Here is a 142,462-nt window from a genome sequence, read left to right on the forward strand (position 1 = left end):
GTTTCTAGTTTTCAAAAATGCACAGGTTTGGTAGGTTTCCCCAGGTGCCGGCTTTGCTAGAGGCCAAAATCCACAGGTAGGCACTGTTCTCTATGAAAAAATGTGATGTGTTCACGTTGTGTTTTGGGGCATTTCCTGTCGCGGGCGCTAGGCCTACCCACACAAATGAGGTACCATTTTTATCGGGAGACTTGGGGGACCGCTGGGTGGAAGGAAATTTGTGGCTCCTCTCAGATTCCAGAACTTTCTGTGACTGAAATGTGAGGAGAATGTGTTTATTTAGCCACGTTTTGAGGTTTGCAAAGGATTCTGGGTAACAGAACCTGGTCAGAGCCCACAAGTCACCCCATCTTGGATTCCCCTAGGTGTCTAGTTTTTAAAAATGCACAGGTTTGGTAGGTTTCCTTATGTGCCGGCTGAGCTAGATGCCAAAATCTACAGGTAGGCAATTTGAAAGAAACAGCTCTGGTTTCTGTAAAAAAATGGGATGTGTCCATGTTGTGTTTCAGGGCATTTCCTGTCGCGGGCACCCGGCCTACCCACACAAGTGAGGCATCATTTTTATCAGGAGACTTGGGGGAACGCTGGGTGGATTGAAATTTGTGGCTCCTCTCAGATTCCAGAACTTTCTGTCACCAAAATGTGAGGAAAACGTGTTATTTTAGCAACATTTTGAGGTTTGCAAAGGATTCTGGGTACCAGAACCTAGTCAGAGCCCCACAAGTCACCTCATCTTGGATTCCCCTGGGTTTCTAGTTTTCAAAAATGCGCTGGTTTGCTAGGTTTCCCAAGGTGCCGGCTGAGCTAGAGGCCAAAATCCACAGGTAGGCACTGTTCTCTATGAAAAAATGTGATGTGTTCACGTTGTGTTTTGGGGCATTTCCTGTTGCGGGCGCTAGGCCTACCCACACAAGTGAGGTATCATTTTTATCGGGAGACTTGAGGGAACGCTGGGTGGAAGGAAATTGGAGGCTCCTCTCAGATTCCAGAACTTTCTGTCACCGAAATGTGAGGAAAATGTGTTTTTTAGCCACATTTTGAGGTTTGCAAAGGATTCTGGGTAACAGAACCTGGTCAGAGCCCCACAAGTCACTCCATCGTGGATTCCCCTAGGTCTCTAGTTTTCAAAAATGCACAGGTTTGGTAGGTTTCCCTAGGTGCCGGCTGAGCTAGAGGCCAAAATCTAAAGGTAGGCACTTTGCAAAAAACAGCTCTGTTTACTGTCAAAAAATGTGATGTGTCCACGTTGTGTTTTGTTGCATTTCCTGTGGCGGGCGCTAGGCCTACCCACACAAATGAGGTACCATTTTTATCGGGAGACTTGGGGGAATGCTGGGTGAAAGGAAAATTGTGGCTCCTCTGAGATTCCAGAACTTTCTGTCACTGAAATGTGAGGAAAATGTGTTTATTTAGCCACGTTTTGAGGTTTGCAAAGGATTCTGGGTAACAGAACCTGGTCAGAGCCCCACAAGTCACTCCGTCTTGGATTCCCCTAGGTCTCTAGTTTAAAAAAATGCACAGGTTTGGTAGGTTTCCTTATGTGCCGGCTGAGCTAGATGCCAAAATCTACAGGTAGGCAATTTGAAAGAAACAGCTCTGTTTTCTGTCAAAAAATGGGATGTGTCCACGTTGTGTTTCAGGGCATTTCCTGTTGCGGGCGCTAGGCCTACCCACACAAGTGAGGTATCATTGTTATCGGGAGACTTGGGGGAACGCTGGGTGGAAGGAAATTTGTGGCTCCTCTCAGATTCCAGAACTTTCTGTCACCGAAATGTGAGGAAAACGTGTTATTTTAGCCACATTTTGAGGTTTGGCAAGGAATCTGGGTAACAGGACCTGGTCAGAGCCCCACAAGTCACCTCATCTTGGATTCCCCTGGGATTCTAGTTTTCAAAAATGCACTGGTTTGCTAGGTTTCCCCAGGTGCCGGCTGAGCTAGAGGCCAAAATCCACAGGTAGGCACTGTTCTCTATGAAAAAATGTGATGTGTTCAGGTTGTGTTTTGGGGCATTTCCTGTCGCGGGCGCTAGGCCTACCCACACAAGTGAGGTATCATTTTTATCGGGAGACTTGGGGGAACGCTGGGTGGAAGGAAATTTGTGGCTCTTCTCAGATTCCAGAACTTTCTGTCACCGAAATGTGAGGAAAACATGTTATTTTAGCCACATTTTGAGGTTTGCAAAGGATTCTGGGTAACAGAACCTGGTCAGAGCCCCACAAGTCAATCCACCTTGGATTCCCCTAGGACTCTAGTTTTAAAAAATGCACAGGTTTGGTAGGTTTCCCTAGGTGCCGGCTGAGCTACAGGCCAAAATCTACAGGTAGGCACTTTGTAAAAAACAGCTGTGTTTTCTGTCAAAAAATGGGATGTGTCCACTTTGTGTTTCAGGGCATTTCCTGTCGCGGGCGCTAGGCCTACCTACACAAGTGAGGTATCATTTTTATCGGGAGACTTGGGGGAACGCTGGGTGGAAGGAAATTTGTGGCTCCTCCCAGATTCCAGAACTTTCTGTCACCGAAATGTGAGGAAAACGTGTTTTGTAGCCACATTTTGAGGTTTGCAAAGGATTCTGGGTAACAGAACCTGGTCAGAGCCCCACAAGTCACTCCGTCTTGGATTCCCCTAGGTCTCTAGTTTTAAAAAATGCACAGGTTTGGTAGGTTTCCCTTGGTGCCGGCTGAGCTAGAGGCCAAAATCTACAGGTAGGCACTTTGTAAAAAACAGCTCTGTTTTCTGTCAAAAAATGTGATGTGTCCATGTTGTGTTTTGGGGCATTTCCTGTCGCGGGCGCTAGGCCTCCCCACACAAATGAGGTACCATTTTTATTGGGAGACTTGGGGAAACGCTGGGTGGAAGGAAATTGGTGGCTCCTCTCAGATTCCAGAACTTTCTCTCACTGAAATGTGAGGAAAACGTGTTTATTTAGCCACGTTTTGAGGTTTGCAAAGGATTCTGGGTAACAGAACCTGGTCAGAGCCCACAAGTCACCCCAACTTGGATTCCCCTAGGTCTCTAGTTTCTAAAAATACACAGGTTTGGTAGGTTTCCTTATGTGCCGGCTGAGCTAGATGCCAAAATCTACAGGTAGGCAATTTGAAAGAAACAGCTCTGTTTTCTGTCAAAAAATGGGATGTGTCCACGTTGTGTTTCAGGGCATTTCCTGTCGCGGGCACCAGGCCTAGCCACACAAGTGATGTATCATTTTTATCGGGAGACTTGGGGGAACGCTGGGTGGACAAAAATTTGTGGCTCCTCTCAGATTCCAGAACTTTCTGTCACCAAAATGTGAGGAAAATGTGTTATTTTAGCCACATTTTGAGATTTGCAAAGGATTCTGGGTAACAGAACATGGTCAGAGCTCCACAAGTCACCTCATCTTAGATTCCCCTGGGTTTCTCGTTTTCAAAAATGTGCTGGTTTGCTAGGTTTCCCCAGGTGCCGGCTGAGCTAGAGGCCTAAATCCACAGGTAGGCACTGTTCTCTATGAAAAAATGTGATGTGTTCACATTGTGTTTTGGGGCATTTCCTGTCGCGGGCGCTAGGCCTACCCACACAAGTGAGGTATCATTTTTATCGGGAGACTTTGGGGAATGCTGGGTGGAAGGAAATTTGAGGCTCCTCTCAGATTCCACAACTTTCTGTCACCGAAATGTGAGGAAAACGTGTTTTTTAGCCACATTTTGAGGTTTGCAAAGGATTCTGGGTAACAGAACCTGGTCAGAGCCCCACAAGTCACTCCATCTTGGATTCCCATAGGTCTCTAGTTTTCAAAAATGCACAGGTTTGGTAGGTTTCCCTAGGTGCCGGCTGAGCTAGAGGCCAAAATCTAAAGGTAGGCACTTTGCAAAAAACAGCTCTGTTTACTGTCAAAAAATGTGATGTGTCCACGTTGTGTTTTGTTGCATTTCCTGTCGCGGGTGCTAGGCCTACCCACACAAATGAGGACCCATTTTTATCAGGAGACTTGGGGGAACGCTGGGTAAAAGGAAAATTGTGGCTCCTCTGAGATTCCAGAACTTTCTGTCACTGAAATGTGAGGAAAATGTGTTTATTTAGCCACGTTTTGAGGTTTGCAAAGGATTCTGGGTAACAGAACCTGGTCAGAGCCCCACAAGTCACCCTATCTTGGATTCCCCTAGGTCTCTAGTTTTTAAAAATGCACAGGTTTGGTAGGTTTCCCTTTGTGCCGGCTGAGCTAGAGGCCAAAATCTACAGGTGGACACTTTGCAAAAAACAGCTCTGTTTTCTGTCAAAAAATGTGATGTGTCCACGTTGTGTTTTGGGGCATTTCCTGTCGCGGGCGCTAGGCCTTCCCACACAAATGAGGTACCATTTTTATCAGGAAACTTGGGGGGAACGCTGGATGGAAGGAAATTTGTGGCTCCTCTCAGATTCCAGAACTTTCTGTCACTGAAATGTGAGGAAAACGTGTTTATTTAGCAACGTTTTGAGGTTTGCAAAGGAGTCTGGGTAACAGAACCTGGTCAGAGCCCCACAAGTCACCCCATCTTGGATTCCCCTAGGTCTCTAGTTTTTAAAAATGCACAGGTTTGGTAGGTTTCCTTATGTGCCGGCTGAGCTAGATGCCAAAATCTACAGGTAGGCAAATTTGAAAGAAACAGCTCTGTTTTCTGTCAAAAAATGGGATGTGTCCACGTTGTGTTTCAGGGCATTTCCTGTCGCGGGCTCCCAGCCTACCCACACAAGTGAGGCATAATTTTTATCAGGAGACTTGGGGGAACGCTGGGTGGATTGAAATTTGTGGCTCCTCTCAGATTCCAGAACTTTCTGTCACCAAAATGTGAGGAAAATGTGTTATTTTAGCAACATTTTGAGGTTTGCAAAGGATTCCGGGTAACAGAACCTAGTCAGAGCCCCACAAGTCACCTCATCTTGGATTCCCCTGGGTTTCTAGTTTTCAAAAATGCGCTGGTTTGCTAGGTTTCCCCCAGGTGCCGGCTGAGCTAGAGGCCAAAATCCACAGGTAGGCACTGTTCTCTATGAAAAAATGTGATGTGTTCACGTTGTGTTTTTGGGGCATTTCCTGTTTGCGGGCGCTAGGCCTACCCACACAAGTGAGGTATCATTTTTATCGGGAGACTTGAGGGAACGCTGGGTGGAAGGAAATTTGAGGCTCCTCTCAGATTCCAGAACTTTCTGTCACCGAAATGTGAGGAAAATGTGTTTTTTAGCCACATTTTGAGGTTTGCAAAGGATTCTGGGTAACAGAACCTGGTCAGAGCCCCACAAGTCACTCCATCTTGGATACCCCTAGGTCTCTAGTGTTTAAAAATGCACAGGTTTGGTAGGTTTCCCTAGGTGCCGGCTGAGCTAGAGGCCAAAATCTAAAGGTAGGCACTTTGCAAAAAACAGCTCTGTTTACTGTCAAAAAATGTGATGTGTCCACGTTGTGTTTTGTTGCATTTCCTGTGGCGGGCGCTAGGCCTACCCACACAAATGAGGTACCATTTTTATCAGGAGACTTGGGGGAACGCTGGGTGAAAGGAAAAATTGTGGCTCCTCTGAGATTCCAGAACTTTCTGTCACTGAAATGTGAGGAAAATGTGTTTATTTAGCCACGTTTTTGAGGTTTGCAAAGGATTCTGGGTACAGAACCTGGTCAGAGCCCCACAAGTCACCCTATCTTGGATTCCCCTAGGTCTCTAGTTTTTAAAAATGCACAGGTTTGGTAGGTTTCCCTTTGTGCCGGCTGAGCTAGAGGCCAAAATCTACAGGTAGGCAATTTGAAAGAAACAGCTCTGTTTTCTGTCAAAAAATGGGATGTGTCCACGTTGTGTTTCAGGGCATTTCCTGTTGCGGGCGCTAGGCCTACCCACACAAGTGAGGTATCATTTTTATCGGGAGGACTTGGGGGAACGCTGGGTGGAAGGAAATGTGTGGCTCCTCTCAGATTCCAGAACTTTCTGTCACCGAAATGTGAGGAAAACGAGTTATTTTTAGCCACATTTTGAGGTTTGCAAAGGTTTCTGGGTAACAGGACCTGGTCAGAGCCCCACAAGTCACCTCATCTTGGATTCCCCTGGGTTTCTAGTTTTCAAAAATGCGCTGGTTTGCTAGGTTTCCCCAGGTGCCGGCTGAGCTAGAGGCCAAAATCCACAGGTAGGCACTGTTCTCTATGAAAAAATGTGATGTGTTCACGTTGTGTTTTGGGGCATTTCCTGTCGCGGGCGCTAGGCCTACCCACACAAGTGAGGTATCATTTTTATCGGGAGACTTGGGGGAACGCTGGGTGGAAAGAAATTGGTGGCTCCTCTCAGATTCCAGAACTTTCTGTCACTGAAATGTTAGGAAAACGTGTTTATTTAGCCACGTTTATAGGTTTGCAAAGGATTCTGGGTAACAGAACCTGGTCAGAACCCCTAAAGTCACCCCATCTTGGATTCCCCTAGGTCTCTAGTTTTTAAAAATGCACAGGTTTGGTAGGTTTCCCTATGTGCCGGCTGAGCTAGAGGCCAAAATCTACAGGTAGGCAATTTGAAAGAAACAGCTCTCTTTTCTGTCAAAAAATGGGATGTGTCCACATTGTGTTTCTGGGCATTTCCTGTCGCGGGCCCTAGGCCTACACACACAAGTGAGGTATCATTTTTATCAAGAGACTTGGGGGAACGCTCGGTGCAAGGAAATTTGAGGCTCCTCTCAGATTCCAGAACTTTCTGTCACCGAAATGTGAGGAAAACGTGTTTTTTAGCCACATTTTGAGGTTTGCAAAGGATTCTGGGTAACAGAAACTGGTCAGAGCCCCACAAGTCACTCCGTCTTGGATTCCCCTAGGTTTCTAGTTTTAAAAAATGCACAGGTTTGGTAGGTTTCCCTAGGTGCCAGCTGAGCTAGAGGTCAAAATCTACAGGTAGGCAATTTGAAAGAAACAGCTCTGTTTTCTGTCAAAAAATGGGATGTGTCCACGTTGTGTTTCAGGGCATTTCCTGTCGCGGGCACCAGGCCTACCCACACAAGTGAGGTATCATTTTTATCGGGAGACTTGGGGGAACGCTTGGTGGAAGGAAATTTGAGGCTCCTCTCAGATTCCAGAACTTTCTGTCACCGAAATGTGAGGAAAACGTGTTATTTTAGTCACATTTTGAGGTTTGCAATGGATTCTGGGTAACAGAACCTTGTCAGAGCCCCACAAGTCACCTCATCTTGGATTCCCCTGGGTTTCTAGTTTTCAAAAATGTGCTGATTTGCTAGGTTTCCCCAGGTGCCGGCTGAGCTAGAGGCCAAAATCCACAGGAAGGCACTGTTTTCTATGAAAAAATGTGATGTGTTCACGTTGTGTTTTGGGGCATTTCCTGTCGCGGGCGCTAGGCCTACCCACACAAGTGAGGTATCATTTTTATCGGGAGCCTTTGGGGAACGCTGGGTAATAGGAAATTTGAGGCTCCTCTCAGATTCCAGAACTTTCTGTCACCGAAATGTGAGGAAAACGTGTTTTGTAGCCACATTTTGAGGTTTGCAAAGGATTCTGGGTAACAGAACCTGGTCAGAGCCCCACAAGTCACTCCGTCTTGGATTCCCCTAGGTCTCTAGTTTTACAAAATGCACAGGTTTGGTAGGTTTCCCTAGGTGCCAGCTGAGCTAGAGCCCACAATCTACAGGTAGACACTTTGCAAAAACCAGCTCTGTTTTCTGTCAAAAAATGTGTTGTGTCCACGTTGTGTTTTGGGGCATTTCCTGTCGCGGGCACCAGGCCTACCCACACAAGTGAGGTATCATTTCTATCGGGAGACTTAGGGGAACGCTGGGTGGACAAAAATTTGTGGCTCCTCTCAGATTCCAGAACTTTCTGTCACCGAAATGTGAGGAAAATGTGTTATTTTAGCCACATTTTGAGGTTTGCAAAGGATTCTGGGTAACAGAACCTGGTCAGAGCCCCACAAGTCACCTCATCTTGGATTCCCCTGGGTTTCTAGTTTTAAAAATGTGCTGGTTTGCTAGGTTTCCCCAGGTGCCGGCTGAGCTAGAGGCCAAAATCCACAGGTAGGCACTGGTCTCTATGAAAAAATGTGATGTGTTCACGTTGTGTTGTGGGGCATTTCCTGTCGCGGGCGCTAGGCCTACCCACACAAATGAGGTACCATTTTTATCGGGAGACTTGGGGGAACGCTGGGTGGAAGGAAATTTGAGGCTCCTCTCAGATTCCAGAACTTTCTGTCACTGAAATGTGAGGAAAACGTGTTTATTTAGCCACGTTTTGAGGTTTGCAAAGGATTCTGGGTAACAGAACCTGGTCAGAGCCCACAAGTCACCCCATCTTGGATTCCCCTAGGTCTCTAGTTTCTAAAAATACACAGGTTTGGTAGGTTTCCTTATGTGCCGGCTGAGCTAGATGCCAAAATCTACAGGTAGGCAATTTGAAAGAAACAGCTCTGTTTTCTGTCAAAAAATGGGATGTGTCCACGTTGTGTTTCAGGGCATTTCCTGTCGCGGGCACCAGGCCTAGCCACACAAGTGAAGTATCATTTTTATCGGGAGACTTGGGGGAACGCTGGGTGGACAAAAATTTGTGGCTCCTCTCAGATTCCAGAACTTTCTGTCACCAAAATGTGAGGAAAATGTGTTATTTTAGCCACATTTTGAGGTTTGCAAAGGATTCTGGGTGACAGAAACTGGTCAGAGCCCCACAAGTCACTCCGTCTTGGATTCCCCTAGGTTTCTAGTTTTAAAAAATGCACAGGTTTGGTAGGTTTCCCTAGGTGCCAGCTGAGCTAGAGGCCAAAATCTACAGGTAGGCAATTTGAAAGAAACAGCTCTGTTTTCTGTCAAAAAATGGGATGTGTCCACGTTGTGTTTCAGGGCATTTCCTGTCGCGGGCACCAGGCCTACCCACACAAGTGAGGTATAATTTTTATCGGGAGACTTGGGGGAACGCTTGGTGGAAGGAAATTTGAGGCTCCTCTCAGATTCCAGAACTTTCTGTCACCGAAATGTGAGGAAAACGTGTTATTTTAGTCACATTTTGAGGTTTGCAAAGGATTCTGGGTAACAGAACCTTGTCAGAGCCCCACAAGTCACCTCATCTTGGATTCCCCTGGGTTTCTAGTTTTCAAAAATGTGCTGATTTGCTAGGTTTCCCCAGGTGCCGGCTAAGCTAGAGGCCAAAATCCACAGGAAGGCACTGTTTTCTATGAAAAAATGTGATGTGTTCACGTTGTGTTTTGGGGCATTTCCTGTCGCAGGCGCTAGGCCTACCCACACAAGTGAGGTATCATTTTTATCGGGAGCCTTTGGGGAACGCTGGGTAATAGGAAATTTGGGGCTCCTCTTAGATTCCAGAACTTTCTGTCACCGAAATGTGAGGAAAACGTGTTTTTTAGCCACATTTTGAGGTTTGCAAAGGATTCTGGGTAACAGAACCTGGTCAGAGCCCCACAAGTCACTCCGTCTTGGATTCCCCTAGGTCTCTAGTTTAAAAAAATGCACAGGTTTGGTAGGTTTCCTTATGTGCCGGCTGAGCTAGATGCCAAAATCTACAGGTAGGCAATTTGAAAGAAACAGCTCTGTTTTCTGTCAAAAAATGGGATGTGTCCACGTTGTGTTTCAGGGCATTTCCTGTCGCGGGCACCAGGCCTAGCCACACAAGTGATGTATCATTTTTATCGGGAGATTTGGGGGAACGCTGGGTGGACAAAAATGTGTGGCTCCTCTCAGATTCCAGAACTTTCTGTCACCGAAATGTGAGGAAAACTTGTTATTTTATCCACATTTTGAGGTTTGCAAAGGATTCTGGGTAACAGAACCTGGCCAGAGCCCCACAAGTCACCTCATCTTGGATTCCCCTAGGTTTCTAGTTTTCAAAAATGCACAGGTTTGGTAGGTTTCCCCAGGTGCCGGCTTTGCTAGAGGCCAAAATCCACAGGTAGGCACTGTTCTCTATGAAAAAATGTGATGTGTTCACGTTGTGTTTTGGGGCATTTCCTGTCGCGGGCGCTAGGCCTACCCACACAAATGAGGTACCATTTTTATCGGGAGACTTGGGGGACCGCTGGGTGGAAGGAAATTTGTGGCTCCTCTCAGATTCCAGAACTTTCTGTGACTGAAATGTGAGGAGAATGTGTTTATTTAGCCACGTTTTGAGGTTTGCAAAGGATTCTGGGTAACAGAACCTGGTCAGAGCCCACAAGTCACCCCATCTTGGATTCCCCTAGGTGTCTAGTTTTTAAAAATGCACAGGTTTGGTAGGTTTCCTTATGTGCCGGCTGAGCTAGATGCCAAAATCTACAGGTAGGCAATTTGAAAGAAACAGCTCTGGTTTCTGTAAAAAAATGGGATGTGTCCATGTTGTGTTTCAGGGCATTTCCTGTCGCGGGCACCCGGCCTACCCACACAAGTGAGGCATCATTTTTATCAGGAGACTTGGGGGAACGCTGGGTGGATTGAAATTTGTGGCTCCTCTCAGATTCCAGAACTTTCTGTCACCAAAATGTGAGGAAAACGTGTTATTTTAGCAACATTTTGAGGTTTGCAAAGGATTCTGGGTACCAGAACCTAGTCAGAGCCCCACAAGTCACCTCATCTTGGATTCCCCTGGGTTTCTAGTTTTCAAAAATGCGCTGGTTTGCTAGGTTTCCCAAGGTGCCGGCTGAGCTAGAGGCCAAAATCCACAGGTAGGCACTGTTCTCTATGAAAAAATGTGATGTGTTCACGTTGTGTTTTGGGGCATTTCCTGTTGCGGGCGCTAGGCCTACCCACACAAGTGAGGTATCATTTTTATCGGGAGACTTGAGGGAACGCTGGGTGGAAGGAAATTGGAGGCTCCTCTCAGATTCCAGAACTTTCTGTCACCGAAATGTGAGGAAAATGTGTTTTTTAGCCACATTTTGAGGTTTGCAAAGGATTCTGGGTAACAGAACCTGGTCAGAGCCCCACAAGTCACTCCATCGTGGATTCCCCTAGGTCTCTAGTTTTCAAAAATGCACAGGTTTGGTAGGTTTCCCTAGGTGCCGGCTGAGCTAGAGGCCAAAATCTAAAGGTAGGCACTTTGCAAAAAACAGCTCTGTTTACTGTCAAAAAATGTGATGTGTCCACGTTGTGTTTTGTTGCATTTCCTGTGGCGGGCGCTAGGCCTACCCACACAAATGAGGTACCATTTTTATCGGGAGACTTGGGGGAATGCTGGGTGAAAGGAAAATTGTGGCTCCTCTGAGATTCCAGAACTTTCTGTCACTGAAATGTGAGGAAAATGTGTTTATTTAGCCACGTTTTGAGGTTTGCAAAGGATTCTGGGTAACAGAACCTGGTCAGAGCCCCACAAGTCACTCCGTCTTGGATTCCCCTAGGTCTCTAGTTTAAAAAAATGCACAGGTTTGGTAGGTTTCCTTATGTGCCGGCTGAGCTAGATGCCAAAATCTACAGGTAGGCAATTTGAAAGAAACAGCTCTGTTTTCTGTCAAAAAATGGGATGTGTCCACGTTGTGTTTCAGGGCATTTCCTGTTGCGGGCGCTAGGCCTACCCACACAAGTGAGGTATCATTGTTATCGGGAGACTTGGGGGAACGCTGGGTGGAAGGAAATTTGTGGCTCCTCTCAGATTCCAGAACTTTCTGTCACCGAAATGTGAGGAAAACGTGTTATTTTAGCCACATTTTGAGGTTTGGCAAGGAATCTGGGTAACAGGACCTGGTCAGAGCCCCACAAGTCACCTCATCTTGGATTCCCCTGGGATTCTAGTTTTCAAAAATGCACTGGTTTGCTAGGTTTCCCCAGGTGCCGGCTGAGCTAGAGGCCAAAATCCACAGGTAGGCACTGTTCTCTATGAAAAAATGTGATGTGTTCAGGTTGTGTTTTGGGGCATTTCCTGTCGCGGGCGCTAGGCCTACCCACACAAGTGAGGTATCATTTTTATCGGGAGACTTGGGGGAACGCTGGGTGGAAGGAAATTTGTGGCTCTTCTCAGATTCCAGAACTTTCTGTCACCGAAATGTGAGGAAAACATGTTATTTTAGCCACATTTTGAGGTTTGCAAAGGATTCTGGGTAACAGAACCTGGTCAGAGCCCCACAAGTCAATCCACCTTGGATTCCCCTAGGACTCTAGTTTTAAAAAATGCACAGGTTTGGTAGGTTTCCCTAGGTGCCGGCTGAGCTACAGGCCAAAATCTACAGGTAGGCACTTTGTAAAAAACAGCTGTGTTTTCTGTCAAAAAATGGGATGTGTCCACTTTGTGTTTCAGGGCATTTCCTGTCGCGGGCGCTAGGCCTACCTACACAAGTGAGGTATCATTTTTATCGGGAGACTTGGGGGAACGCTGGGTGGAAGGAAATTTGTGGCTCCTCCCAGATTCCAGAACTTTCTGTCACCGAAATGTGAGGAAAACGTGTTTTGTAGCCACATTTTGAGGTTTGCAAAGGATTCTGGGTAACAGAACCTGGTCAGAGCCCCACAAGTCACTCCGTCTTGGATTCCCCTAGGTCTCTAGTTTTAAAAAATGCACAGGTTTGGTAGGTTTCCCTTGGTGCCGGCTGAGCTAGAGGCCAAAATCTACAGGTAGGCACTTTGTAAAAAACAGCTCTGTTTTCTGTCAAAAAATGTGATGTGTCCATGTTGTGTTTTGGGGCATTTCCTGTCGCGGGCGCTAGGCCTCCCCACACAAATGAGGTACCATTTTTATTGGGAGACTTGGGGAAACGCTGGGTGGAAGGAAATTGGTGGCTCCTCTCAGATTCCAGAACTTTCTCTCACTGAAATGTGAGGAAAACGTGTTTATTTAGCCACGTTTTGAGGTTTGCAAAGGATTCTGGGTAACAGAACCTGGTCAGAGCCCACAAGTCACCCCAACTTGGATTCCCCTAGGTCTCTAGTTTCTAAAAATACACAGGTTTGGTAGGTTTCCTTATGTGCCGGCTGAGCTAGATGCCAAAATCTACAGGTAGGCAATTTGAAAGAAACAGCTCTGTTTTCTGTCAAAAAATGGGATGTGTCCACGTTGTGTTTCAGGGCATTTCCTGTCGCGGGCACCAGGCCTAGCCACACAAGTGATGTATCATTTTTATCGGGAGACTTGGGGGAACGCTGGGTGGACAAAAATTTGTGGCTCCTCTCAGATTCCAGAACTTTCTGTCACCAAAATGTGAGGAAAATGTGTTATTTTAGCCACATTTTGAGATTTGCAAAGGATTCTGGGTAACAGAACATGGTCAGAGCTCCACAAGTCACCTCATCTTAGATTCCCCTGGGTTTCTCGTTTTCAAAAATGTGCTGGTTTGCTAGGTTTCCCCAGGTGCCGGCTGAGCTAGAGGCCTAAATCCACAGGTAGGCACTGTTCTCTATGAAAAAATGTGATGTGTTCACATTGTGTTTTGGGGCATTTCCTGTCGCGGGCGCTAGGCCTACCCACACAAGTGAGGTATCATTTTTATCAGGAGACTTTGGGGAATGCTGGGTGGAAGGAAATTTGAGGCTCCTCTCAGATTCCACAACTTTCTGTCACCGAAATGTGAGGAAAACGTGTTTTTTAGCCACATTTTGAGGTTTGCAAAGGATTCTGGGTAACAGAACCTGGTCAGAGCCCCACAAGTCACTCCATCTTGGATTCCCATAGGTCTCTAGTTTTCAAAAATGCACAGGTTTGGTAGGTTTCCCTAGGTGCCGGCTGAGCTAGAGGCCAAAATCTAAAGGTAGGCACTTTGCAAAAAACAGCTCTGTTTACTGTCAAAAAATGTGATGTGTCCACGTTGTGTTTTGTTGCATTTCCTGTCGCGGGTGCTAGGCCTACCCACACAAATGAGGACCCATTTTTATCAGGAGACTTGGGGGAACGCTGGGTAAAAGGAAAATTGTGGCTCCTCTGAGATTCCAGAACTTTCTGTCACTGAAATGTGAGGAAAATGTGTTTATTTAGCCACGTTTTGAGGTTTGCAAAGGATTCTGGGTAACAGAACCTGGTCAGAGCCCCACAAGTCACCCTATCTTGGATTCCCCTAGGTCTCTAGTTTTTAAAAATGCACAGGTTTGGTAGGTTTCCCTTTGTGCCGGCTGAGCTAGAGGCCAAAATCTACAGGTGGACACTTTGCAAAAAACAGCTCTGTTTTCTGTCAAAAAATGTGATGTGTCCACGTTGTGTTTTGGGGCATTTCCTGTCGCGGGCGCTAGGCCTTCCCACACAAATGAGGTACCATTTTTATCAGGAAACTTGGGGGAACGCTGGATGGAAGGAAATTTGTGGCTCCTCTCAGATTCCAGAACTTTCTGTCACTGAAATGTGAGGAAAACGTGTTTATTTAGCAACGTTTTGAGGTTTGCAAAGGAGTCTGGGTAACAGAACCTGGTCAGAGCCCCACAAGTCACCCCATCTTGGATTCCCCTAGGTCTCTAGTTTTTAAAAATGCACAGGTTTGGTAGGTTTCCTTATGTGCCGGCTGAGCTAGATGCCAAAATCTACAGGTAGGCAATTTGAAAGAAACAGCTCTGTTTTCTGTCAAAAAATGGGATGTGTCCACGTTGTGTTTCAGGGCATTTCCTGTCGCGGGCTCCCAGCCTACCCACACAAGTGAGGCATAATTTTTATCAGGAGACTTGGGGGAACGCTGGGTGGATTGAAATTTGTGGCTCCTCTCAGATTCCAGAACTTTCTGTCACCAAAATGTGAGGAAAATGTGTTATTTTAGCAACATTTTGAGGTTTGCAAAGGATTCCGGGTAACAGAACCTAGTCAGAGCCCCACAAGTCACCTCATCTTGGATTCCCCTGGGTTTCTAGTTTTCAAAAATGCGCTGGTTTGCTAGGTTTCCCCAGGTGCCGGCTGAGCTAGAGGCCAAAATCCACAGGTAGGCACTGTTCTCTATGAAAAAATGTGATGTGTTCACGTTGTGTTTTGGGGCATTTCCTGTTGCGGGCGCTAGGCCTACCCACACAAGTGAGGTATCATTTTTATCGGGAGACTTGAGGGAACGCTGGGTGGAAGGAAATTTGAGGCTCCTCTCAGATTCCAGAACTTTCTGTCACCGAAATGTGAGGAAAATGTGTTTTTTAGCCACATTTTGAGGTTTGCAAAGGATTCTGGGTAACAGAACCTGGTCAGAGCCCCACAAGTCACTCCATCTTGGATACCCCTAGGTCTCTAGTGTTTAAAAATGCACAGGTTTGGTAGGTTTCCCTAGGTGCCGGCTGAGCTAGAGGCCAAAATCTAAAGGTAGGCACTTTGCAAAAAACAGCTCTGTTTACTGTCAAAAAATGTGATGTGTCCACGTTGTGTTTTGTTGCATTTCCTGTGGCGGGCGCTAGGCCTACCCACACAAATGAGGTACCATTTTTATCAGGAGACTTGGGGGAACGCTGGGTGAAAGGAAAATTGTGGCTCCTCTGAGATTCCAGAACTTTCTGTCACTGAAATGTGAGGAAAATGTGTTTATTTAGCCACGTTTTGAGGTTTGCAAAGGATTCTGGGTAACAGAACCTGGTCAGAGCCCCACAAGTCACCCTATCTTGGATTCCCCTAGGTCTCTAGTTTTTAAAAATGCACAGGTTTGGTAGGTTTCCCTTTGTGCCGGCTGAGCTAGAGGCCAAAATCTACAGGTAGGCAATTTGAAAGAAACAGCTCTGTTTTCTGTCAAAAAATGGGATGTGTCCACGTTGTGTTTCAGGGCATTTCCTGTTGCGGGCGCTAGGCCTACCCACACAAGTGAGGTATCATTTTTATCGGGAGACTTGGGGGAACGCTGGGTGGAAGGAAATGTGTGGCTCCTCTCAGATTCCAGAACTTTCTGTCACCGAAATGTGAGGAAAACGAGTTATTTTAGCCACATTTTGAGGTTTGCAAAGGTTTCTGGGTAACAGGACCTGGTCAGAGCCCCACAAGTCACCTCATCTTGGATTCCCCTGGGTTTCTAGTTTTCAAAAATGCGCTGGTTTGCTAGGTTTCCCCAGGTGCCGGCTGAGCTAGAGGCCAAAATCCACAGGTAGGCACTGTTCTCTATGAAAAAATGTGATGTGTTCACGTTGTGTTTTGGGGCATTTCCTGTCGCGGGCGCTAGGCCTACCCACACAAGTGAGGTATCATTTTTATCGGGAGACTTGGGGGAACGCTGGGTGGAAAGAAATTGGTGGCTCCTCTCAGATTCCAGAACTTTCTGTCACTGAAATGTTAGGAAAACGTGTTTATTTAGCCACGTTTATAGGTTTGCAAAGGATTCTGGGTAACAGAACCTGGTCAGAACCCCTAAAGTCACCCCATCTTGGATTCCCCTAGGTCTCTAGTTTTTAAAAATGCACAGGTTTGGTAGGTTTCCCTATGTGCCGGCTGAGCTAGAGGCCAAAATCTACAGGTAGGCAATTTGAAAGAAACAGCTCTCTTTTCTGTCAAAAAATGGGATGTGTCCACATTGTGTTTCTGGGCATTTCCTGTCGCGGGCCCTAGGCCTACACACACAAGTGAGGTATCATTTTTATCAAGAGACTTGGGGGAACGCTCGGTGCAAGGAAATTTGAGGCTCCTCTCAGATTCCAGAACTTTCTGTCACCGAAATGTGAGGAAAACGTGTTTTTTAGCCACATTTTGAGGTTTGCAAAGGATTCTGGGTAACAGAAACTGGTCAGAGCCCCACAAGTCACTCCGTCTTGGATTCCCCTAGGTTTCTAGTTTTAAAAAATGCACAGGTTTGGTAGGTTTCCCTAGGTGCCAGCTGAGCTAGAGGTCAAAATCTACAGGTAGGCAATTTGAAAGAAACAGCTCTGTTTTCTGTCAAAAAATGGGATGTGTCCACGTTGTGTTTCAGGGCATTTCCTGTCGCGGGCACCAGGCCTACCCACACAAGTGAGGTATCATTTTTATCGGGAGACTTGGGGGAACGCTTGGTGGAAGGAAATTTGAGGCTCCTCTCAGATTCCAGAACTTTCTGTCACCGAAATGTGAGGAAAACGTGTTATTTTAGTCACATTTTGAGGTTTGCAATGGATTCTGGGTAACAGAACCTTGTCAGAGCCCCACAAGTCACCTCATCTTGGATTCCCCTGGGTTTCTAGTTTTCAAAAATGTGCTGATTTGCTAGGTTTCCCCAGGTGCCGGCTGAGCTAGAGGCCAAAATCCACAGGAAGGCACTGTTTTCTATGAAAAAATGTGATGTGTTCACGTTGTGTTTTGGGGCATTTCCTGTCGCGGGCGCTAGGCCTACCCACACAAGTGAGGTATCATTTTTATCGGGAGCCTTTGGGGAACGCTGGGTAATAGGAAATTTGAGGCTCCTCTCAGATTCCAGAACTTTCTGTCACCGAAATGTGAGGAAAACGTGTTTTGTAGCCACATTTTGAGGTTTGCAAAGGATTCTGGGTAACAGAACCTGGTCAGAGCCCCACAAGTCACTCCGTCTTGGATTCCCCTAGGTCTCTAGTTTTACAAAATGCACAGGTTTGGTAGGTTTCCCTAGGTGCCAGCTGAGCTAGAGCCCACAATCTACAGGTAGACACTTTGCAAAAACCAGCTCTGTTTTCTGTCAAAAAATGTGTTGTGTCCACGTTGTGTTTTGGGGCATTTCCTGTCGCGGGCACCAGGCCTACCCACACAAGTGAGGTATCATTTCTATCGGGAGACTTAGGGGAACGCTGGGTGGACAAAAATTTGTGGCTCCTCTCAGATTCCAGAACTTTCTGTCACCGAAATGTGAGGAAAATGTGTTATTTTAGCCACATTTTGAGGTTTGCAAAGGATTCTGGGTAACAGAACCTGGTCAGAGCCCCACAAGTCACCTCATCTTGGATTCCCCTGGGTTTCTAGTTTTAAAAATGTGCTGGTTTGCTAGGTTTCCCCAGGTGCCGGCTGAGCTAGAGGCCAAAATCCACAGGTAGGCACTGGTCTCTATGAAAAAATGTGATGTGTTCACGTTGTGTTGTGGGGCATTTCCTGTCGCGGGCGCTAGGCCTACCCACACAAATGAGGTACCATTTTTATCGGGAGACTTGGGGGAACGCTGGGTGGAAGGAAATTTGAGGCTCCTCTCAGATTCCAGAACTTTCTGTCACTGAAATGTGAGGAAAACGTGTTTATTTAGCCACGTTTTGAGGTTTGCAAAGGATTCTGGGTAACAGAACCTGGTCAGAGCCCACAAGTCACCCCATCTTGGATTCCCCTAGGTCTCTAGTTTCTAAAAATACACAGGTTTGGTAGGTTTCCTTATGTGCCGGCTGAGCTAGATGCCAAAATCTACAGGTAGGCAATTTGAAAGAAACAGCTCTGTTTTCTGTCAAAAAATGGGATGTGTCCACGTTGTGTTTCAGGGCATTTCCTGTCGCGGGCACCAGGCCTAGCCACACAAGTGAAGTATCATTTTTATCGGGAGACTTGGGGGAACGCTGGGTGGACAAAAATTTGTGGCTCCTCTCAGATTCCAGAACTTTCTGTCACCAAAATGTGAGGAAAATGTGTTATTTTAGCCACATTTTGAGGTTTGCAAAGGATTCTGGGTGACAGAAACTGGTCAGAGCCCCACAAGTCACTCCGTCTTGGATTCCCCTAGGTTTCTAGTTTTAAAAAATGCACAGGTTTGGTAGGTTTCCCTAGGTGCCAGCTGAGCTAGAGGCCAAAATCTACAGGTAGGCAATTTGAAAGAAACAGCTCTGTTTTCTGTCAAAAAATGGGATGTGTCCACGTTGTGTTTCAGGGCATTTCCTGTCGCGGGCACCAGGCCTACCCACACAAGTGAGGTATAATTTTTATCGGGAGACTTGGGGGAACGCTTGGTGGAAGGAAATTTGAGGCTCCTCTCAGATTCCAGAACTTTCTGTCACCGAAATGTGAGGAAAACGTGTTATTTTAGTCACATTTTGAGGTTTGCAAAGGATTCTGGGTAACAGAACCTTGTCAGAGCCCCACAAGTCACCTCATCTTGGATTCCCCTGGGTTTCTAGTTTTCAAAAATGTGCTGATTTGCTAGGTTTCCCCAGGTGCCGGCTAAGCTAGAGGCCAAAATCCACAGGAAGGCACTGTTTTCTATGAAAAAATGTGATGTGTTCACGTTGTGTTTTGGGGCATTTCCTGTCGCGGGCGCTAGGCCTACCCACACAAGTGAGGTATCATTTTTATCGGGAGCCTTTGGGGAACGCTGGGTAATAGGAAATTTGGGGCTCCTCTTAGATTCCAGAACTTTCTGTCACCGAAATGTGAGGAAAACGTGTTTTTTAGCCACATTTTGAGGTTTGCAAAGGATTCTGGGTAACAGAACCTGGTCAGAGCCCCACAAGTCACTCCGTCTTGGATTCCCCTAGGTCTCTAGTTTAAAAAAATGCACAGGTTTGGTAGGTTTCCTTATGTGCCGGCTGAGCTAGATGCCAAAATCTACAGGTAGGCAATTTGAAAGAAACAGCTCTGTTTTCTGTCAAAAAATGGGATGTGTCCACGTTGTGTTTCAGGGCATTTCCTGTCGCGGGCACCAGGCCTAGCCACACAAGTGATGTATCATTTTTATCGGGAGATTTGGGGGAACGCTGGGTGGACAAAAATGTGTGGCTCCTCTCAGATTCCAGAACTTTCTGTCACCAAAATGTGAGGAAAACGTGTTATTTTAGTCACATTTTGAGGTTTGCAAAGGATTCTGGGTAACAGAACCTTGTCAGAGCCCCACAAGTCACCTCATCTTGGATTCCCCTGGGTTTCTAGTTTTCAAAAATGTGCTGGTTTGCTAGGTTTCCCCAGGTGCCGGCTGAGCTAGAGGCCAAAATCCACAGGTAGGCACTGTTCTCTATGAAAAAATGTGATGTGTTCACATTGTGTTGTGGGGCATTTCCTGTCGCGGGCACTAGGCCTACCCGCACAAATGAGGTACCATTTTTATCGGGAGACTTGGGGAAACTCTGGGTGGAAGGAAATTTGTGGCTCCTCTCAGATTCCATAACTTTCTGTCACTGAAATGTGGGGAAAACGTGTTTATTTAGCCACGTTTTGAGGTTTGCAAAGGATTCTGGGTAACAGAACCTGGTCAGAGCCCACAAGTCACTCCATCTTGGATTCCCCTAGGTCTCTAGTTTCTAAAAATACACAGGTTTGGTAGGTTTCCTTATGTGCCGGCTGAGCTAGATGCCAAAATCTACAGGTAGGCAATTTGAAAGAAACAGCTCTGTTTTCTGTCAAAAAATGGGATGTGTCCACGTTGTGTTTCAGGGCATTTCCTGTCGCGGGCACCAGGCCTAGCCACACAAGTGATGTATCATTTTTATCGGGAGATTTGGGGGAACGCTGGGTGGACAAAAATGTGTGGCTCCTCTCAGATTCCAGAACTTTCTGTCACCAAAATGTGAGGAAAATGTGTTATTTTAGCCACATTTTGAGGTTTGCAAAGGATTCTGGGTAACAGAACATGGTCAGAACTCCACAAGTCACCTCATCTTAGATTCCCCTGGGTTTCTCGTTTTCAAAAATGTGCTGGTTTGCTAGGTTTCCCCAGGTGCCGGCTGAGCTAGAGGCCTAAATCCACAGGTAGGCACTGTTCTCTATGAAAAAATGTGATGTGTTCACATTGTGTTTTGGGGCATTTCCTGTCGCGGGCGCTAGGACTACCCACACAAGTGAGGTATCATTTTTATCGGGAGACTTTGGGGAATACTGGGTGGAAGGAAATTTGAGGCTCCTCTCAGATTCCATAACTTTCTGTCATGGAAATGTGAGGAAAACTTGTTATTTTAGCCACATTTTGAGGTTTGCAAAGGATTCTGGGTAACAGAACCTGGCCAGAGCCCCACAAGTCACCTCATCTTGGATTCCCCTAGGTTTCTAGTTTTCAAAAATGCACAGGTTTGGTAGGTTTCCCCAGGTGCCGGCTTTGCTAGAGGCCAAAATCCACAGGTAGGCACTGTTCTCTATGAAAAAATGTGATGTGTTCACGTTGTGTTTTGGGGCATTTCCTGTCGCGGGCGCTAGGCCTACCCACACAAATGAGGTACCATTTTTATCGGGAGACTTGGGGGACCGCTGGGTGGAAGGAAATTTGTGGCTCCTCTCAGATTCCAGAACTTTCTGTGACTGAAATGTGAGGAAAATGTGTTTATTTAGCCACGTTTTGAGGTTTGCAAAGGATTCTGGGTAACAGAACCTGGTCAGAGCCCACAAGTCACCCCATCTTGGATTCCCCTAGGTGTCTAGTTTTTAAAAATGCACAGGTTTGGTAGGTTTCCTTATGTGCCGGCTGAGCTAGATGCCAAAATCTACAGGTAGGCAATTTGAAAGAAACAGCTCTGGTTTCTGTAAAAAAATGGGATGTGTCCATGTTGTGTTTCAGGGCATTTCCTGTCGCGGGCACCCGGCCTACCCACACAAGTGAGGCATCATTTTTATCAGGAGACTTGGGGGAACGCTGGGTGGATTGAAATTTGTGGCTCCTCTCAGATTCCAGAACTTTCTGTCACCAAAATGTGAGGAAAACGTGTTATTTTAGCAACATTTTGAGGTTTGCAAAGGATTCTGGGTACCAGAACCTAGTCAGAGCCCCACAAGTCACCTCATCTTGGATTCCCCTGGGTTTCTAGTTTTCAAAAATGCGCTGGTTTGCTAGGTTTCCCAAGGTGCCGGCTGAGCTAGAGGCCAAAATCCACAGGTAGGCACTGTTCTCTATGAAAAAATGTGATGTGTTCACGTTGTGTTTTGGGGCATTTCCTGTTGCGGGCGCTAGGCCTACCCACACAAGTGAGGTATCATTTTTATCGGGAGACTTGAGGGAACGCTGGGTGGAAGGAAATTGGAGGCTCCTCTCAGATTCCAGAACTTTCTGTCACCGAAATGTGAGGAAAATGTGTTTTTTAGCCACATTTTGAGGTTTGCAAAGGATTCTGGGTAACAGAACCTGGTCAGAGCCCCACAAGTCACTCCATCGTGGATTCCCCTAGGTCTCTAGTTTTCAAAAATGCACAGGTTTGGTAGGTTTCCCTAGGTGCCGGCTGAGCTAGAGGCCAAAATCTAAAGGTAGGCACTTTGCAAAAAACAGCTCTGTTTACTGTCAAAAAATGTGATGTGTCCACGTTGTGTTTTGTTGCATTTCCTGTGGCGGGCGCTAGGCCTACCCACACAAATGAGGTACCATTTTTATCGGGAGACTTGGGGGAATGCTGGGTGAAAGGAAAATTGTGGCTCCTCTGAGATTCCAGAACTTTCTGTCACTGAAATGTGAGGAAAATGTGTTTATTTAGCCACGTTTTGAGGTTTGCAAAGGATTCTGGGTAACAGAACCTGGTCAGAGCCCCACAAGTCACCCTATCTTGGATTCCCCTAGGTCTCTAGTTTTTAAAAATGCACAGGTTTGGTAGGTTTCCCTTTGTGCCGGCTGAGCTTGAGGCCAAAATCTACAGGTAGGCAATTTGAAAGAAACAGCTCTGTTTTCTGTCAAAAAATGGGATGTGTCCACGTTGTGTTTCAGGGCATTTCCTGTTGCGGGCGCTAGGCCTACCCACACAAGTGAGGTATCATTGTTATCGGGAGACTTGGGGGAACGCTGGGTGGAAGGAAATTTGTGGCTCCTCTCAGATTCCAGAACTTTCTGTCACCGAAATGTGAGGAAAACGTGTTATTTTAGCCACATTTTGAGGTTTGCAAAGGATTCTGGGTAACAGGACCTGGTCAGAGCCCCACAAGTCACCTCATCTTGGATTCCCCTGGGATTCTAGTTTTCAAAAATGCACTGGTTTGCTAGGTTTCCCCAGGTGCCGGCTGAGCTAGAGGCCAAAATCCACAGGTAGGCACTGTTCTCTATGAAAAAATGTGATGTGTTCAGGTTGTGTTTTGGGGCATTTCCTGTCCCGGGCGCTAGGCCTACCCACACAAGTGAGGTATCATTTTTATCGGGAGACTTGGGGGAACGCTGGGTGGAAGGAAATTTGTGGCTCTTCTCAGATTCCAGAACTTTCTGTCACCGAAATGTGAGGAAAACATGTTATTTTAGCCACATTTTGAGGTTTGCAAAGGATTCTGGGTAACAGAACCTGGTCAGAGCCCCACAAGTCAATCCACCTTGGATTCCCCTAGGACTCTAGTTTTAAAAAATGCACAGGTTTGGTAGGTTTCCCTAGGTGCCGGCTGAGCTACAGGCCAAAATCTACAGGTAGGCACTTTGTAAAAAACAGCTGTGTTTTCTGTCAAAAAATGGGATGTGTCCACTTTGTGTTTCAGGGCATTTCCTGTCGCGGGCGCTAGGCCTACCTACACAAGTGAGGTATCATTTTTATCGGGAGACTTGGGGGAACGCTGGGTGGAAGGAAATTGGTGGCTCCTCCCAGATTCCAGAACTTTCTGTCACCGAAATGTGAGGAAAACGTGTTTTGTAGCCACATTTTGAGGTTTGCAAAGGATTCTGGGTAACAGAACCTGGTCAGAGCCCCACAAGTCACTCCGTCTTGGATTCCCCTAGGTCTCTAGTTTTAAAAAATGCACAGGTTTGGTAGGTTTCCCTTGGTGCCGGCTGAGCTAGAGGCCAAAATCTACAGGTAGGCACTTTGTAAAAAACAGCTCTGTTTTCTGTCAAAAAATGTGATGTGTCCATGTTGTGTTTTGGGGCATTTCCTGTCGCGGGCGCTAGGCGTCCCCACACAAATGAGGTACCATTTTTATTGGGAGACTTGGGGAAACGCTGGGTGGAAGGAAATTGGTGGCTCCTCTCAGATTCCAGAACTTTCTCTCACTGAAATGTGAGGAAAACGTGTTTATTTATCCACGTTTTGAGGTTTGCAAAGGATTCTGGATAACAGAACCTGGTCAGAGCCCCACAAGTCACCCCATCTTGGATTCCCCTAGGTCTCTAGTTTTTAAAAATGCACAGATTTGGTAGGTTTCCCTATGTGCCGGCTGAGCTAGAGGCCAAAATCTACAGATGGGCACTTTGTAAAAAACAGCTGTGTTTTCTGTCAAAAAATGGGATGTGTCCACTTTGTGTTTCAGGGCATATCCTGTCGCGGGCGCTAGGCCTACCTACACAAGTGAGGTATCATTTTTATCGGGAGACTTGGGGGAACGCTGGGTGGAAGGAAATTTGTGGCTCCTCCCAGATTCCAGAACTTTCTGTCACCGAAATGTGAGGAAAACGTGTTTTGTAGCCACATTTTGAGGTTTGCAAAGGATTCTGGGTAACAGAACCTGGTCAGAGCCCCACAAGTCACTCCGTCTTGGATTCCCCTAGGTCTCTAGTTTTAAAAAATGCACAGGTTTGGTAGGTTTCCCTTGGTGCCGGCTGAGCTAGAGGCCAAAATCTACAGGTAGGCACTTTGTAAAAAACAGCTCTGTTTTCTGTCAAAAAATGTGATGTGTCCATGTTGTGTTTTGGGGCATTTCCTGTCGCGGGCGCTAGGCCTCCCCACACAAATGAGGTACCATTTTTATTGGGAGACTTGGGGAAACGCTGGGTGGAAGGAAATTGGTGGCTCCTCTCAGATTCCAGAACTTTCTCTCACTGAAATGTGAGGAAAACGTGTTTATTTATCCACGTTTTGAGGTTTGCAAAGGATTCTGGATAACAGAACCTGGTCAGAGCCCCACAAGTCACCCCAACTTGGATTCCCCTAGGTCTCTAGTTTTTAAAAATGCACAGATTTGGTAGGTTTCCCTATGTGCCGGCTGAGCTAGAGGCCAAAATCTACAGATGGGCAATTTGAAAGAAACAGCTGTGTTTTCTGTCAAAAAATGGGATGTGTCCACGTTGTGTTTCAGGGCATTTCCTGTCGCGGGCGCTAGGCCTACCCACACAAGTGAGGTATCATTTTTATCAGGAGACTTGGGGGAACGCTGGGTGGAAGGAAATTTGTGGCTCCTCTCAGATTCCAGAACTTTCTGTCACCGAAATGTGAGGAAAGCGTGTTTATTTAGCCATGTTTTGAGGTTTGCAAAGGATTCTGGGTAACAGAAGTTTGTCAGAGCCCCACAAGTCACCTCATCTTGGATTCCCCTGGGTTCTAGTTTTCAAAAATGTGCTGATTTGCTAGGTTTCCCAAGGTGCCGGCTGAGCTAGAGGCCAAAATCCACAGAAAGGCACTGTTTTCTATGAAAAAATGTGATGTGTTCACGTTGTGTTTTGGGGCATTTCCTGTCGCGGGCGCTAGGCCTACCCACACAAGTGAGGTATCATTTTTATCGGGAGCCTTTGGGGAACGCTGGGTAATAGGAAATTTGAGGCTCCTCTCAGATTCCAGAACTTTCTGTCACCGAAATGTGAGAAAAACGTGTTTTTTAGCCACATTTTGAGGTTTGCAAAGGATTCTGGGTAACAGAACCTGGTCAGAGCCCCACAAGTCACTCCGTCTTGGATTCCACTAGGTCTCTAGTTTTAAAAAATGCACAGGTTTGGTAGGTTTCCCTAGGTGCCAGCTGAGCTAGAGGCCACAATCTAGAGGTAGACACTTTGCAAAAACCAGCTCTGTTTTCTGTCAAAATATGTGATGTGTCCACGTTGTGTTTTGGGGCATTACCTGTCGCGGGCACCAGGCCTACCCACCCAAGTGAGGTATCATTTTTATCGGTAGACTTGGGGGAACGCTGGGTGGACAAAAATTTGTGCCTCCTCCCAGATTCCAGAACTTTCAGTCAACGAAATGTGAGGAAAATGTGTTATTTTAGCCACATTTTGAGGTTTGCAAAGGATTCTGGGTAACAGAACCTGGTCAGAGCCCCACAAGTCACCTCATCTTGGATTCCCCTGGGTTTCTAGTTTTCAAAAATGTGCTGGTTTGCTAGGATTCCCCAGTTGCCAGCTGAGCTAGAGGGCAAAATCCACAGGTAGGCACTGTTCTCTATGAAAAAATGTGATGTGTTCACGTTGTGTTTTGGGGCATTTCCTGTTGCGGGCGCAACGCCTACCCACAAAAATGAGGTACCATTTTTATCGGGAGACTTGGGGGAACGCTGGGTGGAAGGAAATTTGTGGCTCCTCTCAGATTCCAGAACTTTCTGTCACTGAAATGTGAGGAAAACATGTTTATTTAGCCACGTTTTGAGGTTTGCAAAGGATTCTGGGTAACAGAACCTGGTCAGAGCCCACAAGTCACCCCATCTTGGATTCCCCTAGGTCTCTAGTTTCTAAAAATGCACAGGTTTGGTAGGTTTCCTTATGTGCCGGCTGAGCTAGATGCCAAAATCTACAGGTAGGCAATTTGAAAGAAACAGCTCTGTTTTCTGTCAAAAAATGGGATGTGTCCACGTTATGATTCAGGGCATTTCCTGTCGCGGGCACCAGGACTACCCACACAAGTGAGGTATCATTTTTATTGGGAGACTTGGAGGAACGCTGGGTGGAAGGAAATTTGTGGCTCCTCTCAGATTCCAGATCTTTCTGTCACCGAAATGTGAGGAAAACGTGTTATTTTAGCCACATTTTGAGGTTTGCAAAGGATTCTGGGTAACAGAACCTTCTCAGAGCCCCACAAGTCACCTCATCTTGGATTTGCCTGGGTTTCTAGTTTTCAAAAATGTGCTGATTTGCTAGGTTTCCCCAGGTGCCGGCTGAGCTAGAGGCCAAAATCCACAGGAAGCTACTGTTTTCTATGAAAAAATGTGATGTGTTCACGTTGTGTTTTGGGGCATTTCCTGTCGCAGGCGCTAGGCCTACCCACACAAGTGAGGTATCATTTTTATCGGGAGACTTGGGGGAACGCTGGGTGGAAGGGAATTTGAGGCTCCTCTCAGATTCCAGAACTTTCTGTCACCGAAATGTGAGGATAACGTGCTTTTTAGCCACATTTTGAGATTTGCAAAGGATTCTGGGTAACAGAACCTGGTCAGAGCCCCACAAGTCAATCCGTCTTGGATTCCCCTAGGTCTCTAGTTTAAAAAAATGCACAGGTTTGGTAGGTTTCCCTAGGTGCCGGCTGAGCTAGAGGCCAAAATCTACAGGTAGGCACTTTGCAAAAAACAGCTCTGTTTTCTGTCAAAAAATGTGATATGTTCACGTTGTGTTTTGGGGCACTTCCTGTCGCGGGCGCTAGGCCTACCCACACAAGTGAGGTATCATTTTTATCGGGAGACTTGGGGGAACGCTGGGTGGAAAGAAATTTGAGGCTCCTCTCAGATTCGAGAACTTTCTGTCACCGAAATATGAGGAAAACGTGTTATTTTAGCCACATTTTGAGGTTTGCAAAGGATTCTGGGTAACAGAACCTGGTCAGAGCCCCACAAGTCAATCCATCTTGGATTCCCCCAGGTCTCTAGTTTTTAAAAATGCACGGGTTTGGTAGGTTTCCCTAGGTGCCGGCTGAGCTAGAGGCCAAAATCTACAGGTAGGCACTTTGTAAAAAAACAGCTCTGTTTTCTGTCAAAAAATGTGACGTGTCCATGTTGTGTTTTGGGGCATTGCCTGTCGGGGGCGCTAGGCCTCCCCACACAAATGAGGTACCATTTTTATCGGGAGACTTGGGGGAACGCTGGGTGGAAGGAAATTGGTGGCTCCTCTCAGATTCCAGAACTTTCTGTCACTGAAATGTGAGGAAAACGTGTTTATTTAGCCTCGTTTTGAGGTTTGCAAAGGATTCTGGATAACAGAACCTGGTCAGAGCCCCACAAGTCACCCCATCTTGGATTCCCCTAGGTCTCTAGTTTAAAAAAATGCACAGGTTTGGTAGGTTTCCCTAGGTGCCGGCTGAGCTAGAGGCCAAAATCTACAGGTAGGCACTTTGCAAAAAACAGCTCTGTTTTCTGTCAAAAAATGTGATATGTTCACGTTGTGTTTTGGGGCACTTCCTGTCGCGGGCGCTAGGCCTACCCACACAAGTGAGGTATCATTTTTATCGGGAGACTTGGGGGAACGCTGGGTGGAAGGAAATTTGAGGCTCCTCTCAGATTCCAGAACTTTCTGTCACCGAAATGTGAGGAAAACGTGTTGTTTAGCCACATTTTGAGGTTTGCAAAGGATTCTGGGTAACAGAACCTGGTCAGAGCCCCACAAGTCACTCCATCTTGGATTCCCCTAGGTCTCTAGTTTAATAAAAATGCACGGGTTTGGTAGGTTTCCCTAGGTGCCGGCTGAGCTAGAGGCCAAAATCTACAGGTAGGCACTTTGCAAAAAACAGCTCTGTTTTCTGTCAAAAAATGTGATGTGTCCACGTTGTGTTTTGGGGCATTTCCTGTCGGGGGCGCTAGGCCTCCCCACACAAATGAGGTATCATTTTTATCGGGAGACTTGGGGGAACGCTGGGTGGAAGGAAATTGGTGGCTCCTCTCAGATTCCAGAACTTTCTGTCACTGAAATGTGAGGAAAACGTGTTTATTTAGCCACGTTTTGAGGTTTGCAAAGGATTCTGGATAACAGATCCTGGTCAGAGCCCCACAAGTCACCCCATCTTGGATTCCCCTAGGTCTCTAGTTTTTAAAAATGCACAGGTTTGGTAGGTTTCCCTATGTGCCGTCTGAGCTAGAGGCCAAAATCTACAGGTAGGCAATTTGAAAGAAACAGCTCTGTTTTCTGTCAAAAAATGGGATGTGTCCACGTTGTGTTTCAGGGCATTTCCTGTCGCAGCGCTAGGCCTACCCACACAAGTGAGGTATCATTTTTATCAGGAGACTTGGGGGAACGCTGGGTGGAAGGAAATTTGTGGCTCCTCTCAGATTCCAGAACTTTCTCTCACTGAAATGTGAGGAAAACGTGTTTATTTAGCCACGTTTTGAGGTTTGTAAAGGATTCTGGGTAACAGAACCTGGTCAGAGCCCCACAAGTCACTCCATCTTGGATTCCCCTAGGTCTCTAGTTTTCAAAAATGCACAGGTTTGGTAGGTTTCCCTAGGTGCCGGCTGAGCTAGAGGCCAAAATCTACAGGTAGGCACTTTGTAAAAAACAGCTCTGTTTACTGTCAAAAAATGTGATGTGTCCACGTTGTGTTTTGGGGCACTTCCTGTCGCGGGCGCTAGGCCTACCCACTCAAATGAGGTACCATTTTTATCGGGAGACTTGGGGGAACGCTGGGTGAAAGGAAAATTGTGGCTCCTCCCAGATTCCAGAACATTCTGTCACTGAAATGTGAGGAAATGTGTTTATTCAGACACGTTTTGATGTTTGCAAAGGATTCTGGGTAACAGAACCTGGTCAGAGCCCCACAAGTCACCCCATCTTGGATTCCCCTAGGTCTCTAGTTGTTAAAAATGCACAGGTTTGGTAGGTTTCCCTGTGTGCCGGCTGAGCTAGAGGCCAAAATCTACAGGTAGGCAATTTGAAAGAAACAGCTCTGTTTTCTGTCAAAAAATGGGATGTGTCCACTTTGTGTTTCAGGGCATTACCTGTCGCGGGCGCTAGGCCTACCCACACAAGTGAGGTATCATTTTTATCAGGAGACTTGGGGGAACGCTGGGTATAAGGAAATTTGTGGCTCCTCTCAGATTCCAGAACTTTCTGTCACCGAAATGTGAGGAAAACGTGTTATTTTAGCCACATTTTGAGGTTTGCAAAGGATTCTGGGTAACAGAACCCGGTCAGAGCCCCACAAGTCACCTCATCTTGGATTTCCCTGAGTTTCTAGTTTTCAAAAATGCGCTGGTTTGCTAGGTTTCCCCAGGTGCCGGCTGAGCTAGAGGCCAAAATCCACAGGTAGGCACTGTTCTCTATGAAAAAATGTGATGTCTTCACGTTGTGTTTTGGGGCATTTCCTGTCGCGGGCGCTAGGCCTACCCACACAAGTGAGGTATCATTTTTATCTGGAGACTTGGGGGAACGCTGGGTGGAAAGAAATTTAGGCTCCTCTCAGATTCGAGAACTTTCTGTCACCGAAATATGAGGAAAACGTGTTTTTTTAGCCACATTTTGAGGTTTGCAAAGGATTCTGGGTAACAGAACCTGGTCAGAGCCCCACAAGTCAATCCATCTTGGATTCCCCCAGGTCTCTAGTTTTTAAAAATGCACGGGTTTGGTAGGTTTCCCTAGGTGCCGGCTGAGCTAGAGGCCAAAATCTACAGGTAGGCACTTTGTAAAAAACAGCTCTGTTTTCTGTCAAAAAATGTGATGTGTCCATGTTGTGTTTTGGGGCATTTCCTCTCAGGGGCGCTAGGCCTCCCCACACAAATGAGGTACCATTTTTATCGGGAGACTTGGGGGAACGCTGGGTGGAAGGAAATTGGTGGCTCCTCTCAGATTCCAGAACTTTCTGTCACTGAAATGTGAGGAAAACGTGTTTATTTAGCCACGTTTTGAGGTTTGCAAAGGATTCTGGATAACAGAACCTGGTCAGAGCCCCACAAGTCACCCCATCTTGGATTCCCCTAGGTCTCTAGTTTTTAAAAATGCACAGGTTTGGTAGGTTTCCCTATGTGCCGTCTGAGCTAGAGGCCAAAATCTACAGGCAATTTGAAAGAAACAGCTCTGTTTTCTGTAAAAAAAATGGGATGTGTCCACGTTGTGTTTCAGGGCATTTCTTGTAGCGGGCGCTAGGCCTACCCACACAAGTGAGGTATCATTTTTATCAGGAGACTTGGGGGAACGCTGGGTGGAAGGAAATTTGTGGCTCCTCTCAGATTCCAGAACTTTCTCTCACTGAAATGTGAGGAAAACGTGTTTATTTAGCCACGTTTTGAGGTTTGCAAAGGATTCTGGGCAACAGAACCTGGTCAGAGCCCCACAAGTCACCCCATCTTGGATTCCCCCAGGTCTCTAGTTTTTTTAAAAAATGCACAGGTTTGGTAGGTTTCCCTATGTGCCGGCTGAGCTAGAGGCCAAAATCTACAGGTAGGCAATTTGAAAGAAGCAGCTCTGTTTTCTGTCAAAAAATGGGATGTGTCCACGTTGTGTTTTAGGGCATTTCCTGTTGCGGGCGCTAGCCCTACCCACACAAGTGAGGTATCATTGTTATCAGGAGACTTGGGGGAACGCTGGGTGGAAGGAAATTTGTGGCTCCTCTCAGATTCCAGAACTTTCTGTCACTGAAACGTGAGGAAAGGGTGTTTATTTAGCCACGTTTTGAGGTTTGCAAAGGATTCTGGGTAACAGAACTTTGTCAGAGCCCCACAAGTCACCTCCTCTTGGATTCCCCTAGGTTTCTAGTTTTCAAAAATGTGCTGATTTGCTAGGTTTCCCCAGGTGCTGGCTGAGCTAGAGGCCAAAATCCACAGGAAGGCACTGTTTTCTATGAAAAAATGTGATGTGTTCACGTTGTGTTTTGGGGCATTTCCTGTCGCGGGCGCTAGGCCTACCCACACAAGTGAGGTATCATTTTTATCGGGAGACTTGGAGGAACGCTGGGTGGAAGGGAAATTTAGGCTCCTCTCAGATTCCAGAATTTTCTGTCACCGAAATGTGAGGAAAACGTGTTTTTTAGCCACATTTTGAGGTTTGCAAAGGATTCTGGGTAACAGAACCTGGTCAGAGCCCCACAAGTCAATCCATCTCGGATTACCCCAGGTCTCTAGTTTTCAAAAATGCACAGGTTTGGTAGGTTTCCCTAGGTGCCGGCTGAGCTAGAGGCCAAAATCTACAGGTAGGCACTTTGCAAAAAACAGCTCTGTTTTCTGTCAAAAAATGGGATGTGTCCACGTTGTGTTTCAGGGCATTTCCTGTCGCGGGCACCGGGCCTACCCACACAAGTGAGGTATCATTTTTATCGGGAGACTTGGGGGAACGCTTGGTGGAAGGAAATTTGAGGCTCCTCTCAGATTCCAGAACTTTCTGTCACCGAAATGTGAGGAAAATGTGTTATTTTAGCCACATTTTGAGGTTTGCAAAGGATTCTGGGTAACAGAACCTTGTCAGAGCCCCACAAGTCACCTCATTTTGGATTCCCCTGGGTTTCTAGTTTTCAAAAATGTGCTGATTTGCTAGGTTTCCCCAGGTGCCGGCTGAGCTAGAGGCCAAAATCCACAGGAATGCACTGTTTTCTATGAAAAAATGTGATGTGTTCACGTTGTGTTTTGGGGCATTTCCTGTCGCGGGCGCCAGGCCTACCCACACAAGTGAGGTATCATTTTTATCGGGAGCCTTTGGGGTACGCTGGATAATAGGAAATTTGAGGCTCCTCTCAGATTCCAGAACTTTCTGTCACCGAAATGTGAGGAAAACGTGTTTTTTAGCCACATTTTGAGGTTTGCAAAGGATTCTGGGTAACAGAACCTGGTCAGAGCCCCACAAGTCACTCCGTCTTGGATTCCCCTAGGTCTCTAGTTTTAAAAAATGCACAGGTTTGGTAGGTTTCCCTAGGTGCCAGCTGAGCTAGAGGCCAAAATCTACAGGTAGACACTTTGCAAAAACCAGCTCTGTTTTCTGTCAAAAAATGTGTTGTGTCCACGTTGTGTTTTGGGGCATTTCCTGTCGCGGGCACCAGGCCTACCCACACAAGTGAGATATCATTTCTATCGGGAGACTTAGGGGAACGCTGGGTGGACAAAAATTTGTGGCTCCTCTCAGATTCCAGAACTTTCTGTCACTGAAATGTGAGGAAAATGTGTTATTTTACCCACATTTTGAGGTTTGCAAAGGATTCTGGGTAACAGAACCTGTTCAGAGCCCCACAAGTCACCTCATCTTGGATTCCCCTGGGTTTCTAGTTTTCAAAAATGTGCTGGTTTGCTAGGTTTCCCCAGGTGCCGGCTGAGCTAGAGGCCAAAATCCACAGGTAGGCACTGTTCTCTATGAAAAAATGTGATGTGTTCACGTTGTGTTTTGGGGCATTTCCTGTCGCGGGCGCTAGGCCTACCCACACAAATGAGGAACCATTTTTATGGGGAGACTTGGGGGAACGCTGGGTGGAAGGGAATTTGAGGCTCCTCTCAGATTCCAGAACTTTCTGTCACCGAAATGTGAGGAAAACGTGTTTTTTAGCCACATTTTGAGGTTTGCAAAGGATTCCTGGTAACAGAACCTGGTCAGAGCCCCACAAGTCACTCCGTCTTGGATTCCCCTAGGTCTCTAGTTTTCAAAAATGCACAGGTTTGGTAGGTTTCCCTAGGTGCCGGCTGAGCTAGAGTCCAAAATCTACAGGTAGGCACTTTGCAAAAAACAGCTCTGTTTTCTGTCAAAAAATGTGATGTGTCCACGTTGTGTTTTGGGGCATTTCCTGTTGCGGGCGCTAGGCCTACCCACACAAATGAGGTACCATTTTTATCAGGAGACTTGGGGGAACGCTGGGCGGAAGGAAATTTGTGGCTCCTCTCAGATTCCAGAACTTTCTGTCATTGAAATGTGAGGAAAACGTGTTTATTTAGCCACGTTTTGAGGTTTGCAAAGGATTCTGGGTAACAGAACCTGGTCAGAGCCCCACAAGTCACCCCATCTTGGATTTCCCTAGGTCTCTAGTTTTAAAAAATGCACAGGTTTGGTAGGTTTCCCTATGTGCCGTCTGAGCTAGAGGCAAAAATCTACAGGTAGGCAATTTGGAAGAAACAGCTCTGTTTTCTGTCAAAAAATGGGATGTGTTCACGTTGTGTTTCAGGTCATTTCCTGTCGCGGGCACCAGGCCTACCCACACACGTGAGGTATCATTTTTATCGGGAGACTTGGGGGAACGCTGGGTGGAAGGAAATTTGAGGCTCCTCTCAGATTCCAGAACTTTCTGTCACCGAAATGTGAGGAAAATGTGTTTTTTAGCCACATTTTGAGGTTTGCAAAGGATTCTGGGTAACAGAACCTGGTCAGACCCCCACAAGTCACTCCATCTCGGATTCCCCTAGGTCTCTAGTTTTCAAAAATGCACAGGTTTGGTAGGTTTCCCTAGGTGCCGGCTGAGCTAGAGGCCAAAATCTACAGGTAGGCTCTTTGCAAAAAACAGCTCTGTTTTCTGTCAAAAAATGTGATGTGTCCACGTTGTGTTTTGGGGCATTTCCTGTCGCGTGCGCTATGCCTACCCACACAAGTGAGGTATCATTTTTATCGGGAGACTTGGGGGAACGCTGGGTGGAAGGAAATTTGAGGCTCCTCCCAGATTCCAGAACTTTCTGTCACCGAAATGTGAGGAAAACGTGTTTTTTAGCCACGTTTTGAGGTTTGCAAAGGATTCTGGGTAACAGAACCTGGTCAGAGCCCCACAAGTCACCCCATCTTGGATTCACCTAGGTCTCTAGTTTTAAAAAATGCACAGGTTTGGTTGGTTTCCCTATGTGCCGGCTGAGCTAGAGGCCAAAATCTACAGTTAGGCAATTTGAAAGAAACAGCTCAGTTTTCTGTCAAAAAATGGGATGTGTCCACGTTGTGTTTCAGGGCATTTCCTGTCGCGGGTGCTAGGCCTACCCACACAACTGAGGTATCATTTTTATCAGGAGACTTGGGGGAACGCTGGGTGGAAGGAAATTTGTGGCTCCTCTCAGATTCCAGAACTTTCTGTCACTGAAATATGTGGAAAATGTGTTTATTTAGCCACGTTTTGAGGTTTGCAAAGGATTCTGGGTAACAGAACCTGGTCAGAGCCCCACAAGTCAGCCCATCTTGGATTCCCCAGAGGTCTCTAGTTTTTAAAAATGCACAGGTTTGGTAGTTTTCCTTATGTGCCGGCTGAGCTAGAGGCCAAAATCTACAGGTAGGCAATTTGAAAGAAACAGCTCTGTTTTCTGTCAAAAAATGGGATGTGTCCACGTTGTGTTTCAGGGCATTTCCTGTCGCGGGCACCAGGCCTACCCACACAAGTGAGGTATCATTTTTATCGGGAGACTTGGGGTAACGCTTGGTGGAAGGAAATTTGAGGCTCCTCTCAGATTCCAGAACTTTCTGTCACCGAAATGTGAGGAAAATGTGTTATTTTAGCCACATTTTGAGGTTTGCAAAGGATTCTGGGTATCAGAACCTTGTCAGAGCCCCACAAGTCACCTCATCTTAGATTCCCCTGGGTTTCTAGTTTTCAAAAATGTGCTGATTTGCTAGGTTTCCCCAGGTGCCGGCTGAGCTAGAGGCCAAAATCCACAGGAAGGCACTGTTTTCTATGAAAAAATGTGATGTGTTCACGTTGTGTTTTGGGGCATTTCCTGTCGCGGGCGCCAGGCCTACCCACACAAGTGAGGTATCATTTTTATCGGGAGCCTTTGGGGAACGCTGGGTAATAGGAAATTTGAGGCTCCTCTCAGATTCCAGAACTTTCTGTCACCGAAATGTGAGGAAAACGTGTTTTTTAGCCACATTTTGAGGTTTGCAAAGGATTCTGGGTAACAGAACCTGGTCAGAGCCCCACAAGTCACTCCGTCTTGGATTCCCCTAGGTCTCTAGTTTTAAAAAATGCACAGGTTTGGTAGGTTTCCCAAGGTGCCAGCTGAGCTAGAGGCCAAAATCTACAGGTAGACACTTTGCAAAAACCAGCTCTGTTTTCTGTCAAAAAATGTGTTGTGTCCACGTTGTGTTTTGGGGCATTTCCTGACGCGGGCACCAGGCCTACCCACACAAGTGAGGTATCATTTCTATCGGGAGACTTAGGGGAACGCTGGGTGGACAAAAATTTGTGGCTCCTCTCAGATTCCAGAACTTTCTGTCACCAAAATGTGAGGAAAATGTGTTATTTTGCCACATTTTGAGGTTTGCAAAGGATTCTGGGTAACAGAACCTGTTCAGAGCCCCACAAGTCACCTCATCTTGGATTCCCCTGGGTTTCTAGTTTTCAAAAATGTGCTGGTTTGCTAGGTTTCCCCAGGTGCCGGCTGAGCTAGAGGCCAAAATCCACAGGTAGGCACTGTTCTCTATGAAAAAATGTGATGTGTTCACGTTGTGTTTTGGGGCATTTCCTGTCGCGGGCGCTAGGCCTACCCACACAAATGAGGTACCATTTTTATCGGGAGACTTGGGGGAACGCTGGGTGGAAGGAAATTTGTGGTTCCTCTCAGATTCCAGAACTTTCTGTCACTGAAATGTGAGGAAAACTTGTTTATTTAGCCACGTTTTGAGGTTTGCAAAGGATTCTGGGTAACAGAACCTGGTCAGAGCCCACAAGTCACCCCATCTTGGATTCCCCTAGGTCTCTAGTTTCTAAAAATACACAGGTTTGGTAGTTTTCCTTATGTGCCGGCTGAGCTAGAGGCCAAAATCTACAGGTAGGCAATTTGAAAGAAACAGCTCTGTTTTCTGTCAAAAAATGGGATGTGTCCACGTTGTGTTTCAGGGCATTTCCTGTTGCGGGCACCAGGCCTACCCACACAAGTGAGGTATCATTTTTATCGGGAGACTTGGGGGAACGCTTGGTGGAAGGAAATTTGAGGCTCCTCTCAGATTCCAGAACTTTCTGTCACCGAAATGTGAGGAAAATGTGTTATTTTAGCCACATTTTGAGGTTTGCAAAGGATTCTGGGTAACAGAACCTTGTCAGAGCCCCACAAGTCACCTCATCTTGGATTCCCCTGGGTTTCTAGTTTTCAAAAATGTGCTGATTTGCTAGGTTTCCCCAGGTGCCGGCTGAGCTAGAGGCCAAAATCCACAGGAAGGCACTGTTTTCTATGAAAAAATGTGATGTGTTCACGTTGTGTTTTGGGGCATTTCCTGTCGCGGGCGCCAGGCCTACCCACACAAGTGAGGTATCATTTTTATCGGGAGCCTTTGGGGAACGCTGGGTAATAGGAAATTTGAGGCTCCTCTCAGATTCCAGAACTTTCTGTCACCGAAATGTGAGGAAAACGTGTTTTTTAGCCACATTTTGAGGTTTGCAAAGGATTCTGGGTAACAGAACCTGGTCAGAGCCCCACAAGTCACTCCGTCTTGGATTCCCCTAGGACTCTAGTTTTAAAAAATGCACAGGTTTGGTAGGTTTCCCAAGGTGCCAGCTGAGCTAGAGGCCAAAATCTACAGGTAGACTCTTTGCAAAAACCAGCTCTGTTTTCTGTCAAAAAATGTGTTGTGTCCACGTTGTGTTTCGGGGCATTTCCTGACGCGGGCACCAGGCCTACCCACACAAGTGAGGTATCATTTCTATCGGGAGACTTAGGGGAACGCTGGGTGGACAAAAATTTGTGGCTCCTCTCAGATTCCAGAACTTTCTGTCACCAAAATGTGAGGAAAATGTGTTATTTTGCCACATTTTGAGGTTTGCAAAGGATTCTGGGTAACAGAACCTGTTCAGAGCCCCACAAGTCACCTCATCTTGGATTCCCCTGGGTTTCTAGTTTTCAAAAATGTGCTGGTTTGCTAGGTTTCCCCAGGTGCCGGCTGAGCTAGAGGCCAAAATCCACAGGTAGGCACTGTTCTCTATGAAAAAATGTGATGTGTTCACGTTGTGTTTTGGGGCATTTCCTGTCGCGGGCGCTAGGCCTACCCACACAAATGAGGTACCATTTTTATCGGGAGACTTGGGGGAACGCTGGGTGGAAGGAAATTTGTGGTTCCTCTCAGATTCCAGAACTTTCTGTCACTGAAATGTGAGGAAAACTTGTTTATTTAGCCACGTTTTGAGGTTTGCAAAGGATTCTTGGTAACAGAACCTGGTCAGAGCCCACAAGTCACCCCATCTTGGATTCCCCTAGGTCTCTAGTTTCTAAAAATACACAGGTTTGGTAGTTTTCCTTATGTGCTGGCTGAGCTAGAGGCCAAAATCTACAGGTAGGCAATTTGAAAGAAACAGCTCTGTTTTCTGTCAAAAAATGGGATGTGTCCACGTTGTGTTTCAGGGCATTTCCTGTTGCGGGCACCAGGCCTACCCACACAAGTGAGGTATCATTTTTATCGGGAGACTTGGGGGAACGCTTGGTGGAAGGAAATTTGAGGCTCCTCTCAGATTCCAGAACTTTCTGTCACCGAAATGTGAGGAAAATGTGTTATTTTAGCCACATTTTGAGGTTTGCAAAGGATTCTGGGTAACAGAACCTTGTCAGAGCCCCACAAGTCACCTCATCTTGGATTCCCCTGGGTTTCTAGTTTTCAAAAATGTGCTGATTTGCTAGGTTTCCCCAGGTGCCGGCTGAGCTAGAGGCCAAAATCCACAGGAAGGCACTGTTTTCTATGAAAAAATGTGATGTGTTCACGTTGTGTTTTGGGGCATTTCCTGTCGCGGGCGCCAGGCCTACCCACACAAGTGAGGTATCATTTTTATCGGGAGCCTTTGGGGAACGCTGGGTAATAGGAAATTTGAGGCTCCTCTCAGATTCCAGAACTTTCTGTCACCGAAATTTGAGGAAAACGTGTTTTTTAGCCACATTTTTAGGTTTGCAAAGGATTCTGGGTAACAGAACCTGGTCAGAGCCCCACAAGTCACTCCGTCTTGGATTCCCCTAGGTCTCTAGTTTTAAAAAATGCACAGGTTTGGTAGGTTTCCCAAGGTGCCAGCTGAGCTAGAGGCCAAAATCTACAGGTAGACACTTTGCAAAAACCAGCTCTGTTTTCTGTCAAAAAATGTGTTGTGTCCACGTTGTGTTTTGGGGCATTTCCTGACGCGGGCACCAGGCCTACCCACACAAGTGAGGTATCATTTCTATCGGGAGACTTAGGGGAACGCTGGGTGGACAAAAATTTGTGGCTCCTCTCAGATTCCAGAACTTTCTGTCACCAAAATGTGAGGAAAATGTGTTATTTTGCCACATTTTGAGGTTTGCAAAGGATTCTGGGTAACAGAACCTGTTCAGAGCCCCACAAGTCACCTCATCTTGGATTCCCCTGGGTTTCTAGTTTTCAAAAATGTGCTGGTTTGCTAGGTTTCCCCAGGTGCCGGCTGAGCTAGAGGCCAAAATCCACAGGTAGGCACTGTTCTCTATGAAAAAATGTGATGTGTTCACGTTGTGTTTTGGGGCATTTCCTGTCGCGGGCGCTAGGCCTACCCACACAAATGAGGTACCATTTTTATCGGGAGACTTGGGGGAACGCTGGGTGGAAGGAAATTTGTGGTTCCTCTCAGATTCCAGAACTTTCTGTCACTGAAATGTGAGGAAAACTTGTTTATTTAGCCACGTTTTGAGGTTTGCAAAGGATTCTGGGTAACAGAACCTGGTCAGAGCCCACAAGTCACCCCATCTTGGATTCCCCTAGGTCTCTAGTTTCTAAAAATACACAGGTTTGGTAGTTTTCCTTATGTGCCGGCTGAGCTAGAGGCCAAAATCTACAGGTAGGCAATTTGAAAGAAACAGCTCTGTTTTCTGTCAAAAAATGGGATGTGTCCACGTTGTGTTTCAGGGCATTTCCTGTTGCGGGCACCAGGCCTACCCACACAAGTGAGGTATCATTTTTATCGGGAGACTTGGGGGAACGCTTGGTGGAAGGAAATTTGAGGCTCCTCTCAGATTCCAGAACTTTCTGTCACCGAAATGTGAGGAAAATGTGTTATTTTTGCCACATTTTGAGGTTTGCAAAGGATTCTGGGTAACAGAACCTTGTCAGAGCCCCACAAGTCACCTCATCTTGGATTCCCCTGGGTTTCTAGTTTTCAAAAATGTGCTGATTTGCTAGGTTTCCCCAGGTGCCGGCTGAGCTAGAGGCCAAAATCCACAGGAAGGCACTGTTTTCTATGAAAAAATGTGATGTGTTCACGTTGTGTTTTGGGGCATTTCCTGTCGCGGGCGCCAGGCCTACCCACGCAAGTGAGGTATCATTTTTATCGGGAGCCTTTGGGGAACGCTGGGTAATAGGAAATTTGAGGCTCCTCTCAGATTCCAGAACTTTCTATCACCGAAATGTGAGGAAAACGTGTTTTTTAGCCACATTTTGAGGTTTGCAAAGGATTCTGGGTAACAGAACCTGGTCAGAGCCCCACAAGTCACTCCGTCTTGGATTCCCCTAGGTCTCTAGTTTTAAAAAATGCACAGGTTTGGTAGGTTTCCCAAGGTGCCAGCTGAGCTAGAGGCCAAAATCTACAGGTAGACACTTTGCAAAAACCAGCTCTGTTTTCTGTCAAAAAATGTGTTGTGTCCACGTTGTGTTTTGGGGCATTTCCTGACGCGGGCACCAGGCCTACCCACACAAGTGAGGTATCATTTCTATCGGGAGACTTAGGGGAACGCTGGGTGGACAAAAATTTGTGGCTCCTCTCAGATTCCAGAACTTTCTGTCACCAAAATGTGAGGAAAATGTGTTATTTTAGCCACATTTTGAGGTTTGCAAAGGATTCTGGGTAACAGAACCTGTTCAGAGCCCCACAAGTCACCGCATCTTGGATTCCCCTGGGTTTCTAGTTTTCAAAAATGTGCTGGTTTGCTAGGTTTCCCCAGGTGCCGGCTGAGCTAGAGGCCAAAATCCACAGGTAGGCACTGTTCTCTATGAAAAAATGTGATGTGTTCACGTTGTGTTTTGGGGCATTTCCTGTCGCGGGCGCTAGGCCTACCCACACAAATTAGGTACCATTTTTATCGGGAGACTTGGGGGAACGCTGGGTGGAAGGAAATTTGTGGTTCCTCTCAGATTCCAGAACTTTCTGTCACTGAAATGTGAGGAAAACTTGTTTATTTAGCCACGTTTTGAGGTTTGCAAAGGATTCTGGGTAACAGAACCTGGTCAGAGCCCACAAGTCACCCCATCTTGGATTCCCCTAGGTCTCTAGTTTCTAAAAATACACAGGTTTGGTAGGTTTCCTTATGTGCCGGCTGAGCTAGATGCCAAAATCTACAGGTAGGCAATTTGAAAGAAACAGCTCTGTTTTCGGTCAAAAAATGGGATGTGTCCACGTTGTGTTTCAGGGCATTTCCTGTCGCGGGCACCAGGCCTAGCCACACAAGTGATGTATCATTTTTATCGGGAGATTTGGGGGAACGCTGGGTGGACAAAAATTTGTGGCTCCTCTCAGATTCCAGAACTTTCTGTCACCAAAATGTGAGGAAAATGTGTTGTTTTAGCCACATTTTGAGGTTTGCAAAGGATTCTGGGTAATAGAACCTGTTCAGAGCCCCACAAGTCACCTCATCTTGGATTCCCCTGGGTTTCTAGCTTTCAAAAATGTGCTGGTTTGCTAGGTTTCCCCAGGTGCCGGCTGAGCTAGAGGCCAAAATCCACAGGTAGGCACTGTTCTCTATGAAAAAATGTGATTTGTTCACGTTGTGTTTTGGGGCATTTCCTGTCGCGGGCGCTAGGCCTACCCACACAAATGAGGTACCATTTTTATCGGGAGACTTGGGGGAACGCTGGGTGGAAGGAAATTTGTGGTTCCTCTCAGATTCCAGAACTTTCTGTCACTGAAATGTGAGGAAAACTTGTTTATTTAGCCACGTTTTGAGGTTTGCAAAGGATTCTGGGTAACAGAACCTGGTCAGAGCCCACAAGTCACCCCATCTTGGATTCCCCTAGGTCTCTAGTTTCTAAAAATACACAGGTTTGGTAGTTTTCCTTATGTGCCGGCTGAGCTAGAGGCCAAAATCTACAGGTAGGCAATTTGAAAGAAACAGCTCTGTTTTCTGTCAAAAAATGGGATGTGTCCACGTTGTGTTTCAGGGCATTTCCTGTTGCGGGCACCAGGCCTACCCACACAAGTGAGGTATCATTTTTATCGGGAGACTTGGGGGAACGCTTGGTGGAAGGAAATTTGAGGCTCCTCTCAGATTCCAGAACTTTCTGTCACCGAAATGTGAGGAAAATGTGTTATTTTAGCCACATTTTGAGGTTTGCAAAGGATTCTGGGTAACAGAACCTTGTCAGAGCCCCACAAGTCACCTCATCTTGGATTCCCCTGGGTTTCTAGTTTTCAAAAATGTGCTGATTTGCTAGGTTTCCCCAGGTGCCGGCTGAGCTAGAGGCCAAAATCCACAGGAAGGCACTGTTTTCTATGAAAAAATGTGATGTGTTCACGTTGTGTTTTGGGGCATTTCCTGTCGCGGGCGCCAGGCCTACCCACACAAGTGAGGTATCATTTTTATCGGGAGCCTTTGGGGAACGCTGGGTAATAGGAAATTTGAGGCTCCTCTCAGATTCCAGAACTTTCTATCACCGAAATGTGAGGAAAACGTGTTTTTTAGCCACATTTTGAGGTTTGCAAAGGATTCTGGGTAACAGAACCTGGTCAGAGCCCCACAAGTCACTCCGTCTTGGATTCCCCTAGGTCTCTAGTTTTAAAAAATGCACAGGTTTGGTAGGTTTCCCAAGGTGCCAGCTGAGCTAGAGGCCAAAATCTACAGGTAGACACTTTGCAAAAACCAGCTCTGTTTTCTGTCAAAAAATGTGTTGTGTCCACGTTGTGTTTTGGGGCATTTCCTGACGCGGGCACCAGGCCTACCCACACAAGTGAGGTATCATTTCTATCGGGAGACTTAGGGGAACGCTGGGTGGACAAAAATTTGTGGCTCCTCTCAGATTCCAGAACTTTCTGTCACCAAAATGTGAGGAAAATGTGTTATTTTAGCCACATTTTGAGGTTTGCAAAGGATTCTGGGTAACAGAACCTGTTCAGAGCCCCACAAGTCACCGCATCTTGGATTCCCCTGGGTTTCTAGTTTTCAAAAATGTGCTGGTTTGCTAGGTTTCCCCAGGTGCCGGCTGAGCTAGAGGCCAAAATCCACAGGTAGGCACTGTTCTCTATGAAAAAATGTGATGTGTTCACGTTGTGTTTTGGGGCATTTCCTGTCGCGGGCGCTAGGCCTACCCACACAAATTAGGTACCATTTTTATCGGGAGACTTGGGGGAACGCTGGGTGGAAGGAAATTTGTGGTTCCTCTCAGATTCCAGAACTTTCTGTCACTGAAATGTGAGGAAAACTTGTTTATTTAGCCACGTTTTGAGGTTTGCAAAGGATTCTGGGTAACAGAACCTGGTCAGAGCCCACAAGTCACCCCATCTTGGATTCCCCTAGGTCTCTAGTTTCTAAAAATACACAGGTTTGGTAGGTTTCCTTATGTGCCGGCTGAGCTAGATGCCAAAATCTACAGGTAGGCAATTTGAAAGAAACAGCTCTGTTTTCGGTCAAAAAATGGGATGTGTCCACGTTGTGTTTCAGGGCATTTCCTGTCGCGGGCACCAGGCCTAGCCACACAAGTGATGTATCATTTTTATCGGGAGATTTGGGGGAACGCTGGGTGGACAAAAATTTGTGGCTCCTCTCAGATTCCAGAACTTTCTGTCACCAAAATGTGAGGAAAATGTGTTGTTTTAGCCACATTTTGAGGTTTGCAAAGGATTCTGGGTAATAGAACCTGTTCAGAGCCCCACAAGTCACCTCATCTTGGATTCCCCTGGGTTTCTAGCTTTCAAAAATGTGCTGGTTTGCTAGGTTTCCCCAGGTGCCGGCTGAGCTAGAGGCCAAAATCCACAGGTAGGCACTGTTCTCTATGAAAAAATGTGATTTGTTCACGTTGTGTTTTGGGGCATTTCCTGTCGCGGGCGCTAGGCCTACCCACACAAATGAGGTACCATTTTTATCGGGAGACTTGGGGGAACGCTGGGTGGAAGGAAATTTGTGGTTCCTCTCAGATTCCAGAACTTTCTGTCACTGAAATGTGAGGAAAACTTGTTTATTTAGCCACGTTTTGAGGTTTGCAAAGGATTCTGGGTAACAGAACCTGGTCAGAGTCCACAAGTCACCCCATCTTGGATTCCCCTAGGTCTCTAGTTTCTAAAAATACACAGGTTTGGTAGGTTTCCTTATGTGCCGGCTGAGCTAGATGCCAAAATCTACAGGTAGGCAATTTGAAAGAAACAGCTCTGTTTTCTGTCAAAAAATGGGATGTGTCCACGTTGTGTTTCAGGGCATTTCCTGTCGCGGGCACCAGGCCTAGCCACACAAGTGATGTATCATTTTTATCGGGAGATTTGGGGGAACGCTGGGTGGACAAAAATTTGTGGCTCCTCTCAGATTCCAGAACTTTCTGTCACCAAAATATGAGGAAATGTGTTATTTTAGCCACATTTTGAGGTTTGCAAAGGATTCTGGGTAACAGAACATGGTCAGAGCTCCACAAGTCACCTCATCTTAGATTCCCCTGGGTTTCTCGTTTTCAAAAATGTGCTGGTTTGCTAGGTTTCCCAGGTGCCGGCTGAGCTAGAGGCCTAAATCCACAGGTAGGCATTGTTCTCTATGAAAAAATGTGATGTGTTCACATTGTGTTTTGGGGCATTTCCTGTCGCGGGCGCTAGGCCAACCCACACAAGTGAGGTATCATTTTTATCGGGAGACTTTGGGGAATGCTGGGTGTAAGGAAATTTGAGGCTCCTCTCAGATTCCAGAACTTTCTGTCACCGAAATGTGAGGAAAACGTGTTTTTTAGCCACATTTTGAGGTTTGCAAAGGATTCTGGGTAACAGAACCTGGTCAGAGCCCCACAAGTCACTCCATCTTGGATTCCCCTAGGTCTCTAGTTTAAAAAAATGCACAGGGTTGGTAGGTTTCCCTAGGTGCCGGCTGAGCTAGAGGCCAAAATCTACAGATAGGCACTTTGCAAAAAACAGCTCTGTTTTCTGTCAAAAAATGTGATGTGTCCACGTTGTGTTTTGGGGCATTTCCTGTCGCGGGCGCTAGGCCTACCCACACAAATGAGGTACTATTTTTATCGGGAGACTTGGGGGAACGCTGGGTGGAAGGAAATTTGTGGCTTCTCTCAGATTCCAGAACTTTCTGTCACTGAAATGTGAGGAAAACGTGTTTATTTAGCCACGTTTTGAGGTTTGCAAAGGATTCTGGGTAACAGAACCTGGTCAGAGCCCCACAAGTCACCCCATCGTGGATTCCCCTAGGTCTCTAGTTTTTAAAAATGCACAGGTTTGGTAGGTTTCCTTATGTGCCGGCTGAGCTAGATGCCAAAATCTACAGGTAGGCAATTTGAAAGAAACAGCTCTGTTTTCTGTCAAAAAATGGGATGTGTCCACGTTGTGTTTCAGGGCATTTCCTGTCGCGGGCACCCGGCCTACCCACACAAGTGAGGTATCATTTTTATCAGGAGACTTGGGGGAACGCTGGGTGGATGAAATTTGTGGCTCCTCTCAGATTCCAGAACTTTCTGTCACCGAAATGTGAGGAAAACGTGTTATTTTAGCCACATTTTGAGGTTTGCAAAGGATTCTGGGTAACAGAACCTGGTCAGAGCCCCACAAGTCACCTCATCTTGGATTCCCCTGGGTTTCTAGTTTTCAAAAATGTGCTGGTTTGCTAGGTTTCCCCAGGTGCCGGCTGAGCTAGGGGCCAAAATCCACAGGTAGGCACTGTTCTCTATGAAAAAATGTGATGTGTTCACGTTGTGTTTTGGGGCATTTCATGTTGCGGGCGCTAGGCCTACCCACACAATTGAGGTATCATTTTTATCGGGAGACTTGGGGTAACGCTGGGTGGAAGGACATTTGAGGGTCTTCTCAGATTCCAGAACTTTCTGTCACTGAAATGTGAGGAAAATGTGTTTTTTAGCCACATTTTGAGTTTTGCAAAGGATTCTGGGTAACAGAACCTGGTCAGAGCCCCACAAGTCACTCTATCTTGGATTCCCCTAGGTCTCTAGTTTTCAAAAATGCACAGGTTTGGTAGGTTTCCCTAGGTGCCGGCTGAGCTAGAGGCCAAAATCTACAGGTAGGCACTTTGTAAAAAACAGCTCTGTTTACTGTCAAAAAATTTGATGTGTCCACGTTGTGTTTTGGGGCATTTCCTGTCGCGGGCGCTAGGCCTACCCACACAAATGAGGTACTATTTTTATCGGGAGACTTGGGGGAACGCTGGGTGGAAGGAAATTTGTGGTTCCTCTCAGATTCCAGAACTTTCTGTCACTGAAATGTGAGGAAAACGTGTTTATTTAGCCACGTTTTGAGGTTTGCAAAGGATTCTGGGTAACAGAACCCGGTCAGAGCCCCACAAGTCACCTCATCTTGGATTTCCCTGAGTTCCTAGTTTTAAAAAATGCGCTGGTTTGCTAGGTTTCCCCAGGTGCCGGCTGAGCTAGAGGCCAAAATCCACAGGTAGGCACTGTTCTCTATGATAAAATGTGATGTGTTCACGTTGTGTTTTGGGGCATTTCCTGTCGCGGGCGCTAGGCCTACCCACACAAGTGAGGTATCATTTTTATCGGGAGACTTGGGGGAACGCTGGGTGGAAAGAAATTTGTGGTTCCTCTCAGATTCCAGAACTTTCTGTCACTGAAATGTGAGGAAAACTTGTTTATTTAGCCACGTTTTGAGGTTTGCAAAGGATTCTGGGTAACAGAACCTGGTCAGAGTCCACAAGTCACCCCATCTTGGATTCCCCTAGGTCTCTAGTTTCTAAAAATACACAGGTTTGGTAGGTTTCCTTATGTGCCGGCTGAGCTAGATGCCAAAATCTACAGGTAGGCAATTTGAAAGAAACAGCTCTGTTTTCTGTCAAAAAATGGGATGTGTCCACGTTGTGTTTCAGGGCATTTCCTGTCGCGGGCACCAGGCCTAGCCACACAAGTGATGTATCATTTTTATCGGGAGATTTGGGGGAACGCTGGGTGGACAAAAATTTGTGGCTCCTCTCAGATTCCAGAACTTTCTGTCACCAAAATATGAGGAAAATGTGTTATTTTAGCCACATTTTGAGGTTTGCAAAGGATTCTGTGTAACAGAACATGGTCAGAGCTCCACAAGTCACCTCATCTTAGATTCCCCTGGGTTTCTCGTTTTCAAAAATGTGCTGGTTTGCTAGGTTTCCCAGGTGCCGGCTGAGCTAGAGGCCTAAATCCACAGGTAGGCATTGTTCTCTATGAAAAAATGTGATGTGTTCACATTGTGTTTTGGGGCATTTCCTGTCGCGGGCGCTAGGCCAACCCACACAAGTGAGGTATCATTTTTATCGGGAGACTTTGGGGAATGCTGGGTGTAAGGAAATTTGAGGCTCCTCTCAGATTCCAGAACTTTCTGTCACCGAAATGTGAGGAAAACGTGTTTTTTAGCCACATTTTGAGGTTTGCAAAGGATTCTGGGTAACAGAACCTGGTCAGAGCCCCACAAGTCACTCCATCTTGGATTCCCCTAGGTCTCTAGTTTAAAAAAATGCACAGGGTTGGTAGGTTTCCCTAGGTGCCGGCTGAGCTAGAGGCCAAAATCTACAGGTAGGCACTTTGCAAAAAACAGCTCTGTTTTCTGTCAAAAAATGTGATGTGTCCACGTTGTGTTTTGGGGCATTTCCTGCCGCGGGCGCTAGGCCTACCCACACAAATGAGGTACTATTTTTATCGGGAGACTTGGGGGAACGCTGGGTGGAAGGAAATTTGTGGCTTCTCTCAGATTCCAGAACTTTCTGTCACTGAAATGTGAGGAAAACGTGTTTATTTAGCCACGTTTTGAGGTTTGCGAAGGATTCTGGGTAACAGAACCTGGTCAGAGCCCCACAAGTCACCCCATCTTGGATTCCCCTAGGTCTCTAGTTTTTAAAAATGCACAGGTTTGGTAGGTTTCCTTATGTGCCGGCTGAGCTAGATGCCAAAATCTACAGGTAGGCAATTTGAAAGAAACAGCTCTGTTTTCTGTCAAAAAATGGGATGTGTCCACGTTGTGTTTCAGGGCATTTCCTGTCGCGGGCACCCGGCCTACCCACACAAGTGAGGTATCATTTTTATCAGGAGACTTGGGGGAACGCTGGGTGGATGAAATTTGTGGCTCCTCTCAGATTCCAGAACTTTCTGTCACCGAAATGTGAGGAAAACGTGTTATTTTAGCCACATTTTGAGGTTTGCAAAGGATTCTGGGTAACAGAACCTGGTCAGAGCCCCACAAGTCACCTCATCTTGGATTCCCCTGGGTTTCTAGTTTTCAAAAATGTGCTGGTTTGCTAGGTTTCCCCAGGTGCCGGCTGAGCTAGGGGCCAAAATCCACAGGTAGGCACTGTTCTCTATGAAAAAATTTGATGTGTTCACGTTGTGTTTTGGGGCATTTCATGTTGCGGGCGCTAGGCCTACTCACACAATTGAGGTATCATTTTTATCGGGAGACTTGGGGTAACGCTGGGTGGAAGGACATTTGAGGGTCTTCTGAGATTCCAGAACTTTCTGTCACTGAAATGTGAGGAAAATGTGTTTTTTAGCCACATTTTGAGTTTTGCAAAGGATTCTGGGTAACAGAACCTGGTCAGAGCCCCACAAGTCACTCTATCTTGGATTCCCCTAGGTCTCTAGTTTTCAAAAATGCACAGGTTTGGTAGGTTTCCCTAGGTGCCGGCTGAGCTAGAGGCCAAAATCTACAGGTAGGCACTTTGTAAAAAACAGCTCTGTTTACTGTCAAAAAATGTGATGTGTCCACGTTGTGTTTTGGGGCATTTCCTGTCGCGGGCGCTAGGCCTACCCACACAAATGAGGTACTATTTTTATCGGGAGACTTGGGGGAACGCCGGGTGGAAGGAAATTTGTGGTTCCTCTCAGATTCCAGAACTTTCTGTCACTGAAATGTGAGGAAAACGTGTTTATTTAGCCACGTTTTGAGGTTTGCAAAGGATTCTGGGTAACAGAACCCGGTCAGAGCCCCACAAGTCACCTCATCTTGGATTTCCCTGAGTTCCTAGTTTTCAAAAATGCGCTGGTTTGCTAGGTTTCCCCAGGTGCCGGCTGAGCTAGAGGCCAAAATCCACAGGTAGGCACTGTTCTCTATGATAAAATGTGATGTGTTCACGTTGTGTTTTGGGGCATTTCCTGTCGCGGGCGCTAGGCCTACCCACACAAGTGAGGTATCATTTTTATCGGGAGACTTGGGGGAACGCTGGGTGGAAAGAAATTTGAGGCTCCTCTCAGATTCGAGAACTTTCTGTCACCGAAATATGAGGAAAATGTGTTTTTTTAGCCACATTTTGAGGTTTGCAAAGGATTCTGGGTAACAGAACCTGGTCAGAGCCCCACAAGTCAATCCATCTTGGATTCCCCCAGGTCTCTAGTTTTTAAAAATGCAGAGGTTTGGTAGGTTTCCTAGGTGCCGGCTGAGCTAGAGGCCAAAATCTACAGGTAGGCACTTTGTAAAAAACAGCTCTGTTTTCTGTCAAAAAATGTGATGTGTCCATGTTGTGTTTTGGGGCATTTCCTGTCACGGGCCCTAGGCCTACCCACACAAGTGAGGTATCATTTTTATCAGGAGACCTGGGAGAACGCTGGGTGGAAGGAAATTTGTAGCTCCTCTCAGATTCCAGAACTTTCTGTCACTGAAATGTGAGGAAAACGTGTTTATTTAGCCACGTTTTGAGGTTTGCAAAGGATTCTGGGTAAAAGAACCTGGTCAGAGCCCCACAAATCACCCCATCTTGGATTCCCCTAAGTCTCTAGTTTTTAAAAATGCACAGGTTTGGTAGTTTTCCTTATGTGCCGGCTGAGCTAGAGGCCAAAATCTACAGGTAGGCAATTTGAAAGAAACAGCTCTGTTTTCTGTTAAAAAATGGGATGTGTCCACTTTGTGTTTCAGGGCATTTCCTGTCACGGGCGCTAGGCCTACCCACACAAGTGAGGTATCATTTTTATCAGGAGACCTGGGAGAACGCTGGGTGGAAGGAAATTTGTAGCTCCTCTCAGATTCCAGAACTTTCTGTCACTGAAATGTGAGGAAAACGTGTTTTTTAGCCACATTTTGAGGTTTGCAAAGGATTCTGGGTAACAGAACCTGGTCAGAGCCCCACAAGTCACTCCGTCTTGGATTCCCCTAGGTCTCTAGTTTTAAAAAATGCACAGGTTTGGTAGGTTTCCCAAGGTGCCAGCTGAGCTAGAGGCCAAAATCTACAGGTAGACACTTTGCAAAAAACAGCTCTGTTTTCTGTCAAAAAATGTGTTGTGTCCACGTTGTGTTTTGGGGCATTTCCTGACGCGGGCACCAGGCCTACCCACACAAGTGAGGTATCATTTTTATCGGGAGACTTGGGAGAACGCTGGGTGGAAGGAAATTTGTGGCTCCTCTCAGATTCCAGAACTTTCTGTCACTGAAATTTTAGGAAAATGTGTTTATTTAACCACGTTTTGAGATTTGAAAGGATTCTGGGTAACAGAACCTGGTCAGAGCCCCACAAGTCACCCCATCTTGGATTCCCCTAGGTCTCTAGTTTTAAAAAATGCACAGGTTTGGTAGGTTTCCCTATGTTCCGGCTGAGCTAGAGGCCAAAATCTACAGGTAGGCAATTTGAAAGAAACAGCTCTGTTTTCTGTCAAAAAATGGCATGTGTCCACGTTGTGTTTCAGGGCATTTCCTGTCGCGGGCACCAAGCCTACCCACACAAGTGAGGTATCATTTTTATCGGGAGACTTGGGGGAACGCTGGGTGGAAGGAAATTTGTGGCTCCTCTCAGATTCCAGAACTTTCTGTCACCGAAATGTGAGGAAAACGTGTTATTTTAGCCACATTTTGAGGTTTGCAAAGGATTCTGGGTAACAGAACCCGGTCAGAGCCCCACAAGTCACCTCATGTTGGATTTCCCTGAGTTACTAGGTTTCAAAAATGCGCTGGTTTGCTAGGTTTCCCCAGGTGCCGGCTGAGCTAGAGGCCAAAATCCACAGGTAGGCACTGTTCTCTATGAAAAAATGTGATGTGTTCACGTTGTGTTTTGGGGCATTTTCTGTCGCGGGCGCTAGGCCTACCCACACAAGTGAGGTATCATTTTTATCGGGAGACTTTGGGGAACGCTGGGTGGAAAGAAATTTGAGGCTCCTCTCAGATTCGAGAACTTTCTGTCACCGAAATATGAGGAAAACGTGTTTTTTTAGCCACATTTTGAGGTTTGCAAAGGATTCTGGGTAACAGAACCTGGTCAGACCCCCACAAGTCAATCCATCTTGGATTCCCCCAGGTCTCTAGTTTTAAAAAATGCAGAGGTTTGGTAGGTTTCCCTAGGTGCCGGCTGAGCTAGAGGCCAAAATCTACAGGTAGGCACTTTGTAAAAAACAGCTCTGTTTTCTGTCAAAAAATTTGATGTGTCCATGTTGTGTTTTGGGGCATTTCCTGTCGGGGCGCTAGGCCTCCCCACACAAATGAGGTATCATTTTTATCGGGAGACTTGGGGGAACGCTGGGTGGAAGGAAATTGGTGGCTCCTCTCAGATTCCAGAACTTTCTGTCACTGAAATGTGAGGAAAACGTGTTTATTTAGCCACGTTTTGAGGTTTGCAAAGGATTCTGGATAACAGATCCTGGTCAGAGCCCGACAAGTCACCCCATCTTGGATTCCCCTAGGTCTCTAGTTTTTAAAAATGCACAGGTTGGTAGGTTTCCCTATGTGCCGTCTGAGCTAGAGGCCAAAATCTACAGGTAGGCAATTTGAAAGAAACAGCTCTGTTTTCTCTCAAAAAATGGGATGTGTCCACGTTGTGTTTCAGGGCATTTCCTGTCGCAGCGCTAGGCCTACCCACACAAGTGAGGTATCATTTTTATCAGGAGACTTGGGGGAACGCTGGGTGGAAGGAAATTTGTGGCTCCTCTCAGATTCCAGAACTTTCTGTCACCGAAATGTGAGGAAAACGTGTTATTTTAGCCACATTTTGAGGTTTGCAAAGGATTCTGGGTAACAGAACCTGGTTAGAGCCCCACAAGTCAATCCATCTTGGATTCCCCTAGGTCTCTAATTTTCAAAAATGCAGAGGTTTGGTATGTTTCCCTTGGTGCCGGCTGAGCTAGAGGCCAAAATCTGCAGGTAGGCACTTTGCAAAAAACAGCTCTGTTTTCTGTCAAAAAATGTGATGTGTCCATGTTGTGTTTTGGGGCATTTCCTGTCACGGGCCCTAGGCCTACCCACACAAGTGAGGTATCATTTTTATCAGGAGACTTGGGAGAACGCTGGGTGGAAGGAAATTTGTAGCTCCTCTCAGATTCCAGAACTTTCTGTCACTGAAATGTGAGGAAAACGTGTTTATTTAGCAACGTTTTGAGGTTTGCAAAGGATTCTGGGTAAAAGAACCTGGTCAGAGCCCCACAAATCACCCCATCTTGGATTCCCCTAAGTCTCTAGTTTTTAAAAATGCACAGGTTTGGTAGTTTTCCTTATGTGCCGGCTGAGCTAGAGGCCAAAATCTACAGGTAGGCAATTTGAAAGAAACAGCTCTGTTTTCTGTCAAAAAATGGGATGTGTCCACGTTGTGTTTCAGGGCATTTCCTGTCACGGGCACTAGGCCTACCCACACAAGTGAGGTATCATTTTTATCGGGAGACTTGGGGGAACGTTTGGTGGAAGGAAATTTGAGGCTCCTCTCAGATTCCAGAACTTTCTGTCACTGAAATGTGAGGAAAACGTGTTTTTTAACCACATTTTGAGGTTTGCAAAGGATTATGGGTAACAGAACCTGGTCAGAGCCCCAAAAGTCACTCCGTCTTCGATTCCCCTAGGTCTCTAGTTATAAAAAATGCACAGGTTTGGTAGGTTTCCCTAGGTGCCGGCTGAGCTAGAGGCCAAAATCTACAGGTAGGCACTTTGCAAAAAACAGCTCTGTTTTCTGTCAAAAACTGTGATGTGTCCACGTTGTGTTTTGGGGCATTTCCTGTTGCGGGCGCTAGGCCTACCCACACAAATGAGGTACCATTTTTATCGGGAGACTTGGGAGAACGCTGGGTGTAAGGAAATTTGTGGCTCCTCTCAGATTCCAGAACTTTCTGTCACTGAAATTTTAGGAAAATGTGTTTATTTAACCACGTTTTGAGATTTGAAAGGATTCTGGGTAACAGAACCTGGTCAGAGCCCCAAAAGTCACCCCATCTTGGATTCCCCTAGGTCTCTAGTTTTAAAAAATGCACAGGTTTGGTAGGTTTCCTTATGTTCCGGCTGAGCTAGAGGCCAAAATCTACAGGTAGGCAATTTGAAAGAAACAGCTCTGTTTTCTGTCAAAAAATGGGATGTGTCCACGTTGTGTTTCAGGGCATTTCCTGTCGCGGGCACCAGGCCTACCCACACAAGTGAGGTATCATTTTTATCGGGAGACTTGGGGGAACGCTGGGTGGAAGGAAATTTGTGGCTCCTCTCAGATTCCAGAACTTTCTGTCACCGAAATGTGAGGAAAACGTGTTATTTTAGCCACATTTTGAGGTTTGCAAAGGATTCTGGGTAACAGAACCCGGTCAGAGCCCCACAAGTCACCTCATGTTGGATTTCCCTGAGTTTCTAGTTTTCAAAAATGCGCTGGTTTGCTAGGTTTCCCCAGGTGCCGGCTGAGCTAGAGGCCAAAATCCACAGGTAGGCACTGTTCTCTATGAAAAAATGTGATGTGTTCACGTTGTGTTTTGGGGCATTTCCCGTCGCGGGCGCTAGGCCTACCCACACAAGTGAGGTATAATTTTTATCGGGAGACTTGGGGGAACGCTGGGTGGAAAGAAATTTGAGGCTCCTCTCAGATTCAAGAACTTTCTGTCACCGAAATATGAGGAAAACGTGTTTTTTTAGCAACATTTTGAGGTTTGCTAAGGATTCTGGGTAACAGAACCTGGTCAGAGCCCCACAAGTCAATCCATCTTGGATTCCCCCAGGTCTCTAGTTTTTAAAAATGCAGAGGTTTGGTAGGTTTCCCTTGGTGCCGGCTGAGCTAGAGGCCAAAATCTACAGGTAGGCACTTTGCAAAAAACAGCTCTGTTTTCTGTCAAAAAATGTGATGTGTCCATGTTGTGTTTTGGGGCATTTCCTGTCTTGGGCGCTAGGCCTACCCACACAAGTGAGGAATCATTTTTATCAGGAGACTTGGGGGAACGCTGGGTGTAAGGAAATTTGTGGCTCCTCTCAGATTCCAAAACTTTCTGTCACTGAAATGTGAGGAAAACGTGTTTATTTAGCCACGTTTTGAGGTTTGCAAAGGATTCAGGGTAACAGAACCTGGTCAGAGCCCCACAAGTCACCCCATCTTGGATTCCCCTATGTCTCTAGTTTTTAAAAATGCACAGGTTTGGTAGGTTTCCTTATGTGCCGGCTGAGCTAGAGGCCAAAATCGACAGGTAGGCAATTTGAAAGAAACAGCTCTGTTTTCTGTCAAAAAATGGGATGTGTCCACGTTGTGTTTCAGGGCATATCTTGTCGAGGGAGCTAGGCCTACCCACACAAGTGAGGTATCATTTTTATCAGGAGACTTGGGGGAACGCTGGGTGGAAGGAAATTTGTGGCTCCTCTCAGATTCCAGAACTTTCTGTCACTGAAATGTGAGGAAAACGTGTTTATTTAGCCACGTTTTGAGGTTTGCAAAGGATTCTGGGTAACAGAACCTGGTCAGAGCACCACAAGTCACCCCATCTTGTATTCCCCTATGTCTCTAGTTTTTATCAATGCACAGGTTTGGTAAGTCTCCTTATGTGCCGGCTTAACTAGAGGCCAAAATTTACAGGTAGGCAATTTGAAAGAAACTGCTCTGTTTTTTGTCAAAAAATGGGATGTGTCCACGTTGTGTTTCAGGGCATTTCCTGTCGCGGGCACCAGGCCTACCCACACAAGTGAGGTATCATTTTTATCGGGAGACTTGGGGGAACGCTGGGTGGAAGGAAATTTGAGGCTCCTCTCAGATTCCAGAACTTTCTGTCACCGAAATGTGAGGAAAACGTGTTATTTTAGCCACATTTTGAGGTTTGCAAAGGATTCTGGGTTACAGAACCTTGTCAGAGCCCCACAAGTCACCTCATCTTGGATTCCCCTGGGTTTCTAGTTTTCAAAAATGTGCTGATTTGCTAGGTTTCCCCAGGTGCCGGCTGAGCTAGAGGCAAAAATCCACAGGAAGGCAATGTTTTCTATGAAAAAATGTGATGTGTTCACGTTGTGTTTTGGGGCTTTTCCTGTCGCGGGCGCTAGGCCTACCCACACAAGTGAGGTATCATTTTTATCGGGAGACTTGGGGGAACGTTTGGTGGAAGGAAATTTGAGGCTCCTCTCAGATTCCAGAACTTTCTGTCACCGAAATGTGAGGAAAACTTGTTTTTTAGCCACATTTTGAGGTTTGCAAAGGATTCTGGGTAACAGAACCTGGTCAGAGCCCCAAAAGTCACTCCGTCTTCGATTCCCCTAGGTCTCTAGTTATAAAAAATGCACAGGTTTGGTAGGTTTCCCTAGGTGCCGGCTGAGCTAGAGGCCAAAATCTACAGGTAGGCACTTTGCAAAAAACAGCTCTGTTTTCTGTCAAAAAATGTGATGTGTCCACGTTGTGTTTTGGGGCATTTCCTGTTGCGGGCACTAGGCCTACCCACACAAATGAGGTACCATTTTTATCGGGAGACTTGGGAGAACGCTGGGTGTAAGGAAATTTGTGGCTCCTCTCAGATTCTAGAACTTTCTGTCACTGAAATTTTAGGAAAATGTGTTTATTTAACCACGTTTTGAGATTTGAAAGGATTCTGGGTAACAGAACCTGGTCAGAGCCCCACAAGTCACCCCATCTTGGATTCCCCTAGGTCTCTAGTTTTTAAAAATGCACAGGTTTGGTAGGTTTCCCTATGTTCCGGCTGAGCTAGAGGCCAAAATCTACAGGTAGGCAATTTGAAAGAAACAGCTCTGTTTTCTGTCAAAAAAATATGATGTGTCCACGTTGTGTTTCAGGGCATTTCCTGTCGCGGGCACCAGGCCTACCCACACAAGTGAGGTATCATTTTTATCGGGAGACTTGGGGGAACGCTGGGTGGAAGGAAATTTGTGGCTCCTCTCAGATTCCAGAACTTTCTGTCACCGAAATGTGAGGAAAACGTGTTATTTTAGCCACATTTTGAGGTTTGCAAAGGATTCTGGGTAACAGAACCCGGTCAGAGCCCCACAAGTCACCTCATCTTGGATTTCCCTGAGTTTCTAGTTTTCAAAAATGCGCTGGTTTGCTAGCTTTCCCCAGGTGCCGGCTGAGCTAGAGGCCAAAATCCACAGGTAGGCACTGTTCTCTATGAAAAAATGTGATGTGTTCACATTGTGTTTTGGGGCATTTTCTGTCGCGGGCGCTAGGCCTACCCACACAAGTGAGGTATCATTTTTATCGGGAGGCTTGGGGGAACACTGGGTGGAAAGAAATTTGAGGCTCCTCTCAGATTCGAGAACTTTCTGTCACCGAAATATGAGGAAAACGTGTTTTTTTAGCCACATTTTGAGGTTTGCAAAGGATTCTGGGTAACAGAACCTGGTCAGACCCCCACAAGTCAATCCATCTTGGATTCCCCCAGGTCTCTAGTTTTTAAAAATGCAGAGGTTTGGTAGGTTTCCCTAGGTGCCGGCTGAGCTAGAGGCCAAAATCTACAGGTAGGCACTTTGTAAAAAACAGCTCCGTTTTCTGTCAAAAAATGTGATGTGTCCATGTTGTGTTTTGGGGCATTTCCTGTCGGGGGCGCTAGGCCTCCCCACACAAATGAGGTATCATTTTTATCGGGAGACTTGGGGGAACGCTGGGTGGAAGGAAATTGGTGGCTCCTCTCAGATTCCAGAACTTTCTGTCACTGAAATGTGAGGAAAACGTGTTTATTTAGCCACGTTTTGAGGTTTGCAAAGGATTCTGGATAACAGATCCTGGTCAGAGCCCCACAAGTCACCCCATCTTGGATTCCCCTAGGTCTCTAGTTTTTAAAAATGCACAGGTTTGGTAGGTTTCCCAATGTGCCGTCTGAGCTAGAGGCCAAAATCTACAGGTAGGCAATTTGAAAGAAACAGCTCTGTTTTCTGTCAAAAAATGGGATGTGTCCACGTTGTGTTTCAGGGCATTTCCTGTCGCAGCGCTAGGCCTACCCACACAACTGAGGTATCATTTTTATCAGGAGACTTGGGGGAACGCTGGGTGGAAGGAAATTTGTGGCTCCTCTCAGATTCCAGAACTTTCTGTCACCGAAATGTGAGGAAAACGTGTTATTTTAGCCACATTTTGAGGTTTGCAAAGGATTCTGGGTAACAGAACCTGGTTAGAGCCCCACAAGTCAATCCATCTTGGATTCCCCTAGGTCTCTAATTTTCAAAAATACACAGGTTTGGTAGGTTTCCCTTGGTGCCGGCTGAGCTAGAGGCCAAAATCTGCAGGTAGGCACTTTGCAAAAAACAGCTCTGTTTTCTGTCAAAAAATGTGATGTGTCCATGTTGTGTTTTGGGGCATTTCCTGTCACGGGCCCTAGGCCTACCCACACAAGTGAGGTATCATTTTTATCAGGAGACTTGGCAGAACGCTGGGTGGAAGGAAATTTGTAGCTCCTCTCAGATTCCAGAACTTTCTGTCACTGAAATGTGAGGAAAACGTGTTTATTTAGCCACGTTTTGAGGTTTGCAAAGGATTCTGGGTAAAAGAACCTGGTCAGAGCCCCACAAATCACCCCATCTTGGATTCCCCTAAGTCTCTAGTTTTTAAAAATGCACAGGTTTGGTAGTTTTCCTTATGTGCAGGCTGAGCTAGAGGCCAAAATCTACAGGTAGGCAATTTGAAAGAAACAGCTCTGTTTTCTGTCAAAAAATGGGATGTGTCCACGTTGTGTTTCAGGGCATTTCCTGTCACGGGCGCTAGGCCTACCCACACAAGTGAGGTATCATTTTTATCGGGAGACTTGGGGGAACGTTTGGTGGAAGGAAATTTGAGGCTCCTCTCAGATTCCAGAACTTTCTGTCACTGAAATGTGAGGAAAACGTGTTTTTTAACCACATTTTGAGGTTTGCAAAGGATTCTGGGTAACAGAACCTGGTCAGAGCCCCAAAAGTCACTCCGTCTTCGATTCCCCTAGGTCTCTAGTTATAAAAAATGCACAGGTTTGGTAGGTTTCCCTAGGTGCCGGCTGAGCTAGAGGCCAAAATCTACAGGTAGGCAATTTGAAAGAAACAGCTCTGTTTTCTGTCAAAAAATGGGATGTGTCCACGTTGTGTTTCAGGGCATTTCCTGTCGCGGGCACCAGGCCTACCCACACAAGTGAGGTATCATTTTTATCGGGAGACTTGGGGGAACGCTGGGTGGAAGGAAATTTGTGGCTCCTCTCAGATTCCAGAACTTTCTGTCACCGAAATGTGAGGAAAACGTGTTATTTTAGCCACATTTTGAGGTTTGCAAAGGATTCTGGGTAACAGAACCCGGTCAGAGCCCCACAAGTCACCTCATGTTGGATTTCCCTGAGTTTCTAGTTTTCAAAAATGCGCTGGTTTGCTAGGTTTCCCCAGGTGCCGGCTGAGCTAGAGGCCAAAATCCACAGGTAGGCACTGTTCTCTATGAAAAAATGTGATGTGTTCACGTTGTGTTTTGGGGCATTTCCTGTCGCGGGCGCTAGGCCTACCCACACAAGTGAGGTATAATTTTTATCGGGAGACTTGGGGGAACGCTGGGTGGAAAGAAATTTGAGGCTCCTCTCAGATTCAAGAACTTTCTGTCACCGAAATATGAGGAAAACGTGTTTTTTTAGCCACATTTTGAGGTTTGCAAAGGATTCTGGGTAACAGAACCTGGTCAGAGCCCCACAAGTCAATCCATCTTGGATTCCCCCAGGTCTCTAGTTTTTAAAAATGCAGAGGTTTGGTAGGTTTCCCTTGGTGCCGGCTGAGCTAGAGGCCAAAATCTACAGGTAGGCACTTTGCAAAAAACAGCTCTGTTTTCTGTCAAAAAATGTGATGTGTCCATGTTGTGTTTTGGGGCATTTCCTGTCTTGGGCGCTAGGCCTACCCACACAAGTGAGGTATCATTTTTATCAGGAGACTTGGGGGAACGCTGGGTGTAAGGAAATTTGTGGCTCCTCTCAGATTCCAAAACTTTCTGTCACTGAAATGTGAGGAAAACGTGTTTATTTAGCCACGTTTTGAGGTTTGCAAAGGATTCTGGGTAACAGAACCTGGTCAGAGCCCCACAAGTCACCCCATCTTGGATTCCCCTATGTCTCTAGTTTTTAAAAATGCACAGGTTTGGTAGGTTTCCTTATGTGCCGGCTGAGCTAGAGGCCAAAATCGACAGGTAGGCAATTTGAAAGAAACAGCTCTGTTTTCTGTCAAAAAATGGGATGTGTCCACGTTGTGTTTCAGGGCATATCTTGTCGCGGGAGCTAGGCCTACCCACACAAGTGAGGTATCATTTTTATCAGGAGACTTGGGGGAACGCTGGGTGGAAGGAAATTTGTGGCTCCTCTCAGATTCCAGAACTTTCTGTCACTGAAATGTGAGGAAAACGTGTTTATTTAGCCACGTTTTGAGGTTTGCAAAGGATTCTGGGTAACAGAACCTGGTCAGAGCACCACAAGTCACCCCATCTTGGATTCCCCTATGTCTCTAGTTTTTATCAATGCACAGGTTTGGTAAGTCTCCTTATGTGCCGGCTTAACTAGAGGCCAAAATTTACAGGTAGTCAATTTGAAAGAAACTGCTCTGTTTTCTGTCAAAAAATGGGATGTGTCCACGTTGTGTTTCAGGGCATTTCCTGTCGCGGGCACCAGGCCTACCCACACAAGTGAGGTATCATTTTTATCGGGAGACTTGGGGGAACGCTGGGTGGAAGGAAATTTGTGGCTCCTCTCAGATTCCAGAACTTTCTGTCACCGAAATGTGAGGAAAACGTGTTATTTTAGCCACATTTTGAGGTTTGCAAAGGATTCTGGGTTGCAGAACCTTGTCAGAGCCCCACAAGTCACCTCATCTTGGATTCCCCTGGGTTTCTAGTTTTCAAAAATGTGCTGATTTGCTAGGTTTCCCCAGGTGCCGGCTGAGCTAGAGGCAAAAATCCACAGGAAGGCAATGTTTTCTATGAAAAAATGTGATGTGTTCACGTTGTGTTTTGGGGCGTTTCCTGTCGCGGGCGCTAGGCCTACCCACACAAGTGAGGTACCATTTTTATCGGGAGACTTGGGGGAACGCTGTGTGGAAGGGAATTTGAGGCTCCTCTCAGATTCCAGAACTTTCTGTCACCGAAATGTGAGGAAAACGTGTTTTTTAGCCACATTTTGAGGTTTGCAAAGGATTCTGGGTAACAGAACCTGGTCAGAGCCCCACAAGTCACTCCGTCTTGGATTCCCCTAGGTCTTTAGTTTTAAAAAATGCACAGGTTTGGTAGGTTTCCCTAGGTGCCGGCTGAGCTAGAGTCCAAAATCTACAGGGAGGCACTTTGCAAAAAACAGCTCTGTTTTCTGACAAAAAATGTGATGTGTCCACGTTGTGTTTTGGGGCATTTTCTGTTGCGGGCGCTAGGCCTACCCACACAAATGAGGTACCATTTTTATCGGGAGACTTGGGGGAACGCTGGGCGGAAGGAAATTTGTTGGCTCCTCTCAGATTCCAGAACTTTCTGTCATTGAAATGTGAGGAAAACGTGTTTATTTAGCCACGTTTTGAGGTTTGCAAAGGATTCTGGGTAACAGAACCTGGTCAGAGCCCCACAAGTCACCCCATCTTGGATTCCCCTAGGTCTCTAGTTTTAAAAAATGCACAGGTTTGGTAGGTTTCCCTATGTGCCGTCTGAGCTAAAGGCCAAAATCTACAGGTAGGCAATTTGAAAGAAACAGCTCTGTTTTCTGTCAAAAAATGGGATGTGTTCACGGTGTGTTTCAGGGCATTTCCTGTCGCGGGCACCAGGCCTACCCAAACAAGTGAGGTATCATTTTTATCGGCAGACTTGGGGGAATGCTGGGTGGAAGGAAATTTGTAGCTCCTCTCAGATTCCAGAACTTTCTGTCACCGAAATTTGAGGAAAACGTGTTATTTTAGCTACATTTTGGGGTTTGCAAAGGATTCTGGGTAACAGAATCTGGTCTGAGCCCCACAAGTCACCTCATCTTGGATTCCCCTGGGATTCTAGTTTTCAAAAATGCGCTGGTTTGCTAGGTTTCCCCACGTGCCGGCTGAGCTAGAGGCCAAAATCCACAGGTAGGCACTGTTCTCTATGAAAAAATGTGATGTGCTCACATTGTGTTTTGGGGCATTTCCTGTCGCGGGCGCTAGGCCTACCCACACAAGTGAGGTATCATTTTTATCGGGAGACTTGGGGGAACGCTGGGTGGAAGGAAATTTGAGGCTACTCTCAGATTCCAGAACTTTCTGTCACCGAAATGTGAGGAAAATGTGTTTTTTAGCCACATTTTGAGGTTTGCAAAGGATTCTAGGTAACAGAACCTGGTCAGAGCCCCACAAGTCACTCCATCTCGGATTCCCGTAGGTCTCTAGTTTTCAAAAATGCACAGGTTTGGTAGGTTTCCCTAGGTGCCGGCTGAGCTAGAGGCCAAAATCTAGAGGTAGGCACTTTGCAAAAAACAGTTCTGTTTTCTGTCAAAAAATGTGATGTGTCCACGTTGTGTTTTGGTGCATTTCCTGTCGCGGACGCTAGGCCTACCCACACAAGTGAGGTATCATTTTTATCGGGAGACTTGGGGGAACGCTGGGTGGAAGGAAATTTGAGGCTCCTCTCAGATTCCAGAACTTTCTGTCACCGAAATGTGAGGAAAACGTGTTTTTTAGCCACGTTTTGAGGTTTGCAAAGGATTCTGGGTAACAGAACCTGGTCAGAGCCCCACAAGTCACCCCATCTTGGATTCACCTAGGTCTCTAGTTTTAAAAAATGCACAGGTTTGGTTGGTTTCCCTATGTGCCGGCTGAGCTAGAGGCCAAAATCTACAGGTAGGCAATTTGAAAGAAACAGCTCAGTTTTCTGTCAAAAAATGGGATGTGTCCACATTGTGTTTCAGGGCATTTCCTGTCGCGGGCGCTAGGCCGACCCACACAAGTGAGGTATCATTTTTATCAGGAGACTTGGGGGAACGCTGGGTGGAAGGAAATTTGTGGCTCCTCTCAGATTCCAGAACTTTCTGTCACTGAAATATGAGGAAAATGTGTTTATTTAGCCACGTTTTGAGGTTTGCAAAGGATTCTGGGTAACAGAACCTGGTCAGAGCCCCACAAGTCAGCCCATCTTGGATTCCCCTAGGTCTCTAGTTTTTAAAAATGCACAGGTTTGGTAGTTTTCCTTATGTGGCGCCTGAGCTAGAGGCCAAAATCTACAGGTAGGCAATTTGAAAGAAACAGCTCTATTTTCTGTCAAAAAATGGGATGTGTCCACGTTGTGTTTCAGGGCATTTCCTGTCGCGGGCACCAGGCCTACCCACACAAGTGAGGAATCATTTTTATCGGGAGACTTGGGGGAACGCTTGGTGGAAGGAAATTTGAGGCTCCTCTCAGATTCCAGAACTTTCTGTCACCGAAATGTGAGGAAAATGTGTTATTTTAGCCTAATTTTGAGGTTTGCAAAGGATTCTGGGTAACAGAACCTGGTCAGAGCCCCAAAAGTCACTCCGTCTTCGATTCCCCTAGGTCTCTAGTTATAAAAAATGCACAGGTTTGGTAGGTTTCCCTAGGTGCCGGCTGAGCTAGAGGCCAAAATCTACAGGTAGGCACTTTGCAAAAAACAGCTCTCTTTTCTGTCAAAAAATGTGATGTGTCCACGTTGTGTTTTGGGGCATTTCCTGTTGCGGGCGCTAGGCCTACCCACACAAATGAGGTACCATTTTTATCGGGAGACTTGGGAGAACGCTGGGTGGAAGGAAATTTGTGGCTCCTCTCAGATTCCAGAACTTTCTCTCACTGAAATTTTAGGAAAATGTGTTTATTTAACCACGTTTTGAGATTTGAAAGGATTCTGGGTAACAGAACCTGGTCAGAGCCCCACAAGTCACCCCATCTTGGATTCCCCTAGGTCTCTAGTTTTTAAAAATGCACAGGTTTGGTAGGTTTCCCTATGTTCCGGCTGAGCTAGAGGCCAAAATCTACAGGGAGGCAATTTGAAAGAAAAAGCTCTGTTTTTTGTCAAAAAATGGGATGTGTCCACGTTGTTTTTCAGGGCATTTCCTGTCGCGGGTACCAGGCCTACCCACACAAGTGAGGTATCATTTTTATCGGGAGACTTGGGGGAACGCTGGGTGGAAGGAAATTTGTGGCTCCTCTCAGATTCCAGAACTTTCTGTCACCGAAATGTGAGGAAAACGTGTTATTTTAGCCACATTTTGAGGTTTGCAAAGGATTCTGGGTAACAGAACCCGGTCAGAGCCCCACAAGTCACCTCATGTTGGATTTCCCTGAGTTTCTAGTTTTCAAAAATGCGCTGGTTTGCTAGGTTTCCCCAGGTGCCGGCTGAGCTAGAGGCCAAAATCCACAGGTAGGCACTGTTCTCTATGAAAAAATGTGATGTGTTCACGTTGTGTTTTGGGGCATTTCCTGTCGCGGGCGCTAGGCCTACCCACACAAGAGAGGTATCATTTTTATCGGGAGACTTGGGGGAACGCTGGGTGGAAAGAAATTTGAGGCTCCTCTCAGATTCGAGAACTTTCTGTCACCGAAATATGAGGAAAACGTGTTTTTTTAGCCACATTTTGAGGTTTGCAAAGGATTCTCGGTAACAGAACCTGGTCAGAGCCCCACAAGTCAATCCATCTTGGATTCCCCCAGGTCTCTAGTTTTTAAAAATGCAGAGGTTTGGTAGGTTTCCCTTGGTGCCGGCTGAGCTAGAGGCCAAAATCTACAGGTAGGCACTTTGCAAAAAACAGCTCTGTTTTCTGTCAAAAAATGTGATGTGTCCATGTTGTGTTTTGGGGCATTTCCTGTCTTGGGCGCTAGGCCTACCCACACAAGTGAGGTATCATTTTTATCAGGAGACTTGGGGGAACGCTGGGTGTAAGGAAATTTGTGGCTCCTCTCAGATTCCAAAACTTTCTGTCACTGAAATGTGAGGAAAACGTGTTTATTTAGCCACGTTTTGAGGTTTGCAAAGGATTCTGGGTAACAGAACCTGGTCAGAGCCCCACAAGTCACCCCATCTTGGATTCCCCTATGTCTCTAGTTTTTAAAAATGTACAGGTTTGGTAGGTTTCCTTATGTGCCGGCTGAGCTAGAGGCCAAAATCGACAGGTAGGCAATTTGAAAGAAACAGCTCTGTTTTCTGTCAAAAAATGGGATGTGTCCACGTTGTGTTTCAGGGCATTTCTTGTCGCGGGAGCTAGGCCTACCCACACAAGTGAGGTATCATTTTTATCAGGAGACTTGGGGGAACGCTGGGTGGAAGGAAATTTGTGGCTCCTCTCAGATTCCAGAACTATCTGTCACTGAAATGTGAGGAAAACGTGTTTATTTAGCCACGTTTTGAGGTTTGCAAAGGATTCTGGGTAACAGAACCTGGTCAGAGCACCACAAGTCACCCCATCTTGGATTCCCCTATGTCTCTAGTTTTTATCAATGCACAGGTTTGGTACGTTTCCTTATGTGCCGGCTTAACTAGAGGCCAAAATTTACAGGTAGGCAATTTGAAAGAAACTGCTCTGTTTTCTGTCAAAAAATGGGATGTGTCCACGTTGTGTTTCAGGGCATTTCCTGTCGCGGGCACCAAGCCTACCCACACAAGTGAGGTATCATTTTTATCGGGAGACTTGGGGGAACGCTGGGTGGAAGGAAATTTGTGGCTCCTCTCAGATTCCAGAACTTTCTGTCACCGAAATGTGAGGAAAACGTGTTATTTTAGCCACATTTTGAGGTTTGCAAAGGATTCTGGGTAACAGAACCTTGTCAGAGCCCCACAAGTCACCTCATCTTGGATTCCCCTGGGTTTCTAGTTTTCAAAAATGTGCTGATTTGCTAGGTTTCCCCAGGTGCCGGCTGAGCTAGAGGCAAAAATCCACAGGAAGGCACTGTTTTCTATGAAAAAATTTGATGTGTTCACGTTGTGTTTTGGGGCGTTTCCTGTTGCGGGCGCAAGGCCTACCCACACAAGTGAGGTACCATTTTTATCGGGAGACTTGGGGGAACGCTGTGTGGAAGGGAATTTGAGGCTCCTCTCAGATTCCAGAACTTTCTGTCACCGAAATGTGAGGAAAACGTGTTTTTTAGCCACATTTTGAGGTTTGCAAAGGATTCTGGGTAACAGAACCTGGTCAGAGCCCCACAAGTCACTCCGTCTTGGATTCCCCTAGGTCTTTAGTTTTAAAAAATGCACAGGTTTGGTAGGTTTCCCTAGGTGCCGGCTGAGCTAGAGTCCAAAATCTACAGGTAGGCACTTTGCAAAAAACAGCTCTGTTTTCTGTCAAAAAATGTGATGTGTCTACGTTGTGTTTTGGGGCATTTCCTCTTGCGGGCGCTAGGCCTACCCACACAAATGAGGTACCATTTTTATCGGGAGACTTGGGGGAACGCTGGGCGGAAGGAAATTTGTGGCTCCTCTCAGATTCCAGAACTTTCTGTCATTGAAATGTGAGGAAAACGTGTTTATTTAGCCACGTTTTGAGGTTTGCAAAGGATTCTGGGTAACAGAACCTGGTCAGAGCCCCACAAGTCACCCCACCTTGGATTCCCCTAGGTCTCTAGTTTTTAAAAATGCACAGGTTTGGTAGGTTTCCCTATGTGCCGTCTGAGCTAGAGGCCAAAATCTACAGGTAGGCAATTTGAAAGAAACAGCTCTGTTTTCTGTCAAAAAATGGGATGTGTTCACGTTGTGTTTCAGGGCATTTCCTGTCGCGGGCACCAGGCCTACCCACACAAGTGAGGTATCATTTTTATCGGCAGACTTGGGGGAACGCTGGGTGGAAGGAAATTTGTAGCTCCTCTCAGATTCCAGAACTTTCTGTCACCGAAATTTGAGGAAAACGTGTTATTTTAGCCACATTTTGGGGTTTGCAAAGGATTCTGGGTAACAGAACCTGGTCAGAGCCCCACCAGTCAGCCCATCTTGGATTCCCCTAGGTCTCTAGTTTTTAAAAATGCACAGGTTTGGTAGTTTTCCTTACGTGCCGGCTGAGCTAGAGGCCAAAATCTACAGGTAGGCAATTTGAAAGAAACAGCTCTGTTTTCTGTCAAAAAATGGGATATGTCTACGTTGTGTTTCAGGGCATTTCCTGTCGCGGGCACCAGGCCTACCCACACAAGTGAGGTATCATTTTTATCGGGAGACTTAGGGGAACACTTGGTGGAAGGAAATTTGAGGCTCCTCTCAGATTCCAGAACTTTCTGTCACCGAAATGTGAGGAAAATGTGTTATTTTAGCCACATTTTGAGGTTTGCAAAGGATTCTGGGTAACAGAACCTTGTCAGAGCCCCACAAGTCACCTCATCTTGGATTCCCCTGGGTTTCTAGTTTTCAAAAATGTGCTGATTTGCTAGGTTTTCCCAGGTGCCGGCTGAGCTAGAGGCCAAAATCCACAGGAAGGCACTGTTTTCTATGAAAAAATGTGATGTGTTCACGTTGTGTTTTGGGGCATTTCCTGTCGCGGGCGCCAGGCCTACCCACACAAGTGAGGTATCATTTTTATCGGGAGCCTTTGGGGAACGCTGGGTAATAGGAAATTTGAGGCTCCTCTCAGATTCCAGATCTTTCTGTCACCGAAATGTGAGGAAAACGTGTTTTTTAGCCACATTTTGAGGTTTGCAAAGGATTCTGGGTAACAGAACCTGGTCAGAGCCCCACAAGTCACTTCGTCTTGGATTCCCCTAGGTCTCTAGTTTTAAAAAATGCACAGGTTTGGTAGGTTTCCCTAGGTGCCAGCTGAGCTAGAGGCCAAAATCTACAGGTAGACACTTTGCAAAAACCAGCTCTGTTTTCTGTCAAAAAATGTGTTGTGTCCACGTTGTGTTTTGGGGCATTTCCTGTCGCGGGCACCAGGCCTACCCACACAAGTGAGGTATCATTTCTATCGGGAGACTTAGGGGAACGCTGGGTGGACAAAAATTTGTGGCTCCTCTCAGATTCCAGAACTTGCTGTCACCGAAATGTGAGGAAAACGTGTTATTTTAGCCACATTTTGAGGTTTGCAAAGGATTCTGGGTAACAGAACCTTGTCAGAGCCCCACAAGTCACCTCATCTTGGATTCCCCTGGGTTTCTAGTTTTCAAAAATGTGCTGATTTGCTAGGTTTCCCCAGGTGCCGGCTGAGCTAGAGGCAAAAATCCACAGGAAGGCACTGTTTCCTATGAAAAAATTTGATGTGTTCACGTTGTGTTTTGGGGCGTTTCCTGTTGCGGGCGCAAGGCCTACCCACACAAGTGAGGTACCATTTTTATCGGGAGACTTGGGGGAACGCTGTGTGGAAGGGAATTTGAGGCTCCTCTCAGATTCCAGAACTTTCTGTCACCGAAATGTGAGGAAAATGTGTTTTTTAGCCACATTTTGAGGTTTGCAAAGGATTCTGGGTAACAGAACCTGGTCAGAGCCCCACAAGTCACTCCGTCTTGGATTCCCCTAGGTCTTTAGTTTTAAAAAATGCACAGGTTTGGTAGGTTTCCCTAGGTGCCGGCTGAGCTAGAGTCCAAAATCTACAGGTAGGCACTTTGCAAAAAACAGCTCTGTTTTCTGTCAAAAAATGTGATGTGTCTACGTTGTGTTTTGGGGCATTTCCTCTTGCGGGCGCTAGGCCTACCCACACAAATGAGGTACCATTTTTATCGGGAGACTTGGGGGAACGCTGGGCGGAAGGAAATTTGTGGCTCCTCTCAGATTCCAGAACTTTCTGTCATTGAAATGTGAGGAAAACGTGTTTATTTAGCCACGTTTTGAGGTTTGCAAAGGATTCTGGGTAACAGAACCTGGTCAGAGCCCCACAAGTCACCCCACCTTGGATTCCCCTAGGTCTCTAGTTTTTAAAAATGCACAGGTTTGGTAGGTTTCCCTATGTGCCGTCTGAGCTAGAGGCCAAAATCTACAGGTAGGCAATTTGAAAGAAACAGCTCTGTTTTCTGTCAAAAAATGGGATGTGTTCACGTTGTGTTTCAGGGCATTTCCTGTCGCGGGCACCAGGCCTACCCACACAAGTGAGGTATCATTTTTATCGGCAGACTTGGGGGAACGCTGGGTGGAAGGAAATTTGTAGCTCCTCTCAGATTCCAGAACTTTCTGTCACCGAAATTTGAGGAAAACGTGTTATTTTAGCCACATTTTGGGGTTTGCAAAGGATTCTGGGTAACAGAATCTGATCAGAGCCCCACAAGTCACCTCATCTTGGATTCCCCTGGGATTCTAGTTTTCAAAAATGCGCTGGTTTGCTAGGTTTCCCCAGGTGCCGGCTGAGCTAGAGGCCAAAATCCACAGGTAGGCACTGTTCTCTATGAAAAAATGTGATGTGCTCACATTGTGTTTTGGGGCATTTCCTGTTGCAGGCGCTAGGCCTACCCACACAAGTGAGGTATCATTTTTATCGGAAGACTTGGGGGAACGCTGGGTGGAAGGAAATTTGAGGCTCCTCTCAGATTCCAGAACTTTCTGTCACTGAAATATGAGGAAAATGTGTTTATTTAGCCACGTTTTGAGGTTTGCAAAGGATTCTGGGTAACAGAACCTGGTCAGAGCCCCACCAGTCAGCCCATCTTGGATTCCCCTAGGTCTCTAGTTTTTAAAAATGCACAGGTTTGGTAGTTTTCCTTACGTGCCGGCTGAGCTAGAGGCCAAAATCTACAGGTAGGCAATTTGAAAGAAACAGCTCTGTTTTCTGTCAAAAAATGGGATGTGTCTACGTTGTGTTTCAGGGCATTTCCTGTCGCGGGCACCAGGCCTACCCACACAAGTGAGGTATCATTTTTATCTGGAGACTTAGGGGAACACTTGGTGGAAGGAAATTTGAGGCTCCTCTCAGATTCCAGAACTTTCTGTCACCGAAATGTGAGGAAAATGTGTTATTTTAGCCACATTTTGAGGTTTGCAAAGGATTCTGGGTAACAGAACCTTGTCAGAGCCCCACAAGTCACCTCATCTTGGATTCCCCTGGGTTTCTAGTTTTCAAAAATGTGCTGATTTGCTAGGTTTTCCCAGGTGCCGGCTGAGCTAGAGGCCAAAATCCACAGGAAGGCACTGTTTTCTATGAAAAAATGTGATGTGTTCACGTTGTGTTTTGGGGCATTTCCTGTCGCGGGCGCCAGGCCTACCCACACAAGTGAGGTATCATTTTTATCGGGAGCCTTTGGGGAACGCTGGGTAATAGGAAATTTGAGGCTCCTCTCATATTCCAGAACTTTCTGTCACCGAAATGTGAGGAAAACGTGTTTTTTAGCCACATTTTGAGGTTTGCAAAGGATTCTGGGTAACAGAACCTGGTCAGAGCCCCACAAGTCACTTCGTCTTGGATTCCCCTAGGTCTCTAGTTTTAAAAAATGCACAGGTTTGGTAGGTTTCCCTAGGTGCCAGCTGAGCTAGAGGCCAAAATCTACAGGTAGACACTTTGCAAAAACCAGCTCTGTTTTCTGTCAAAAAATGTGTTTTGTCCACGTTGTGTTTTGGGGCATTTCCTGTCGCGGGCACCAGGCCTACCCACACAAGTGAGGTATCATTTCTATCGGGAGACTTAGGGGAACGCTGGGTGGACAAAAATTTGTGGCTCCTCTCAGATTCCAGAACTTTCTGTCACCGAAATGTGAGGAAAATGTGTTATTTTACCCACATTTTGAGGTTTGCAAAGGATTCTGGGAAACAGAACCTGTTCAGAGCCCCACAAGTCACCTCATCTTGGATTCCCCTGGGTCTCTAGTTTTCAAAAATGTGCTGGTTTGCTAGGTTTCCCCATGTGCCAGCTGAGCTAGAGGCCAAAATCCACAGGTAGGCACTGTTCTCTATGAAAAAATGTGATGTGTTCACGTTGTGTTTTGGGGCATTTCCTGTCGCGGGCTCTAGGCCTACCCACACAAATGAGGTACCATTTTTATCAGGAGACTTGGGGGAACGCTGGGTGGAAGGCAATTTGAGGCTCCTCTCAGATTCCAGAACTTTCTGTCACCGAGGTTTGCAAAGGATTCTGGGTAACAGAACCTGGTCAGAGCCCCACAAGTCACTCCGTCTTGGATTCCCCTAGGTCTTTAGTTTTAAAAAATGCACAGGTTTGGTAGGTTTCCCTAGGTGCCGGCTGAGCTAGAGTCCAAAATCTACAGGTAGGCACTTTGCAAAAAACAGCTCTGTTTTCTGTCAAAAAATGTGATGTGTCTACGTTGTGTTTTGGGGCATTTCCTCTTGCGGGCGCTAGGCCTACCCACACAAATGAGGTACCATTTTTATCGGGAGACTTGGGGGAACGCTGGGCGGAAGGAAATTTGTGGCTCCTCTCAGATTCCAGAACTTTCTGTCATTGAAATGTGAGGAAAACGTGTTTATTTAGCCACGTTTTGAGGTTTGCAAAGGATTCTGGGTAACAGAACCTGGTCAGAGCCCCACAAGTCACCCCACCTTGGATTCCCCTAGGTCTCTAGTTTTTAAAAATGCACAGGTTTGGTAGGTTTCCCTATGTGCCGTCTGAGCTAGAGGCCAAAATCTACAGGTAGGCAATTTGAAAGAAACAGCTCTGTTTTCTGTCAAAAAATGGGATGTGTTCACGTTGTGTTTCAGGGCATTTCCTGTCGCGGGCACCAGGCCTACCCACACAAGTGAGGTATCATTTTTATCGGCAGACTTGGGGGAATGCTGGGTGGAAGGAAATTTGTAGCTCCTCTCAGATTCCAGAACTTTCTGTCACCGAAATTTGAGGAAAACGTGTTATTTTAGCCACATTTTGGGGTTTGCAAAGGATTCTGGGTAACAGAATCTGATCAGAGCCCCACAAGTCACCTCATCTTGGATTCCCCTGGGATTCTAGTTTTCAAAAATGCGCTGGTTTGCTAGGTTTCCCCAGGTGCCGGCTGAGCTAGAGGCCAAAATCCACAGGTAGGCACTGTTCTCTATGAAAAAATGTGATGTGCTCACATTGTGTTTTGGGGCATTTCCTGTCGCAGGCGCTAGGCCTACCCACACAAGTGAGGTATCATTTTTATCGGGAGACTTGGGGGAACGCTGGGTGGAAGGAAATTTGAGGCTCCTCTCAGATTCCAGAACTTTCTGTCACTGAAATATGTGGAAAATGTGTTTATTTAGCCACGTTTTGAGGTTTGCAAAGGATTCTGGGTAACAGAACCTGGTCAGAGCCCCACAAGTCACCCCATCTTGGATTCCCCTAGGTCTCTAGTTTTAAAAAATGCACAGGTTTGGTAGGTTTCCCTATGTGCCGTCTGAGCTAAAGGCCAAAATCTACAGGTAGGCAATTTGAAAGAAACAGCTCTGTTTTCTGTCAAAAAATGGGATGTGTTCACGGTGTGTTTCAGGGCATTTCCTGTCGCGGGCACCAGGCCTACCCAAACAAGTGAGGTATCATTTTTATCGGCAGACTTGGGGGAATGCTGGGTGGAAGGAAATTTGTAGCTCCTCTCAGATTCCAGAACTTTCTGTCACCGAAATTTGAGGAAAACGTGTTATTTTAGCTACATTTTGGGGTTTGCAAAGGATTCTGGGTAACAGAATCTGGTCTGAGCCCCACAAGTCACCTCATCTTGGATTCCCCTGGGATTCTAGTTTTCAAAAATGCGCTGGTTTGCTAGGTTTCCCCACGTGCCGGCTGAGCTAGAGGCCAAAATCCACAGGTAGGCACTGTTCTCTATGAAAAAATGTGATGTGCTCACATTGTGTTTTGGGGCATTTCCTGTCGCGGGCGCTAGGCCTACCCACACAAGTGAGGTATCATTTTTATCGGGAGACTTGGGGGAACGCTGGGTGGAAGGAAATTTGAGGCTACTCTCAGATTCCAGAACTTTCTGTCACCGAAATGTGAGGAAAATGTGTTTTTTAGCCACATTTTGAGGTTTGCAAAGGATTCTAGGTAACAGAACCTGGTCAGAGCCCCACAAGTCACTCCATCTCGGATTCCCGTAGGTCTCTAGTTTTCAAAAATGCACAGGTTTGGTAGGTTTCCCTAGGTGCCGGCTGAGCTAGAGGCCAAAATCTAGAGGTAGGCACTTTGCAAAAAACAGTTCTGTTTTCTGTCAAAAAATGTGATGTGTCCACGTTGTGTTTTGGTGCATTTCCTGTCGCGGACGCTAGGCCTACCCACACAAGTGAGGTATCATTTTTATCGGGAGACTTGGGGGAACGCTGGGTGGAAGGAAATTTGAGGCTCCTCTCAGATTCCAGAACTTTCTGTCACCGAAATGTGAGGAAAACGTGTTTTTTAGCCACGTTTTGAGGTTTGCAAAGGATTCTGGGTAACAGAACCTGGTCAGAGCCCCACAAGTCACCCCATCTTGGATTCACCTAGGTCTCTAGTTTTAAAAAATGCACAGGTTTGGTTGGTTTCCCTATGTGCCGGCTGAGCTAGAGGCCAAAATCTACAGGTAGGCAATTTGAAAGAAACAGCTCAGTTTTCTGTCAAAAAATGGGATGTGTCCACATTGTGTTTCAGGGCATTTCCTGTCGCGGGCGCTAGGCCGACCCACACAAGTGAGGTATCATTTTTATCAGGAGACTTGGGGGAACGCTGGGTGGAAGGAAATTTGTGGCTCCTCTCAGATTCCAGAACTTTCTGTCACTGAAATATGAGGAAAATGTGTTTATTTAGCCACGTTTTGAGGTTTGCAAAGGATTCTGGGTAACAGAACCTGGTCAGAGCCCCACAAGTCAGCCCATCTTGGATTCCCCTAGGTCTCTAGTTTTTAAAAATGCACAGGTTTGGTAGTTTTCCTTATGTGGCGCCTGAGCTAGAGGCCAAAATCTACAGGTAGGCAATTTGAAAGAAACAGCTCTATTTTCTGTCAAAAAATGGGATGTGTCCACGTTGTGTTTCAGGGCATTTCCTGTCGCGGGCACCAGGCCTACCCACACAAGTGAGGAATCATTTTTATCGGGAGACTTGGGGGAACGCTTGGTGGAAGGAAATTTGAGGCTCCTCTCAGATTCCAGAACTTTCTGTCACCGAAATGTGAGGAAAATGTGTTATTTTAGCCTAATTTTGAGGTTTGCAAAGGATTCTGGGTAACAGAACCTGGTCAGAGCCCCAAAAGTCACTCCGTCTTCGATTCCCCTAGGTCTCTAGTTATAAAAAATGCACAGGTTTGGTAGGTTTCCCTAGGTGCCGGCTGAGCTAGAGGCCAAAATCTACAGGTAGGCACTTTGCAAAAAACAGCTCTCTTTTCTGTCAAAAAATGTGATGTGTCCACGTTGTGTTTTGGGGCATTTCCTGTTGCGGGCGCTAGGCCTACCCACACAAATGAGGTACCATTTTTATCGGGAGACTTGGGAGAACGCTGGGTGGAAGGAAATTTGTGGCTCCTCTCAGATTCCAGAACTTTCTCTCACTGAAATTTTAGGAAAATGTGTTTATTTAACCACGTTTTGAGATTTGAAAGGATTCTGGGTAACAGAACCTGGTCAGAGCCCCACAAGTCACCCCATCTTGGATTCCCCTAGGTCTCTAGTTTTTAAAAATGCACAGGTTTGGTAGGTTTCCCTATGTTCCGGCTGAGCTAGAGGCCAAAATCTACAGGGAGGCAATTTGAAAGAAAAAGCTCTGTTTTTTGTCAAAAAATGGGATGTGTCCACGTTGTTTTTCAGGGCATTTCCTGTCGCGGGTACCAGGCCTACCCACACAAGTGAGGTATCATTTTTATCGGGAGACTTGGGGGAACGCTGGGTGGAAGGAAATTTGTGGCTCCTCTCAGATTCCAGAACTTTCTGTCACCGAAATGTGAGGAAAACGTGTTATTTTAGCCACATTTTGAGGTTTGCAAAGGATTCTGGGTAACAGAACCCGGTCAGAGCCCCACAAGTCACCTCATGTTGGATTTCCCTGAGTTTCTAGTTTTCAAAAATGCGCTGGTTTGCTAGGTTTCCCCAGGTGCCGGCTGAGCTAGAGGCCAAAATCCACAGGTAGGCACTGTTCTCTATGAAAAAATGTGATGTGTTCACGTTGTGTTTTGGGGCATTTCCTGTCGCGGGCGCTAGGCCTACCCACACAAGAGAGGTATCATTTTTATCGGGAGACTTGGGGGAACGCTGGGTGGAAAGAAATTTGAGGCTCCTCTCAGATTCGAGAACTTTCTGTCACCGAAATATGAGGAAAACGTGTTTTTTTAGCCACATTTTGAGGTTTGCAAAGGATTCTCGGTAACAGAACCTGGTCAGAGCCCCACAAGTCAATCCATCTTGGATTCCCCCAGGTCTCTAGTTTTTAAAAATGCAGAGGTTTGGTAGGTTTCCCTTGGTGCCGGCTGAGCTAGAGGCCAAAATCTACAGGTAGGCACTTTGCAAAAAACAGCTCTGTTTTCTGTCAAAAAATGTGATGTGTCCATGTTGTGTTTTGGGGCATTTCCTGTCTTGGGCGCTAGGCCTACCCACACAAGTGAGGTATCATTTTTATCAGGAGACTTGGGGGAACGCTGGGTGTAAGGAAATTTGTGGCTCCTCTCAGATTCCAAAACTTTCTGTCACTGAAATGTGAGGAAAACGTGTTTATTTAGCCACGTTTTGAGGTTTGCAAAGGATTCTGGGTAACAGAACCTGGTCAGAGCCCCACAAGTCACCCCATCTTGGATTCCCCTATGTCTCTAGTTTTTAAAAATGTACAGGTTTGGTAGGTTTCCTTATGTGCCGGCTGAGCTAGAGGCCAAAATCGACAGGTAGGCAATTTGAAAGAAACAGCTCTGTTTTCTGTCAAAAAATGGGATGTGTCCACGTTGTGTTTCAGGGCATTTCTTGTCGCGGGAGCTAGGCCTACCCACACAAGTGAGGTATCATTTTTATCAGGAGACTTGGGGGAACGCTGGGTGGAAGGAAATTTGTGGCTCCTCTCAGATTCCAGAACTATCTGTCACTGAAATGTGAGGAAAACGTGTTTATTTAGCCACGTTTTGAGGTTTGCAAAGGATTCTGGGTAACAGAACCTGGTCAGAGCACCACAAGTCACCCCATCTTGGATTCCCCTATGTCTCTAGTTTTTATCAATGCACAGGTTTGGTACGTTTCCTTATGTGCCGGCTTAACTAGAGGCCAAAATTTACAGGTAGGCAATTTGAAAGAAACTGCTCTGTTTTCTGTCAAAAAATGGGATGTGTCCACGTTGTGTTTCAGGGCATTTCCTGTCGCGGGCACCAAGCCTACCCACACAAGTGAGGTATCATTTTTATCGGGAGACTTGGGGGAACGCTGGGTGGAAGGAAATTTGTGGCTCCTCTCAGATTCCAGAACTTTCTGTCACCGAAATGTGAGGAAAACGTGTTATTTTAGCCACATTTTGAGGTTTGCAAAGGATTCTGGGTAACAGAACCTTGTCAGAGCCCCACAAGTCACCTCATCTTGGATTCCCCTGGGTTTCTAGTTTTCAAAAATGTGCTGATTTGCTAGGTTTCCCCAGGTGCCGGCTGAGCTAGAGGCAAAAATCCACAGGAAGGCACTGTTTTCTATGAAAAAATTTGATGTGTTCACGTTGTGTTTTGGGGCGTTTCCTGTTGCGGGCGCAAGGCCTACCCACACAAGTGAGGTACCATTTTTATCGGGAGACTTGGGGGAACGCTGTGTGGAAGGGAATTTGAGGCTCCTCTCAGATTCCAGAACTTTCTGTCACCGAAATGTGAGGAAAACGTGTTTTTTAGCCACATTTTGAGGTTTGCAAAGGATTCTGGGTAACAGAACCTGGTCAGAGCCCCACAAGTCACTCCGTCTTGGATTCCCCTAGGTCTTTAGTTTTAAAAAATGCACAGGTTTGGTAGGTTTCCCTAGGTGCCGGCTGAGCTAGAGTCCAAAATCTACAGGTAGGCACTTTGCAAAAAACAGCTCTGTTTTCTGTCAAAAAATGTGATGTGTCTACGTTGTGTTTTGGGGCATTTCCTCTTGCGGGCGCTAGGCCTACCCACACAAATGAGGTACCATTTTTATCGGGAGACTTGGGGGAACGCTGGGCGGAAGGAAATTTGTGGCTCCTCTCAGATTCCAGAACTTTCTGTCATTGAAATGTGAGGAAAACGTGTTTATTTAGCCACGTTTTGAGGTTTGCAAAGGATTCTGGGTAACAGAACCTGGTCAGAGCCCCACAAGTCACCCCACCTTGGATTCCCCTAGGTCTCTAGTTTTTAAAAATGCACAGGTTTGGTAGGTTTCCCTATGTGCCGTCTGAGCTAGAGGCCAAAATCTACAGGTAGGCAATTTGAAAGAAACAGCTCTGTTTTCTGTCAAAAAATGGGATGTGTTCACGTTGTGTTTCAGGGCATTTCCTGTCGCGGGCACCAGGCCTACCCACACAAGTGAGGTATCATTTTTATCGGCAGACTTGGGGGAACGCTGGGTGGAAGGAAATTTGTAGCTCCTCTCAGATTCCAGAACTTTCTGTCACCGAAATTTGAGGAAAACGTGTTATTTTAGCCACATTTTGGGGTTTGCAAAGGATTCTGGGTAACAGAACCTGGTCAGAGCCCCACCAGTCAGCCCATCTTGGATTCCCCTAGGTCTCTAGTTTTTAAAAATGCACAGGTTTGGTAGTTTTCCTTACGTGCCGGCTGAGCTAGAGGCCAAAATCTACAGGTAGGCAATTTGAAAGAAACAGCTCTGTTTTCTGTCAAAAAATGGGATATGTCTACGTTGTGTTTCAGGGCATTTCCTGTCGCGGGCACCAGGCCTACCCACACAAGTGAGGTATCATTTTTATCGGGAGACTTAGGGGAACACTTGGTGGAAGGAAATTTGAGGCTCCTCTCAGATTCCAGAACTTTCTGTCACCGAAATGTGAGGAAAATGTGTTATTTTAGCCACATTTTGAGGTTTGCAAAGGATTCTGGGTAACAGAACCTTGTCAGAGCCCCACAAGTCACCTCATCTTGGATTCCCCTGGGTTTCTAGTTTTCAAAAATGTGCTGATTTGCTAGGTTTTCCCAGGTGCCGGCTGAGCTAGAGGCCAAAATCCACAGGAAGGCACTGTTTTCTATGAAAAAATGTGATGTGTTCACGTTGTGTTTTGGGGCATTTCCTGTCGCGGGCGCCAGGCCTACCCACACAAGTGAGGTATCATTTTTATCGGGAGCCTTTGGGGAACGCTGGGTAATAGGAAATTTGAGGCTCCTCTCAGATTCCAGATCTTTCTGTCACCGAAATGTGAGGAAAACGTGTTTTTTAGCCACATTTTGAGGTTTGCAAAGGATTCTGGGTAACAGAACCTGGTCAGAGCCCCACAAGTCACTTCGTCTTGGATTCCCCTAGGTCTCTAGTTTTAAAAAATGCACAGGTTTGGTAGGTTTCCCTAGGTGCCAGCTGAGCTAGAGGCCAAAATCTACAGGTAGACACTTTGCAAAAACCAGCTCTGTTTTCTGTCAAAAAATGTGTTGTGTCCACGTTGTGTTTTGGGGCATTTCCTGTCGCGGGCACCAGGCCTACCCACACAAGTGAGGTATCATTTCTATCGGGAGACTTAGGGGAACGCTGGGTGGACAAAAATTTGTGGCTCCTCTCAGATTCCAGAACTTGCTGTCACCGAAATGTGAGGAAAACGTGTTATTTTAGCCACATTTTGAGGTTTGCAAAGGATTCTGGGTAACAGAACCTTGTCAGAGCCCCACAAGTCACCTCATCTTGGATTCCCCTGGGTTTCTAGTTTTCAAAAATGTGCTGATTTGCTAGGTTTCCCCAGGTGCCGGCTGAGCTAGAGGCAAAAATCCACAGGAAGGCACTGTTTCCTATGAAAAAATTTGATGTGTTCACGTTGTGTTTTGGGGCGTTTCCTGTTGCGGGCGCAAGGCCTACCCACACAAGTGAGGTACCATTTTTATCGGGAGACTTGGGGGAACGCTGTGTGGAAGGGAATTTGAGGCTCCTCTCAGATTCCAGAACTTTCTGTCACCGAAATGTGAGGAAAATGTGTTTTTTAGCCACATTTTGAGGTTTGCAAAGGATTCTGGGTAACAGAACCTGGTCAGAGCCCCACAAGTCACTCCGTCTTGGATTCCCCTAGGTCTTTAGTTTTAAAAAATGCACAGGTTTGGTAGGTTTCCCTAGGTGCCGGCTGAGCTAGAGTCCAAAATCTACAGGTAGGCACTTTGCAAAAAACAGCTCTGTTTTCTGTCAAAAAATGTGATGTGTCTACGTTGTGTTTTGGGGCATTTCCTCTTGCGGGCGCTAGGCCTACCCACACAAATGAGGTACCATTTTTATCGGGAGACTTGGGGGAACGCTGGGCGGAAGGAAATTTGTGGCTCCTCTCAGATTCCAGAACTTTCTGTCATTGAAATGTGAGGAAAACGTGTTTATTTAGCCACGTTTTGAGGTTTGCAAAGGATTCTGGGTAACAGAACCTGGTCAGAGCCCCACAAGTCACCCCACCTTGGATTCCCCTAGGTCTCTAGTTTTTAAAAATGCACAGGTTTGGTAGGTTTCCCTATGTGCCGTCTGAGCTAGAGGCCAAAATCTACAGGTAGGCAATTTGAAAGAAACAGCTCTGTTTTCTGTCAAAAAATGGGATGTGTTCACGTTGTGTTTCAGGGCATTTCCTGTCGCGGGCACCAGGCCTACCCACACAAGTGAGGTATCATTTTTATCGGCAGACTTGGGGGAACGCTGGGTGGAAGGAAATTTGTAGCTCCTCTCAGATTCCAGAACTTTCTGTCACCGAAATTTGAGGAAAACGTGTTATTTTAGCCACATTTTGGGGTTTGCAAAGGATTCTGGGTAACAGAATCTGATCAGAGCCCCACAAGTCACCTCATCTTGGATTCCCCTGGGATTCTAGTTTTCAAAAATGCGCTGGTTTGCTAGGTTTCCCCAGGTGCCGGCTGAGCTAGAGGCCAAAATCCACAGGTAGGCACTGTTCTCTATGAAAAAATGTGATGTGCTCACATTGTGTTTTGGGGCATTTCCTGTCGCAGGCGCTAGGCCTACCCACACAAGTGAGGTATCATTTTTATCGGAAGACTTGGGGGAACGCTGGGTGGAAGGAAATTTGAGGCTCCTCTCAGATTCCAGAACTTTCTGTCACTGAAATATGAGGAAAATGTGTTTATTTAGCCACGTTTTGAGGTTTGCAAAGGATTCTGGGTAACAGAACCTGGTCAGAGCCCCACCAGTCAGCCCATCTTGGATTCCCCTAGGTCTCTAGTTTTTAAAAATGCACAGGTTTGGTAGTTTTCCTTACGTGCCGGCTGAGCTAGAGGCCAAAATCTACAGGTAGGCAATTTGAAAGAAACAGCTCTGTTTTCTGTCAAAAAATGGGATGTGTCTACGTTGTGTTTCAGGGCATTTCCTGTCGCGGGCACCAGGCCTACCCACACAAGTGAGGTATCATTTTTATCTGGAGACTTAGGGGAACACTTGGTGGAAGGAAATTTGAGGCTCCTCTCAGATTCCAGAACTTTCTGTCACCGAAATGTGAGGAAAATGTGTTATTTTAGCCACATTTTGAGGTTTGCAAAGGATTCTGGGTAACAGAACCTTGTCAGAGCCCCACAAGTCACCTCATCTTGGATTCCCCTGGGTTTCTAGTTTTCAAAAATGTGCTGATTTGCTAGGTTTTCCCAGGTGCCGGCTGAGCTAGAGGCCAAAATCCACAGGAAGGCACTGTTTTCTATGAAAAAATGTGATGTGTTCACGTTGTGTTTTGGGGCATTTCCTGTCGCGGGCGCCAGGCCTACCCACACAAGTGAGGTATCATTTTTATCGGGAGCCTTTGGGGAACGCTGGGTAATAGGAAATTTGAGGCTCCTCTCAGATTCCAGAACTTTCTGTCACCGAAATGTGAGGAAAACGTGTTTTTTAGCCACATTTTGAGGTTTGCAAAGGATTCTGGGTAACAGAACCTGGTCAGAGCCCCACAAGTCACTTCGTCTTGGATTCCCCTAGGTCTCTAGTTTTAAAAAATGCACAGGTTTGGTAGGTTTCCCTAGGTGCCAGCTGAGCTAGAGGCCAAAATCTACAGGTAGACACTTTGCAAAAACCAGCTCTGTTTTCTGTCAAAAAATGTGTTTTGTCCACGTTGTGTTTTGGGGCATTTCCTGTCGCGGGCACCAGGCCTACCCACACAAGTGAGGTATCATTTCTATCGGGAGACTTAGGGGAACGCTGGGTGGACAAAAATTTGTGGCTCCTCTCAGATTCCAGAACTTTCTGTCACCGAAATGTGAGGAAAATGTGTTATTTTACCCACATTTTGAGGTTTGCAAAGGATTCTGGGAAACAGAACCTGTTCAGAGCCCCACAAGTCACCTCATCTTGGATTCCCCTGGGTCTCTAGTTTTCAAAAATGTGCTGGTTTGCTAGGTTTCCCCATGTGCCAGCTGAGCTAGAGGCCAAAATCCACAGGTAGGCACTGTTCTCTATGAAAAAATGTGATGTGTTCACGTTGTGTTTTGGGGCATTTCCTGTCGCGGGCTCTAGGCCTACCCACACAAATGAGGTACCATTTTTATCAGGAGACTTGGGGGAACGCTGGGTGGAAGGCAATTTGAGGCTCCTCTCAGATTCCAGAACTTTCTGTCACCGAGGTTTGCAAAGGATTCTGGGTAACAGAACCTGGTCAGAGCCCCACAAGTCACTCCGTCTTGGATTCCCCTAGGTCTTTAGTTTTAAAAAATGCACAGGTTTGGTAGGTTTCCCTAGGTGCCGGCTGAGCTAGAGTCCAAAATCTACAGGTAGGCACTTTGCAAAAAACAGCTCTGTTTTCTGTCAAAAAATGTGATGTGTCTACGTTGTGTTTTGGGGCATTTCCTCTTGCGGGCGCTAGGCCTACCCACACAAATGAGGTACCATTTTTATCGGGAGACTTGGGGGAACGCTGGGCGGAAGGAAATTTGTGGCTCCTCTCAGATTCCAGAACTTTCTGTCATTGAAATGTGAGGAAAACGTGTTTATTTAGCCACGTTTTGAGGTTTGCAAAGGATTCTGGGTAACAGAACCTGGTCAGAGCCCCACAAGTCACCCCACCTTGGATTCCCCTAGGTCTCTAGTTTTTAAAAATGCACAGGTTTGGTAGGTTTCCCTATGTGCCGTCTGAGCTAGAGGCCAAAATCTACAGGTAGGCAATTTGAAAGAAACAGCTCTGTTTTCTGTCAAAAAATGGGATGTGTTCACGTTGTGTTTCAGGGCATTTCCTGTCGCGGGCACCAGGCCTACCCACACAAGTGAGGTATCATTTTTATCGGCAGACTTGGGGGAATGCTGGGTGGAAGGAAATTTGTAGCTCCTCTCAGATTCCAGAACTTTCTGTCACCGAAATTTGAGGAAAACGTGTTATTTTAGCCACATTTTGGGGTTTGCAAAGGATTCTGGGTAACAGAATCTGATCAGAGCCCCACAAGTCACCTCATCTTGGATTCCCCTGGGATTCTAGTTTTCAAAAATGCGCTGGTTTGCTAGGTTTCCCCAGGTGCCGGCTGAGCTAGAGGCCAAAATCCACAGGTAGGCACTGTTCTCTATGAAAAAATGTGATGTGCTCACATTGTGTTTTGGGGCATTTCCTGTCGCAGGCGCTAGGCCTACCCACACAAGTGAGGTATCATTTTTATCGGGAGACTTGGGGGAACGCTGGGTGGAAGGAAATTTGAGGCTCCTCTCAGATTCCAGAACTTTCTGTCACTGAAATATGTGGAAAATGTGTTTATTTAGCCACGTTTTGAGGTTTGCAAAGGATTCTGGGTAACAGAACCTGGTCAGAGCCCCACAAGTCAGCCCATCTTGGATTCCCCTAGGTCTCTAGTTTTTAAAAATGCACAGGTTTGGTAGTTTTCCTTATGTGCCGGCTGAGCTAGAGGCCAAAATCTACAGGTAGGCAATTTGAAAGAAACAGCTCTGTTTTCTGTCAAAAAATGGGATGTGTCTACGTTGTGTTTCAGGGCATTTCCTGTCGCGGGCACCAGGCCTACCCACACAAGTGAGGTATCATTTTTATCGGGAGACTTGGGGGAACGCTTGGTGGAAGGAAATTTGAGGCTCCTCTCAGATTCCAGAACTTTCTGTCACCGAAATGTGAGGAAAATGTGTTATTTTAGCCACATTTTGAGGTTTGCAAAGGATTCTGGGTAACAGAACCTTGTCAGAGCCCCACAAGTCACCTCATCTTGGATTCCCCTGGGTTTCTAGTTTTCAAAAATGTGCTGATTTGCTAGGTTTCCCCAGGTGCCGGCTGAGCTAGAGGCCAAAATCCACAGGAAGGCACTGTTTTCTATGAAAAAATGTGATGTGTTCACGTTGTGTTTTGGGGCATTTCCTGTCGCGGGCGCCAGGCCTACCCACACAAGTGAGGTATCATTTTTATCGGGAGCCTTTGGGGAACGCTGGGTAATAGGAAATTTGAGGCTCCTCTCAGATTCCAGAACTTTCTGTCACCGAAATGTGAGGAAAACGTGTTTTTTAGCCACATTTTGAGGTTTGCAAAGGATTCTGGGTAACAGAACCTGGTCAGAGCCCCACAAGTCACTTCGTCTTGGATTCCCCTAGGTCTCTAGTTTTAAAAAATGCACAGGTTTGGTAGGTTTCCCTAGGTGCCAGCTGAGCTAGAGGCCAAAATCTACAGGTAGACACTTTGCAAAAAGCAGCTCTGTTTTCTGTCAAAAAATGTGTTGTGTCCACGTTGTGTTTTGGGGCATTTCCTGTCGCGGGCACCAGGCCTACCCACACAAGTGAGGTATCATTTCTATCGGGAGACTTAGGGGAACGCTGGGTGGACAAAAATTTGTGGCTCCTCTCAGATTCCAGAACTTTCTGTCACCGAAATGTGAGGAAAATGTGTTATTTTACCCACATTTTGAGGTTTGCCAAGGATTCTGGGAAACAGAACCTGTTCAGAGCCCCACAAGTCACCTCATCTTGGATTCCCCTGGGTCTCTAGTTTTCAAAAATGTGCTGGTTTGCTAGGTTTCCCCAGGTGCCGGCTGAGCTAGAGGCCAAAATCCACAGGTAGGCACTGTTCTCTATGAAAAAATGTGATGTGTTCACGTTTTGTTTTGGGGCATTTCCTGTCGCGGGTTCTAGGCCTACCCACACAAATGAGGTACCATTTTTATCGGGAGACTTGGGGGAACGCTGGGTGGAAGGCAATTTGAGGCTCCTCTCAGATTCCAGAACTTTCTGTCACCGAAATGTGAGGAAAACGTGTTTTTTAGCCACATTTTGAGGTTTGCAAAGGATTCTGGGTAACAGAACCTGGTCAGAGCCCCACAAGTCACTCCGTCTTGGATTCCCCTAGGTCTTTAGTTTTAAAAAATGCACAGGTTTGGTAGGTTTCCCTAGGTGCCGGCTGAGCTAGAGTCCAAAATCTACAGGTAGGCACTTTGCAAAAAACAGCTCTGTTTTCTGTCAAAAAATGTGATGTGTCCACGTTGTGTTTTGGGGCATTTCCTGTCGCGGGCACCAGGCCTACCCACACAAGTGAGGTATCATTTCTATCGGGAGACTTAGGGGAACGCTGGGTGGACAAAAATTTGTGGCTCCTCTCAGATTCCAGAACTTTCTGTCACCGAAATGTGAGGAAAATGTGTGATTTTACCCACATTTTGAGGTTTGCAAAGGATTCTGGGAAACAGAACATGTTCAGAGCCCCACAAGTCACCTCATCTTGGATTCCCCTGGGTCTCTAGTTTTCAAAAATGTGCTGGTTTGCTAGGTTTCCCCATGTGCCAGCTGAGCTAGAGGCCAAAATCCACAGGTAGGCACTGTTCTCTATGAAAAAATGTGATGTGTTCACGTTGTGTTTTGGGGCATTTCCTGTCGCGGGCTCTAGGCCTACCCACACAAATGAGGTACCATTTTTATCAGGAGACTTGGGGGAACGCTGGGTGGAAGGCAATTTGAGGCTCCTCTCAGATTCCAGAACTTTCTGTCACCGAGGTTTGCAAAGGATTCTGGGTAACAGAACCTGGTCAGAGCCCCACAAGTCACTCCGTCTTGGATTCCCCTAGGTCTTTAGTTTTAAAAAATGCACAGGTTTGGTAGGTTTCCCTAGGTGCCGGCTGAGCTAGAGTCCAAAATCTACAGGTAGGCACTTTGCAAAAAACAGCTCTGTTTTCTGTCAAAAAATGTGATGTGTCTACGTTGTGTTTTGGGGCATTTCCTCTTGCGGGCGCTAGGCCTACCCACACAAATGAGGTACCATTTTTATCGGGAGACTTGGGGGAACGCTGGGCGGAAGGAAATTTGTGGCTCCTCTCAGATTCCAGAACTTTCTGTCATTGAAATGTGAGGAAAACGTGTTTATTTAGCCACGTTTTGAGGTTTGCAAAGGATTCTGGGTAACAGAACCTGGTCAGAGCCCCACAAGTCACCCCACCTTGGATTCCCCTAGGTCTCTAGTTTTTAAAAATGCACAGGTTTGGTAGGTTTCCCTATGTGCCGTCTGAGCTAGAGGCCAAAATCTACAGGTAGGCAATTTGAAAGAAACAGCTCTGTTTTCTGTCAAAAAATGGGATGTGTTCACGTTGTGTTTCAGGGCATTTCCTGTCGCGGGCACCAGCCCTACCCACACAAGTGAGGTATCATTTTTATCGGCAGACTTGGGGGAATGCTGGGTGGAAGGAAATTTGTAGCTCCTCTCAGATTCCAGAACTTTCTGTCACCGAAATTTGAGGAAAACGTGTTATTTTAGCCACATTTTGGGGTTTGCAAAGGATTCTGGGTAACAGAATCTGATCAGAGCCCCACAAGTCACCTCATCTTGGATTCCCCTGGGATTCTAGTTTTCAAAAATGCGCTGGTTTGCTAGGTTTCCCAAGGTGCCGGCTGAGCTAGAGGCCAAAATCCACAGGTAGGCACTGTTCTCTATGAAAAAATGTGATGTGCTCACATTGTGTTTTGGGGCATTTCCTGTCGCAGGCGCTAGGCCTACCCACACAAGTGAGGTATCATTTTTATCGGGAGACTTGGGGGAACGCTGGGTGGAAGGAAATTTGAGGCTCCTCTCAGATTCCAGAACTTTCTGTCACTGAAATATGTGGAAAATGTGTTTATTTAGCCACGTTTTGAGGTTTGCAAAGGATTCTGGGTAACAGAACCTGGTCAGAGCCCCACAAGTCAGCCCATCTTGGATTCCCCTAGGTCTCTAGTTTTTAAAAATGCACAGGTTTGGTAGTTTTCCTTATGTGCCGGCTGAGCTAGAGGCCAAAATCTACAGGTAGGCAATTTGAAAGAAACAGCTCTGTTTTCTGTCAAAAAATGGGATGTGTCTACGTTGTGTTTCAGGGCATTTCCTGTCGCGGGCACCAGGCCTACCCACACAAGTGAGGTATCATTTTTATCGGGAGACTTGGGGGAACGCTTCGTGGAAGGAAATTTGAGGCTCCTCTCAGATTCCAGAACTTTCTGTCACCGAAATGTGAGGAAAATGTGTTATTTTAGCCACATTTTGAGGTTTGCAAAGGATTCTGGGTAACAGAACCTTGTCAGAGCCCCACAAGTCACCTCATCTTGGATTCCCCTGGGTTTCTAGTTTTCAAAAATGTGCTGATTTGCTAGGTTTCCCCAGGTGCCGGCTGAGCTAGAGGCCAAAATCCACAGGAAGGCACTGTTTTCTATGAAAAAATGTGATGTGTTCACGTTGTGTTTTGGGGCATTTCCTGTCGCGGGCGCCAGGCCTACCCACACAAGTGAGGTATCATTTTTATCGGGAGCCTTTGGGGAACGCTGGGTAATAGGAAATTTGAGGCTCCTCTCAGATTCCAGAACTTTCTGTCACCGAAATGTGAGGAAAACGTGTTTTTTAGCCACATTTTGAGGTTTGCAAAGGATTCTGGGTAACAGAACCTGGTCAGAGCCCCACAAGTCACTTCGTCTTGGATTCCCCTAGGTCTCTAGTTTTAAAAAATGCACAGGTTTGGTAGGTTTCCCTAGGTGCCAGCTGAGCTAGAGGCCAAAATCTACAGGTAGACACTTTGCAAAAAGCAGCTCTGTTTTCTGTCAAAAAATGTGTTGTGTCCACGTTGTGTTTTGGGGCATTTCCTGTCGCGGGCACCAGGCCTACCCACACAAGTGAGGTATCATTTCTATCGGGAGACTTAGGGGAACGCTGGGTGGACAAAAATTTGTGGCTCCTCTCAGATTCCAGAACTTTCTGTCACCGAAATGTGAGGAAAATGTGTTATTTTACCCACATTTTGAGGTTTGCAAAGGATTCTGGGAAACAGAACCTGTTCAGAGCCCCACAAGTCACCTCATCTTGGATTCCCCTGGGTCTCTAGTTTTCAAAAATGTGCTGGTTTGCTAGGTTTCCCCAGGTGCCGGCTGAGCTAGAGGCCAAAATCCACAGGTAGGCACTGTTCTCTATGAAAAAATGTGATGTGTTCACGTTTTGTTTTGGGGCATTTCCTGTCGCGGGTTCTAGGCCTACCCACACAAATGAGGTACCATTTTTATCGGGAGACTTGGGGGAACGCTGGGTGGAAGGCAATTTGAGGCTCCTCTCAGATTCCAGAACTTTCTGTCAACGAAATGTGAGGAAAACGTGTTTTTTAGCCACATTTTGAGGTTTGCAAAGGATTCTGGGTAACAGAACCTGGTCAGAGCCCCACAAGTCACTCCGTCTTGGATTCCCCTAGGTCTTTAGTTTTAAAAAATGCACAGGTTTGGTAGGTTTCCCTAGGTGCCGGCTGAGCTAGAGTCCAAAATCTACAGGTAGGCACTTTGCAAAAAACAGCTCTGTTTTCTGTCAAAAAATGTGATGTGTCTACGTTGTGTTTTGGGGCATTTCCTCTTGCGGGCGCTAGGCCTACCCACACAAATGAGGTACCATTTTTATCGGGAGACTTGGGGGAACGCTGGGCGGAAGGAAATTTGTGGCTCCTCTCAGATTACAGAACTTTCTGTCATTGAAATGTGAGGAAAACGTGTTTATTTAGCCACGTTTTGAGGTTTGCAAAGGATTCTGGGTAACAGAACCTGGTCAGAGCCCCACAAGTCACCCCACCTTGGATTCCCCTAGGTCTCTAGTTTTTAAAAATGCACAGGTTTGGTAGGTTTCCCTATGTGCCGTCTGAGCTAGATGCCAAAATCTACAGGTAGGCAATTTGAAAGAAACAGCTCTGTTTTCTGTCAAAAAATGGGATGTGTTCACGTTGTGTTTCAGGGCATTTCCTGTTGCGGGCACCAGGCCTACCCACACAAGTGAGGTATCATTTTTATCGGCAGACTTGGGGGAACGCTGGGTGGAAGGAAATTTGTAGCTCCTCTCAGATTCCAGAACTTTCTGTCACCGAAATTTGAGGAAAACGTGTTATTTTAGCCACATTTTGGGGTTTGCAAAGGATTCTGGGTAACAGAATCTGATCAGAGCCCCACAAGTCACCTCATCTTGGATTCCCCTGGGATTCTAGTTTTCAAAAATGCGCTGGTTTGCTAGGTTTCCCCAGGTGCCGGCTGAGCTAGAGGGCAAAATCCACAGGTAGGCACTGTTCTCTATGAAAAAATGTGATGTGCTCACATTGTGTTTTGGGGCATTTCCTGTCGCAGGCGCTAGGCCTACCCACACAAGTGAGGTATCATTTTTATCGGGAGACTTGGGGGAACGCTGGGTGGAAGGAAATTTGAGGCTCCTCTCAGATTCCAGAACTTTCTGTCACTGAAATATGAGGAAAATGTGTTTATTTAGCCACGTTTTGAGGTTTGCAAAGGATTCTGGGTAACAGAACCTGGTCAGAGCCCCACAAGTCAGCCCATCTTGGATTCCCCTAGGTCTCTAGTTTTTAAAAATGCACAGGTTTGGTAGTTTTCCTTATGTGCCGGCTGAGCTAGAGGCCAAAATCTACAGGTAGGCAATTTGAAAGAAACAGCTCTGTTTTCTGTCAAAAAATGGGATGTGTCTACGTTGTGTTTCAGGGCATTTCCTGTCGCGGGCACCAGGCCTACCCACACAAGTGAGGTATCATTTTTATCGGGAGACTTAGGGGAACACTTGGTGGAAGGAAATTTGAGGCTCCTCTCAGATTCCAGAACTTTCTGTCACCGAAATGTGAGGAAAATGTGTTATTTTAGCCACATTTTGAGGTTTGCAAAGGATTCTGGGTAACAGAACCTTGTCAGAGCCCCACAAGTCACCTCATCTTGGATTCCCCTGGGTTTCTAGTTTTCAAAAATGTGCTGATTTGCTAGGTTTTCCCAGGTGCCGGCTGAGCTAGAGGCCAAAATCCACAGGAAGGCACTGTTTTCTATGAAAAAATGTGATGTGTTCACGTTGTGTTTTGGGGCATTTCCTGTCGCGGGCGCCAGGCCTACCCACACAAGTGAGGTATCATTTTTATCGGGAGCCTTTGGGGAACGCTGGGTAATAGGAAATTTGAGGCTCCTCTCAGATTCCAGAACTTTCTGTCACCGAAATGTGAGGAAAACGTGTTTTTTAGCCACATTTTGAGGTTTGCAAAGGATTCTGGGTAACAGAACCTGGTCAGAGCCCCACAAGTCACTTCGTCTTGGATTCCCCTAGGTCTCTAGTTTTAAAAAATGCACAGGTTAGGTAGGTTTCCCTAGGTGCCAGCTGAGCTAGAGGCCAAAATCTACAGGTAGACACTTTGCAAAAACCAGCTCTGTTTTCTGTCAAAAAATGTGTTGTGTCCACGTTGTGTTTTGGGGCATTTCCTGTCGCGGGCACCAGGCCTACCCACACAAGTGAGGTATCATTTCTATCGGGAGACTTAGGGGAACGCTGGGTGGACAAAAATTTGTGGCTCCTCTCAGATTCCAGAACGTTCTGTCACCGAAATGTGAGGAAAATGTGTTATTTTACCCACATTTTGAGGTTTGCAAAGGATTCTGGGAAACAGAACCTGTTCAGAGCCCCACAAGTCACCTCATCTTGGATTTCCCTGGGTCTCTAGTTTTCAAAAATGTGCTGGTTTGCTAGGTTTCCCCATGTGCCAGCTGAGCTAGAGGCCAAAATCCACAGGTAGGCACTGTTCTCTATGAAAAAATGTGAGGTGTTCACGTTGTGTTTTGGGGCATTTCCTGTCGCGGGCTCTAGGCCTACCCACACAAATGAGGTACCATTTTTATCAGGAGACTTGGGGGAACGCTGGGTGGAAGGCAATTTGAGGCTCCTCTCAGATTCCAGAACTTTCTGTCACCGAAATGTGAGGAAAACGTGTTTTTTAGCCACATTTTGAGGTTTGCAAAGGATTCTGGGTAACAGAACCTGGTCAGAGCCCCACAAGTCACTCCGTCTTGGATTCCCCTAGGTCTTTAGTTTTAAAAAATGCACAGGTTTGGTAGGTTTCCCTAGGTGCCGGCTGAGCTAGAGTCCAAAATCTACAGGTAGGCACTTTGCAAAAAACAGCTCTGTTTTCTGTCAAAAAATGTGATGTGTCTACGTTGTGTTTTGGGGCATTTCCTCTTGCGGGCGCTAGGCCTACCCACACAAATGAGGTACCATTTTTATCGGGAGACTTGGGGGAACGCTGGGCGGAAGGAAATTTGTGGCTCCTCTCAGATTCCAGAACTTTCTGTCATTGAAATGTGAGGAAAACGTGTTTATTTAGCCACGTTTTGAGGTTTGCAAAGGATTCTGGGTAACAGAACCTGGTCAGAGCCCCACAAGTCACCCCACCTTGGATTCCCCTAGGTCTCTAGTTTTTAAAAATGCACAGGTTTGGTAGGTTTCCCTATGTGCCGTCTGAGCTAGAGGCCAAAATCTACAGGTAGGCAATTTGAAAGAAACAGCTCTGTTTTCTGTCAAAAAATGGGATGTGTTCACGTTGTGTTTCAGGGCATTTCCTGTCGCGGGCACCAGGCCTACCCACACAAGTGAGGTATCATTTTTATCGGCAGACTTGGGGGAACGCTGGGTGGAAGGAAATTTGTAGCTCCTCTCAGATTCCAGAACTTTCTGTCACCGAAATTTGAGGAAAACGTGTTATTTTAGCCACATTTTGGGGTTTGCAAAGGATTCTGGGTAACAGAATCTGATCAGAGCCCCACAAGTCACATCATCTTGGATTCCCCTGGGATTCTAGTTTTCAAAAATGCGCTGGTTTGCTAGGTTTCCCCAGGTGCCGGCTGAGCTAGAGGCCAAAATCCACAGGTAGGCACTGTTCTCTATGAAAAAATGTGATGTGCTCACATTGTGTTTTGGGGCATTTCCTGTCGCAGGCGCTAGGCCTACCCACACAAGTGAGGTATCATTTTTATCGGGAGACTTGGGGGAACGCTGGGTGGAAGGAAATTTGAGGCTCCTCTCAGATTCCAGAACTTTCTGTCACTGAAATATGAGGAAAATGTGTTTATTTAGCCACGTTTTGAGGTTTGCAAAGGATTCTGGGTAACAGAACCTGGTCAGAGCCCCACAAGTCAGCCCATCTTGGATTCCCCTAGGTCTCTAGTTTTTAAAAATGCACAGGTTTGGTAGTTTTCCTTATGTGCCGGCTGAGCTAGAGGCCAAAATCTACAGGTAGGCAATTTGAAAGAAACAGCTCTGTTTTCTGTCAAAAAATGGGATGTGTCTACGTTGTGTTTCAGGGCATTTCCTGTCGCGGGCACCAGGCCTACCCACACAAGTGAGGTATCATTTTTATCGGGAGACTTGGGGGAACGCTGGGTGGAAGGAAATTTGAGGCTCCTCTCAGATTCCAGAACTTTCTGTCACCGAAATGTGAGGAAAATGTGTTATTTTAGCCACATTTTGAGGTTTGCAAAGGATTCTGGGTAACAGAACCTTGTCAGAGCCCCACAAGTCACCTCATCTTGGATTCCCCTGGGTTTCTAGTTTTCAAAAATGTGCTGATTTGCTAGGTTTCCCCAGGTGCCGGCTGAGCTAGAGGCCAAAATCCACAGGAAGGCACTGTTTTCTATGAAAAAATGTGATGTGTTCACGTTGTGTTTTGGGGCATTTCCTGTCGCGGGCGCCAGGCCTACCCACACAAGTGAGGTATCATTTTTATCGGGAGCCTTTGGGGAACGCTGGGTAATAGGAAATTTGAGGCTCCTCTCAGATTCCAGAACTTTCTGTCACCGAAATGTGAGGAAAACGTGTTTTTTAGCCACATTTTGAGGTGTGCAAAGGATTCTGGGTAACAGAACCTGGTCAGAGCCCCACAAGTCACTTCGTCTTGGATTCCCCTAGGTCTCTAGTTTTAAAAAATGCACAGGTTTGGTAGGTTTCCCTAGGTGCCAGCTGAGCTAGAGGCCAAAATCTACAGGTAGACACTTTGCAAAAACCAGCTCTGTTTTCTGTCAAAAAATGTGTTGTGTCCACGTTGTGTTTTGGGGCATTTCCTGTCGCGGGCACCAGGCCTACCCACACAAGTGAGGTATCATTTCTATCGGGAGACTTAGGGGAACGCTGGGTGGACAAAAATGTGTGGCTCCTCTCAGATTCCAGAACTTTCTGTCACCGAAATGTGAGGAAAATGTGTTATTTTACCCACATTTTGAGGTTTGCAAAGGATTCTGGGAAACAGAACCTGTTCAGAGCCCCACAAGTCACCTCATCTTGGATTCCCCTGGGTCTCTAGTTTTCAAAAATGTGCTGGTTTGCTAGGTTTCCCCAGGTGCCGGCTGAGCTAGAGGCCAAAATCCACAGGTAGGCACTGTTCTCTATGAAAAAATGTGATGTGTTCACGTTTTGTTTTGGGGCATTTCCTGTCGCGGGCTCTAGGCCTACCCACACAAATGAGGTACCATTTTTATCGGGAGACTTGGGGGAACGCTGGGTGGAAGGCAATTTGAGGCTCCTCTCAGATTCCAGAACTTTCTGTCACCGAAATGTGAGGAAAACGTGTTTTTTAGCCACATTTTGAGGTTTGCAAAGGATTCTGGGTAACAGAACCTGGTCAGAGCCCCACAAGTCACTCCGTCTTGGATTCCCCTAGGTCTTTAGTTTTAAAAAATGCACAGGTTTGGTAGGTTTCCCTAGGTGCCGGCTGAGCTAGAGTCCAAAATCTACAGGTAGGCACTTTGCAAAAAACAGCTCTGTTTTCTGTCAAAAAATGTGATGTGTCTACGTTGTGTTTTGGGGCATTTCCTCTTCCGGGCGCTAGGCCTACCCACACAAATGAGGTACCATTTTTATCGGGAGACTTGGGGGAACGCTGGGCGGAAGGAAATTTGTGGCTCCTCTCAGATTCCAGAACTTTCTGTCATTGAAATGTGAGGAAAACGTGTTTATTTAGCCACGTTTTGAGGTTTGCAAAGGATTCTGGGTAACAGAACCTGGTCAGAGCCCCACAAGTCACCCCACCTTGGATTCCCCTAGGTCTCTAGTTTTTAAAAATGCACAGGTTTGGTAGGTTTCCCTATGTGCCGTCTGAGCTAGAGGCCAAAATCTACAGGTAGGCAATTTGAAAGAAACAGCTCTGTTTTCTGTCAAAAAATGGGATGTGTTCACGTTGTATTTAAGGGCATTTCCTGTCGCGGGCACCAGGCCTACCCACAAAAGTGAGGTATCATTTTTATCGGCAGACTTGGGGGAACGCTGGGTGGAAGGAAATTTGTAGCTCCTCTCAGATTCCAGAACTTTCTGTCACCGAAATTTGAGGAAAACGTGTTATTTTAGCCACATTTTGGGGTTTGCAAAGGATTCAGGGTAACAGAATCTGATCAGAGCCCCACAAGTCACCTCATCTTGGATTCCCCTGGGATTCTAGTTTTCAAAAATGCGCTGGTTTGCTAGGTTTCCCCAGGTGCCGGCTGAGCTAGAGGCCAAAATCCACAGGTAGGCACTGTTCTCTATGAAAAAATGTGATGTGCTCACATTGTGTTTTGGGGCATTTCCTGTCGCAGGCGCTAGGCCTACCCACACAAGTGAGGTATCATTTTTATCGGGAGACTTGGGGGAACGCTGGGTGGAAGGAAATTTGAGGCTCCTCTCAGATTCCAGAACTTTCTGTCACCGAAATGTGAGGAAAATGTGTTTTTTAGCCATATTTTGAGGTTTGCAAGGATTCTGGGTAACAGAACCTGGTCAGAGCCCCACAAGTCACTCCATCTCGGATTCCCCTAGGTCTCTAGTTTTAAAAAATGCACAGGTTAGGTAGGTTTCCCTAGGTGCCAGCTGAGCTAGAGGCCAAAATCTACAGGTAGACACTTTGCAAAAACCAGCTCTGTTTTCTGTCAAAAAATGTGTTGTGTCCACGTTGTGTTTTGGGGCATTTCCTGTCGCGGGCACCAGGCCTACCCACACAAGTGAGGTATCATTTCTATCGGGAGACTTAGTGGAACGCTGGGTGGACAAAAATTTGTGGCTCCTCTCAGATTCCAGAACGTTCTGTCACCGAAATGTGAGGAAAATGTGTTATTTTACCCACATTTTGAGGTTTGCAAAGGATTCTGGGAAACAGAACCTGTTCAGAGCCCCACAAGTCACCTCATCTTGGATTCCCCTGGGTCTCTAGTTTTCAAAAATGTGCTGGTTTGCTAGGTTTCCCCATGTGCCAGCTGAGCTAGAGGCCAAAATCCACAGGTAGGCACTGTTCTCTATGAAAAAATGTGATGTGTTCACGTTGTGTTTTGGGGCATTTCCTGTCGCGGGCTCTAGGCCTACCCACACAAATGAGGTACCATTTTTATCAGGAGACTTGGGGGAACGCTGGGTGGAAGGCAATTTGAGGCTCCTCTCAGATTCCAGAACTTTCTGTCACCGAAATGTGAGGAAAACGTGTTTTTTAGCCACATTTTGAGGTTTGCAAAGGATTCTGGGTAACAGAACCTGGTCAGAGCCCCACAAGTCACTCCGTCTTGGATTCCCCTAGGTCTTTAGTTTTAAAAAATGCACAGGTTTGGTAGGTTTCCCTAGGTGCCGGCTGAGCTAGAGTCCAAAATCTACAGGTAGGCACTTTGCAAAAAACAGCTCTGTTTTCTGTCAAAAAATGTGATGTGTCTACGTTGTGTTTTGGGGCATTTCCTCTTGCGGGCGCTAGGCCTACCCACACAAATGAGGTACCATTTTTATCGGGAGACTTGGGGGAACGCTGGGCGGAAGGAAATTTGTGGCTCCTCTCAGATTCCAGAACTTTCTGTCATTGAAATGTGAGGAAAACGTGTTTATTTAGCCACGTTTTGAGGTTTGCAAAGGATTCTGGGTAACAGAACCTGGTCAGAGCCCCACAAGTCACCCCACCTTGGATTCCCCTAGGTCTCTAGTTTTTAAAAATGCACAGGTTTGGTAGGTTTCCCTATGTGCCGTCTGAGCTAGAGGCCAAAATCTACAGGTAGGCAATTTGAAAGAAACAGCTCTGTTTTCTGTCAAAAAATGGGATGTGTTCACGTTGTGTTTCAGGGCATTTCCTGTCGCGGGCACCAGGCCTACCCACACAAGTGAGGTATCATTTTTATCGGCAGACTTGGGGGAACGCTGGGTGGAAGGAAATTTGTAGCTCCTCTCAGATTCCAGAACTTTCTGTCACCGAAATTTGAGGAAAACGTGTTATTTTAGCCACATTTTGGGGTTTGCAAAGGATTCAGGGTAACAGAATCTGATCAGAGCCCCACAAGTCACCTCATCTTGGATTCCCCTGGGATTCTAGTTTTCAAAAATGCGCTGGTTTGCTAGGTTTCCCCAGGTGCCGGCTGAGCTAGAGGCCAAAATCCACAGGTAGGCACTGTTCTCTATGAAAAAATGTGATGTGCTCACATTGTGTTTTGGGGCATTTCCTGTCGCAGGCGCTAGGCCTACCCACACAAGTGAGGTATCATTTTTATCGGGAGACTTGGGGGAACGCTGGGTGGAAGGAAATTTGAGGCTCCTCTCAGATTCCAGAACTTTCTGTCACCGAAATGTGAGGAAAATGTGTTTTTTAGCCATATTTTGAGGTTTGCAAGGATTCTGGGTAACAGAACCTGGTCAGAGCCCCACAAGTCACTCCATCTCGGATTCCCCTAGGTCTCTAGTTTTAAAAAATGCACAGGTTAGGTAGGTTTCCCTAGGTGCCAGCTGAGCTAGAGGCCAAAATCTACATGTAGACACTTTGCAAAAACCAGCTCTGTTTTCTGTCAAAAAATGTGTTGTGTCCACGTTGTGTTTTGGGGCATTTCCTGTCGCGGGCACCAGGCCTACCCACACAAGTGAGGTATCATTTCTATCGGGAGACTTAGTGGAACGCTGGGTGGACAAAAATTTGTGGCTCCTCTCAGATTCCAGAACGTTCTGTCACCGAAATGTGAGGAAAATGTGTTATTTTACCCACATTTTGAGGTTTGCAAAGGATTCTGGGAAACAGAACCTGTTCAGAGCCCCACAAGTCACCTCATCTTGGATTCCCCTGGGTCTCTAGTTTTCAAAAATGTGCTGGTTTGCTAGGTTTCCCCATGTGCCAGCTGAGCTAGAGGCCAAAATCCACAGGTAGGCACTGTTCTCTATGAAAAAATGTGATGTGTTCACGTTGTGTTTTGGGGCATTTCCTGTCGCGGGCTCTAGGCCTACCCACACAAATGAGGTACCATTTTTATCAGGAGACTTGGGGGAACGCTGGGTGGAAGGCAATTTGAGGCTCCTCTCAGATTCCAGAACTTTCTGTCACCGAAATGTGAGGAAAACGTGTTTTTTAGCCACATTTTGAGGTTTGCAAAGGATTCTGGGTAACAGAACCTGGTCAGAGCCCCACAAGTCACTCCGTCTTGGATTCCCCTAGGTCTTTAGTTTTAAAAAATGCACAGGTTTGGTAGGTTTCCCTAGGTGCCGGCTGAGCTAGAGTCCAAAATCTACAGGTAGGCACTTTGCAAAAAACAGCTCTGTTTTCTGTCAAAAAATGTGATGTGTCTACGTTGTGTTTTGGGGCATTTCCTCTTGCGGGCGCTAGGCCTACCCACACAAATGAGGTACCATTTTTATCGGGAGACTTGGGGGAACGCTGGGCGGAAGGAAATTTGTGGCTCCTCTCAGATTCCAGAACTTTCTGTCATTGAAATGTGAGGAAAACGTGTTTATTTAGCCACGTTTTGAGGTTTGCAAAGGATTCTGGGTAACAGAACCTGGTCAGAGCCCCACAAGTCACCCCACCTTGGATTCCCCTAGGTCTCTAGTTTTTAAAAATGCACAGGTTTGGTAGGTTTCCCTATGTGCCGTCTGAGCTAGAGGCCAAAATCTACAGGTAGGCAATTTGAAAGAAACAGCTCTGTTTTCTGTCAAAAAATGGGATGTGTTCACGTTGTGTTTCAGGGCATTTCCTGTCGCGGGCACCAGGCCTACCCACACAAGTGCGGTATCATTTTTATGGGCAGACTTGGGGGAACGCTGGGTGGAAGGAAATTTGTAGCTCCTCTCAGATTCCAGAACTTTCTGTCACCGAAATTTGAGGAAAACGTGTTATTTTAGCCACATTTTGGGGTTTGCAAAGGATTCTGGGTAACAGAATCTGATCAGAGCCCCACAAGTCACCTCATCTTGGATTCCCCTGGGATTCTAGTTTTCAAAAATGCGCTGGTTTGCTAGGTTTCCCCAGGTGCCGGCTGAGCTAGAGGCCAAAATCCACAGGTAGGCACTGTTCTCTATGAAAAAATGTGATGTGCTCACATTGTGTTTTGGGGCATTTCCTGTCGCAGGCGCTAGGCCTACCCACACAAGTGAGGTATCATTTTTATCGGGAGACTTGGGGGAACGCTGGGTGGAAGGAAATTTGAGGCTCCTCTCAGATTCCAGAACTTTCTGTCACTGAAATATGAGGAAAATGTGTTTATTTAGCCACGTTTTGAGGTTTGCAAAGGATTCTGGGTAACAGAACCTGGTCAGAGCCCCACAAGTCAGCCCATCTTGGATTCCCCTAGGTCTCTAGTTTTTAAAAATGCACAGGTTTGGTAGTTTTCCTTATGTGCCGGCTGAGCTAGAGGCCAAAATCTACAGGTAGGCAATTTGAAAGAAACAGCTCTGTTTTCTGTCAAAAAATGGGATGTGTCTACGTTGTGTTTCAGGGCATTTCCTGTCGCGGGCACCAGGCCTACCCACACAAGTGAGGTATCATTTTTATCGGGAGACTTGGGGGAACGCTGGGTGGAAGGAAATTTGAGGCTCCTCTCAGATTCCAGAACTTTCTGTCACCGAAATGTGAGGAAAATGTGTTATTTTAGCCACATTTTGAGGTTTGCAAAGGATTCTGGGTAACAGAACCTTGTCAGAGCCCCACAAGTCACCTCATCTTGGATTCCCCTGGGTTTCTAGTTTTCAAAAATGTGCTGATTTGCTAGGTTTCCCCAGGTGCCGGCTGAGCTAGAGGCCAAAATCCACAGGAAGGCACTGTTTTCTATGAAAAAATGTGATGTGTTCACGTTGTGTTTTGGGGCATTTCCTGTCGCGGGCGCCAGGCCTACCCACACAAGTGAGGTATCATTTTTATCGGGAGCCTTTGGGGAACGCTGGGTAATAGGAAATTTGAGGCTCCTCTCAGATTCCAGAACTTTCTGTCACCGAAATGTGAGGAAAACGTGTTTTTTAGCCACATTTTGAGGTTTGCAAAGGATTCTGGGTAACAGAACCTGGTCAGAGCCCCACAAGTCACTACGTCTTGGATTCCCCTAGGTCTCTAGTTTTAAAAAATGCACAGGTTTGGTAGGTTTCCCTAGGTGCCAGCTGAGCTAGATGCCAAAATCTACAGGTAGACACTTTGCAAAAACCAGCTCTGTTTTCTGTCAAAAAATGTGTTGTGTCCACGTTGTGTTTTGGGGCATTTCCTGTCGCGGGCACCAGGCCTACCCACACAAGTGAGGTATCATTTCTATCGGGAGACTTAGGGGAACGCTGGGTGGACAAAAATTTGTGGCTCCTCTCAGATTCCAGAACTTTCTGTCACCGAAATGTGAGGAAAATGTGTTATTTTACCCACATTTTGAGGTTTGCAAAGGATTCTGGGAAACAGAACCTGTTCAGAGCCCCACAAGTCACCTCATCTTGGATTCCCCTGGGTCTCTAGTTTTCAAAAATGTGCTGGTTTGCTAGGTTTCCCCAGGTGCCGGCTGAGCTAGAGGCCAAAATCCACAGGTAGGCACTGTTCTCTATGAAAAAATGTGATGTGTTCACGTTTTGTTTTGGGGCATTTCCTGTCGCGGGCTCTAGGCCTACCCACACAAATGAGGTACCATTTTTATCGGGAGACTTGGGGGAACGCTGGGTGGAAGGCAATTTGAGGCTCCTCTCAGATTCCAGAACTTTCTGTCACCGAAATGTGAGGAAAACGTGTTTTTTAGCCACATTTTGAGGTTTGCAAAGGATTCTGGGTAACAGAACCTGGTCAGAGCCCCACAAGTCACTCCGTCTTGGATTCCCCTAGGTCTTTAGTTTTAAAAAATGCACAGGTTTGGTGGGTTTCCCTCGGTGCCGGCTGAGCTAGAGTCCAAAATCTACAGGTAGGCACTTTGCAAAAAACAGCTCTGTTTTCTGTCAAAAAATGTGATGTGTCTACGTTGTGTTTTGGGGCATTTCCTCTTGCGGGCGCTAGGCCTACCCACACAAATGAGGTACCATTTTTATCGGGAGACTTGGGGGAACGCTGGGCGGAAGGAAATTTGTGGCTCCTCTCAGATTCCAGAACTTTCTGTCATTGAAATGTGAGGAAAACGTGTTTATTTAGCCACGTTTTGAGGTTTGCAAAGGATTCTGGGTAACAGAACCTGGTCAGAGCCCCACAAGTCACCCCTCCTTGGATTCCCCTAGGTCTCTAGTTTTTAAAAATGCACAGGTTTGGTAGGTTTCCCTATGTGCCGTCTGAGCTAGAGGCCAAAATCTACAGGTAGGCAATTTGAAAGAAACAGCTCTGTTTTCTGTCAAAAAATGGGATGTGTTCACGTTGTATTTAAGGGCATTTCCTGTCGCGGGCACCAGGCCTACCCACACAAGTGAGGTATCATTTTTATCGGCAGACTTGGGGGAACGCTGGGTGGAAGGAAATTTGTAGCTCCTCTCAGATTCCAGAACTTTCTGTCACCGAAATTTGAGGAAAACGTGTTATTTTAGCCACATTTTGGGGTTTGCAAAGGATTCAGGGTAACAGAATCTGATCAGAGCCCCACAAGTCACCTCATCTTGGATTCCCCTGGGATTCTAGTTTTCAAAAATGCGCTGGTTTGCTAGGTTTCCCCAGGTGCCGGCTGAGCTAGAGGCCAAAATCCACAGGTAGGCACTGTTCTCTATGAAAAAATGTGATGTGCTCACATTGTGTTTTGGGGCATTTCCTGTCGCAGGCGCTAGGCCTACCCACACAAGTGAGGTATCATTTTTATCGGGAGACTTGGGGGAACGCTGGGTGGAAGGAAATTTGAGGCTCCTCTCAGATTCCAGAACTTTCTGTCACCGAAATGTGAGGAAAATGTGTTTTTTAGCCACATTTTGAGGTTTGCAAGGATTCTGGGTAACAGAACCTGGTCAGAGCCCCACAAGTCACTCCATCTCGGATTCCCCTAGGTCTCTAGTTTTCAAAAATACACAGGTTTGGTAGGTTTCCCTAGGTGCCGGCTGAGCTAGAGGCCAAAATCTACAGGTAGGCACTTTGCAAAAAACAGCTCTGTTTTCTGTCAAAAAATGTGATGTGTCCACGTTGTGTTTTGGGGCATTTCCTGTCTCGGGCGCTATGCCTACCCACACAAGTGAGGTATCATTTTTATCGGGAGACTTGGGGGAACGCTGGGTGGAAGGAAATTTGAGGCTCCTCTCAGATTCTAGAACTTTCTGTCACCGAAATGTGAGGAAAACGTGTTTTTTAGCCACGTTTTGAGGTTTGCAAAGGATTCTGGGTAACAGAACCTGGTCAGAGCCCCACAAGTCACCCCATCTTGGATTCACCTAGGTCTCTAATTTTAAAAAATGCACAGGTTTGGTTGGTTTCCCTATGTGCCGGCTGAGCTAGAGGCCAAAATCGACAGGTAGGCAATTTGAAAGAAACAGCTCAGTTTTCTGTCAAAAAATGGGATGTGTCCACGTTGTGTTTCAGGGCATTTCCTGTCACGGGTGCTAGGCCTACCCACACAAGTGAGGTATCATTTTTATCAGGAGACTTGGGGGAACGCTGGGTGGAAGGAAATTTGTGGCTCCTCTCAGATTCCAGAACTTTCTGTCACTGAAATATGTGGAAAATGTGTTTATTTAGCCACGTTTTGAGGTTTGCAAAGGGTTCTGGGTAACAGAACCTGGTCAGAGCCCCACAAGTCAGCCCATCTAGGATTCCCCTAGGTCTCTAGTTTTTAAAAATGCACAGGTTTGGTAGTTTTCCTTATGTGCCGGCTGAGCTGGAGGCCAAAATCTACAGGTAGGCAATTTGAAAGAAACAGCTCTGTTTTCTGTCAAAAAATGGGATGTGTCCACGTTGTGTTTCAGGGCATTTCCTGTCGATGGCACCAGGCCTACCCACACAAGTGAGGTATCATTTTTATCGGGAGACTTGGGGGAACGCTTGGTGGAAGGAAATTTGAGGCTCCTCTCAGATTCCAGAACTTTCTAACACCGAAATGTGAGGAAAATGTTTTATTTTAGCCACATTTTGAGGTTTGCAAAGGATTCTGGGTAACAGAACCTTGTCAGAGCCCCACAAGTCACCTCATCTTGGATTCCCCTGGGTTTCTAGTTTTCAAAAATGTGCTGATTTGCTAGGTTTCCCCAGGTGCCGGCTGAGCTAGAGGCCAAAATCCACAGGAAGGCACTGTTTTCTATGAAAAAATGTGATGTGTTCACGTTGTGTTTTGGGGCATTTCCTGTCGCGGGCGCCAGGCCTACCCACACAAGTGAGGTATCATTTTTATCGGGAGCCTTTGGGGAACGCTGGGTAATAGGAAATGTGAGGCTCCTCTCAGATTCCAGAACTTTCTGTCACCGAAATGTGAGGAAAACGTGTTTTTTAGCCACATTTTGAGGTTTGCAAAGGATTCTGGGTAACAGAACCTGGTCAGAGCCCCACAAGTCACTCCGTCTTGGATTCCCCTAGGTCTCTAGTTTTAAAAAATGCACAGGTTTGGCAGGTTTCCCAAGGTGCCAGCTGAGCTAGAGGCCAAAATCTACAGGTAGACACTTTGCAAAAACCAGCTCTGTTTTCTGTCAAAAAATGTGTTGTGTCCACGTTGTGTTTTGGGGCATTTCCTGTCGCGGGCACCAGGCCTACCCACACAAGTGAGGTATCATTTCTATCGGGAGACTTAGGAGAACGCTGGGTGGACAAAAATTCGTGGCTCCTCTCAGATTCCAGAACTTTCTGTCACCGAAATGTGAGGAAAATGTGTTATTTTAGCCACATTTTGAGGTTTGCAAAGGATTCTGGGTAACAGAACCTGTTCAGAGACCCACAAGTCACCTCATCTTGGATTCCCCTGGGTTTCTAGTTTTCAAAAATGTGCTGGTTTGCTAGGTTTCCCCAGGTGCCGGCTGAGCTAGAGGCCAAAATCCACAGGTAGGCACTGTTCTCTATGAAAAAATGTAATGTGTTCACGTTGTGTTTTGGGGCATTTCCTGTCGCGGGCGCTAGGCCTACCCACACAAATGAGGTACCATTTTTATCGGGAGACTTGGGGGAACGCTGGGTGGAAGGAAATTTGTGGCTCCTCTCAGATTCCAGAACTTTCTGTCACTGAAATATGAGGAAAACGTGTTTATTTAGCCACGTTTTGAGGTTTGCAAAGGATTCTGGGTAACAGAACCTGGTCAGAGCCCACAAGTCACCCCATCTTGGATTCCCCTAGGTCTCTAGTTTCTAAAAATACACAGGTTTGGTAGGTTTCCTTATGTGCCGGCTGAGCTAGATGCCAAAATCTACAGGTAGGCAATTTGAAAGAAACAGCTCTGTTTTCTGTCAAAAAATGGGATGTGTCCACGTTGTGTTTCAGGGCATTTCCTGTCGCGGGCACCAGACCTAGCCACACAAGTGATGTATCATTTTTATCGGGAGATTTGGGGGAACGCTGGGTGGACAAAAATTTGTGGCTCCTCTCAGATTCCAGAACTTTCTGTCACCAAAATGTGAGAAAATGTGTTATTTTAGCCACATTTTGAGGTTTGCAAAGGATTCTGGGTAACAGAACATGGTCAGAGCTCCACAAGTCACCTCATCTTAGATTCCCCTGGGTTTCTCGTTTTCAAAAATGTGCTGGTTTGCTAGGTTTCCCAGGTGCCGGCTGAGCTAGAGGCCTAAATCCACAGGTAGGCACTGTTCTCTATGAAAAAATGTGATGTGTTCACATTGTGTTTTGGGGCATTTCCTGTCGCGGGCGCTAGGCCAACCCACACAAGTGAGGTATCATTTTTATCGGGAGACTTTGGGGAATGCTGGGTGGAAGGAAATTTGAGGCTCCTCTCAGATTCCAGAACTTTCTGTCACCGAAATGTGAGGAAAACGTGTTTTTTAGCCACATTTTGAGGTTTGCAAAGGATTCTGGGTAACAGAACCTGGTCAGAGCCCCACAAGTCACTCCATCTTGGATTCCCCTAGGTCTCTAGTTTAAAAAAATGCACAGGTTTGGTAGGTTTCCCTAGGTGCCGGCTGAGCTAGAGGCCAAAATCTACAGGTAGGCACTTTGCAAAAAACAGCTCTGTTTTCTGTCAAAAAATGTGATGTGTCCACGTTGTGTTTTGGGGCATTTCCTGTCGCGGGCGCTAGGCCTACCCACACAAATGAGGTACTATTTTTATCGGGAGACTTGGGGGAACGCTGGGTGGAAGGAAATTTGTCGCTGCTCTCAGATTCCAGAACTTTCTGTCACTGAAATGTGAGGAAAACGTGTTTATTTAGCCACGTTTTGAGGTTTGCAAAGGATTCTGGGTAACAGAACCTGGTCAGAGCCCCACAAGTCACCCCATCTTGGATTCCCCTAGGTCTCTAGTTTTTAAAAATGCACAGGTTTGGTAGGTTTCCTTATGTGCCGGCTGAGCTAGATGCCAAAATCTACAGGTAGGCAATTTGAAAGAAACAGCTCTGTTTTCTGTCAAAAAATGGGATGTGTCCACGTTGTATTTCAGGGCATTTGCTGTCGCGGGCACCCGGCCTACCCACACAAGCGAGGTATCATTTTTATCAGGAGACTTGGGGGAACGCTGGGTGGATTGAAATTTGTGGCTCCTCTCAGATTCCAGAACTTTCTGTCACCGAAATGTAAGGAAAACGTGTTATTTTAGCCACATTTTGAGGTTTGCAAAGGATTCTGGGTAACAGAACCTGGTCAGAGCCCCACAAGTCACCTCATCTTGGATTCCCCTGGGTTTCTAGTTTTCAAAAATGTGCTGGTTTGCTAGGTTTCCCCAGGTGCCGGCTGAGCTAGGGGCCAAAATCCACAGGTAGGCACTGTTCTCTATGAAAAAATGTGATGTGTTCACGTTGTGTTTTGGGGCATTTCCTGTCGCGGGCGCTAGGCCTACCCACACAAATGAGGTACCATTTTTATCGGGAGACTTGGGGGAACGCTGGGTGGAAGGAAATTTGTGGCTCCTCTCAGATTCCAGAACTTTCTGTCACTGAAATATGAGGAAAACGTGTTTATTTAGCCACGTTTTGAGGTTTGCAAAGGATTCTGGGTAACAGAACCTGGTCAGAGCCCCACAAATCACCCCATCTTGGATTCCCCTATGTCTCTAGTTTTTAAAAATGCACAGGTTTGGTAGGTTTCCTTATGTGCCGGCTGAGCTAGAGGCCAAAATCGACAGGTAGGCAATTTGAAAGAAACAGCTCTGTTTTCTGTCAAAAAATGGGATGTGTCCACGTTGTGTTTCAGGGCATTTCTTGTCGCGGGAGCTAGGCCTACCCACACAAGTGAGGTATCATTTTTATCAGGAGACTTGGGGGAACGCTGGGTGGAAGGAAATTTGTGGCTCCTCTCAGATTCCAGAACTTTCTGTCACTGAAATGTGAGGAAAACGTGTTTATTTAGCCACGTTTTGAGGTTTGCAAAGGATTCTGGGTAACAGAACCTGGTCAGAGCACCACAAGTCACTCCGTCTTGGATTCCACTAGGTCTCTAGTTTTAAAAAATGCACAGGTTTGGTAAGTCTCCTTATGTGCCGGCTTAACTAGAGGCCAAAATTTACAGGTAGGCAATTTGAAAGAAACTGCTCTGTTTTCTGTCAAAAAATGGGATTTGTCCACGTTGTGTTTCAGGGCATTTCCTGTCGCGGGCACCAGGCCTACCCACACAAGTGAGGTATCATTTTTATCGGGAGACTTGGGGGAACGCTGGGTGGAAGGAAATTTGTGGCTCCTCTCAGATTCCAGAACTTTCTGTCACCGAAATGTGAGGAAAACGTGTTATTTTAGCCACATTTTGAGGTTTGCAAAGGATTCTGGGTTACAGAACCTTGTCAGAGCCCCACAAGTCACCTCATCTTGGATTCCCCTGGGTTTCTAGTTTTCAAAAATGTGCTGATTTTCTAGGTTTCCCCAGGTGCCGGCTGAGCTAGAGGCAAAAATCCACAGGAAGGCAATGTTTTCTATGAAAAAATGTGATGTGTTCACATTGTGTTTTGGGGCGTTTCCTGTCGCGGGCGCTAGGCCTACCCACACAAGTGAGGTACCATTTTTATCGGGAGACTTGGGGGAACGCTGTGTGGAAGGGAATTTGAGGCTCCTCTCAGATTCCAGAACTTTCTGTCACCGAAATGTGAGGAAAACGTGTTTTTTATCCACATTTTGAGGTTTGCAAAGGATTCTGGGTAACAGAACCTGGTCAGAGCCCCACAAGTCACTCAGTCTTGGATTCCCCTAGGTCTTTAGTTTTAAAAAATGCACAGGTTTGGTAGGTTTCCCTAGGTGCCGGCTGAGCTAGAGTCCAAAATCTACAGGTAGGCACTTTGCAAAAAACAGCTCTGTTTTCTGTCAAAAAATGTGATGTGTCCACGTTGTGTTTTGGGGCATTTCCTGTTGCGGGCGCTAGGCCTACCCACACAAATGAGGTACCATTTTTATCGGGAGACTTGGGGGAACGCTGGGCGGAAGGAAATTTGTGGCTCCTCTCAGATTCCAGAACTTTCTGTCATTGAAATGTGAGGAAAACGTGTTTATTTAGCCACGTTTTGAGGTTTGCAAAGGATTCTGGGTAACAGAACCTGGTCAGAGCCCCACAAGTCACCCCATCTTGGATTCCCCTAGGTCTCTAGTTTTTAAAAATGCACAGGTTTGGTAGGTTTCCCTATGTGCCGTCTGAGCTAAAGGCCAAAATCTACAGGTAGGCAATTTGAAAGAAACAGCTCTGTTTTCTGTCAAAAAATGGGATGTGTTCACGTTGTGTTTCAGGGCATTTCCTGTCGCGGGCACCAGGCCTACCCAAACAAGTGAGGTATCATTTTTATCGGCAGACTTGGGGGAACGCTGGGTGGAAGGAAATTTGTAGCTCCTCTCAGATTCCAGAACTTTCTGTCACCGAAATTTGAGGAAAACGTGTTATTTTAGCTACATTTTGGGGTTTGCAAAGGATTCTGGGTAACAGAATCTGGTCAGAGCCCCACAAGTCACCTCATCTTGGATTCCCCTGGGATTCTAGTTTTCAAAAATGCGCTGGTTTGCTAGGTTTCCCCAGGTGCCGGCTGAGCTAGAGGCCAAAATCCACAGGTAGGCACTGTTCTCTATGAAAAAATGTGATGTGCTCACATTGTTTTTTGGGGCATTTCCTGTCGCGGGCGCAAGGCCTACCCACACAAGTGAGGTATCATTTTTATCTGGAGACTTGGGGGAACGCTGGGTGGAAGGAAATTTGAGGCTCCTCTCAGATTCCAGAACTTTCTGTCACCGAAATGTGAGGAAAATGTGTTTTTTAGCCACATTTTGAGGTTTGCAAAGGATTCTAGGTAACAGAACCTGGTCAGAGCCCCACAAGTCACTCCATCTCGGATTCCCCTAGGTCTCTAGTTTTCAGAAATGTACAGGTTTGGTAGGTTTCCCTAGGTGCCAGCTGAGCTAGAGGCCAAAATCTACAGGTAGGCACTTTGCAAAAAACAGCTCTGTTTTCTGTCAAAAAATGTGATGTGTCCACGTTGTGTTTTGGTGCATTTCCTGTCGCGGACGCTAGGCCTACCCACACAAGTGAGGTATCATTTTTATCGGGAGACTTGGGGGAACGCTGGGTGGAAGGAAATTTGAGGCTCCTCTCAGATTCCAGAACTTTCTGTCACCGAAATGTGAGGAAAACGTGTTTTTTAGCCACGTTTTGAGGTTTGCAAAGGATTCTGGGTAACAGAACCTGGTCAGAGCCCCACAAGTCACCCCATCTTGGATTCACCTAGGTCTCTAGTTTTAAAAAATGCACAGGTTTGGTTGGTTTCCCTATGTGCCGGCTGAGCTAGAGGCCAAAATCTACAGGTAGGCAATTTGAAAGAAACAGCTCAGTTTTCTGTAAAAAAATGGGATGTGTCCACGTTGTGTTTCAGGGCATTTCTTGTCGCGGGAGCTAGGCCTACCCACACAAGTGAGGTATCATTTTTATCAGGAGACTTGGGGGAACGCTGGGTGGAAGGAAATTTTTGGCTCCTCTCAGATTCCAGAACTTTCTGTCACTGAAATGTGAGGAAAACGTGTTTATTTAGCCACGTTTTGAGGTTTGCAAAGGATTCTGGGTAACAGAACCTGGTCAGAGCACCACAAGTCACCCCATCTTGGATTCCCCTATGTCTCTAGTTTTTATCAATGCACAGGTTTGGTAAGTCTCCTTATGTGCCGGCTTAACTAGAGGCCAAAATTTACAGGTAGGCAATTTGAAAGAAACTGCTCTGTTTTCTGTCAAAAAATGGGATGTGTCCACGTTGTGTTTCAGGGCCTTTCCTGTCGCGGGCACCAGGCCTACCCACACAAGTGAGGTATCATTTTTATCGGGAGACTTGGGGGAACGCTGGGTGGAAGGAAATTTGTGGCTCCTCTCAGATTCCAGAACTTTCTGTCACCGAAATGTGAGGAAAACGTGTTATTTTAGCCACATTTTGAGGTTTGCAAAGGATTCTGGGTTACAGAACCTTGTCAGAGCCCCACAAGTCACCTCATCTTGGATTCCCCTGGGTTTCTAGTTTTCAAAAATGTGCTGATTTGCTAGGTTTCCCCAGGTACCGGCTGAGCTAGAGGCAAAAATCCACAGGAAGGCAATGTTTTCTATGAAAAAATGTGATGTGTTCACGTTGTGTTTTGGGGCGTTTCCTGTCGCGGGCGCTAGGCCTACCCACACAAGTGAGGTACCATTTTTATCGGGAGACTTGGGGGAACGCTGTGTGGAAGGGAATTTGAGGCTCCTCTCAGATTCCAGAACTTTCTGTCACCGAAATGTGAGGAAAACGTGTTTTTTAGCCACATTTTGAGGTTTGCAAAGGACTCTGGGTAACAGAACCTGGTCAGAGCCCCACAAGTCACTCCGTCTTGGATTCCCCTAGGTCTTTAGTTTTAAAAAATGGACAGGTTTGGTAGGTTTCCCTAGGTGCCGGCTGAGCTAGAGTCCAAAATCTACAGGTAGGCACTTTGCAAAAAACAGCTCTGTTTTCTGTCAAAAAATGTGATGTGTCCACGTTGTGTTTTGGGGCATTTCCTGTTGCGGGCGCTAGGCCTACCCACACAAATGAGGTACCATTTTTATCGGGAGACTTGGGGGAACGCTGGGCGGAAGGAAATTTGTGGCTCCTCTCAGATTCCAGAACTTTCTGTCATTGAAATGTGAGGAAAACGTGTTTATTTAGCCACTTTTTGAGGTTTGCAAAGGATTCTGGGTAACAGAACCTGGTCAGAGCACCACAAGTCACCCCATCTTGGATTCCCCTAGGTCTCTAGTTTTTAAAAATGCACAGGTTTGGTAGGTTTCCCTATGTGCCGTCTGAGCTAAAGGCCAAAATCTACAGGTAGGCAATTTGAAAGAAACAGCTCTGTTTTCTGTCAAAAAATGGGATGTGTTCACGTTGTGTTTCAGGGCATTTCCTGTCGCGGGCACCAGGCCTACCCAAACAAGTGAGGTATCATTTTTATCGGCAGACTTGGGGGAACGCTGGGTGGAAGGAAATTTGTAGCTCCTCTCAGATTCCAGAACTTTCTGTCACCGAAATTTGAGGAAAACGTGTTATTTTAGCTACATTTTGGGGTTTGCAAAGGATTCTGGGTAACAGAATCTGGTCAGAGCCCCACAAGTCACCTCATCTTGGATTCCCCTGGGATTCTAGTTTTCAAAAATGCGCTGGTTTGCTAGGTTTCCCCAGGTGCCGGCTGAGCTAGAGGCCAAAATCCACAGGTAGGCACTGTTCTCTATGAAAAAATGTGATGTGCTCACATTGTTTTTTGGGGCATTTCCTGTCGCGGGCGCAAGGCCTACCCACACAAGTGAGGTATCATTTTTATCGGGAGACTTGGGGGAACGCTGGGTGGAAGGAAATTTGAGGCTCCTCTCAGATTCCAGAACTTTCTGTCACCGAAATGTGAGGAAAATGTGTTTTTTAGCCACGTTTTGAGGTTTGCAAAGATTCTGGGTAACAGAACCTGGTCAGAGCCCCACAAGTCACCCCATCTTGGATTCACCTAGGTCTCTAGTTTTAAAAAATGCACAGGTTTGGTTGGTTTCCCTATGTGCCGGCTGAGCTAGAGGCCAAAATCGACAGGTAGGCAATTTGAAAGAAACAGCTCAGTTTTCTGTCAAAAAATGGGATGTGTCCACGTTGTGTTTCAGGGCATTTCCTGTCGCGGGCGCTAGGCCTACCCACACAAGTGAGGTATCATTTTTATCAGGAGACTCGGGGGAACGCTGGGTTGAAGGAAATTTGTGGCTCCTCTCAGATTCCAGAACTTTCTGTCACTGAAATATGAGGAAAATGTGTTTATTTAGCCACGTTTTGAGGTTTGCAAAGGATTCTGGGTAACAGAACCTGGTCAGAGCCCCACAAGTCAGCCCATCTTGGATTCCCCTAGGTCTCTAGTTTTTAAAAATGCACAGGTTTGGTAGTTTTCCTTATGTGCCGGCTGAGCTAGAGGCCAAAATCTACAGGTAGGCAATTTGAAAGAAACAGCTCTGTTTTCTGTCAAAAAATGGGATGTGTCCACGTTGTGTTTCAGGGCATTTCCTGTCGCGGGCACCAGGCTTACCCACACAAGTGAGGTATCATTTTTATCGGGAGATTTGGGGCAACGCTTGGTGGAAGGAAATTTGACGCTCCTCTCAGATTCCTGAACTTTCTGTCACCGAAATGTGAGGAAAATGTGTTATTTTAGCCTCATTTTGAGGTTTGCAAAGGATTCTGGGTAACAGAACCTGGTCAGAGCCCCAAAAGTCACTCCGTCTTCGATTCCCCTAGGTCTCTAGTGATAAAAAATGCACAGGTTTGGTAGGTTTCCCTAGGTGCCAGCTGAGCTAGAGGCCAAAATCTACAGGTAGGCACTTTGCAAAAAACAGCTTTGTTTTCTGTCAAAAAATGTGATGTGTCCACGTTGTGTTTTGGTGCATTTCCTGTCGCGGACGCTAGGCCTACCCACACAAGTGAGGTATCATTTTTATCGGGAGACTTGGGGGAACGCTGGGTGGAAGGAAATTTGAGTCTCCTCTCAGATTCCAGAACTTTCTGTCACCGAAATGTGAGGAAAACGTGTTTTTTAGCCACGTTTTGAGGTTTGCAAAGGATTCTGGGTAACAGAACCTGGTCAGAGCCCCACAAGTCACCCCATCTTGGATTCACCTAGGTCTCTAGTTTTAAAAAATGCACAGGTTTGGTTGGTTTCCCTATGTGCCGGCTGAGCTAGAGGCCAAAATCTACAGGTAGTCAATTTGAAAGAAACAGCTCAGTTTTCTGTCAAAAAATGGGATGTGTCCACGTTGTGTTTCAGGGCATTTCCTGTCGCGGGCGCTAGGCCTACCCACACAAGTGAGGTATCATTTTTATCAGGAGACTTGGGGGAACGCTGGGTTGAAGGAAATTTGTGGCTCCTCTCAGATTCCAGAACTTTCTGTCACTGAAATATGAGGAAAATGTGTTTATTTAGCCACGTTTTGAGGTTTGCAAATGATTCTGGGTAACAGAACCTGGTCAGAGCCCCACAAGTCAGCCCATCTTGGATTCCCCTAGGTCTCTAGTTTTTAAAAATGCACAGGTTTGGTAGTTTTCCTTATGTGCCGGCTGAGCTAGAGGCCAAAATCTACAGGTAGGCAATTTGAAAGAAACAGCTCTGTTTTCTGTCAAAAAATGGGATGTGTCCACGTTGTGTTTCAGGGCATTTCCTGTCGCGGGCACCAGGCTTACCCACACAAGTGAGGTATCATTTTTATCGGGAGACTTGGGGCAACGCTTGGTGGAAGGAAATTTGACGCTCCTCTCAGATTCCTGAACTTTCTGTCACCGAAATGTGAGGAAAATGTGTTATTTTAGCCTCATTTTGAGGTTTGCAAAGGATTCTGGGTAACAGAACCTGGTCAGAGCCCCCAAAAGTCACTCCGTCTTCGATTCCCCTAGGTCTCTAGTGATAAAAAATGCACAGGTTTGGTAGGTTTCCCTAGGTGCCGACTGAGCTAGAGGCCAAAATCTACAGGTAGGCACTTTGCAAAAAACAGCTTTGTTTTCTGTCAAAAAATGTGATGTGTCCACGTTGTGTTTTGGTGCATTTCCTGTCGCGGACGCTAGGCCTACCCACACAAGTGAGGTATCATTTTTATCGGGAGACTTGGGGGAACGCTGGGTGGAAGGAAATTTGAGGCTCCTCTCAGATTCCAGAACTTTCTGTCACCGAAATGTGAGGAAAATGGGTTTTTTAGCCATGTTTTGAGGTTTGCAAAGGATTCTGGGTAACAGAACCTGGTCAGAGCCCCACAAGTCACCCCATCTTGGATTCACCTAGGTCTCTAGTTTTAAAAAATGCACAGGTTTGGTTTGTTTCCCTATGTGCCGGCTGAGCTAGAGGCCAAAATCTACAGGTAGGCAATTTGAAAGAAACAGCTCAGTTTTCTGTCAAAAAATGGGATGTGTCCACGTTGTGTTTCAGGGCATTTCCTGTCGCGGGCGCTAGGCCTACCCACACAAGTGAGGTATCATTTTTATCAGGAGACTCGGGGGAACGCTGGGTTGAAGGAAATTTGTGGCTCCTCTCAGATTCCAGAACTTTCTGTCACTGAAATATGAGGAAAATGTGTTTATTTAGCCACGTTTTGAGGTTTGCAAAGGATTCTGGGTAACAGAACCTGGTCAGAGCCCCACAAGTCAGCCCATCTTGGATTCCCCTAGGTCTCTAGTTTTTAAAAATGCACAGGTTTGGTAGTTTTCCTTATGTGCCGGCTGAGCTAGAGGCCAAAATCTACAGGTAGGCAATTTGAAAGAAACAGCTCTGTTTTCTGTCAAAAAATGGGATGTGTCCACGTTGTGTTTCAGGGCATTTCCTGTCGCGGGCACCAGGCTTACCCACACAAGTGAGGTATCATTTTTATCGGGAGACTTGGGGCAACGCTTGGTGGAAGGAAATTTGACGCTCCTCTCAGATTCCTGAACTTTCTGTCACCGAAATGTGAGGAAAATGTGTTATTTTAGCCTCATTTTGAGGTTTGCAAAGGATTCTGGGTAACAGAACCTGGTCAGAGCCCCAAAAGTCACTCCGTCTTCGATTCCCCTAGGTCTCTAGTGATAAAAAATGCACAGGTTTGGTAGGTTTCCCTAGGTGCCGGCTGAGCTAGAGGCCAAAATCTACAGGTAGGCACTTTGCAAAAAACAGCTCTCTTTTCTGTAAAAAATGTGATGTGTCCATGTTGTGTTTTGGGGCATTTCCTGTTGCGGGCGCTAGGCCTACCCACACAAATGAGGTACCATTTTTATCGGGAGACTTGGGAGAACGCTGGGTGGAAGGAAATTTGTGGCTCCTCTCAGATTCCAGAACTTTCTCTCACTGAAATTTTAGGAAAATGTGTTTATTTAACCATGTTTTGAGATTTGAAAGGATTCTGGGTAACAGAACCTGGTCAGAGCCCCACAAGTCACCCCATCTTGGATTCCCCTAGGTCTCTAGTTTTTAAAAAGGCACAGGTTTGGTAGGTTTCCCTATGTTCCGGCTGAGCTAGAGGCCAAAATCTACAGGGAGGCAATTTGAAAGAAACAGCTCTGTTTTCTGTCAAAAAATGGGATGTGTCCACGTTGTGTTTCAGGGCATTTCCTGTCGCGGGCACCAGGCCTACCCACACAAGTGAGGTATCATTTTTATCGGGAGACTTGGGGGAACTCTGGGTGGAAGGAAATTTGTGGCTCCTCTCAGATTCCAGCACTTTCTGTCACCGAAATGTGAGGAAAACGTGTTATTTTAGCCACATTTTGAGGTTTGCAAAGGATTCTGGGTAACAGAACCCGGTCAGAGCCCCACAAGTCACCTCATGTTGGATTTCCCTGAGTTTCTAGTTTTCAAAAATGCGCTGGTTTGCTAGGTTTCCCCAGGTGCCGGCTGAGCTAGAGGCCAAAATCCACAGGTAGGCACTGTTCTCTATGAAAAAATGTGATGTGTTCACGTTGTGTTTTGGGGCATTTCCTGTCGCGGGCGCTAGGCCTACCCACACAAGTGAGGTATAATTTTTATCGGGAGACTTGGGGGAACGCTGGGTGGAAAGAAATTTGAGGCTCCTCTCAGATTCGAGAACTTTCTGTCACCGAAATATGAGGAAAACGTTTTTTTTAGCCACATTTTGAGGTTTGCAAAGGAGTCTGGGTAACAGAACCTGGTCAGAGCCCCACAAGTCAATCCATCTTGGATTCCCCCAGGTCTCTAGTTTTTAAAAATGCAGAGGTTTGGTAGGTTTCCCTTGGTGCCGGCTGAGCTAGAGGCCAAAATCTACAGGTAGGCACTTTGCAAAAAACAGCTCTGTTTTCTGTCAAAAAATGTGATGTGTCCATGTTGTGTTTTGGGGCATTTCCTGTCTTGGGCGCTAGGCCTACCCACACAAGTGAGGTATCATTTTTATCAGGAGACTTGGGGGAACGCTGGGTGTAAGGAAATTTGTGGCTCCTCTCAGATTCCAAAACTTTCTGTCACTGAAATGTGAGGAAAACGTGTTTATTTAGCCACGTTTTGAGGTTTGCAAAGGATTCTGGGTAACAGAACCTGGTCAGAGCCCCACAAGTCACCCCATCTTGGATTCCCCTATGTCTCTAGTTTTTAAAAATGCACAGGTTTGGTAGGTTTCCGTATGTGCCGGCTGAGCTAGAGGCCAAAATCGACAGGTAGGCAATTTGAAAGAAACAGCTCTGTTTTCTGTCAAAAAATGGGATGTGTCCACGTTGTGTTTCAGGGCATTTCTTGTCGCGGGAGCTAGGCCTACCCACACAAGTGAGGTATCATTTTTATCAGGAGACTTGGGGGAACGCTGGGTGGAAGGAAATTTGTGGCTCCTCTCAGATTCCAGAACTTTCTGTGACTGAAATGTGAGGAAAACGTGTTTATTTAGCCACGTTTTGAGGTTTGCAAAGGATTCTGGGTAACAGAACCTGGTCAGAGCACAACAAGTCACCCCATCTTGGATTCCCCTATGTCTCTAGTTTTTATCAATGCACAGGTTTGGTACGTTTCCTTATGTGCCGGCTTAACTAGAGGCCAAAATTTACAGGTAGGCAATTTGAAAGAAACTGCTCTGTTTTCTGTCAAAAAATGGGATGTGTCCACGTTTTGTTTCAGGGCATTTCCTGTCGCGGGCACCAGGCCTACCCACAGAAGTGAGGTATCATTTTTATCGGGAGACTTGGGGGAACGCTGGGTGGAAGGAAATTTGTGGCTCCTCTCAGATTCCAGAACTTTCTGTCACCGAAATGTGAGGAAAACGTGTTATTTTAGCCACATTTTGTGGTTTGCAAAGGATTCTGGGTAACAGAACCTTGTCAGAGCCCCACAAGTCACCTCATCTTGGATTCCCCTGGGTTTCTAGTTTTCAAAAATGTGCTGATTTGCTAGGTTTCCCCAGGTGCCGGCTGACCTAGAGGCAAAAATCCACAGGAAGGCACTGTTTTCTATGAAAAAATGTGATGTGTTCACGTTGTGTTTTGGGGCGTTTCCTGTCGCGGGCGCAAGGCCTACCCACACAAGTGAGGCACCATTTTTATCGGGAGACTTGGGGGAACGCTGTGTTGAAGGGAATTTGAGGCTCCTCTCAGATTCCAGAACTTTCTGTCACCGAAATGTGAGGAAAACGTGTTTTTTAGCCACATTTTGAGATTTGCAAAGGATTCTGGGTAACAGAACCTGGTCAGAGCCCCACAAGTCACTCCGTCTTGGATTCCCCTAGGTCTTTAGTTTTAAAAAATGCACAGGTTTGGTAGGTTTCCCTAGGTGCCGGCTGAGCTAGAGTCCAAAATCTACAGGTAGGCACTTTGCAAAAAACAGCTCTGTTTTCTGTCAAAAAATGTGATGTGTCCACGTTGTGTTTTGGGGCATTTCCTGTTGCGGGCGCTAGGCCTACCCACACAAATGAGGTACCATTTTTATCGGGAGACTTGGGGGAACGCTGGGCGGAAGGAAATTTGTGGCTCCTCTCAGATTCCAGAACTTTCTGTCATTGAAATGTGAGGAAAACGTGTTTATTTAGCCACGTTTTGAGGTTTGCAAAGGATTCTGGGTAACAGAACCTGGTCAGAGCCCCACAAGTCACCCCATCTTGGATTCCCCTAGGTCTCTAGTTTTTAAAAATGCACAGGTTTGGTAGGTTTCCCAATGTGCCGTCTGAGCTAGAGGCCAAAATCTACAGGTAGGCAATTTGAAAGAAACAGCTCTGTTTTCTGTCAAAAAATGGGATGTGTTCACGTTGTGTTTCAGGGCATTTCCTGTCGCGGGCACCAGGCCTACCCACACAAGTGAGGTATCATTTTTATCGGCAGACTTGGGGGAACGCTGGGTGGAAGGAAATTTGTAGCTCGTCTCAGATTCCAGAACTTTCTGTCACCGAAATTTGAGGAAAACGTGTTATTTTAGCCACATTTTGGGGTTTGCAAAGGATTCTGGGTAACAGAATCTGGTCAGAGCCCCACAAGTCACCTCATCTTGGATTCCCCTGGGATTCTAGTTTTCAAAAATGCGCTGGTTTGCTAGGTTTACCCAGGTGCCGGCTGAGCTAGAGGCCAAAATCCACAGGTAGGCACTGTTCTCTATGAAAAAATGTGATGTGCTCACATTGTGTTTTGGGGCATTTCCTGTCGCGGGCGCTAGGCCTACCCACACAAGTGAGGTATCATTTTTATCGTGAGACTTGGGGGAACGCTGGGTGGAAGGAAATTTGAGGCTCCTCTCAGATTCCAGAACTTTCTGTCACCGAAATATGACGAAAATGTGTTTTTTAGCCACATTTTGAGGTTTGCAAAGGATTCTGGGTAACAGAACCAGGTCAGAGCCCCACAAGTCACTCCATCTCGGATTCCCCTAGGTCTCTAGTTTTCAAAAATGCACAGGTTTGGTAGGTTTCCCTAGGTGCCGGCTGAGCTAGAGGCCAAAATCTACAGGTAGGCACTTTGCAAAAAACAGCTCTGTTTTCTGTCAAAAAATGTGATGTGTCCACGTTGTGTTTTGGGGCATTTCCTGTCGCGGACGCTAGGCCTACCCACACAAGTGAGGTATCATTTTTATCGGGAGACTTGGGGGAACGCTGGGTGGAAAGAAATTTGAGGCTCCTCTCAGATTCGAGAACTTTCTGTCACCGAAATATGAGGAAAACGTGTTTTTTTAGCCACATTTTGAGGTTTGCAAAGGATTCTGGGTAACAGAACCTGTTCAGAGCCCCACAAGTCAATCCATCTTGGATTCCCCCAGGTCTCTAGTTTTTAAAAATGCAGAGGTTTGGTAGGTTTCCCTTGGTGCCGGCTGAGCTAGAGGCCAAAATCTACAGGTAGGCACTTTGCAAAAAACAGCACTGTTTTCTGTCAAAAAATGTGATGTGTCCATGTTGTGTTTTGGGGCATTTCCTGTCTTGGGCGCTAGGCCTACCCACACAAGTGAGGTATCATTTTTATCAGGAGACTTGGGGGAACGCTGGGTGTAAGGAAATTTGTGGCTCCTCTCAGATTCCAAAACTTTCTGTCACTGAAATGTGAGGAAAACGTGTTTATTTAGCCACGTTTTGAGGTTTGCAAAGGATTCTGGGTAACAGAACCTGGTCAGAGCCCACAAGTCACCCCATCTTGGATTCCCCTATGTCTCTAGTTTTTAAAAATGCACAGGTTTGGTAGGTTTCCTTATGTGCCGGCTGAGCTAGAGGCCAAAATCGACAGGTAGGCAATTTGAAAGAAACAGCTCTGTTTTCTGTCAAAAAATGGGATGTGTCCACTTTGTGTTTCAGGGCATTTCTTGTCGCGGAAGCTAGGCCTACCCACACAAGTGAGGTATAATTTTTATCAGGAGACTTGGGGGAACGCTGGGTGGAAGGAAATTTGTGGCTCCTCTCAGATTCCAGAACTTTCTGTCACTGAAATGTGAGGAAAACGTGTTTATTTAGCCACGTTTTGAGGTTTGCAAAGGATTCTGGGTAACAGAACCTGGTCAGAGCACCACAAGTCACCCCATCTTGGATTCCCCTATGTCTCTAGTTTTTATCAATGCACAGGTTTGGTACGTTTCCTTATGTGCCGGCTTAACTAGAGGCCAAAATTTACAGGTAGGCAATTTGAAAGAAACTGCTCTGTTTTCTGTCAAAAAATGGGATGTGTCCACGTTGTGTTTCAGGGCATTTCCTGTTGCGGGCACCAGGCCTACCCACACAAGTGAGGTATCATTTTTATCGGGAGACTTGGGGGAACGCTGGGTGGAAGGAAATTTGTGGCTCCTCTCAGATTCCAGAACTTTCTGTCACCGAAATGTGAGGAAAACGTGTTATTTTAGCCACATTTTGAGGTTTGCAAAGGATTCTGGGTAACAGAACCTTGTCAGAGCCCCAGAAGTCACCTCATCTTGGATTCCCCTGGGTTTCTAGTTTTCAAAAATGTGCTGATTTGCTAGGTTTCCCCAGGTGCCGGCTGAGCTAGAGGCCAAAATCCACAGGAAGGCACTGTTTTCTATGAAAAAATGTGATGTGCTCAGATTGTGTTTTGGGGCATTTCCTGTCGCGGGCGCTAGGCCTACCCACACAAGTGAGGTATCATTTTTATCGGGAGACTTGGGGGAACGCTGGGTGGAAGGAAATTTGAGGCTCCTCTCAGATTCCAGAACTTTCTGTCACCGAAATATGAGGAAAATGTGTTTTTTAGCCACATTTTGAGGTTTGCAAAGGATTCTGGGTAACAGAACCAGGTCAGAGCCCCACAAGTCACTCCATCTCGGATTCCCCTAGGTCTCTAGTTTTCAAAAATGCACAGGTTTGGTAGGTTTCCCTAGGTGCCGGCTGAGCTAGAGGCCAAAATCTACAGGTAGGCACTTTGCAAAAAACAGCTCTGTTTTCTGTCAAAAAATGTGATGTGTCCACGTTGTGTTTTGGGGCATTTCCTGTCGCGGACGCTAGGCCTACCCACACAAGTGAGGTATCATTTTTATCGGGAGACTTGGGGGAACGCTGGGTGGAAGGAAATTTGAGGCTCCTCTCAGATTCCAGAACTTTCTGTCACCGAAATGTGAGGAAAACGTGTTTGTTAGCCACGTTTTGAGGTTTGCAAAGGATTCTGGGTAACAGAACCTGGTCAGAGCCCCACAAGTCACCCCATCTTGGATTCACCTAGGTCTCTAGTTTAAAAAAATGCACAGGTTTGGTTGGTTTCCCTATGTGGCGGCTGAGCTAGAGGCCAAAATCTACAGGTAGGCAATTTGAAAGAAACAGCTCAGTTTTCTGTCAAAAAATGGGATGTGTCCACGTTGTGTTTCAGGGCATTTCCTGTCACGGGCGCTAGGCCTACCCACACAAGTGAGGTATCATTTTTATCAGGAGACTTGGGGGAACGCTGGGTGGAAGGAAATTTGTGGCTCCTCTCAGATTCCAGAACTTTCTGTCACTGAAATATGAGGAAAATGTGTTTATTTAGCCACGTTTTGAGGTTTGCAAAGGATTCTGGGTAACAGAACCTGGTCAGAGCCCCACAAGTCAGCCCATCTTGGATTCCCCTAGGTCTCTAGTTTTTAAAAATGCACAGGTTTGGTAGTTTTCCTTATGTGCCAGCTGAGCTAGAGGCCAAAATCTACAGGTAGGCAATTTGAAAGAAACAGCTCTGTTTTCTGTCAAAAAATGGGATGTGTCCACGTTGTGTTTCAGGGCATTTCCTGTCGCGGGCACCAGGCCTACCCACACAAGGGAGGTATCATTTTTATCGGGAGACTTGGGGGAACGCTTGGTGGAAGGAAATTTGAGGCTCTTCTCAGATTCCAGAACTTTCTGTCACCGAAATGTGAGAAAAATGTGTTATTTTAGCCACATTTTGAGGTTTGCAAAGGATTCTGGGTAACAGAACCTTGTCAGAGCCCCACAAGTCACCTCATCTTGGATTCCCCTGGGTTTCTAGTTTTCAAAAATGTGCTGATTTGCTAGGTTTCCCCAGGTGCCGGCTGAGCTAGAGGCCAAAATCCACAGGAAGGCACTGTTTTCTATGAAAAAATGTGATATGTTCACGTTGTGTTTTGGGGCATTTCCTGTCGCGGGCGCCAGGCATACCCACACAAGTGAGGTATCATTTTTATCGGGAACCTTTGGGGAACGCTGGGTAATAGGAAATTTGAGGCTCCTCTCAGATTCCAGAACTTTCTGTCACCGAAATGTGAGGAAAACGTGTTTTTTAGCCACATTTTGAGGTTTGCAAAGGATTCTGGGTAACAGAACCTGGTCAGAGCCCCACAAGTCACTCCGTCTTGGATTCCCCTAGGTCTTTAGTTTTAAAAAATGCACAGGTTTGGTAGGTTTCCCTAGGTGCCGGCTGAGCTAGAGTCCAAAATCTACAGGTAGGCAATTTGAAAGAAACAGCTCTGTTTTCTGTCAAAAAATGGGATGTGTTCACGTTGTGTTTCAGGGCATTTCCTGTCGCGGGCACCAGGCCTACCCACACAAGTGAGGTATCATTTTTATCGGCAGACTTGGGGGAACGCTGGGTGGAAGGAAATTTGTAGCTCCTCTCAGATTCCAGAACTTTCTGTCACCGAAATTTGAGGAAAACGTGTTATTTTAGCCACATTTTGGGGTTTGCAAAGGATTCTGGGTAACAGAATCTGGTCAGAGCCCCACAAGTCACCTCATCTTGGATTCCCCTGGGATTCTAGTTTTCAAAAATGCGCTGGTTTGCTAGGTTTCCCCAGGTGCCGGCTGAGCTAGAGGCCAAAATCCACAGGTAGGCACTGTTCTCTATGAAAAAATGTGATGTGCTCAGATTGTGTTTTGGGGCATTTCCTGTCGCGGGCGCTAGGCCTACCCACACAAGTGAGGTATCATTTTTATCGGGAGACTTGGGGGAACGCTGGGTGGAAGGAAATTTGAGGCTCCTCTCAGATTCCAGAACTTTCTGTCACCGAAATATGAGGAAAATGTGTTTTTTAGCCACATTTTGAGGTTTGCAAAGGATTCTGGGTAACAGAACCAGGTCAGAGCCCCACAAGTCACTCCATCTCGGATTCCCCTAGGTCTCTAGTTTTCAAAAATGCACAGGTTTGGTAGGTTTCCCTAGGTGCCGGCTGAGCTAGAGGCCAAAATCTACAGGTAGGCACTTTGCAAAAAACAGCTCTGTTTTCTGTCAAAAAATGTGATGTGTCCACGTTGTGTTTTGGGGCATTTCCTGTCGCGGACGCTAGGCCTACCCACACAAGTGAGGTATCATTTTTATCGGGAGACTTGGGGGAACGCTGGGTGGAAGGAAATTTGAGGCTCCTCTCAGATTCCAGAACTTTCTGTCACCGAAATGTGAGGAAAACGTGTTTTTTAGCCACGTTTTGAGGTTTGCAAAGGATTCTGGGTAACAGAACCTGGTCAGAGCCACACAAGTCACCCCATCTTGGATTCACCTAGGTCTCTAGTTTTAAAAAATGCACAGGTTTGGTTGGTTTCCCTATGTGCCGGCTGAGCTAGAGGCCAAAATCTACAGGTAGGCAATTTGAAAGAAACAGCTCAGTTTTCTGTCAAAAAATGGGATGTGTCCACGTTGTGTTTCAGGGCATTTCCTGTCACGGGCGCTAGGCCTACCCACACAAGTGAGGTATAATTTTTATCAGGAGACTTGGGGGAACGCTGGGTGGAAGGAAATTCGTGGCTCCTCTCAGATTCCAGAACTTTCTGTCACTGAAATATGAGGAAAATGTGTTTATTTAGCCACGTTTTGAGGTTTGCAAAGGATTCTGGGTAACAGAACCTGGTCAGAGCCCCACAAGTCAGCCCATCTTGGATTCCCCTAGGTCTCTAGTTTTTAAAAATGCACAGGTTTGGTAATTTTCCTTATGTGCCGGCTGAGCTAGAGGCCAAAATCTACAGGTAGGCAATTTGAAAGAAACAGCTCTGTTTTCTGTCAAAAAATGGGATGTGTCCACGTTGTGTTTCAGGGCATTTCCTGTCGCGGGCACCAGGCCTACCCACACAAGGGAGGTATCATTTTTATCGGGAGACTTGGGGGAACGCTTGGTGGAAGGAAATTTGAGGCTCCTCTCAGATTCCAGAACTTTCTGTCACCGAAATGTGAGAAAAATTTGTTATTTTAGCCACATTTTGAGGTTTGCAAAGGATTCTGGGTAACAGAACCTTGTCAGAGCCCCACAAGTCACCTCATCTTGGATTCCCCTGGGTTTCTAGTTTTAAAAAATGTGCTGATTTGCTAGGTTTCCCCAGGTGCCGGCTGAGCTAGAGGCCAAAATCCACAGGAAGGCACTGTTTTCTATGAAAAAATGTGATATGTTCACGTTGTGTTTTGGGGCATTTCCTGTCGCGGGCGCCAGGCCTACCCACACAAGTGAGGTATCATTTTTATTGGGAGCCTTTGGGGAACGCTGGGTAATAGGAAATTTGAGGCTCCTCTCAGATTCCAGAACTTTCTGTCACCGAAATGTGAGGAAAACGTGTTTTTTAGCCACATTTTGAGGTTTGCAAAGGATTCTGGGTAACAGAACCTGGTCAGAGCCCCACAAGTCACTTCGTCTTGGATTCCCCTAGGTCTCTAGTTTTAAAAAATGCACAGGTTTGGTAGGTTTCCCTAGGTGCCAGCTGAGCTAGAGGCCAAAATCTACAGGTAGACACTTTGCAAAAACCAGCTCTGTTTTCTGTCAAAAAATGTGTTGTGTCCACGTTGTGTTTTGGGGCATTTCCTGTCGCGGGCACCAGGCCTACCCACACAAGTGAGGTATCATTTCTATCGGGAGACTTAGGGGAACGCTGGGTGGACAAAAATTTGTGGCTCCTCTCAGATTCCAGAACTTTCTGTCACCGAAATGTGAGGAAAATGTGTTATTTTACCCACATTTTGAGGTTTGCAAAGGATTCTGGGAAACAGAACCTGTTCAGAGCCCCACAAGTCACCTCATCTTGGATTCCCCTGGGTTTCTAGTTTTCAAAAATGTGCTGGTTTGCTAGGTTTCCCCAGGTGCCGGCTGAGCTAGAGGCCAAAATCCACAGGTAGGCACTGTTCTCTATGAAAAAATGTGATGTGTTCACGTTGTGTTTTGGGGCATTTCCTGTTGCGGGCGCTAGGCCTACCCACACAAATGAGGTACCATGTTTATCGGGAGACTTGGGGGAACGCTGGGCGGAAGGGAATTTGAGGCTCCTCTCAGATTCCAGAACTTTCTGTCATTGAAATGTGAGGAAAACGTGTTTATTTAGCCACGTTTTGAGGTTTGCAAAGGATTCTGGGTAACAGAACCTGGTCAGAGCCCCACAAGTCACCCCATCTTGGATTCCCCTAGGTCTCTAGTTTTTAAAAATGCACAGGTTTGGTAGGTTTCCCTATGTGCCGTCTGAGCTAGAGGCCAAAATCTACAGGTAGGCAATTTGAAAGAAACAGCTCTGTTTTCTGTCAAAAAATGGGATGTGTTCACGTTGTGTTTCAGGGCATTTCCTGTCGCGGGCACCAGGCCTACCCACACAAGTGAGGTATCATTTTTATCGGCAGACTTGGGGGAACGCTGGGTGGAAGGAAATTTGTAGCTCCTCTCAGATTCCAGAACTTTCTGTCACCGAAATTTGAGGAAAACGTGTTATTTTAGCCACATTTTGGGGTTTGCAAAGGATTCTGGGTAACAGAATCTGATCAGAGCCCCACAAGTCACCTCATCTTGGATTCCCCTGGGATTCTAGTTTTCAAAAATGCGCTGGTTTGCTAGGTTTCCCCAGGTGCCGGCTGAGCTAGAGGCCAAAATCCACAGGTAGGCACTGTTCTCTATGAAAAAATGTGATGTGCTCACATTGTGTTTTTGGGCACTTCCTGTCGCGGGCGCTAGGCCTACCCACACAAGTGAGGTATCATTTTTATCGGGAGACTTGGGGGAACGCTGGGTGGAAGGAAATTTGTGGCTCCTCTCAGATTCCAGAACTTTCTGTCATTGAAATGTGAGGAAAACGTGTTTATTTAGCCACGTTTTGAGGTTTGCAAAGGATTCTGGGTAACAGAACCTGGTCAGAGCCCCACAAGTCACCCCACCTTGGATTCCCCTAGGTCTCTAGTTTTCAAAAATACACAGGTTTGGTAGGTTTCCCTAGGTGCCGGCTGAGCTAGAGGCCAAAATCTACAGGTAGGCACTTTGCAAAAAACAGCTCTGTTTTCTGTCAAAAAATGTGATGTGTCCACATTGTGTTTTGGGGCATTTCCTGTTGCGGGCGCTATGCCTACCCACACAAGTGAGGTATCATTTTTATCGGGAGACGTGGGGGAACGCTGGGTGGAAGGAAATTTGAGGCTCCTCTCAGATTCCAGAACTTTCTGTCACCGAAATGTGAGGAAAACGTGTTTTTTAGCCACGTTTTGAGGTTTGCAAAGGATTCTGGGTAACAGAACCTGGTCAGAGCCCCACAAGTCACCCCATCTTGGATTCACCTAGGTCTCTAGTTTTAAAAAATGCACAGGTTTGGTTGGTTTCCCAATGTGCCGGCTGAGCTAGAGGCCAAAATCTACAGGTAGGCAATTTGAAAGAAACAGCTCAGTTTTCTCTAAAAAAATGGGATGTGTCCACGTTGTGTTTTTGGGCATTTCCTGTCACGGGTGCTAGGCCTATCCACACAAGAGAGGTATCATTTTTATCAGGAGACTTGGGGGAACGCTGGGTGGAAGGAAATTTGTGGCTCCTCTCAGATTCCAGAACTTTCTGTCACTGAAATATGTGGAAAATGTGTTTATTTAGCCACGTTTTGAGGTTTGCAAAGGATTCTGGGTAACAGAACCTGGTCAGAGCCCCACAAGTCAGCCCATCTTGGATTCCCCTAGGTCTCTAGTTTTTAAAAATGCACAGGTTTGGTAGTTTTCCTTATGTGCCGGCTGAGCTAGAGGCCAAAATCTACAGGTAGGCAATTTGAAAGAAACAGCTCTGTTTTCTGTCAAAAAATGGGATGTGTCCACGTTGTGTTTCAGGGCATTTCCTGTCGCGGGCACCAGGCCTACCCACACAAGTGAGGTATCATTTTTATCGGGAGACTTGGGGGAACGCTTGGTGGAAGGAAATTTGAGGCTCCTCTCAGATTCCAGAACTTTCTAACACCGAAATGTGAGGAAAATGTGTTATTTTAGCCACATTTTGAGGTTTGCAAAGGATTCTGGGTAACAGAACCTTGTCAGAGCCCCACAAGTCACCTCATCTTGGATTCCCCTGGGTTTCTAGTTTTCAAAAATGTGCTGATTTGCTAGGTTTCCCCAGGTGCCGGCTGAGCTAGAGGCCAAAATCCACAGGAAGGCACTGTTTTCTATGAAAAAATGTGATGTGTTCACGTTGTGTTTTGGGGCATTTCCTGTCGCGGGCGCCAGGCCGACCCACACAAGTGAGGTATCATTTTTATCGGGAGCCTTTGGGGAACGCTGGGTAATAGGAAATGTGAGGCTCCTCTCAGATTCCAGAACTTTCTGTCACCGAAATGTGAGGAAAATGTGTTTTTTAGCCACATTTTGAGGTTTGCAAAGGATTCTGGGTAACAGAACCTGGTCAGAGCCCCACAAGTCAGCCCATCTTGGATTCCCCTAGGTCTCTAGTTTTTAAAAATGCAAAGGTTTGGTAGTTTTCCTTATGTGCCGGCTGAGCTAGAGGCCAAAATCTACAGGTAGGCAATTTGAAAGAAACAGCTCTGTTTTCTGTCAAAAAATGGGATGTGTCCACGTTGTGTTTCAGGGCATTTCCTGTCGCGGGCACCAGGCCTACCCACACAAGTGAGGTATCATTTTTATCGGGAGACTTGGGGGAACGCTTGGTGGAAGGAAATTTGAGGCTCCTCTCAGATTCCAGAACTTTCTAACACCGAAATGTGAGGAAAATGTGTTATTTTAGCCACATTTTGAGGTTTGCAAAGGATTCTGGGTAACAGAACCTTGTCAGAGCCCCACAAGTCACCTCATCTTGGATTCCCCTGGGTTTCTAGTTTTCAAAAATGTGCTGATTTGCTAGGTTTCCCCAGGTGCCGGCTGAGCTAGAGGCCAAAATCCACAGGAAGGCACTGTTTTCTATGAAAAAATGTGATGTGTTCACGTTGTGTTTTGGGGCATTTCCTGTCGCGGGCGCCAGGCCTACCCACAGAAGTGAGGTATCATTTTTATCGGGAGCCTTTGGGGAACGCTGGGTAATAGGAAATGTGAGGCTCCTCTCAGATTCCAGAACTTTCTGTCACCGAAATGTGAGGAAAACGTGTTTTTTAGCCACATTTTGAGGTTTGCAAAGGATTCTGGGTAACAGAACCTGGTCAGAGCCCCACAAGTCACTCCGTCTTGGATTCCCCTAGGTCTCTAGTTTTAAAAACTGCACAGGTTTGGTACGTTTCCCAAGGTGCCAGCTGAGCTAGAGGCCAAAATCTACAGGTAGACACTTTGCAAAAACCAGCTCTGTTTTCTGTCAAAAAATGTGTTGTGTCCACGTTGTGTTTTGGGGCATTTCCTGTCGCGGGCACCAGGCCTACCCACACAAGTGAGGTATCATTTCTATCGGGAGACTTAGGGGAACGCTGGGTGGACAAAAATTTGTGGCTCCTCTCAGATTCCAGAACTTTCTGTCACCGAAATGTGAGGAAAATGTGTTATTTTAGCCACATTTTGAGGTTTGCAAAGGATTCTGGGTAACAGAACCTGTTCAGAGACCCACAAGTCACCTCACCTTGGATTCCCCTGGGTTTCTAGTTTTCAGAAATGTGCTGGTTTGCTAGGTTTCCCCAGGTGCCGGCTGAGCTAGAGGCCAAAATCCACAGGTAGGCACTTTTCTCTATGAAAAAATGTGATGTGTTCACGTTGTGTTTTGGGGCATTTCCTGTCGCGGGCGCCAGGCCTACCCACACAAATGAGGTACCATTTTTATCGGGAGACTTGGGGGAACGCTGGGTGGAAGGAAATTTGTGGCTCCTCTCAGATTCCAGAACTTTCTGTCACTGAAATATGAGGAAAACGTGTTTATTTAGCCACGTTTTGAGGTTTGCAAAGGATTCTGGGTAACAGAACCTGGTCAGAGCCCACAAGTCACCCCATCTTGGATTCCCCTAGGTCTCTAGTTTCTAAAAATACACAGGTTTGGTAGGTTTCCTTATGTGCCGGCTGAGCTAGATGCCAAAATCTACAGGTAGACAATTTGAAAGAAACAGCTCTGTTTTCTGTCAAAAAATGGGATGTGTCCACGTTGTGTTTCAGGGCATTTCCTCTCACAGGCACCAGACCTAGCCACACAAGTGATGTATCATTTTTATCGGGAGATTTGGGGGAACGCTGGGTGGACATAAATTTGTGGCTCCTCTCAGATTCCAGAACTTTCTGTCACCAAAATGTGAGAAAATGTGTTATTTTAGCCACATTTTGAGGTTTGCAAAGGATTCTGGGTAACAGAACATGGTCAGAGCTCCACAAGTCACCTCATCTTAGATTCTCCTGGGTTTCTCGTTTTCAAAAATGTGCTGGTTTGCTAGGTTTCCCAGGTGCCAGCTGAGCTAGAGGCCAAAATCTACAGGTAGGCACTTTGCAAAAAACAGCTCTGTTTTCTGTCAAAAAATGTGATGTGTCCACGTTGTGTTTTGGGGCATTTCCTGTCGCGGGCGCTAGGCCTACCCACACAAATGAAGTACTATTTTTATCGGGAGACTTGGGGGAACGCTGGGTGGAAGGAAATTTGTGGCTGCTCTCAGATTCCAGAACTTTCTGTCACTGAAATGTGAGGAAAACGTGTTTATTTAGCCACGTTTTGAGGTTTGCAAAGGATTCTGGGTAACAGAACCTGGTCAGAGCCCCACAAGTCACCCCATCTTGGATTCCCCTAGGTCTCTAGTTTTTAAAAATGCACAGGTTTGGTAGGTTTCCTTATGTGCCGGCTGAGCTAGATGCCAAAATCTACAGGTAGGCAATTTGAAAGAAACAGCTCTGTTTTCTGTCAAAAAATGGGATGTGTCCACATTGTGTTTCAGGGCATTTCCTGTCGCGCGCAGCCGGCCTACCCACACAAGTGAGGTATAATTTTTATCAGGAGACTTGGGGGAACGCTGGGTGGATTGAAATTTGTGGCTCCTCTCAGATTCCAGAACTTTCTGTCACCGAAATGTGAGGAAAACGTGTTATTTTAGCCACATTTTGAGGTTTGCAAAGGATTCTGGGTAACAGAACCTGGTCAGAGCCCCACAAGTCACCTCATCTTGGATTCCCCTGGGTTTCTAGTTTTCAAAAATGTGCTGGTTTGCTAGGTTTCCCCAGGTGCCGGCTGAGCTAAGGGCCAAAATCCACAGGTAGGCACTGTTCTCTATGAAAAAATGTGATGTGTTCACGTTGTGTTTTGGGGCATTTCCTGTCGCGGGCGCTAGGCCTAACCACACAAATGAGGTACCATTTTTATCGGGAGACTTGGGGGAACGCTGGGTGGAAGGAAATTTGTGGCTCCTCTCAGATTCCAGAACTTTCTGTCACTGAAATATGAGGAAAACGTGTTTATTTAGCCACGTTTTGAGGTTTGCAAAGGATTCTGGGTAACAGAACCTGGTCAGAGCCCACAAGTCACCCCATCTTGGATTCCCTTAGGTCTCTAGTTTCTAAAAATACACAGGTTTGGTAGGTTTCTTTATGTGCCGGCTGAGCTAGATGCCAAAATCTACAGTTAGGCAATTTGAAAGAAACAGCTCTGTTTTCTGTCAAAAAATGGGATGTGTCCACGTTGTGTTTCAGGGCATTTCCTGTCGCGGGCACGAGGCCTAGCCACACAAGTGATGTATCATTTTTATCGGGAGATTTGAGGGAACGCTGGGTGGACAAAAATTTGTGGCTCCTCTCAGATTCCAGAACTTTCTGTCACCAAAATGTGAGGAAAATGTGTTATTTTAGCCACATTTTGAGGTTTGCAAAGGATTCTGGGTAACAGAACATGGTCAGAGCTCCACAAGTCACCTCATCTTAGATTCCCCTGGGTTTCTCGTTTTCAAAAATGTGCTGGTTTGCTAGGTTTCCCAGGTGCCGGCTGAGCTAGAGGCCTAAATCCACAGGTAGGCACTGTTCTCTATGAAAAAATGTGATGTGTTCACATTGTGTTTTGGGGCATTTCCTGTCGCGGGCGCTAGGCCAACCCACACAAGTGAGGTATCATTTTTATCAGGAGACTTTGGGGAATGCTGGGTGGAAGGAAATTTGAGGCTCCTCTCAGATTCCAGAACTTTCTGTCACCGAAATGTGAGGAAAACGTGTTTTTTAGCCACATTGTGAGGTTTGCAAAGGATTCTGGGTAACAGAACCTGGTCAGAGCCCCACAAGTCACTCCATCTTGGATTCCCCTAGGTCTCTAGTTTAAAAAAATGCACAGGTTTGGTAGGTTTCCCTAGGTGTCGGCTGAGCTAGAGGCCAAAATCTACAGGTAGGCACTTTGCAAAAAACAGCTCTGTTTTCTGTCAAAAAATGTGATGTGTCCATGTTGTGTTTTGGGGCATTTCCTGTCGCGGGCACTAGGCCTACCCACACAAATGAGGTACTATTTTTATGGGGAGACTTGGGGGAACGCTGGGTGGAAGGAAATTTGTGGCTGCTCTCAGATTCCAGAACTTTCTGTCACTGAAATGTGAGGAAAACGTGTTTATTTAGCCACGTTTTGAGGTTTGCAAAGGATTCTGGGTAACAGAACCTGGTCAGAGCCCCACAAGTCACCCCATCTTGGATTCCCCTAGGTCTCTAGTTTTTAAAAATGCACAGGTTTGGTAGGTTTCCTTATGTGCCGGCTGAGCTAGATGCCAAAATCTACAGGTAGGCAATTTGAAAGAAACAGCTCTGTTTTCTGTCAAAAAATGGGATGTGTCCACGTTGTGTTTCAGGGCATTTCCTGTCGCGGGCACCCGGCCTACCCACACAAGTGAGGTATCATTTTTATCAGGAGACTTGGGGGAACGCTGGGTGGATTGAAATTTGTGGCTCCTCTCAGATTCCAGAACTTTCTGTCACCGAAATGTGAGGAAAACGTGTTATTTTAGCCACATTTTGAGGTTTGCAAAGGATTTTGGGTAACAGAACCTGGTCAGAGCCCCACAAGTCACCTCATCTTGGATTCCCCTGGGTTTCTAGTTTTCAAAAATGTGCTGGTTTGCTAGGTTTCCCCAGGTGCCGGCTGAGCTAGGGGCCAAAATCCACAGGTAGGCACTGTTCTCTATGAAAAAATGTGATGTGTTCACGTTGTGTTTTGGGGCATTTCCTGTTGCGGGCGCTAGGCCTACCCACACAAGTGAGGTATCATTTTTATCGGGAGACTTGGGGGAACGCTGGGTGGAAGGAAATTTGAGGGTCTTCTCAGATTCCAGAACTTTCTGTCACTGAAATGTGAGGAAAATGTGTTTTTTAGCCACATTTTGAGTTTTGCAAAGGATTCTGGGTAACAGAACCTGGTCAGAGCCCCACAAGTCACTCCATCTTGGATTCCCCTAGGTCTCTAGTTTTCAAAAATGCACAGGTTTGGTAGGTTTCCCTAGGTGCCGGCTGAGCTAGAGGCCAAAATCTACAGGTAGGCACTTTGTAAAAAACAGCTCTGTTTACTGTCAAAAAATGTGATGTGTCCACGTTGTGTTTTGGGGCATTTCCTGTCGCGGGCGCTAGGCCTACCCACACAAATGAGGTACCATTTCTATCGTGAGACTTGGCGGAACGCTGGGTGAAAGGAAAATTGTGGCTCCTCCCAGATTCCAGAACTTTCTGTCACTGAAATGTGAGGAAAATGTGTTTATTTAGACACGTTTTGAGGTTTGCAAAGGATTCTGGGTAACAGAACCTGGTCAGAGCCCCACAAGTCACCCCATCTTGGATTCCCCTAGGTCTCTAGTTTTTAAAAATGCACAGGTTTGGTAGGTTTCCCTAAGTGCCGGCTGAGCTAGAGGCCAAAATCTACAGGTAGGCAATTTGAAGGAAACAGCTCTGTTTTCTGTCAAAAAATGGGATGTGTCCACTTTGTGTTTCAGGGCATTTCCTGTTGCGGGCGCTAGGCATACCCACACAAGTGAGGTATCATTTTTATCAGGAGACTTGGGGGAACGCTGGGTATAAGGAAATTTGTGGCTCCTCTCAGATTCCAGAACTTTCTGTCACCGAAATGTGAGGAAAACGTGTTATTTTAGCCACATTTTGAGGTTTGCAAAGGATTCTGGGTAACAGAACCCGGTCAGAGCCCCACAAGTCACCTCATCTTGGATTTCCCTGAGTTTCTAGTTTTCAAAAATGCGCTGGTTTGCTAGGTTTCCCCAGGTGCCGGCTGAGCTAGAGGCCAAAATCCACAGGTAGGCACTGTTCTCTATGAAAAAATTTGATGTGTTCACGTTGTGTTTTGGGGCATTTCCTGTCGCGGGCGCTAGGCCTACCCACACAAGTGAGGTATCATTTTTATCGGGAGACTTGGGGGAATGCTGGGTGGAAAGAAATTTGAGGCTCCTCTCAGATTCGAGAACTTTCTGTCACCGAAATATGAGGAAAACGTGTTTTTTTAGCCACATTTTGAGGTTTGCAAAGGATTCTGGGTAACAGAACCTGGTCAGAGCCCCACAAGTCAATCCATCTTGGATTCCCCCAGGTCTCTAGTTTTTAAAAATGCAGAGGTTTGGTAGGTTTCCCTAGGTGCCGGCTGAGCTAGAGGCCAAAATCTACAGGTAGGCACTTTGTAAAAAACAGCTGTTTTCTGTCAAAAAATGTGATGTGTCCATGTTGTGTTTTGGGGCATTTCCTGTCGGGGGCGCTAAGCCTCCCCACACAAATGAGGTATCATTTTTATCGGGAGACTTGGGGGAACGCTGGGTGGAAGGAAATTTGTGGCTCCTCTCAGATTCCAGAACTTTCTGTCACCGAAATGTGAGGAAAACGTGTTATTTTAGCCACATTTTGAGGTTTGCAAAGGATTCTGGGTAACAGAACCTGGTTAGAGCCCCACAAGTCAATCCATCTTGGATTCCCCTAGGTCTCTAGTTTTCAAAAATGCACAGGTTTGGTAAGTTTCCCTTGGTGCCGGCTGAGTTAGAGGCCAAAATCTACAGGTAGGCACTTTGCAAAAAACAGCTCTGTTTTCTGTCAAAAAATGTGATGTGTCCATGTTGTGTTTTGGGGCATTTCCTGTCACGGGCCCTAGGCCTACCCACACAAGTGAGGTATCATTTTTATCAGGAGACTTGGGAGAACGCTGGGTGGAAGGAAATTTGAGGCTCCTCTCAGATTCCAGAACTTTCTGTCACCGAAATGTGAGGAAAACGTGTTTTTTAGCCACATTTTGAGGTTTGCAAAGGATTCTGGGTAACAGAACCTGGTCAGAGCCCCACAAGTCACCCCATCTTGGATTCCCCTAAGTCTCTAGTTTTTAAAAATGCACAGGTTTGGTAGTTTTCCTTATGTGCCGGCTGAGCTAGAGGCCAAAATCTACAGGTAGGCAATTTGAAAGAAACAGCTCTGTTTTCTGTCAAAAAATGGGATGTGTCCACGTTGTGTTTCAGGGCATTTCCTGTCACGGGCGCTAGGCCTACCCACACAAGTGAGGTATCATTTTTATCGGGAGACTTGGGGGAACGTTTGGTGGAAGGAAATTTGAGGCTCCTCTCAGATTCCAGAACTTTCTGTCACCGAAATGTGAGGAAAACGTGTTTTTTAGCCACATTTTGAGGTTTGCAAAGGATTCTGGGTAACAGAACCTGGTCAGAGCCCCAAAAGTCACTCCGTCTTCGATTCCCCTAGGTCTCTAGTTATAAAAAATGCACAGGTTTGGTAGGTTTCCCTAGGTGCCGGCTGAGCTAGATGCCAAAATCTACAGGTAGGCACTTTGCAAAAAACAGCTCTGTTTTCTGTCAAAAAATGTGATGTGTCCACGTTGTGTTTTGGGGCATTTCCTGTTGCGGGCGCTAGGCCTACCCACACAAATGAGGTACCATTTTTAACGGGAGACTTGGGAGAACGCTGGGTGGAAGGAAATTTGTGGCTCCTCTCAGATTCCAGAACTTTCTGTCACTGAAATTTTAGGAAAATGTGTTTATTTAACCACGTTTTGAGATTTGAAAGGATTCTGGGTAACAGAACCTGGTCAGAGCCCCTAAAGTCACCCCATCTTGGATTCCCCTAGGTCTCTAGTTTTTAAAAATGCACAGGTTTGGTAGGTTTCCCTAAGTGCCGGCTGAGCTAGAGGCCAAAATCTACAGGTAGGCAATTTGAAGGAAACAGCTCTGTTTTCTGTCAAAAAATGGGATGTGTCCACTTTGTGTTTCAGGGCATTTCCTGTTGCGGGCGCTAGGCATACCCACACAAGTGAGGTATCATTTTTATCAGGAGACTTGGGGGAACGCTGGGTATAAGGAAATTTGTGGCTCCTCTCAGATTCCAGAACTTTCTGTCACCGAAATGTGAGGAAAACGTGTTATTTTAGCCACATTTTGAGGTTTGCAAAGGATTCTGGGTAACAGAACCCGGTCAGAGCCCCACAAGTCACCTCATCTTGGATTTCCCTGAGTTTCTAGTTTTCAAAAATGCGCTGGTTTGCTAGGTTTCCCCAGGTGCCGGCTGAGCTAGAGGCCAAAATCCACAGGTAGGCACTGTTCTCTATGAAAAAATTTGATGTGTTCACGTTGTGTTTTGGGGCATTTCCTGTCGCGGGCGCTAGGCCTACCCACACAAGTGAGGTATCATTTTTATCGGGAGACTTGGGGGAATGCTGGGTGGAAAGAAATTTGAGGCTCCTCTCAGATTCGAGAACTTTCTGTCACCGAAATATGAGGAAAACGTGTTTTTTTAGCCACATTTTGAGGTTTGCAAAGGATTCTGGGTAACAGAACCTGGTCAGAGCCCCACAAGTCAATCCATCTTGGATTCCCCCAGGTCTCTAGTTTTTAAAAATGCAGAGGTTTGGTAGGTTTCCCTAGGTGCCGGCTGAGCTAGAGGCCAAAATCTACAGGTAGGCACTTTGTAAAAAACAGCTGTTTTCTGTCAAAAAATGTGATGTGTCCATGTTGTGTTTTGGGGCATTTCCTGTCGGGGGCGCTAAGCCTCCCCACACAAATGAGGTATCATTTTTATCGGGAGACTTGGGGGAACGCTGGGTGGAAGGAAATTTGTGGCTCCTCTCAGATTCCAGAACTTTCTGTCACCGAAATGTGAGGAAAACGTGTTATTTTAGCCACATTTTGAGGTTTGCAAAGGATTCTGGGTAACAGAACCTGGTTAGAGCCCCACAAGTCAATCCATCTTGGATTCCCCTAGGTCTCTAGTTTTCAAAAATGCACAGGTTTGGTAAGTTTCCCTTGGTGCCGGCTGAGTTAGAGGCCAAAATCTACAGGTAGGCACTTTGCAAAAAACAGCTCTGTTTTCTGTCAAAAAATGTGATGTGTCCATGTTGTGTTTTGGGGCATTTCCTGTCACGGGCCCTAGGCCTACCCACACAAGTGAGGTATCATTTTTATCAGGAGACTTGGGAGAACGCTGGGTGGAAGGAAATTTGAGGCTCCTCTCAGATTCCAGAACTTTCTGTCACCGAAATGTGAGGAAAACGTGTTTTTTAGCCACATTTTGAGGTTTGCAAAGGATTCTGGGTAACAGAACCTGGTCAGAGCCCCACAAGTCACCCCATCTTGGATTCCCCTAAGTCTCTAGTTTTTAAAAATGCACAGGTTTGGTAGTTTTCCTTATGTGCCGGCTGAGCTAGAGGCCAAAATCTACAGGTAGGCAATTTGAAAGAAACAGCTCTGTTTTCTGTCAAAAAATGGGATGTGTCCACGTTGTGTTTCAGGGCATTTCCTGTCACGGGCGCTAGGCCTACCCACACAAGTGAGGTATCATTTTTATCGGGAGACTTGGGGGAACGTTTGGTGGAAGGAAATTTGAGGCTCCTCTCAGATTCCAGAACTTTCTGTCACCGAAATGTGAGGAAAACGTGTTTTTTAGCCACATTTTGAGGTTTGCAAAGGATTCTGGGTAACAGAACCTGGTCAGAGCCCCAAAAGTCACTCCGTCTTCGATTCCCCTAGGTCTCTAGTTATAAAAAATGCACAGGTTTGGTAGGTTTCCCTAGGTGCCGGCTGAGCTAGATGCCAAAATCTACAGGTAGGCACTTTGCAAAAAACAGCTCTGTTTTCTGTCAAAAAATGTGATGTGTCCACGTTGTGTTTTGGGGCATTTCCTGTTGCGGGCGCTAGGCCTACCCACACAAATGAGGTACCATTTTTAACGGGAGACTTGGGAGAACGCTGGGTGGAAGGAAATTTGTGGCTCCTCTCAGATTCCAGAACTTTCTGTCACTGAAATTTTAGGAAAATGTGTTTATTTAACCACGTTTTGAGATTTGAAAGGATTCTGGGTAACAGAACCTGGTCAGAGCCCCTAAAGTCACCCCATCTTGGATTCCCCTAGGTATCTAGTTTTTAAAAATGCACAGGTTTGGTAGGTTTCCCTATGTTCCGGCTGAGCTAGAGGCCAAAATCTACAGGTAGGCAATTTGAAAGAAACAGCTCTGTTTTCTGTCAAAAAATGTGATGTGTCCACGTTGTGTTTCAGGGCATTTCCTGTCGCGGGCACCAGGCCTACCCACACAAGTGAGGTATCATTTTTATCGGGAGACTTGGGGGAACGCTGGGTGGAAGGAAATTTGAGGCTCCTCTCAGATTCCAGAACTTTCTGTCACCGAAATGTGAGGAAAACGTGTTATTTTAGCCACATTTTGAGTTTTGCAAAGGATTCTGGGTAACAGAACCTTGTCAGAGCCCCACAAGTCACATCATCTTAGATTCCCCTGGGTTTCTAGTTTTCAAAAATGTGCTGATTTGCTAGGTTTCCCCAGGTGCCGGCTGAGCTAGAGGCCAAAATCCACAGGAAGGCACTGTTTTCTATGAAAAAATGTGATGTGTTCACGTTGTGTTTTGGGGCATTTCTTGTCGCCTGCGCTAGGCCTACCCACACAAGTGAGGTATAATTTTTATCGGGATACTTGGGGAAACGCAGGGTGGAAGGGAATTTGAGGATCATCTTAGATTCCAGAACTTTCTGTCACCGAAATGTGAGGAAAACGTGTTTTTTAGCCACATTTTGAGGTTTGCAAAGGATTCTGGGTAACAGAACCTGGTCAGAGCCCCACAAGTCACCCCATCTTGGATTCCCCTATGTCTCTAGTTTTTAAAAATGCACAGGTTTGGTAGGTTTCCTTATGTGCCGGCTGAGCTAGAGGCCAAAATCTACAGGTAGTCAATTTGAAAGAAACAGCTCTGTTTTCTGTCAAAAAATGGGATGTGTCCACGTTGTGTTTCAGGGGATTTCTTGTCGCGGGCGCTAGGCCTACCCACACAAGTGAGGTATCATTTTTATCAGGAGACTTGGGGGAACTCTGGGTGGAAGGAAATTTGTGGCTCCTCTCAGATTCCAGAACTTTCTGTCACTGAAATGTGAGGAAAACGTGTTTATTTAGCCACGTTTTGAGGTTTGCAAAGGATTCTGGGTAACAGAACCTGGTTAGAGCACCACAAGTCACCCCATCTTGGATTCCCCTATGTCTCTAGTTTTTAACAATGCACAGGTTTGGTAAGTTTCCTTATGTGCCGGCTTAACTAGAGGCCAAAATTTACAGGTAGGCAATTTGAAAGAAACTGCTCTGTTTTCTGTCAAAAAATGGGATGTGTCCACGTTGTGTTTCAGGGCATTTCCTGTCGCGGGCACCAGGCCTACCCACACAAGTGAGGTATCATTTTTATCGGGAAACTTGGGGGAACACTGGGTGGAAGGAAATTTGTGGCTCCTCTCAGATTCCAGAACTTTCTGTCACCGAAATGTGAGGAAAACGTGTTATTTTAGCCACATTTTGAGGTTTGCAAAGGATTCTGGGTAACAGAACTTTGTCAGAGCCCTACAAGTCACCTCATCTTGGATTCCCCTGGGTTTCTAGTTTTCAAAAATGTGCTGATTTGCTAGGTTTCCCCAGGTGCCGGCTGAGCTAGAGGCAAAAATCCACAGGAAGGCACTGTTTTCTATGAAAAAATGTGATGTGTTCACGTTGTGTTTTGGGGCGTTTCCTGTCGCGGGCGCTAGGCCTACCCACAAAAGTGAGGTACCATTTTTATCGGGAGACTTGGGGGAACGCTGTGTGGAAGGGAGTTTGAGGCTCCTCTCAGATTCCAGAACTTTCTGTCACTGAAATGTGAGGAAAACGTGTTTATTTAGCCACGTTTTGAGGTTTGTAAAGGATTCTGGGTAACAGAACCTGGTCAGAGCCCCACAAGTCAGCCCATCTTGGATTCCCCTAGGTCTCTAGTTTTTAAAAATGCACAGGTTTGGTAGGTTTCCCTATGTGCCGGGTGAGCTATAGGCCAAAATCTACAGGTAGGCAATTTGAAAGAAACAGCTCTGTTTTCTGTCAAAAAATGGGATGTGTCCACGTTGTGTTTCAGGGCATTTCCTGTTGCGGGCGCTAGGCCTACCCACACAAGTGAGGTATCATTTTTATCGGGAGACTTGGGGGAACGCTGTGTGGAAGGGAATTTGAGGCTCCTCTCAGATTCCAGAACTTTCTGTCACTGAAATGTGAGGAAAACGTGTTTATTTAGCCACGTTTTGAGGTTTGTAAAGGATTCTGGGTAACAGAACCTGGTCAGAGCCCCACAAGTCACCCCATCTTGGATTCCCCTAGGTCTCTAGTTTTTAAAAATGCACAGGTTTGGTAGGTTTCCCTATGTGCCGTCTGAGCTAGAGGCCAAAATCTACAGGTAGGCAATTTGAAAGAAACAGCTCTGTTTTCTGTCAAAAAATGGGATGTGTTCACGTTGTGTTTCAGGGCATTTCCTGTCGCGGGCACCAGGCCTACCCACACAAGTGAGGTATCATTTTTATCGGCATACTTGGGGGAACGCTGGGTGGAAGGAAATTTGTAGCTCCTCTCAGATTCCAGAACTTTCTGTCACCGAAAATTGAGGAAAACGTGTTATTTTAGCCACATTTTGGGGTTTGCAAAGGATTCTGGGTAACAGAATCTGGTCAGAGCCCCACAAGTCACCTCATCTTGGATTCCCCTGGGATTCTAGTTTTCAAAAATGCGCTGGTTTGCTAGGTTTCCCCAGGTGCCGGCTGAGCTAGAGGCCAAAATCCACAGGTAGGCACTGTTCTCTATGAAAAAATGTGATGTGCTCACATTGTGTTTGGGGGCATTTCCTGTCTCGGGCGCTAGGCCTACCCACAAAAGTGAGGTATCATTTTTATCGGGAGACTTGGGGAACGCTGGGTGGAAGGAAATTTGAGGCTCCTCTCAGATTCCAGAACTTTCTGTCACCGAAATGTGAGGAAAACATGTTTTTTAGCCACGTTTTGAGGTTTGCAAAGGATTCTGGGTATCAGAACCTGGTCAGAGCCCCACAAGTCACCCCATCTTGGATTCACCTTGGTCTCTAGTTTTAAAAAATGCACAGGTTTGGTTGCTTTCCCTATGTGCCGGCGGAGCTAGAGGCCAAAAATCTACAGGTAGGCAATTTGAAAGAAACAGCTCAGTTTTCTGTCAAAAAATGGTATGTGTTCATGTTGTGTTTCAGGGCATTTCCTGTCGCGGGCGCTAGGCCTACCCACACAAGTGAGGTATCATTTTTATCAGGAGACTTGCGGGAACGCTGGGTGGAAGGAAATTTGTGGCTCCTCTCAGATTCCAGAACTTTCTGTCACTGAAATATGAGGAAAATGTGTTCATTTAGCCACGTTTTGAGGTTTGCAAAGGATTCTGGGTAACAGAACCTGGTCAGAGCCCCACAAGTCAGCTCATCTTGGATTCCCCTAGGTCTCTAGTTTTTAAAAATGCACAGGTTTGGTAGGTTTCCCTATGTGCCGGGTGAGCTATAGGCCAAAATCTACAGGTAGGCAATTTGAAAGAAACAGCTCTGTTTTCTGTAAAAAAATGGGATGTGTCCACGTTGTGTTTCAGGGCATTTCCTGTTGCGGGCGCTAGGCCTACCCACACAAGTGAGGTATCATTTTTATCGGGAGACATGGGGGAACGCTGGGTGGAAGGAAATTTGAGGCTCCTCTCAGATTCCAGAACTTTCTGTCACCGAAATGTGAGGAAAATGTGTTTTTTAGCCACATTTTGAGGTTTGCAAAGGATTCTGGGTAACAGAACCTTGTCAGAGCCCCACAAGTCACCTCAACTTGGATTCCCCTGGGTTTCTAGTTTTCAAAAATGTGCTGATTTGCTAGGTTTCCCCAGGTGCCGGCTGAGCTAGAGGCAAAAATCCACAGGAAGGCACTGTTTTCTATGAAAAAATGTGATGTGTTCACGTTGTGTTTTGGGGCGTTTCCTGTCGCGGGCGCTAGGCCTACCCACAAAAGTGAGGTACCATTTTTATCGGGAGACTTGGGGGAACGCTGTGTGGAAGGGAATTTGAGGCTCCTCTCAGATTCCAGAACTTTCTGTCACCGAAATGTGAGGAAAATTTGTTTTTTAGCCACATTTTGAGGTTTGCAAAGGATTCTGGGTAACAGAACCTGGTCAGAGCCCCACAAGTCACCTCATCTAGGATTCCCCTGGGTTTCTAGTTTTCAAAAATGTGCTGATTTGCTAGGTTTCCCCAGGTGCCGGCTGAGCTAGAGGCAAACATCCACAGGAAGGCACTGTTTTCTATGAAAAAATGTGATGTGTTCACGTTGTGTTTTGGGGCGTTTCCTGTCGCGGGCGCTAGGCCTACCCACAAAAGTGAGGTACCATTTTTATCGGGAGACTTGGGGGAACGCTGTGTGGAAGGGAATTTGAGGCTCCTCTCAGATTCCAGAACTTTCTGTCACCGAAATGTGAGGAAAATGTGTTTTTTAGCCACATTTTGAGGTTTGCAAAGGATTCTGGGTAACAGAACCTGGTCAGAGCCCCACAAGTCACTCCATCTTGGATTCCCCTAGGTCTCTAGTTTTCAAAAATGCACAGGTTTGGTAGGTTTCCCTATGTGCCGGCTGAGCTAGAGTCCAAAATCTACAGGTAGGCACTTTGCAAAAAACAGCTCTGTTTTCTGTCAAGAAATGTGATGTGTCTATGTTGTGTTTTGGGACATTTCCTGTCTCGGGCGCTAGGCCTACCCACAGAAGTGAGGTATCATTTTTATCAGGAGACTTGGGGGAATGCTGGGTGGAAGGAAATTTGTGGCTCCTCTCAGATTCCAGAACTTTCTGTCACTGAAATGTGAGGAAAACGTGTTTATTTAGCCACGTTTTGAGGTTTGCAAATGATTCTGGGTAACAGAACCTGGTCAGAGCCCCACAAGTCACCCCATCTTGGATTCCCCTACGTCTCTAGTTTTTAAAACTGCACAGGTTTGGTAGGTTTCCTTATGTGCCGGCTGAGCTAGAGGCCAAAATCTACAGGTAGGCAATTTGAAAGAAACAGCTCTGTTTTCTGTCAAAAAATGGGATGTGTCCACGTTGTGTTTCAGAGCATTTCCTGTTGCGGGCACCAGGCCTACCCACACAAGTGAGGTATCATTTTTATCGGGAGACTTGGGGGAACGCTGGGTGGAGGGAAATTTGAGGCTCCTCTCAGATTCCAGAACTTTCTGTCACCGAAATGTGAGGAAAACGTGTTATTTTAGCCACATTTTGAGTTTTGCAAAGGATTCTGGGTAACAGAACCTTGTCAGCGCCCCACAAGTCACCTCATCTTAGATTCCCCTGGGTTTCTAGTTTTCAAAAATGTGCTGATTTGCTAGGTTTCCCCAGGTGCCGGCTGGGCTAGAGGCCAAAATCCACAGAAAGGCACTGTTTTCTATGAAAAAATGTGATGTATTCACGTTGTGTTTTGGGGCATTTCTTGTCGCCGGCGCTAGGCCTACCCACACAAGTGAGGTATCATTTTTATCGGGAGACTTGGGGAAACGCAGGGTGGAAGGGAATTTGAGGATCCTCTTAGATTCCAGAACTTTCTGTCACCGAAATATGAGGAAAACGTGTTTTTTAGCCACATTTTGAGGTTTGCAAAGGATTCTGGGTAACAGAACCTGGTCAGAGCCCCACAAGTCACCCCATCTTGGATTCCCCTATGTCTCTAGTTTTTAAAAATGCACAGGTTTGGTAGGTTTCCTTATGTGCCGGCTGAGCTAGAGGCCAAAATCTACAGGTAGGCAATTTGAAAGAAACAGCTCTGTTTTCTGTAAAAAAATGGGATGTGTCCACGTTGTGTTTCAGGGGATTTCTTGTCGCGGGCGCTAGGCCTACCCACACAAGTGAGGTATCATTTTTATCAGGAGACTTGGGGGAACGCTGGCTGGAAGGAAATTTGTGGCTCCTCTCAGATTCCAGAACTTTCTGTCACTGAAATGTGAGGAATACGTGTTTATTTAGCCACGTTTTGAGGTTTGCAAAGGATTCTGGGTAACAGAACCTGGTCAGAGCCCCACAAGTCACCCCATCTTGGATTCCCCTAGGTCTCTAGTTTTTAAAAATGCACAGGTTTGGTAGGATTCCCTATGTGCCGTCTGAGCTAGAGGCCAAAATCTACAGGTAGGCAATTTGAAAGAAACAGCTCTGTTTTCTGTCAAAAAATGGGATGTGTTCACGTTGTGCTTCAGGGCATTTCCTGTCGCGGGCACCAGGCCTACCCACACAAGTGAGGTATCATTTTTATCGGCAGACTTGGGGGAACGCTGGGTGGAAGGAAATTTGTAGCTCCTCTCAGATTCCAGAACTTTCTGTCACCGAAATTTGAGGAAAACGTGTTATTTTAGCCACATTTTGGGGTTTGCAAAGGATTCTGGGTAACAGAATCTGGTCAGAGCCCCACAAGTCACCTCATCTTGGATTCCCCTGGGATTCTAGTTTTCAAAAATGCGCTGGTTTGCTAGGTTTCCCCAGGTGCCGGCTGAGCTAGAGGCCAAAATCCACAGGTAGGCACTGTTCTCTATGAAAAAATGTGATGTGCTCACATTGTGTTTGGGGGCATTTCCTGTCTTGGGCGCTAGGCCTACCCACAAAAGTGAGGTATCATTTTTATCGGGAGACTTGGGGGAACGCTGGGTGGAAGGAAATTTGAGGCTCCTCTCAGATTCCAGAACTTTCTGTCACCGAAATGTGAGGAAAACATGTTTTTTAGCCACGTTTTGAGGTTTGCAAAGGATTCTGGGTAACAGAACCTGGTCAGAGCCCCACAAGTCACCCCATCTTGGATTCACCTAGGTCTCTAGTTGTAAAAAATGCACAGATTTGGTTGCTTTCCCTATGTGCCGGGTGAGCTAGAGGCCAAAAATCTACAGGTAGGCAATTTGAAAGAAACAGCTCAGTTTTCTGTCAAAAAATGGGATGTGTCCATGTTGTGTTTCAGGGCATTTTCTGTCGCGGGCGCTAGGCCTACCCACACAAGTGAGGTATCATTTTTATCAGGAGACTTGGGGGAACGCTGGGTGGAAGGAAATTTGTGGCTCCTCTCAGATTCCAGAACTTTCTGTCACTGAAATATGAGGAAAATGTGTTTATTTAGCCACGTTTTGAGGTTTGCAAAGGATTCTGGGTAACAGAACCTGGTCAGAGCCCCACAAGTCAGCCCATCTTGGATTCCCCTAGGTCGCTAGTTTTTAAAAATGCACAGGTTTGGTAGGTTTCCCTATGTGCCGGGTGAGCTATAGGCCAAAATCTACAGGTAGGCAATTTGAAAGAAACAGCTCTGTTTTCTGTCAAAAAATGGGATGTGTCCACGTTGTGTTTCAGGGGATTTCTTGTCGCGGGCGCTAGGCCTACCCACACAAGTGAGGTATCATTTTTATCAGGAGACTTGGGGGAACGCTGGCTGGAAGGAAATTTGTGGCTCCTCTCAGATTCCAGAACTTTCTGTCACTGAAATGTGAGGAAAACGTGTTTATTTAGCCACGTTTTGAGGTTTGCAAAGGATTCTGGGTAACAGAACCTGGTCAGAGCCCCACAAGTCACCCCATCTTGGATTCCCCTAGGTCTCTAGTTTTTAAAAATGCACAGGTTTGGTAGGATTCCCTATGTGCCGTCTGAGCTAGAGGCCAAAATCTACAGGTAGGCAATTTGAAAGAAACAGCTCTGTTTTCTGTCAAAAAATGGGATGTGTTCACGTTGTGTTTCAGGGCATTTCCTGTCGCGGGCACCAGGCCTACCCACACAAGTGAGGTATCATTTTTATCGGCAGACTTGGGGGAACACTGGGTGGAAGGAAATTTGTAGCTCCTCTCAGATTCCAGAACTTTCTGTCACCGAAATTTGAGGAAAACGTGTTATTTTAGCCACATTTTGGGGTTTGCAAAGGATTCTGGGTAACAGAATCTGGTCAGAGCCCCACAAGTCACCTCATCTTGGATTCCCCTGGGATTCTAGTTTTCAAAAATGCGCTGGTTTGCTAGGTTTCCCCAGGTGCCGGCTGAGCTAGAGGCCAAAATCCACAGGTAGGCACTGTTCTCTATGAAAAAATGTGATGTGCTCACATTGTGTTTGGGGGCATTTCCTGTCTTGGGCGCTAGGCCTACCCACAAAAGTGAGGTATCATTTTTATCGGGAGACTTGGGGGAACGCTGGGTGGAAGGAAATTTGAGGCTCCTCTCAGATTCCAGAACTTTCTGTCACCGAAATGTGAGGAAAACATGTTTTTTAGCCACGTTTTGAGGTTTGCAAAGGATTCTGGGTAACAGAACCTGGTCAGAGCCCCACAAGTCACCCCATCTTGGATTCACCTAGGTCTCTAGTTGTAAAAAATGCACAGGTTTGGTTGCTTTCCCTATGTGCCGGGTGAGCTAGAGGCCAAAAATCTACAGGTAGGCAATTTGAAAGAAACAGCTCAGTTTTCTGTCAAAAAATGGGATGTGTCCATGTTGTGTTTCAGGGCATTTTCTGTCGCGGGCGCTAGGCCTACCCACACAAGTGAGGTATCATTTTTATCAGGAGACTTGGGGGAACGCTGGGTGGAAGGAAATTTGTGGCTCCTCTCAGATTCCAGAACTTTCTGTCACTGAAATATGAGGAAAATGTGTTTATTTAGCCACGTTTTGAGGTTTGCAAAGGATTCTGGGTAACAGAACCTGGTCAGAGCCCCACAAGTCAGCCCATCTTGGATTCCCCTAGGTCGCTAGTTTTTAAAAATGCACAGGTTTGGTAGGTTTCCCTATGTGCCGGGTGAGCTATAGGCCAAAATCTACAGGTAGGCAATTTGAAAGAAACAGCTCTGTTTTCTGTCAAAAAATGGGATGTGTCCACGTTGTGTTTCAGGGCATTTCCTGTTGCGGGCGCTAGGCCTACCCACACAAGTGAGGTATCATTTTTATCGGGAGACTTGGGGGAACGCTGGGAGGAAGGAAATTTGAGGCTCCTCTCAGATTCCAGAACTTTCTGTCACCGAAATGTGAGGAAAATGTGTTTTTTAGCCACATTTTGATGTTTGCAAAGGATTCTGGGTAACAGAACCTTGTCAGAGCCCCACAAGTCACCTCATCTTGGATTCCCCTGGGTTTCTAGTTTTCAAAAATGTGCTGATTTGCTAGGTTTCCCCAGGTGCCGGCTGAGCTAGAGGCAAAAATCCACAGGAAGGCACTGTTTTCTATGAAAAAATGTGATGTGTTCACGTTGTGTTTTGGGGCGTTTCCTGTCGCGGGCGCTAGGCCTACCCACAAAAGTGAGGTACCATTTTTATCGGGAGACTTGGGGGAACGCTGTGTGGAAGGGAATTTGAGGCTCCTCTCAGATTCCAGAACTTTCTGTCACCGAAATGTGAGGAAAATGTGTTTTTTAGCCACATTTTGAGGTTTGCAAAGGATTCTGGGTAACAGAACCTGGTCAGAGCCCCACAAGTCACTCCATCTTGGATTCCCCTAGGTCTCTAGTTTTCAAAAATGCACAGGTTTGGTAGGTTTCCCTATGTGCCGGCTGAGCTAGAGTCCAAAATCTACAGGTAGGCACTTTGCAA

Source organism: Pleurodeles waltl, chromosome 10 (assembly GCF_031143425.1).
Source record: "Pleurodeles waltl isolate 20211129_DDA chromosome 10, aPleWal1.hap1.20221129, whole genome shotgun sequence".
NCBI lineage: Eukaryota > Metazoa > Chordata > Amphibia > Caudata > Salamandridae > Pleurodeles > Pleurodeles waltl.